A 144179-nucleotide genomic window follows, 5' to 3' on the forward strand; every position below is an offset into this window, starting at 1 on the left:
GCAGCTTGCAACAAAATAAAGCAAGGTCATCAGGAATAGGCGTACTTGTAATTAATAGACGAATACATTACAAAAACAATGACGCAGTTCAGAAACACTCATTAACTAGATAAGGCATTTGGAATGAAAATAGAAATGTTAACGTTAATGTGTTGACAAAGAGAGCCACTACATTCAACCTTGAGATGCTGTTAATGCAGAGTGCATGCACTGATTGGGTGAATCTGCTCGGCCTCTTTTACACCACTGCTATTTGTATCATTCCTCATTATTCTCTGACACACTCGCTCGCTCCTTCTCTATTCTCTCCCTCCCTCCCTCCCTCTTTCTTACCCTTCCTCTCTCTCTCTCTCTTTCCCTCCCTCTCGCTGGCCTTTACCTGCTCACTTGTCTCAGGGGAAATTACCACAGCTCAGAACCGGCGTCCTACTGCACTGCAACGCTCAGCTCAGCTCTGCCTCCCTCCTCCTATACCGCACGCACGTGCACACACACACACACACACACACAGAGGCTGCATAACCCTTACCCCGCCCCAGCTCTGTCCCTTCGCCAGTCCCTCCATAGTATGTTTCTTCTTGCTATTGTGCCCACCCCATAATGCATTGTGTACTATATAGAAGTACAGCAAAATGGAGAATTAGAAACATTTGTTGCGATGGTCTGCACCACAGTATTGTGCAACAAAAGAGTGCATGAATGTGTTTCTGTGTATGTGCTTTCCATTATGTATAAACATGCACAAATACATGAGACTATATTTACATGCAAGTATGTGTGTTCCTTTTACTGTGTGCAGACTGTATGTGTGTATGTGTTTGTACATATATACACACATGTAAATATGTGTGTTTGTGTGTGTGTGTGTGTGTGTGTGTGTGTGTGTGTGTGCGTGTGTTTTAATGTGTATGTGAGTCTGTTTCGCTGTCTCTTGACTTTTATAGGTCCTGCTCTGTTCAGGGTGATTCACTCTTTAATCTTAATGAGAGCTAATGAAAAGGATCCCTCCTCCACATACGGACTACTGTGCAGCCTTCGGCTACTTGCACCCTCTCTCATCTCTCATTTCAATGCTAGAGACCTTGGGATTGAACAACCTGCACAGCACCGTGTCTCACAACTTGGCTGCATTTTACCACACTGTGCTATTATTTAATGGATTGGCTCTTCAGTCACATTGCTAATCATTGTAAGAAAAGCTCACAAAAACTGCCTCAGCTCAAACATTCGTATATAGTAGGCTACTCCCTGTAAAATCTGCCTTGAAGTAGTGTGCTTTGGATTGTCATTGTACACGATTCTTCTTTTATGTTCAGTTAGAATATGGTTTCATTTGGTTCCTTCCTCTGTCAGAATTATCATCACAGCGGTCCTTTTGCATATGTCAAGTCATGCCTTTGGAAATGTCACTTTGAGCGAGGCGGCAGCAGCAGTGACAGTAGCCTGCCGTCTGCATTTTGATTACTCACATGCATAAAGTCCAGACTGTGGAGTAAGATTGTGTATTCAAAATCAATACCAAAATACTGATCCCAACCCCCACCCCCCACCCCCACACACTCATCAGTCATTCTTCATCAAACAGCAAACTATAAATGTCTTCTTCTAGCATGCAACGTCTGGGGAATGCGAATGTAAAACCAAGATCTGCTTTTTGGCTCACTGCTGTCATGAAATGTTTGGCTACCCCTCAAATCATGTTTGTTTGGTTAATTCCACAAGATTAGATGATAAGATGGTGCAGTTGGAGTAGGGCTTTGTATTTGAGAGCAAAGCAAAAAATAGACTGTAGATTGTTACTTTTGAAAATTCATTTGGTGGTCGTTTAAATTTAGCTGGTGTTTAATCATAACTTATGGAATATATTTTGACTTCTGAAGCAAAAATGAAGCCTGTTGGGATTCTTTTTATGTAATTTGTCTGGCAATGTGTCTGCCTGTTATGAATGTGTGTGATTATTAATGTTTCTGGATGGAGATACTTTCTCTCATGGGAGGCATGTTTAAATGATAAAATGTAGCCACAGAACACGAGCATTAAAAATGCATGTGGCCACATAACACTCATGTAAGTGTGTTTGTGTGTGTGTGCACGCGTGCGCATGTGTGTGTGTGTGTGTGTGTGTGTTTGTGAATTGTGTGTGTTTCCAAGTGAGAGTGAGTGTGTGAGTGTGTGTGTGTGTGTGGTATGCATGAGAATATGGGTGATTTGGTGAACACATGCGTTCATGTGTGTGAGCGTGTGTGGGAGTGTCGGCTCATGCATTCGTGTGTGTGAGACTCTGGCGGCAGGCTTGAAATTAAAACCTTATGCGGAACGCGGCTCATGATTGGACTGGAATTAAAACAAAAGGCAGAAGAGTGTACTGAAAGAAAGACCATAAAAGGGAGATGAGGGGGAAAAGAGACGGAACAGGAGAAGCATGAGGAGGAGAAGAGTATTGTCTGAGTGTGGAAGGAGTGAATGATTGCCTTCGCTGCAGTCCTACAGCTTGTGTCTGGGCTGCCTCTTATCAGAATGTCAGGCAGACCTTTCCCATTGGCTCGCTTCTGTCAGCAGTCTGCTTAAATGTGAAAGCAATTAGGGAAATTGGTGAAACATCCCAGAGACACCTAAAAGAATAGCTGTGATGAGTTGGAGAGTGGAAGTGAACAAGGACACACACAAACACACACACACACACACACGTGCACGCATGCAGACATATTCTATCTCTCTTTCTTTCTCTTACACTCATACACACAGAGAAATAGTTGTTCTTCCCTTTATTCCCTATGATCATGTCACATCATTGTCATTATTTCAAATCCCAGTTACCTTTTGTGCTGAAAAGATTTCCATCTCTCTCTTTGATATCTCATCGCAGAGTACGGCAGCTACATATAATTTAAGCACAATTTTGCATTAGCATGTAATTAATGACCAAATCATTGTTGCGTCCAGGTGCATTTGATTTACTTTGATACGAAATGTTGAATATGAACACAAAATATTTGAATGATGTAAACATCAAATTCCTGCATACAGTTTAATAGTCTGTGATCCACATTGAACTACATTATCCCTTCAGGCTTTTCTTAAGGCAGTCCCCTCTGCTCTCACCTCTCTTAACCCTGAGTACGGAACATCTGCTTTCTCCATTCAGTCGGAGCTTGCTGTTTTAATAGCTCTGGGCATCTTGCCTTGAAAAGTGGGGGGAAAAAAAACCTTTTGGCCGGGGCCCCTGGCTTTCTCATTAGCAGTCTCTCTCTGTGATGTATGGGAGCCCAGAGCTCTACTGAAACGCTTCTCACTGGTCAGCCTTCCCCTTTGTAGGCCACAGCCTTGACCTGTTCCCACCACACTGTGCTCGTTTGTGTGTGACTGAGTGTGTGTGTGTGTGTGTGTGTGTGTGTGTGTGCATGTTGTGTGTGTGTGTGTGTCTGTGTATGGGCTGGTCATTTCCATGAGAATGGAGCACAGAGAATGGACAGGGGCTGCATTTTCTTTTACCGAGACGGCTGCAGACGCGGTTCAGGGGGCACTGGGGCAACCTCATCCATCATTTTGTGAATAGCTTGGAATTATTGCCCCGTGTCTCTGGATATCATGTGATTAAAAGATTCTTAACAAAACTCATCTTGGTTAGAAGAACTTGATCTGCCCCCTTAAGGAGTATTGATCCTGGGTTGTGCTTCCCAAATGAAGTTCATGATGCCATTATATTTTCAAAGGCATCCAAAACCCATCCTACTGTTGGCCTACTACTTTTATCAAAGTGTGGACTGCATGGTTTTTGTCATTTAAAGTCGGCATAACATTATATCTTTAATCTATAATAAGTACAATATGCATTACTATAATGTGAAGACAGAAATGGTGTTCCTACATGGACTCTGATTGCATCTTTATTTCTGCATTGAGTTAGTGATTTCATTTTAGAGCATTTCAAAGATATATCATATGGGAGGCTATCACACATATACTATTAGTCTATTACCATTTTCTTACTTGTCATCACATGTAATTTAAAGGGCTTGCTGTGATATTTATACAACAAAATCCATGTGCATCACTACAGCTGCCTCCGTAAGAAGAGCTGCATATAATTGAGTCACTATAGCGCAAAGGCATAGAAACACAGTATGACGAGGAGAGAGGCTCCACACTAACAAATTAGCCATAAAACATCAGAAAGCTGCTCAAATCAGTGAACACCATTAGCTCCATGCCTCAGCAGTCACCTTAGAAATATGATCCGCCTGTCTATCATCTGTGGCAGGCCGGCGAAGGCTGGGAGGACCGGGAGGGGGGCGGGGCGGAGGCGGAGGGGGGCGGAGGCAATCCCTGGTGTTTTGGTTGGTCGGGAGTGACGTAGCTGGAGCCACTTCCTGGTCTGTCTGCTCTCCGGGAGGAGGAGAGAGTAGACTGCAGTGTTGTTAGTTTGAACAAAATGGCTGCGAGACCACTGTCGACGAGAGCTCACTGAACGCCTACCATGACTGTCCGCTCCACCGTCTGGATTCACTCAGAATGTATTTCGCCGGAGTCGTATCTCAACTTGCATTTGCGGTAGCCAGCCCGTCGCTAGCCGCCCAGCTGGCGACCTAAACAAAACAAAACAACAACAACAAAAAAACATTTCTTTTGCACTTTAAAACAAGTTGGCTGGCTGGGTCGTTACGCCGTCGGTTGGTTGGTAAAACGCGAGAAGTCAACGGCGATTTTAACGAAAGCTGCCGGATTTCTTGTGTTTGAAAAAAAAAAAAAAAACCTTGTAACGGTCGACGACTAACGCCACCCAGCTAACGTAATTTTAGCTGCTTTTTAGAGTCAAATTATTTCTGTGCGTTTTTTTTTGTTTTGTTGTTAGTGGTGCTTCGTTTCTCCCTCTCTATTAGGCTATATCGTGACGTTTTAACAAACTGTTTCCAAGCGAGTGTTATTTCTCGGCATTTTTTTTTTTTTTTTTTGCTCTCAACGTAAATTACTTACTGTGTGTATATATCTGGCTAAATAGCCGTTGTTTACCTCGGTATTTTGTCACCAAGCTGGTCCAGCAGCGGTCGGCTAATCTGCCAAGTCTGACTCTTAACTGCGACTGAATTTCTGCTCCATCTCTTTACGGGTAACTTTCTAGAAAAGACATCGGAGAATGCTTTTCTGAATCTTTTTTTTTCTTCTGCCATGCACCAACTCTTCACTGAAAGCTGCCAAAGCTGTGGTTAATGCCGGGTAAGTTTAAATAATATAATATCAACAGCTTTCCGCTAGAAATACGTGGACATGTGTGTCATTGCTGCTGAATGTCAGAAATTTAAGAATGCACCGAGGAGGTGGTGGGTTGTAGAGGTACTTGGGAGCTGTAAACAACTAATTGACGAGTTTATTTAATTCACTGCCTGTGTTGCAAACGCAGTAACATTGTGTTAATTGGCGTTCCTAATAATTAAAACGTCCATTAGAAAAAATAATCACCCCAGCTTATTTTCCTCGCCACAGTTAACCAGGCTCTTCATAATACTCAGGGCCGGCCCTTCCTATGTTGGCGCCCTAGGCGAAATTACTCTCTTGCGCCCCTCCACCGCTAAGATCACTTTTTCATCTAGCGCCATCATCATGTCACATCAGGCTATTTGGGCTCGTTAATGTTGAATTGGATATTTCCATTAATGGTGCAATTGTTAAAATAGTGTTCAATTATGTTTGGACTCCTCTTTGCAGGGACGGTGGCGTGCGTTTCGCAACAGGTGCGTTTTTGCGCAGACGTATGCCTAACGTCGGTAGTAACAACAATAATAATAAAAGTATACTGTTAACTTACCATACATCGGTCATCGGTAGGCTACATCTGTCACACTGTGTCCGCTTTGGGTGGAGATAAAAGGCAGGTGGATAAGGAGGCAGCAGGGAGAGGTAGGCTATTTCTCCAGGGAGGCCACCGGACACAGTGGGTTACCCGGCTGCTCATATATGAATCCCCTCAGGCTTTCTATGTTTTTTTCGGCAGCATCTTTGTGGTTTTTTGTGCATTCAGCGTGACATATTTTGGGCCATTTTCGTCTTGGCGTATGCTGAAAGAGTCGGGCTTTACGGTTGCCCTCGTTCGCCCGGCGTCCCATATGAAGCTGCACATCAAACCAGACTTTACAATCAAGCCCCTAAGCTGTGTCTGAGCTTCGTGCCTGAAAGTGCTTCATCTTCTGGCAGTCTGCCTCGGTTATGGCTTGGTGGTGGGAAGATTTGTCACGTCCTTCTCGGCGGAGTTTCTTTACCACACCGGCGAAAACATTGTTGCTGGTGGTGAATTCAGCGTCTTTTAACAGACACCAAGCAGCTCCTCCAACCACTCATCCAGGCTCAGGCCACCCAGCAAATCAAAATTCACTACAAAGTCTGACAGTTTGTTTACAAAAGTCTTGAAACAAATGTGACCTAATGAGGAAGTGGAGCGCAGAGTAGTTGGTTGCTAGGCAACGCTATGTCCGTTTAGACTGGCGCAGGGATGTTTTGTGCTGCGGTCTGCCAGCGGGTTGCACTCATATGGTTGCACTGATTTTACAACGGCATGGAACGCGGCTCAGCCAATCACATTTAAGGATGGGAAGCACCCGTTTTATAAACAACGGATAAAACGCGCACACAGCATAAAAAGGTCCAAGTTATTTTGGTTACAGAATAATAAATCTATCATAGGCTATTAAGTGCAGCAGAAATGGTCCCAGTTATTTTTGTTACTGTGGCTTGGCTTGCTGACATGACTGAAGGGATGAAGGAGGAGGAGGAGGACTGGCGTTGCTTTGGGAGCGGGGCCGGACGGCTGAGCTCACCGGTAAACTAGCACTCGCACTCGTAACATTTAAATCAAGTGGTGGAATGGCCGCAGGAGTTTCCTCCTGCTCAACACGGTGAGGTTTGGTGAAAAAGCCAAGTAAACTGCTCTGTTTCGCCATAATAAACTCCGTCTCCGTCTCTCTTTTTTCTCTTTACCTGTACATATTACTTTCTTCCTGAGTCGGGGAGGGACCGTTTGCGCGCAAACTAACTCATTCATTTGATTGGGTCACATGCTGATGACGCAGCCTGGGGGCGGGCACTCACGTATGATAGAAAGCTGCTGATTGACTGAGAAGCTAGTTTCACATGAGCTCTGCTAAGGCTGGCATGGCTGGCTGGATGAACATTTTAATCCCGAAAACATATTGTTCTGATTGGGTGGGCCTGGCTCAAAATGGCGCCGCCTATGCGGTAGAACAACCGGTGCCAGCGTCCCTCTGGCCGCTAGCGGCGCCCCTCCAGCAGATGGCGCCCTTAGCATTTGCCTATACTGCCTATGCCACGGGCCGGCCCTGATAATACTCTCGTGTGTCTATTTTTTATAGATATAGACAGGTTAGTCATTATGATTATTTTGCCCCAGGTTACAGTACACGACGGATCAGACAGGCGAGTGGTTGGGATACACCAGGGGTTCCCAAATTGGGGTGCAGGGACCTCCAGTGGTCTTGTAGGGCGTCCCCTGCAAAATGAAGAATAGTTTTACTTTACTATTATTTCGTATGATGTTAATCAGCCACAGCATGTTGTAGGAATGCTGTCTGATCATAGGTTCCCGTCTCTCCCGACCTATGTAGGTGTGCGGATTCTGTACCAAATCATACCCAACAACAGCAGTCTCCTCCGATAAGTCTCCCCAGACAGAATCTTATCAAATGAGTACTCGTGGCTTAATGTGTGTTTATTTTTAGGAGATTGATATGAAAATGCTTGGGAACTCCCATATTATATCATAGATCTTTTATGATTGGCTGTGTGGGATGGGATCAGACCCAGTACCTGCATTTGTGATGTGAGGAGTTTTTGAAATGAGTCAACAGTCTCGGCTTTTAAAATGTTATTGTAAAGTGTTATGTCGTTAAAATAGGCTTGTTTGGAATACCCAGTGTTACCTTTATGGTTTAATCAACATATGCTACATTATGACAGTGGGACTGTCTGGTTTTGCTGAGTGTTTTGTTTCATACCAACACACATTATGTTGTGCTTGCATTGTTTTCTTAAAGTGTCGGAGACGTAATCTCAACTAAACTTTACATCCCCAGTCGTTGGCTTCTCAGTCTTGTGAACCGTTTTGGTCCATTCTTTAGACGTATTAAATCATCCGTCTTCTCACAGACTATAATTTCAGTACAGTACAATCCATTGCATTAATTCCAAGTACATTATTAAACATAGCTGCCCTGTCTCTCTCCCTCCTTTCCTCCACCCCCTTGCTCGGTAAGAAAGCCAGGGATTTGATTGAACTGTCGCCTTCCATTGCATCCCCCCTTCCTGCATCCTGTCCCCAGGCAGTGGAGTATAGCTTTTAATATCTCCTCTGCGTGTCTTAATTGAAGTACATAATTTCCCGTTCAATTTCTAACCCCCTTTTCCTTCCCCTCTCTGACATCTCTGTCACCGCTGTCTTATCTCCATCGTCACACACCAATGGGATGATGAAATGAAAAATACACGGCAGCAGCAGTGGCACACGCGTGCATGTATACACTGGCAGGCGGATAGGGAGCTTTTCTTATGTGCGCATTCATTTGTGTGTCTGTACCCACGTGTATGTTCCAGTGTATGTATGCCTACATGCATGTTTGCGCCTGTGTGTGTATCATTGTTTCTGCATGCATGTGTGTGTACACCGATGGTGTGTATGGCTTTGCTGGCATATACACAGCATGGAATTCTTAACACGCTTACCTTGGGAGTGTGTGACCATTTGTGTCAAGCTCAAGGCCCTGGCAGTTGGTTAATGCACTGCAGTTGTTAATCAGGTCGGGAGGTGCCTCCTGCATGCCTTAGACACCCAGCTGACACACACACCACCCTGTTTTTGCCTGGGGTCACGGGTCCTCTCTTACATACACACGCCTATCTTTCCGAAAGGGGTTCAGAGTAGTGCAGTAAGGAGGGGAGGGTGGCTGTGAAAAGATGTTGCAGGGGCCCTCCGGTGTGTGTGTGTGTGTGTGTGTGTGTGTGTGAGAGAGAGAGAGAAAGTACATGAATAGGGAGAGAAAAAGCACTAAAGCTCGATTAGTGGAAGAGCATACTAGTTCCTTAAGTTCCATACCGTCTGGCTTACTCTTCCCAGACACCGCTGCATTAAGCACCATAGCCACCACCACTGCAGCCACAGCAGGTGGCTATACTGCATGGCACTAGGGTAAATTGGGGTCCGGGGGTGTGTACAGGCATTAGGTCATCAGCTTTGGGGGTGCCCCAACACCGTGGTATGTGTTGCTGCAACGATGATGTCATTATTGCTTCTTCTTTTTGATCCTTCTCAAAAACGTTTGTAGCATAGGGATTAGTACAAAAAGCTACTGTTGTGATTTGGTGTTATTTGCGTAAATTAACCAATGGCAGAACAAGACTAATGTGTCAGTCTGAGGCAACGTTGGCAAATTCAAGCCTACAGAGATTGCAGTTGAAACATATTAGAATTTAAAATTAGCTGGAGGCTAATGTTTCTCATTGCAGAGGGACCGAAAAGAGAAATTCAGTTTCTCATACTGGGACCCACACTCAGTGAATTGTTACTACTTTTGCCATTTTGGCATCCCCTCTAAGTAGGAAACCCGTGACCCATTTTGGCTCTGGATCCAACCAGGCTGTAGGCTGTTGGCATGTTGACATTGTTTTGATTAGAGTATTGTAACAAAGCTGTGAGCGCAAACCCTGGCAGTAACTTTATCTGCAGTCACTTATCAGTAAAGGGGAAGGATCATTTGTTTGAAAGGAAACCCAAGGCTCTCTTCCCCTTGTCTGACCCTGTACAGACAAAACATGAGCAGAGGCCTAGTCCTTAGGTTGCTATCATTAGCCTGGTTTCCACAACAGGTTCAAATATGGCTAGTGATGTTTGTTACAGCCCTCTGCCACTGTTTATTTGATTTTGTATAGAGCATTTTTAATGCTCTATACAATAATTATCCTATTTGCCCTATTTCAAGCAAACAAACAAACAGGTCTTTCAATACCATGTCATTTTGTGATGGCCCTGGGCCTGGTAACTCCCACTTAGCCGTGCTTTTGAAAAGTGGCTTGTGTCATTCTATCCCTTTTCCCAGTCATTGACCTTAGCTCAGGCTTGGCCATGGTAGTTACCGAGCCTGTGATTATGAGGCTTTTAAAACAACTGGCACAGTCCTGATAGATAACACGCTTAACACCGCCGCAGGGTGCTGCTCCAGTAGGGGGGGCGTTGACAGTGAAATCAGCTGGATTCAATGGGCGGCTGTCTGCCAAAAGCCATTACCCTTTTCCTCCTCTGCTGTATGGAGGGTATTTTCAAGTTGGGGGGAGGGTTTGGGTGAGGACGGCGAGCAGGCAGGATAAAGACTTGCCAGGCAGCATTATGTTTGGTGTGGCTTAAGAGCATTGCACTAAATGAAGTGAGGGAAAGACGGGGGATAGAGAGAGAGAGAGACTGAGAGGTATGTAAGTTCACTGTGGTGATGGCAATGAGGACTGTAGACAGCCAGGAAGCTAACATTACTTGCTTTTCCCTCTGTTGGAAAGACATCATCACCCTAAATGCATAAAGAAACAATGCCATTTATGCCTTCAATTCCTCAGTGGGATTTTGAAGTTCGTGTTCTTTGTGTTTCTGTGTTTTTGTTTGTTTGTTTGTTTGTTTGTTTGTTTGTTTTTCCCCTTTTGTGTGTGATGTATGAGGGCCGTCTGATAAGTCTGTTAGGTCCTGCCTGATGTAAGAGAGACATAAAATTGGTTGGGGGGTTGGGTGTCTGTGTAGCTCCCCCCCGTCCAGCCTGTGTGCCAAGAGAGGGGGGTGTGGGCTTAGGGGCCAGGCCTGGATGGGAGCTGGGGGAAGGGGGATGCGAAGCTGGAGCTAGAGCTGGGCAGCTGCCTGTGAGTGTTGGCAGGGGTCCAGGGGAATGTCCAATGTGCTTGGTGGAGGCCTCCTTCCCTCCCTCTGTTCCATGTTGGCTAATTGGAGAGATATGGAGAGGGAGAGAGAGGCATCACATGCAAGCTGACAGAGAGAAGCAGGACTCCCAGCATATGACGTTCCCTTTTCCCAGCTCTAAACCAACAGTAGACAGCCGTACTCATTATGTAACGGGACTTAGGCCCTGCAGCACTTTCCGTGCTCTTGGTTAAGGCTATGCAAATAGCAGTAGCATGCGTTGCATGGCTCTATGCAGAGGCTAAGGCTTAGACTAGTAAGCCCAGGTCTTTTGTTTGTTGTCTGGACTGCTTTATCTCCCTAATATCAACTTGTCTGCAGTCAATGGAGTTCAAGTGTTTAGTTTAACTGTTTGTTTTGATTGTTTTAAAGAGTACTTTGAGTCATTTTGCTGGCACGGATTGGCTGTCATTTTTAACATGCCTTTGATGAAACAGACCTGCTGCCTGTTAACAACAGAACATTGTGGTGCTTTTGAATCTGATTGTTGACTGTGTTACAGAACAGGCTTACTTGTGGTTATATTCAAAGTTTTAACAACATAATTGAAATGATTTGCTATGGTAATAGAAATTCTATGACATTTAAAATTGCAGAGTGGAGTTATTGCAATCAAGGTAATTTAAGTGTGTTGAGGTAATTGAATCAGGAGTTGTCAGCTATAGGACTAAGCCTAACCCTAACACACCATATGGTGGCCTGTTGAGTGATATTATGCTCCCTGAATAATTGTAGCTCAGTATCAGTTATGCACTAGGTCTAAACTCGCTAACAGCCTTTCTTGTAGCTATAGCTGATGTTATGTAGTTTTTTTGAGCGTAGGTCCCATGATTAGAGAGACTGATATGGATCCCAGATTTGAAAAGCTTCACACCCCCTGCTTACAGACTTGTGTCTCTGATATCAAGCAGAGTTTTTAAGATTAGCATACAACTAGATGATTTTTGTTTCATTGGAATTTCCATACGCTCGTGTAAATCCACATGAATGAGAGTTACTTCAATAACCTCAAACAAAATTGGCACTTTTCCTCTGCATCTCAGTCCAAAAATTCCCCCAGTATGTCTTTTTTCTTTTCCTTGAGTCCCAAAGGGGTTGTCTTTATTTTTTTCTAACCCCACCTCCCTACCTACAGCAGCATGGAAGCAGCCAGTTACTGACATTTTCCTCTCTCCGCTTTTTTCTTGACTTTCTTCTTGCTCACTTTGTCTCTCTTACATCAGAGCAGGCTTTGTTCGCACATTTTCTCCCTCTCTTTCACGGTGCGTGTTGTTGCTTATGCTGTTGACAGCCTGCGAATTGTTGACTGACGTGTGTGTGTGTATGTGTGTATTTGTTTGTGTGTGTGTGTGTGTGTGTGTTGGGGAGGGTTTGCTCACTACTGTGGTTGGCAGTGAAAGGCAGTCAATGTCAAAGTAACCTTGGGAGTGTAGCCCAGCCGATTGGTTTATTTTTCCTAGCCTTTGTGTGCATGCATGCATTGTGTGTGTGTGTGTGTGTTTCTAATGTTAGGTTTGTTGAGTTTGGCTTTACAGTTCTTTGACAATTTGATGTTGACATTGAATGTAGTCTGTGCAGCCTTCCTCTTTGTATGTGGACAAGACACTCGCTGTCCTGTGTCTAACTGATATATTAATGTAAGAAAATTCTTTTTGGTCACTTTCGTACTTGCATTCTGCTGTCAGACTTCTTTCAGATTTTCACCACATCACGATAATCAAATCCTGGCTTAGAAACAGTGAGCCAGTTACATTTTCTGAGTAATGACGAGCCTGAGACAAGTCACTGTAAGAATAACAAAACCTAACATCTGCAGTTTGTTGGGTGTGTTTATCCAAAGCTCCTTACACTCCCATGAGGGTGGACATTTTTATCATGGGTGGCCCTAGTGGGAATTAAAGTCCCATAATAACCCTCGCAGTTTTAGTTTGTGCTCTGCCCAGTGGGCTACACAAGACCATCAAAAATATTTTGAAACAGTAAATTGAGATTCTTGATGTGGACACAAAAGGGGATGTTGTATCCCCATGGAGCCTAAATAACAGTATTGTAACTTGATGAATTCTAGTTTGAGTTGAAATGGATTCAGTTAAGGTCCCGGGTGAGAAAGTTTGAAGAGCTCCTGCTGTTGGCTAATTATGAGAGGTCAGCTATTGTGTTAATGGTAGTATCACTTAATAACCATCTGGACCTTTAGACAGGAATTCACCATACTGCCTGTAAGCCACCAGACCGACATGCATAAAAGCAAATGAGCAAAAAAAAGCAGGTATATGCAAAATACATGCACACACTCACATAAGCCCAACTCACATAAACACCCTGTCATAAGCAAAGACACACACACACACACACACACACACATGCACACTGCTCGACAGCATCTTGAATCCAATAAGCTTTCTATTGGCTGGCAGAGAGCAGGTCTGCTTGGTCTTGTGCATTGTGTTGTTTTCCTACTTAATGAGCTGCCAGCGCGTTAAAGTTTCATATCGACTTGGCAGAGGAAGCAGCCAAGACACTGAGAGCTAATTTTCTAGAGGCAAACTTCAAAGCTGTTATTTATAGCCCCCTCTGTCTCTCTCTCTCTCTCCTCTCTCTCTCTGTTTTTCTCTCTCCCTCTCTGTCTGATTCTTTCACTTTCTTGCTCCACCTTGCACTCACTCTGTCACACCACTCCACCCACCAGTTCACACTCAGGTAGTCCCTTCATCTACAAATTCTGGCAGCCAAGAGTCTGCCATTGTTTTACCCACTGAGCATGTCTAGTACCACTTTTATACCAAACATGCAGGTTTAAACCTTTATTTTTAATTATTAATTAATTAATTCAACCTGGGAACACCCGTTTGAGAAAGAATTGGCACCATTTACATTAGCAGAAATCCAAACTGTATATATATTAATATATATTAATTATATATTAACTTCAGTTGTTACTGGTGTCAGAGTTTTCCAACCCGACTGAAACGCAGCATTCTTATTCCAGTTTCTGGCAATCCTAACAATGCCGATTTATTGCTAATTCATCATGTTATATAGGTTAAAGTTAGGATTGCCTAGAGCATATACTTGATCATCGAACTTGCGTGGCTCACAAATTAGCAGATAACCTTCTTATCATGGAAGCCGAAGCCAATGATTATCTGGGATGTTCATAATGCTGGACTTAAGTTTCGGGTTCACCTGTTCACATTGAGCTCAAGTGCTGGCTAGTAGTTGGATTTTAGGTGTAAAAGCACTGTAGGTCACCCAACACAGCCTGGTGTTGCTCTTGCCAGTACCAGCAAAGGGTGTCATTTATTCCTCCACCTGCTTGAGGCAGAGCTGCTCTGCACAGACTGTATCCAAGCAGCTTGTGAGACTGTGTATGTGTGTGTGTGACTGAGAAAGACACACTCACACACATACACGCACACAGCAACATTGTTTTTACTGCTTATCAGCTGTGGAATTTACAGGCTTGTTTTTTCCCAAGCTGTTCAGGTTGAGTAAACACTTATGCATGCACACACGCCCACGCATACTTGTGCATAGTAGTTGGGGTCTGTTGCAGCCGCTATAGGGGATTTACTCCCTAGGTAAGGGCTGTCTGTGATGTTCCATGTAATAATGCCCAGGAGAGCACTGTGGCTTCCCTAATGCCACAGGAATGGGTGGCTGGATGGATGGTTATGATGGAGGAGAGTGGGTTTACCACACTTTGTGGCTACGGCCTGACCATATTGCTTTTCTGCTGAGAGAGGAAAGTCACTCCTCCTCCCCCTTCCTCCTCCCACTGTCTTCTCCTCTGTGATTGGTGTTGTGTCTGTGGTTGGTCTGTGAGCCTCTCAGGACACGTGAAGCTGCGTATTTTCCTGGCAGCTCTTTTCCTTTCAAGTTCTCTGTCTCCTCTAGGTTTTTCTGTCTCTCTTGCTTTGCCGTTACACACCAATCCTGCCCTTTTCACTCCATTTTTTCACTCTCTCTGCTACCTTTGCCTGTTTTCTCTCCTGTCCTCAATACCCATTTTTCCTCTCTTCTTCCTTAGGCACTAGCTATCAAGGTGCACTGATATTTCCATGCCTTTTTTCCCCTGTCTGTCTCCCCATCTCTCCCTGTCTGCCAGCCTCGATGCTTCGTTCTGATAATTTTTTTCAACTCCTCCATTCTGCAGTGAGGATTCTCTCCATCTCTTCCTCGCTTCTTACACAGAGTCTCTCCTCTCTCTCGCTGTGCCCCGTCTGGCTCTCCGGCTGCTGTCGTTCTTAATTGGTGTTGCTCTGCCTCTGCTTTCATCCTCTGCCTGTTTCTTTTCCCTATTCGCTTTCCTCATCTCGCCTCCTCCTCTTCCTCCTCCCTCCCTCTGCTCTTCCCCCTCCTCCGCATCCCTGGCGGAAAACGACAGGCATCAGACAGACTGCCTCCTGCCTGTGCACATCAAACTACCCTGTGTGTGTCTGTAACTATGTCTTTGTGTGTGTGTGTGTGTGTGTGTGTGTGTGTGTCCTTCTTCATTCCTGTACAGTGTGTTCCTGTTACAATACCTCCCTCAGTATAGCTCAGCCACACTCTGGTTATGGAGCTGTTTTATGCAGCTCAGAAAAAAGTGGCATCTTCACTCGCTGTACAATTTATGGACAGTTTCCCAGCGTCTCCAGTTCAATGTGACTTGGGACATTTTCCCATTCATCCGTCTATTCTGAAGCAAAATCACTTAAACTATGTGGGATCACTGGTCAGGGTTTAATGTCTCCATATTGAGTGTTTCCCATACAGTTCTTCTCTAGATGTGGATAAATGGTGATAATTTGAGACACATCAAGCTGCAGTTTTTGACCAACAGTTTGAAACGGAGCTGAAAATGCCCTGAAGTAGGCAAATTTGTACAACATGCCCAGATCCTTCCCAATCATTGATCTGAGCAAACTCTGGCCTAAACTTAACCGATTTTAAAGTGCTGGTCTATAAGTGACGGTCTAAAACCGTGGTTTGTCTGAAAGTATTGCTCTGAAATGGTTGATGTGGTAGTCTTTGTGATTGTAGCTCAATGATATTGGATCATTTTGGCACCAAGGTTTTCCTCTGAGTGTGTCTGAGGATCAGTTCCTTGAAACGTTTCAGCTAAAGAATGGCTCGTATTTTAGAATACACTAGAATAGGATAGATCTTTCTCGTCCACCACAATTTTCTGCTTCACAAACCATTAAGACGCTAAAGTATCTAAAACAGCAAATAAAATAAGACAAAATGCAAGACATGACATTACAGCTCAGAAAAAATAAGAAAACAGCATCTGACTTTTAAGCATGTGAGCAAATCAGAAATTTAATAGGCATATTGCATTTGGGATATTTTGTTGGCTAGCTGGAAGCTAGCACACTTATGGTCTTCCCACTATTTATTTCTTCTCTATATTTCTCCACACATGCACACACTCTTTTCAGTCTATAGACTTTCACAGCAGACATTTTGACAGGAGCAGCGTCACCTTAATTAATGTCATCAGTAACATCTGTGTTTAGCTGCCATTTCATTGCAAAAACAGCTGCTGTGAAAACTGTCTATAAGTCTTACTGTCATTCCCCTCATTTCAGACCTTGTCTGTCTCTCACACGTCTTTATTTCACACACACACACACACACACACACACACACACACACACACACACACACACACACACACACACACACACACAAACAGAAACTTAAAATCAGTGTTCTGTTCATTAATCTATGCAACTTCTTGCCAGCTGGAATTAATTGCAGAGTCTCTTACATTGTACTTCTCAGACTCAATGCTATATATATATATTTTTTTTTTACTTTCTTTTTCTTTCTTTATTCAACTATGTGTTTGTTTTTAACTATAAAAACTGCTTACTATTTGTCTGCTCTTACAATTTGCAAACATTTTTACAATATAATGTCTTCTTACATGGATTCAATTTCACTATTTTCTGTTGTACTCAAAACGTGGTTTGCGCTCTTCCACTCTTCCTTGTGCTCTGTCTGTCATTTCAACCTTGACACATTGAACTGTACTTTAAACCATTACTATATGTAGTACTCCTTCAAGTAGTTCAAACATTTTTTATTACCTTTAGTACTGCTTTAAGTGCTTCAACCCCTTCTGCTTTTCCATTTAGTAGTACTTCAGGTACTCCAACTCCTTCTGCCATTACTGCCCTGTCAACTACCCTGAACACCATGGCACCCAGCAGGTGCTTTTAGCTCTTGTTTTCAGTAGCCTCCAGCTAGCCCATGCAGTTTCCTCGGGAACTGCACTTTTTCTAGTTACATCATGATATAGACAGTCGTGCTGTCATTGGGAGGGAGTGTGGTGAATAGTAAGGCAAGATGGTGAATTTAATTTATTTAGTCTACATTTTTCTAGCTTTTGGGGTGGCTGTAACAGCTAAGTGAATGTAAACAAATTACTTACTGGTTAAGTTACCGGCTGTATTATGCCAGTCAAGTCGATCCATGTCCTCACAATGTAAGTGAAGCCAGAATGACATACTGTGCCCTTGTAGGTCAGTGACCTAAAAGCAGGACATATTTCGCCTAATTGCAGTGTCATGCTGCCAGCCAGGGGAAACCTGATGCTGATAGTCAGAGCAGAGACACCCAAGGGTCACTGTTGAGGAGATGCTGGTGTCAGCAACACAGAGAGAAAGAGGGAGCGACGGAGAAGGAGAGTGAGGTAAAAACATAAGTGGGGCCACTGAGTTCAGAAGGGACGTCAACTTTGGTGTTGATGACATCAGCTGATACACACTCCGATCACTCTCTCCTACTCTTTTTTTCCCTTACCAGTACACCCAATGTTGTGTTGTGTCAACTCAGAGCTTGTTTAAAAATAGCTCAGACTTGTGAAAAAACAAACTAAATGGTCATCCAACTCACAGTTACAAGTTGTAAATTCAGGTATCTGGTTGTCAGGTATCATTTCAGAGTTCTGGTTTCTCTGATTTCACTTTGTGATGTCAGAGCATGCAAAGATAGTGGAAAACAAATGGCCTTTAGTTTATGGTAAGAATTGAGTGTATGTCTTACATGAACAAATGCTGCTGTATACTGTTTTGGTATTCTCCCTAGCGATACATACAGAGTTTCTTCGTCTTGTTGAAATTCATTTTCATGAGCTGACACCATGAATGCAGTGGGGTCGCTGGCTAGAAATTTTGAAAGAAATTTGCATTTTGGGAATGAATTCAGCATAAATTGACATAATAGCATTTCATATGATATAATATACTGCTGTTCTGCCAGGCTGTTGCCAGCCTTTGGTGACCTTTTGGCAACCTTTTAATCTCCACCCATCCCCCGTGCATTGACTCTTAGGAAATTATGTAGATAATAAATCCATATGAGTTCGAGTGGTAGTGTTGTTGTTGTGTTTGTTTTGCTTACAGTCTCACCCGTCCCTCCCCACATGTATCCCTCATTTCCTCTCATCCTCTGTGAACGTCACCAGATGGGTTGGGCCCTCTAGACTAGAGAGACTAGAGTGGAAAAGGATGACGGTGGTCAGCCGTAGCCGAGAGAGAGGCTCTGCACCGAGTAGCTGACGCGGGGCAGGAAATTCCAGCACATGAGGAGTTAATGAGTCTGGCTAATGTTTTCCCCCTTATCCCCTGTCCTTTTCTCTGCTCACATGCTGTCACTGTGTTCCAACCCCAACCCCCTCCATCCATCCCCCAGTTATTCCGTATTTTTGGACGCCGTCCAAGGAATCTGAGAGAGGGAGGTGTTGGATTGGTTCAGGCGGCGGAGGTGGAGACAGTGGGAAGCTGTGCGCCTATAGGCTTGTTATCACCATGCAGGAAGGCTGGGGTGCGCTGAATAGAGTTGAGGCTGTTTAATGGTCTCAATTCTGTCAGAGAAGGACTGAGGCACACACACACACACACACACACACACACAAATGCACACTGTACATATACACATACCGTACATGCTGCTTTCTTCCCGTCTTTTCCCTGTTTGAGACAATTATCTGTACACACACAAACACACACACACACACACACACACACACACACACACACACACAAATTGAGTTCCTATTTATTACCCGAGGGCTGCCTTCCCCTAGCTGCTGAGATAGCACAATGACACACAGACACAAACACACAGAGAGAGAGCCTCGTTGCAAAAAATAGGACTGTGTATGTGTGTGTAAGAGAGGGAGAGAGAAACGAGATGAGATAGAAAGAATGAGGAAGACTGGTTAGAGAAACTACTATAGTGTTATCTTCTGTCTTTCATTATATCCCCGCTGCCATGGCCACTAGTCTGGCAGTCTTCCCCGGGGTTTAGCTCTGAACTGTCTGTTGACAGCATAGTCCAATGTCTCTCTCTCACCCTCTCTCGCTTTCTCTCTGTCCTTATGTCGGTTTGTCCCCTGTGTCGCTCCTTCTCTCTCTCTCTCTCTCTCTGTTTTTTTTCCTCCCGGTGTCTCTCCCTTGCCCCCACTGAGACTTTGCCCCACCATCAGTCTTCAAGGCCTGTCCTGTCTCTGTGATTGACAGCTCCCTCCCCCTACCAGTGGGCACCTCAGCGGGAGGCGGGCCTTTCATTAATCTCCTGTTATGAGTGTTATGATTCATTCATATATTCAGATTAGATTCATGTCTGTGCCCCTGTGGATGCATGCCTAGTTGCCTGTCTGTTTATCCGTTGCTTTTTCTCTACCTGTCTCAAGTGTGTGATTTTTCAGACTGATTTTAAGAAAGCTTCTCATTTTGATAAACAAACTCCTAATGAGCACTCTTGTTTGATGCTTTTGCGCCTGGTTGTTAGTTGATGTCTTGTTGCAGAAGCCCTCTGTCTGTCTTTATCCATTCCTGTGGCTTCTGCTCAAGGTGTTTGAATTGTCAGGTTTTGTTTGTGTGTGTGCCTGCTTGCCGTCCCCATGGCTTACACACTCTTTATCACTCAGCATTCGGTGAGAGAAAGCCATGTCCTTGTAGCTGCCAAGGATGAAGTACAATGGCGTATTGTGCAAGGCAGGCCTCAGTGTGCGTGTGTATTTCTGTGTATGAATATCGTCTGTGTGTGTGCGTGTGTGTACGTGCATGCTTCACAGAAAGGCCGGCCAAGAGGAATAGCCCATTATTTTAGACTGACATGGAGATGATTGACTGATTTTATTGCATGTTTTGGAGAAAGGGTTCGTTGATTTGATATGACATAGCACTGTATTATTGATCAGTATCAGTTGCACTGAGCTAGGACTGCACACGAACGTGCGCACACACACAAACACACACACACACACACACACACACTCACATGTACAGTCTCTCTGGCCCTGCTCATGCCTCTAATAGTTTCCAGGAGCTGTCACTATAGCTGAGCCAAAGGAAATACAGGCTGAAATGAAGCACTTAGTTTCCTTGGCCCTCAGGCTAGCTAGCTAGCTACACTCATGCCCACTGGAAGCAGATCTCGGGAAAAAGGCCTCGTGTCTTATTCTGTCAGTCTGTTGGTCTTTACATTATCTGCCTCTCAGACTTTTTTATGCCCTTTGTTTCTTGTTTCTTGTGCTTAAACCCAGTCTTCTTTCACTGACCTCTTCTCTTTGCTTTCCCTCTCTCTCTTACGCTTCAGCCTCTTCCTTTCCCCTTATTTATTTTAACGCAAGACTCCTCTCTCCAGCCTCTTATTCTTCTGCCTCTTTTACTTTTCTTTAATATTTTCTTTTTTTGTATTTTGTCCTGCTCTTTCCATCTCCTCCTCAATTCTTGAGTGTTCCTCAGAAGCTTTGGCCAAGATTTACATATGAAGTGCCGATTGAGGACGGAAAAGTTTTCCCAAACACTGCACTTTGGCTCTGACTTACACACAGATGAAAAGGCTGGGGTTGAAAGTTTATATGTGCTGTAGTTTGTGTGTACTGGCGCATAAATGGACCCATTTTAGCATTTTTTGTGCAATATGCATATGTTTGTAAATGCAGATGGACGATGTGAATGTGTCATGTATGTAAAGCGAGTGCTGGTTACTTAGTTGTAACCATGAAATAGTGAAAGCGTCTGCCCACTTAATCTGAAACCTGCCCTTCCCCTGGACTTTTTACTCAAATCCCTCTTTCTCTTTCTGGTCTGGCAGCTGAGAGAAGCTAGCGACAGAAGAAAGAGAACCATTTGATGGAAGAAAAGAAAAAGAAAAAACAAGAAGAAAAGACCAAGAAGGACGCCGCTCAGAAAAAGGTGAAAATGAAACAGTCACCGTGTCATATGCAGTGTGTGTGTGTGTGTGTGTGTGTGTGTGTAAAGGGGGGTTACACAGTTAGTGCTTTATTAAGTGCAGTTCTTTACACATTCATAGTTTGAATTGAATTCATCAGCTTTGAATTCGTTGTGTAGATGCGGGTAGGAAACTGCTTGTGTGCAACTGGCTTTTATTATTTCACATGTTTCCATTCAACAGAACAGATGACAGTTAGTTTGAATAGACTGCATCCCTTTGCTTAGTAACGCTAATCCACTTCCTGTTGCATAAACCTCCTGGTTTCAGTTGTTGCAATTTTCATCGCTGTTTAATATTACTCCTGCTGTATTACGTTGCTAAATTCCTCCCTCTCTGTTTCTCTCCCTCAGGCTGCTGATCAGAAAACCAAAGGTGTGTATCACAATGAAGTAAGCTACACCCTCTCACCCACCTCGTATTCTAAAAATACAGGCCAGCCACTCACGTAGGCCTACCGTCAGCTCTGATTAATGCACACTATATGACCCGTAAAGATACACACACACACACACACATACAGACATTATTCACACATTATACACACATAACATTAAGGCTGCTTGCACACAGATGGACGCACACAGATTTTGCACATGCTTGCACAGTTCTCTCTGTTTCTCAAACTCTCTCACTCACACACACACACACACGCACACGCGCGCACACACACACAGAGCAGAGACAATCCAGTGGAGTCTAATGCAGAGTGATGTGGAGTGACGCCCAGAATGCCCGCAGCATCAGGCAGTGAAGCGTGAGGGCACCCAGACAGCTACAGCACTGAACACTGGCATGGGTTGGGGGATGGGGTGAAGGAGCTTGTGGGGGAGGGGGGTGATAAAAGGAGGGCATGGAGTTCAGTTGAAATGCAAAGTGAGTAGGGCTGGAAGGATTTTGTCCTCATATGCCCTTGGACTTCTTTTTAATGTAGATTTTATTTTCTCACTGTAAGGCTGTACAACTAGGCCAAGTCTACATGACAATTTTTTGAAAATGAAACTTTTTCCTGTCTGTTTTGGCCTCCCGACACAAAAATTTGGTTCCTGAAAATACAGCTTTTCGAACACAATCTCCAGAGTGGAGCTTGTCAGAACGCTGTTTTCCTTTTGCCATGATGCATGGGTCAGCTCTAGAGTGACCCAAATTCAGTCACAGCTTTTATTAACCCATCCGCTGTTGACTAGTGCATGGCCAACTACTTCAAACCCACTGTTTTTTAAATAGATTGAAAATGCATTTGTTTTTACTCAGCTTATGATCTTAGCCTGTAGGTTTGGCTTATTAATAGGCTTACAGAAACAGGCGACAGACCAATTGTGTGTTTTACAAAATAACTGGATCAAATGCTCATTTGATAGACCATGGATTAAAGAGACAAACCCAACAGTGAAAATGTGAAAAAAGAATTGTCAAAGCTTGGAGTAATTTGAAATCATAGAAATCATTGCAACTTTTTCACTTTGGTGCTCTTTACTGTGGCTAAAAGCCTGGCCATAATTTGCAGAGCAGAAAATATGTGTTCCTCTCCTCAGTTATCTGCCTGCTACCTACCAGAAGAGCCAGAAAGATTATTTTGTTTTTGAACCAACAACCCCAGGTCCTCTGATTCAAAGGTGCATGTCATCACTACCACATGTGAAAGCTGTACAGTTTGATAATGCTGACATTACCATCGTGAATTTGATCTGATACAGCTGCTATTGACATTCTCCATGTTTTCAACAATATACTGTACACAGAAGCTCTACCTCATCGCCTGTCCTTACAAACAACTTACCTTGTTTTTGTTATCTGAATTTGTTTTCTACGCAGTTTTGGACATTATTAGGTAGGATGTTTTCCACTGTATTTGTATTTGTTACTCAGCAATGTCAACAATCTGCAGTCCTCTGCTTTTTTGAGGACTTGTTCTTTTGTGTACAGAGACATTTTCAGAAATACTTCTGTGTGATGGATTCTGTTTCTAAAAACAGAGAAATAAAGTTCCGTTTTCAAAAATAAATCTATCCATGTAGACGTGGCCTTAGTAGTTTTTTTTTTTTTTTTTTTTTAGCAAAACACCCACAATTGTCTCTCCTGCCAGCGGCAGGCTTAGTGACCTGTTTGTGCTTTAATTTGGTCCATTATGGCAACTGTCAGGCATGAGTCACTGCAAATCTGATGGTAAAAAAAAGTCTGAAATGGATTACATTTTAAGGGATGTGGATTAGCTATTTTTTGTCGGTTGTTGGTTATTTGGTTTGTGTGTGCTTATGTTTTATGATTCGATTTTGAATTATGGTTAGGTTTGGGTTACAAATTTAGTGGTAGAAATGTCTTCACAACTAGTTATACCACTGTGTTTGTTTGTGTGTCATTTGCTCCATTCTGACTGTGTGGGTTTGTGTGTCTGCCTGCCTCCTCCTCCCCCTCACTCGTCCAGTTTGAGCACCAGTCCGGCCATCTGGGTGTGACCGTTAGGCTTAAACAAAGGTCACCACAGCTTGCCTTGAACTTTGACCTGCCAATTTAATTACTCCCCGCCTCTGTCTCACTGCTCTGTCCGTGAGCTTGGCCTATTAGAGAAGTTGTACAAAGCCAGTTGCTTTCAGTTACACTGAGCTTGATTACACATATGAATTTTTGTCACGTTTCTGTGTTTTTTTTAATTGAATTAGTATCTAATGTGTTTTTTTTTCTTCCTTTTTTGGTCTTGAAACAGTCATTTTTATCTCCAGAGAAAATCTGCCAAGCTAGAGTTTTGAAATCAAATTTACTGGGGGTGGACGAAATAATGGAAAACCTACATAAAAAGACTACCTAAATGACTTAGGGTTAGTTTCCGTACCAGAAGGCTAAAATTATTTAATATGGCCAGGAAAACAACCGTGAAAATCATAACCACATAGGCTGAAATTAGACACAATGCCTCAGCAAAATGGGGCTGAAACACCACACAGCTGCACTTTCAAACATTACCAGAGTTCAGCACAGTTTGTGACTTGACGACAGCCTTCCAAGAAGGACTGAAGCTATTCTGAGGCCAAAGGGTGACCTTACTCATTAGATACTGGATACTCTGATGAAATGCTAAAGGTTACTGTTATTTTGCCCATCCCCTGTATATTCAAAATGCCTCTGACGAACATGGCTTGACAAAATGCTTTGCAGAAGAACAAACCACAAACGTCAACACAAGAACCAGTGGGCAAGCAGATGTGATGTGACTGTAGAGTGTTGCTCATATAGAAGCTCAAGAGCTGGCTGGAGTTTTTTTTGTTTTTTTGTTTTTTTTTAAGTTGTGTACAGTATGTTAGCCAAGAGCATGGCTGATGTTAAACGCGACCAGCAGTTAGGCGAGGTGTGCAGCTGTTGACAAATGGTGGAAACACGCCTGGCCCAAAGAAAGTAAATGTCACATCTTCAGTGAGTCAGGGCATCTGCATGCAAGTGTGTGTCGGCGAGCTGTGCCAAGTGTAAGAGGCCGGACGGGCAGTGGAAATACAGCGGGTCAGTGAGGGCGTATTCACTGCCTGGGAGAGAGGCCCGTGGAAGGGGGCGCAGCCAAGAGAGAGAAAGAGGCAGGAGGAAAGGAAGGAAAAAAGAGGAAATGTAGCAGAGTGTTACAGGGCAAGATAAAAGAAAAAAATAAGTAAGGAAAAAGAGGAAAGAAAGTAATGAAGTGGTGAGCACTTGAGATGAGTGGCAGAAATGACTGTTCGGAATCAGTGACGGTGCTATTACAGAGCAGGACTAATGGCATGAATATTATTTTATGATATGTTTAATGAGAGACAGAGAGAGTGAGAAACGAATCCGTGTAGGGGTACTCATGCAGTTAGCGACATAAAGAAAGAGGGGAGGGAAAAAGAAGGCTAGTTTGTAGGCTAATTTTTCATTGAGCCACCAGGACCTCTATGAGGTTGCTTATAACCTCCCATCTGCAATATCTCTCCTAAACGGAAGGCCGGCATCAACTGGAATGAGTTGAGTTTTCATGCGTGACACTAAATAATAGAGGTGGATGTGTATGAGGGAAGAGAGCAAATCAGTATGCAGCTGTGATTTGTGTCTTTCCATCCATATCAGTGAATTCTGCCTTCCTTATACACTCACAGAAACTCATACACACACATCCTCACCATCTCTCTCTGCTTCCCGCTCCCCCAGTGCAGGCTGCTTCGGTCCCAGGCATTTCAATTTGTTTGCGGTAATTGATCTCGGCCCGGCGCGTTCATATGTATGAAAATGAGATAAATCTCCGGCGCTGTGGAATTAACTTCTCTGCCCCCCATTAGGCATAGAGCTTCATAGAAAGCAGGGCTGCAGGAGGCAGCACCCTGCTTGGCCTCCCCCACACACAGGCTGGACCTCCCTCTCACTCCCCCCACCCCCACCCACCCTACCATATTCTCCTCATCCCTGGTCCCCATTACCACAGAGGGCAGAGGGATGCTGATTGTTCACCCCCACATGCACACATGCATACACATACTGCTCCATCTCCAGCTCTGCCACCACTGCAACTGCAATCAGTCAGCTGGACTACCGCATGTACCTACCTAGTATAAATACACAGATGCCATGACACACACACACACACACACACACACACACACACACTCACAAAAAAAAATGAGGAATATACGTATTTGGCAAAAATATGTTCCAAGATGCTCACAGTCATATTTATAGACACACAAACACAGAGTCCTCCACAGGGACTTGGGGCCTCTCAATCTATTCTCAGTGAGTGAAGCAAATGCTTACATCATGGAATTGTAAAACAGCCAAGGCAGTAATGTGCTAGCCATGGTGGCAGTCTCAACACACACACATGCACACACATGCACATTAACACATACACAAACACACACAGAGAGAAAAAAAAGATTCATCATGAAGTTATGAGAAAGCACGGTCCAAGCAGGGAGTGATGCAAATGCAAATCATGAAACAGGTGGCGACAGGCAGGCGCAGAAAGCCCCAGTAATACCATGGTACGCCTGTCGCATTCCTACACCCCGATAATCAGAAAATCAGCAATCTCACTCCATTTCTGCTGCTCACACACTTTTTGCTGCTGAGAGGTTAAAGAACAAATGTAATGCATGTCAATCTCCCGTCCCTTACTTTTCTCCCTAGCCTGCGCTGTTTTCTTCCCACCAATTCATTTTGCCCCAGATATGCTCGGTCTTGACGACCGCATCTGGGGAGAAACATATTTACACGGTGTCATCACGGTGATAACAGCATTATATTTTTCAAAGTGGCGAGAGACGCACATAAACACAAGCACCTCGTATAATTCCGTATTGGATTAATTTGCAATTTCACATGCTATTAATTGCGACACTTTTGAAAGGGAATTTCATGAATCGCAATCTAATTAGAGGCTAATTTACTTTTGGAGCTGGACCGCTTTTCTCTTCTGTTAACCACATTTATAAATACTCAATGAATTAACAGTGAATGGCTTCTGAATTAGGTCCTGTGGATTTATGACTGCCAGGCATAATTGTTTTTCCTCTACCCCCTGTCTACTCACCCTGCATGCATGTCAAGTTGTAGCAAAGAGAGAGGGATTGAGGGGGTGGGGGGCAAGAGGGACGTTCCCAAACTTAAACAATGCTTTCCTGTCTGTGTGCAATCATGTTGTGTGATCACTCACATGCTGCTGACATGCACGCCATTTGAATGCACTGGCCCCACCCTCACCTCCTCCACTAATGCTGAGCTGCCTAATGTTAAATAACAGAAAGATTAACACGCGTATCTCCTCTTTTCTCGACTATCGGCTACCCTATGTGCTAAGCGAAACTTGGGAGAGGCTCAGCAGCCAATTGTATTGTAAAATGCTTTTCAAATTGAATTGAATGATTTAAATAAAATACATTAACCTATAGAAAATACACCATACACCCCCCAAAGCCTCAAGCAAAATTCAAAATAGCCACTGAAGTTCTCCTTCCTGATATATGAAACCGCAATGTCTGTTTTACACATCATTTTTTAACAGTCATGAAGCATCAGGCTATGTGGACCCCCTTGAAAACAAGATGGTTCATCGCAAGGGGCTATCCATTAATAAATTTCAGTAATGTAACCTTTTGTCACACCTACTCCGACACTTTTTACAGTGTTTCTGCTCTGTGTTCTGTTGACCTCCTTGTCCCCCGTGTATAAAGTCGCCCATAAAACGTGACACATGTCCTGGATTTTTTCACCTGAGATTGAAGCGGACATGTCTACAATAGGTTACAAAAAAATGAATAATAGTTCATGAAGTGAAGGAGCAGCCTAGCAACCCAGAAGTGCGCAAACAGACAGAGGGAGAGGAGAAGAGCAGCGGTGGTCGAGAAAGCTAGACGGTGAATGACGTTTGCTCTTTTTGTACAACGTGTTTGCGTACATGCATAAGTGTAATACTCCAATACTGCACAATATGCCTGCATAAGGGGTTCTTCTCGCTCTACCCCCAGGCCATTGTCAAATAGCAGTTATACCCTAGAAGAAAGAAAAAGTATGTCCACCCACCATTATTATTCAGCTGTGAATTGGTTGATGGCAGACTGATTCTGTTAATGACATATAACATTATTATGCTTTGGCGTGGTAATCTTACTGCATTACATCCATGTTTGATACACTTTCATCCTTAACATAGTTTCTTAAATTATGGATTTGGACCCAAAATGGGTTACGGGCCAATTGCTAGTGGGTTCCCACATGCCGGGAGAAGTGATATGCCGTAATGAGCCTGGGGCCCAGGGTGTAGGAGACCACATTTCTCATTTGGATGTCAGGCTTAAAAAGTTTAAGATACCTTGCTCAATGCGATCTGTTTGATCTAAAAGGCATATATCCTCCGGCAGTTGTTGCCCTCAGGCACTGACCTAGGATGGAGGTATAATATGATCCCGTTAAAGCCCTTATACCCAGAGTGTAGGTTAGCAACTATTACATCTAAAAAGCAAAAAAGGGTTTCTCGGGGAAAGCTTGCCATAATCCCAACAGACAAGTGAAACACAGGCGAGATGAAGAAGGAGACTCATTAGTGTGTGCATGCGTGTGTGTGTGTGAGTGAGTGAGTGAGTGTGTGTGTGTGTGTGTGTGTGTGTGTGTAAGGGGCTTGGCACGGGGGAATATGGGGTCACAGGAGGCAAATGGAGGTGCGTCAGTCTCTATAGCAACAGCCTTTTATAGTAAGGGTGAGGGGTGAGAAATGGTGCCTTTGTTTGTGTGTGTGTGTATGTGCGTGTGTGTGTGAGAGAGAGAGAGAGAGAGAGACAGACAGACAGAGAGGGAGAGAGAGAGATCCTGTTTTCCTTGACTACTACTGACAGATGGGACGGTATATAGATGCACCCACTCGACCCTCCCTTGTGTGCTCACATGCACACACTCACGCACTCGCATTCAGTAACTCAAGGGTTTTCTTGGTTATCCTGTCAAAACAACCATGCCTCATTTCTGTGAGCCCTTTTAGTTCCAGCACCAGCCACATATTTACTATATTTCCCTTAAGACCTCACACCCTCTTGTTTCGTCTTCTTGCTTGCTTAACAGTGTCTACTGCCAATATATTTCTCAGAAAAACATTACAGTAATGTTAACGTTTGCCAGTCGTGAATTGACTTACTGTAAGTACAAAATGAAAAAAACATGTTTAATTAGATAACATTAAAAACATGAATTTTCAGCCAAGAAGTCTGATAAAGGCTTTTTTTTAAAGAGTGTGGCACCCATCTGTTTTATAGTAAAAATAATAAGATCACAGATTACAAAAAAGCTGTTACTGTTACCCACATGATATCACACTGAAGTTAAACTATGCAGAAACTGTAGCCCACCCTCATTCTCCCATTTTAATGATTTTTTTTTTTTTTTTATTTCTTTAGTTATTTTTTCAGTTGTTTTTAGGTTGGGTCATTATTACTTGCCATCCCTTGGGTGACATGGAGAGAAACAGAGTAAGTCTTAATGCAGAATGGCAGAAAACCTGACACATTCCCAGTGCTCTGACTTTTAATCAAGAGAAAGGATCAGTATTGTTTTCCTGGATATTGGATGTCAAGACTATTTGGTTACCCTGATTCACACAGGGTTTTACCATTTTTTTTTTTTTTTTTTAAGATAAGTGAGTATGTATTTGCCAGTTTTGGGTGTGTAATGTAAAACTTTTGCACAGTGAATGAAATCACTGCTGCCAGGTTATAGAAAATAAAGTCACATTACTGTTGAAATGAGTATTCAGTACAGTAGCATTACTTAGATTATTTGGTGTTTCTGCTTCATGAAATAGTACACACTGACAAGATTGACAGGACAGATGGGTGAGGGTCATGGAGAGTTTAATATGTAAAAGGTTTTGTACTTAATCCAATGTTTTTTGTGTGTGTGTGTGTGTGTGTGTGTGTTTCAGTAAACTTCCCCTCTTATGTTCTTTGCCTCCATACTGTTCAGATCTTATAGTATCCCAGTGCTCTAATGTAAAAGTGCTATAAGGCATGGCTTTATTTTCGCTTGTCTTTACAGCCTGACCCTTCGAGCACTGTTTACACAAGCTACAAGAAAATACTGATGCTCATATTGTAAGTATACATTAAAAAAATATTGGACACCAATGTAAAACCTCTCGAAAGGCACTATATAAAGTTGTTGCACTCCAATATAAAACCACTTTAACAGCATGGTCCTTACTCTACCTCTGAGCTTTTAGTGGATTAATAAATGGACTCTTGTGCATGGTGTCCATCCCTCCCCCACTATAAACATGGCTGCATATTAAAGTGGCTCCACAGACAATAGGCAGAGGGGATGTGGGAATCTGCACTGCCTGGCACTAGGCAGGAGCAGCCGATCACAATAGTTTCTTAACAAACACCCCCCACTTGTCCATTATGCCTTTCTCAACTCTATCTGTGACTTCACATATTTTCCTCAGCTTCTTCTCCCTGCTTTATGTCTTTGCCCTCCAGCCGCGTTCACTTTTACTCTCGATCTCTTGTGTTCTCTTTCTCTCATTGTGCGTAATTAACCATTGAGCGTTAGGAAGGGCTGTAATTATAAGTGTGGTGGCGGGTTGCAGAGAACACCTCATCTGGAGGGTTTAATGGAATTTACAGTATACTTGTTACAAATGCTTATTTAATTGGCTCTCCCTTTCAGCTTCAATTAGGGATACTGAGGCCACCACAGCATAAGAGTTTGCAGTTAGTTTACAAAGCCAACTCTCACTGCCATAAGTTAAATATATTTTCCTTATTTATACATGTCTATCTATCTACTGATAAAGATGAAAGGTTGGATTTTCACCTCTCTCTGTTTGTCTTTTCATTATCTCAGAAAGTGACAAATAGTTTTGGCTTAAATGTGGTGACAGATAGCTGCTAAACCCAGGGCTCAGTTGATTAGATTTTAGTGATGATCATGAGATGATTTTTGCTTTGTTTCTGTAGTTATCATGCGAAGAAAGCATCCCTGCATCTGGACTTTGTAAGCATCCGGTAACTCAAGTCATCTGCATTGACAGCACTGGATTTATGTGCTGTTTTGTTCAAAAGTCAAAGCTGGAAGATGAATAATAAACAAACTTGAAATGCTATGGAGGCTGCAGGTCTGCAAGTTAAAAACATTGTTTAGGGGTGGTGGAAGTTTGTGATTTACCAATTTCCTTTTTCAGGATATGAATTTCTATATTTTATCTCAATCAGTAACCCTGCATCACTCTCACCTCTTCAGTGGATATCACTCCCCTTTACCAACGCTTAGTTTTCCTCCTCTTATTTGTTTCTTTTCTTTCTTTTTTCATATTTTTGACTTTATTAGACTTTGAAATATTGAGACAGGAAAGATTGGGACTTGGGCTGGATCCAAATGCACAATGTTTTTCTCATCTAGTATGCACCTTAACCTTAACAAGGACTCCTTCTCCTCCGGTTTTCAAACTTTTTCATGTTACTGGCTCCATCTGTCTTTGAATTGCTGGACAGAGTCTCATAGGTCAAGAGAGTTGTCTTCCAGCATCATATGTGCAGGTGAAATTAGTGATCCCACTCTCTTTAACCAACACGTCAAATAGTAAAATGTTGAGGACAACTGGACAAAATAGGAAAAGTAAAAGGTGACATAACTGGTAGAGGAATACCTTATAAGGCCAGTTTTAAATGGTTGGTTTCATGGTTGCCTTTGGCTTTTATTGATCTCTAGGTGATAATAATGTCAACAAACATCAGCAAGGCACAGGCCAGTTAACCCTTGAGAACTACTCAGCAGAAAGGTTTTACATTTCCTCAGAAGCCTCCTAAGAGTTAGTATTTATAGATTATGTTTGATATTTGATGCTGTCATTGAAGTGGGCAAAAAGAAACTATACCTAAAAGTTTAATAGGCAAAGAAAACTATTTTTTCTGCAATGCTGCTCGGCAAGTTTAGAGGCAATAAGCCTTGCACCTCGCTAATTTACTGTGTGGATTTCATTCCCTTTCGGTGGCAGTGAGTGTAACCAGCACACTCTTGACTGACTCATTTCATCTTTTATAGGCACTCTCATCTAAGGGATTTCCCCACTTTTCACACTTTTCTCCCCCTCATTCTCTCTCTCTTTCCCCCACCCCTCACCCTCCTCTACACCCCATCTCCCCCAAGCACTTACGCATCCATTATGGATTAAGAAAAGAGCTCCCCTCTCCAAATGAAAGACATGTCTTACTAAATGTACTGATATTTGTTAAAGGCAAAGAGGAATTTTTTTCTTTATACATACATGGACACTATTTTTCTTACCACTTACACACTGTTTTGTTGTCTTATTTATGCAGACATGCATATATAGCTTCTCCATCTTGAAACGCATTAATTTTCACTGAAATTAAATACAGATTGAACCAAAGATGGTTACACATTACCAGCTGGCTAGCATTATGGCAGCAGGAGACGGAATAGTGTAATTGAACAGCAAATTTTGCCAGGTGTTTGAATTTTAGTTTTAGTCTTAGTCATCTCATGATTTTTTTTCCCTTTGTTTTAGTCAGAATTTAGTCATTTATTTACATTAGTCTTTGTCAAGTTTTAGTCAGAAGCACTTCAAATATTTTCATTTTAGTCAGTTTAGTCAAATGGCAGGATATTATTCTGGAAAATACTGTTGCTTTTATTGTAGCTGCATAGTTTGTAGTGTAGCTCCATGCTGCCTTCACAGGAACAGGACGATAGAGTATGATCTATAAAATCGCACCTGCGTAGTGTTTACTGTGGCAACTCATCTCTTCCTGGATGTTCTCTGTTGAGGAAATTCAGAGTTTTTTTTCCTCTTGAAACCATTAATTTCTCCTGAGGTTACACAGAGAAACCTGTGTTATCGCTGTGGTCAGAAATTTTCAAGAGCAATATTCCACAGTCGGACTTCCCATGAAAGTAGCTTTGCCTGTTAGGTTGCCTGTCTTGGTGAGAGGGCAACAAAATGTTTAAATGCATATGTGTATAAGTCTACGTCTGACATTTTTGCGTAGTTATTTTGGGGGTTAAATAAAAATACTGTATTTAGTTTTTGTTTTCACACACCAACAACAGCTAGTTTTTGACATGTATCTTTAATTTCCGTATAATAAGTAGCGATCATTACTGGTGAAGGAGATGTTATGTTAGCTCAGTTGCAGCTTTAGGGAGTTACAGGCAGGATGCACCCTCTCTACCACAACAACACAAGAGCAGAGGCCGTCTATAACAGGACATATACGACATCTGTCTTTTGGGTTCTCTGCTTCCTGTGACAGGCTGGCAGAGCACCACCCAGTAGGAGGGAAAGCAACGAAAGAGGTGGGGATGATGAGTAGTGAGGAGAAATCTGAGGATGGACTTAGCAGAGAGATGACTAAAGGAGAAAAAGTAGAGGAACGGATGGACGATGGAGGGCGGTGGGTATTGTGGTTGGAAGAATAGAGATCGAGGGAAATGAGATGAGAGTAGAAGAGGGAACCAGCATATAAAGCAGAAATAAAAACACAGAATAATGCCAGACTGAGAGACAGGTAGATGGAGGGAAAGAGGAGAGAGAGAGAGAGAGAGAGCAATGGGGTTAAGGAGGAACCTGGAGATAGAACCAAGAGTGAAGAGGAGTGGAAACACAGAGGGGAGGAGGAGAGGGGGGTAGGGCAGAGTGTATTCAGCGTCCTGCCGTCTGATTGGCCGAGGCAGTGTCAGGCGGGCTGAGCTGAATTTAATCAGAGATGTGCGTCACCAGCTGCTGTTCCAAGCCAGCAGCCAGCCAGATACTGCTGAAGGGGGCCAGGCTCGCTCCGTGTGTGTGTGTGTGTGTTTGACTCAAATCTGTCTGGAAGAAGGGGGGTGCTTGCAACTCCGCAAGTGTGTTCTCTCTGTTGTTTAGGAACATGTAATGGCACGTGTGTGTGCCATTATGGATGAATTTTGCGCGTGGGTTGGTGTGTCTGTGAAGGACACAAAAGGAATAAAAAGTGTCTTTATTTTGAGTTACATCCAGATACTGAACATATTTAGTTATCTTCATGTAGAGATTTTTTGCTATTGTTATTTTGTATTTGTGTGTGTGTGTGTGTGTGTGTGTGTGTGTGTGTGTGTGTGTTTACGTGCATTTCACTGTGTTTTCTGCCTTGTATGTGTGTCAGCAGGTACGTCTGGATTAGTTTTATGTTCACTGAGAGGGTCTCTGTTTTTAGCTTTGCTTTTGGACAGGCTCTTGGCAAGCACAGTGAATACCTTACTGCTCTGAATTTACTTTAAAACCCCAGTGTGGCAGCACAGGAGTGTGTGTGTGTGTGTGTGTGTGTGTGTGTGTGTGTGTGTGTGTGTGTGTGTGTGTGTGTGTGTGTGTGTGTGTGTGTGTGTGTGTGTGTGTGTGTGTGTGTGTGTGTGTGTGTGTGTGTGTGTGTGTGTGTGTGCATGCATGCAGGTTAATCGCCAACACTGCAGTACAGAACTGACATAGAAATAGTTTACACTCTCACACTAGGCAGACTGAAGTTGTAATTAACATTGGCAGAGAAAGAGATGCTGGCGCTGTGTTACTCTCGCCCTATTTCTCACCATTTCTTAGTTTATAAAAACTTACTACCCCCCTTCCCTCTGTCTTTCCCTCGTTCCTCCCTTGAGTGCAGACAGTCTCAGCTGTTGTGTAAAAGTGTCAAGCCTACCTCGGGACCACAGAAAACAACATCATCAACTATTTATGTATTTACCAATGGAGCAAGAAAGTGTAATCCATTGCAACTCTTAGGTCATTAGCTGTCGGCAGTATGGAAGCAGCTATTTCTGTGCTGCAGGGAGCTCTCTCACACAGACATGGAGTAGGTGTACATGAACTAAATAATCAGTCTGTGGGCCTTATTCTAAACAAGAAAATATGCAGATTAAGATGTTTACAGGGGGCTGTTGATGGGATTATTCCATTCATATTCCTGGTAACATGTGACAGAGCACAGCCTGATTTAGCCTCACTCCACCAGGCGCTACATAAGACGCCCCCTCATGATGTCACTAGTCCTACGTCGTACATCCGGTACCCTCCAGTATTCAGTTTTCTTTCTGTTATGTTGCTTCTGTGGTTTTCCTTTGTGGCTGATTTCGCTGTTTTCTTTTTGCAAATCTTGCAAAACTTGGTGCTTCAAGAAATGTTCACCTCAAGTGAGCACAAGAGTGTACATTGTCAAACGGTTGAGTTGTCATATTTATTGCAAACTGCAAAAATTCCACTAGAAAACTATAGTTCCATTAAGGCATAGACATGGCAATAATACTATAATACTATAATAAAACCAGACTAAAATCAGAATACTCCACATCTTAGTTTTGCTTATTCTGACTAAGAATTGACACAGGTTAAGGTAATTAAAAATGCTGTTTATATTGACATTTCTTATTTCAAGGATTGTCTTAATCAGGTTAATATCAGATTATTTCAGTCCATGTAAACATAGTCATGCATTAAACACAAAAATAGAACCTCACAGACACAAAAACAAAGAGCACTTTCCTAGACCTAATGCACAGCTTTCTTTTCCGTATAAGCACACACTTCACTTACAGCTAAACACACACACCAGCAGTGTACCTGTTCACCTCAATAAAAATTATTCATCATATAGGCCAGAGGCACCTTTTTTACTTGTGCTGCTTGAGTCTCCCTGTTTCCCAGAGGGGTGAAGTTAGCCAAGCTAATCAGCTTGGTTGCTAGCTAGCCAGGTCCTACTAATAATAACAGCTTTTGGGCTAACGCTCCATTAGACAGCTGGCCGGTCACTGGAACCACAGGGAAAGGGTCAGGTAGAGGGCAGGCCAACCAAGTGGGGGAAGGTGTGTGTGTCTGTGTGTGTGTGTGTGTGTGTGTGTGTGTGTGTCTGTGTGTGTGTGTGTGTGTGTGTGTGTGTGTGTGTGTGTGTGTGTGTGTGTGTGTGTGTGTGCAGATAAAGGGAAAGTGAGAGAGTAATGAAGAGAAAAGTAGACCGTGTGTTTGTGTGTTTGTGTTTATGTCTGTGTGCCTGTGTTCAGACAGCAGGAAAAAAAATGACCTTTTCACTGAGTGTGTCTGGGCCGGTAGCATATGTTTAACAACAGGCAGGCATGAGACAAGCAGTTAAAGGGAACGTTCACACCAAAACACAGTTCAGAGAAAAATAAAACAGGGAAACAAGACAACCAAATCAACTTCCTGCTGGGTGTTTAATATGATACATGACATTCCCTACACACAAACCATAATATCACTTTTTGTCATCTTTTTATGTGATGACAACTCCAGTGAGCCAACTGCAGCCAAATATTTGTTGAAAATGAAAAATATGGTTGATGTCTGTTCTTGGGATGTGCGGTCATCCCGTGAATGAGATTGTCAGCATGTGAGTTTTCTCGCTTTGGACTTGCTTTGGATTGCATTTTTCTTGGCTGATTCCCATTGCCTGTTTTTCTTTAAGCCTGACCTGCTGATACCAATCCTGGTCGATACTGCGATTCTGATTGTCTTCAGTATCATATAATTCAGTCTGCACAAAAAATGTTTTGAACATTTCTTTAATGAACAACTTAATTGCTTCTATCAAGAAATGGGTGCAGAAATGTCTGGCTAGTTGTAGATTCCTCAGCTTTTCTTGTTTTTTTCCTCCACTTTGCTATTTTCTGTTTGTTGCAGAAAGCAAATGTGCTCACTGAGGTGATGGCTCTGCAAGTGTCATATTAAATTTGCTGGCACAAAGGTTTTTTGAGGTACTTCCTCCGCCTGCATCTTTTTCTATCCATGGTTTACAAACAGCAAACTATGAATCTTTGACACACACATTATAGAAATCTCTCACGGCAGCCAACTTGATGGTTTTCCCCCAGTCCAGCAAGACAGTTGAAAAACTTTCACACTGTTTTCAGTGTTAAACTGTTCGGAGAGATCAAGAAGTGTTTAAATTTTGTTCAAATTCCAGTTGTTTCCAGCTCACAAATTATTCACCTTTGACCCTCAACCATTGTACCTATCTGGCAAAACTGGCGCCTGAGTTTAGCTAATACAGTTGGCTTTACAGTCAGACAGACTGGCTGGTTGTGATCTCGTTGCCGATCAACCGGTGCATCCCTGATTTCCTCTTGTGGCAGGCTGATCTTGACAAATGCTCGGTTTGTTGGGAATTCTGTAGAGATGGTACCTCAGTTTCGAGAAACATTATTTACAGCCTCACAGGAGTTTCACAAGAGAAAAGAAAAATGTAGGCTACCTTGTGTAACCCATTGTCAATTGTCAGCACTACCCAGACAAATAAATGCTCTCTTGTATAAGGGATTAATAGTGAATTAACCCAGACATTAATACCTTGCTTTCTGCGTGTCTCTTTCTGTGTGTGCGCGTGTGTGTCTGCTTGCCTGCCTGTGTGTATTCTGTCCCTGCAGTGCCAGAGCCTGCTACCACTAAGCCCAGTCCCGGCCCACCCCACCACCACCACCTCCACCCCGCCAGCCCCACTCTGCCCCTCTCCTCCTCTTCCTCCTCCTCTTCCGGCAATGGCAAGCGCGCCTCCTCCAGTGGCCAGCTCCCGACTCCAGCTCCCCCTCAGCAGCAGCAGTGCCAGTCGTCCTCTGCCAGTGCTCGCTACCCGCCCAGAGAGGTGCCCCCGCGCTTCCGCCAGCAGGAGCACAAGCAGCTACTGAAGAGAGGCCAGCCGCTTCCCGCAGGAGCCCTCAGCGCTCTCACCCGCTCCTCTTCCTCCTCCTCCTCCTCTTCTTCCTCCTCACCCTCGTCCCTCCACTCTTCTTCGTCTTCTTCGACTACCAGCAGCACTACCCCAAACTCTGCCACATCTACTGCGGGCAAACGCCACTCAGGTTTGTGTCAACATAATGTGACAAACCCTCAAACCTATCCAGTAGAAGTTAGCATTTATTTCATATCAACATTTTGATTCTGGTCACATGTGCAGTCTTCTGATTTTTTTTATCCCCCCCCCAGCTGTTATATCTGTTTGGTTGACTATTGTTTTTTGTCGTTTTATGCAAGTAGGCTACATTTTGGCTGCATTTTTATCGACATTTTTATTTAGGGAGCTCAATAACTTGTCTTTGTTTAAGCAGTAAGTTGTCTTGCTGTAACATTATTTTGAAATTTGTGAAGCAAATATAATCTACAGCTAATTATAAAGGGGTTACCTCCTTAAAAACATCCATCATTAGACTACAGTATAATGATTCTGTGTAGTTTTTGTCAACACTGACACTTTACCGTCTGAAGGGGCACTGGCTGTTTGACCGTTACCGTATGCTGCATGCTAGACACAATAAATTATCGTTATTGTAGTTCACCAAAAGGGCATCGGTGCTTGGCAGTCTCGAGTCTTTGTTTTTATTTGCAGCTATATTTATTATAGCAAGTTTGAATGCTATAATCAAGAAGATACGCAGGATCCGAATTTGTGAGTAGTAAATGCTGCAGAAACATAGATAAGACTCAAGTCCCATATGTGGCCATCAGCCATGTCTCCTGCTCCTGGCTTTCCTTTCGTAAACCTTGTAAATGGACTCCACTAGCTTTATATTCGCCCCCAAAGGCTCCTTTGTGTTCTTCCAGTGTTTATAAGCCCGTATCCTGATACAGAGCTCACCACATCGGCAACATATATGCACCTAAGCCTCTTAACCTCTAGGAAAATTGCATTTAGATGTTTTGGTCGAAGTGAGGAGAATACGACTTAACCGTTTTAGCCTCAAAGTGCTCTTTTCTCTACACATAGGACCACACATACATACACACTCACACTCAGACCTTTACAGCCTGAGGTAGCCTTTTAATGAACTCAACAGTGGCCCCTGACAGCATTTACGCTGAACATGCCTAGAGGCGCTCATTGACCATGTGTGTTTGCCTCTGTATGTTTGTATGCATTTAATGTATGGATAAGCATGTCCTAGAGTTATTATCTCTCATCTCTAAATCTCCCTACCATGGATTGGATTAGTTTGACTGTTATAGCTATCAAACAGTATGTATATATATATTTTTTTTGGTTGAATGGTTTTTTGCTGGGGTTTTTGCAGGAATTATGTGTTTTTGGAACATAACATTTCAGTGTTTACTTACATAAACTCAAGATTTCCTGTCTCATTCCGTCATTATTTTTTTTTAGTTGTGTTATCTTAAACACATCTTTACATTCTTCCAAAAGGAGCTTTTAACATGTTTTTTCTCTGTGAGCAGCCGTCTTTACTGTCTGCTTAATAATGTACACAGACGCAAAGATGACAGCACCTAGCATCCTCTAACACAACAAACAATATAACTTTGAACAAGACATAGATGTGAGGATAATTCCACAGAATACCACAGGATGTTTCATGCTTGGTGCATTGAGGAGGAGGAGCTAACCTGAGCATCTGTTGGAATCTCTCATGTTTCTCTTATCCTTCTCTGTCTTTCTATTCTCTTTTCTTTTCATCCCTCCTCCTCCTCCTCCTCCTCCTCTGCTGCTCTGTGCTGCCTTTCATTACTGACTCACATGTTTGCTTGGAGAGCACCGAGCACTTCGTAAACAAATCTGCAGCAGCTGTGGTGCGAGGTTAACTAGTTAGCTAGCTAAAGCCCTGGCAGCGCTGTGTATCACAGAACCAAATGGTCCTTGTCTTGTGTATACTCTGTGTAGTTGCTGTTGTTCTTGTACTCAGGCCTGTGCCACAAATCACAGTGCGCAACAAAAGCCAAATAGCTTGTCTCTAGAATTTCATTGAAGACTTTGTTTTAGCATATTGTGTCTCTTAGTAATCCGTATACTAACACATTTTTGGGGAGTATTTTTGATATATTCCTGTGCTTTGACAAATGCATCTGCTGCAAAATCAACTGAAATCATTCTCCAGAAACATTTGACTTCCATTAAGAAATGGAATTCACTATTTTAGCTGTAGCTTATAGTGCAGCAACATAGTGAAACTTAGATATTTGAAACAAGTTGTCCTTTTTCCCATGTGGCAATATGTTCAAGAACCCCAAATATTTTTTTAATCCTGAAGTTCAGTGTTTATTTTCTGCTGTGATATTCCCTTTCTGTGTTCAGCAGCCAAGAATTGGGTTTCCTAAACTATGGGTCAGGACCTAAATTTAGCTGCGGGCTCGACACTTGGCAGGAGCTTCACTATGTCTAAGCCCTTAAGAGACTAAATTTAAAATACTATATTTCTCCTTTGGGTATAGTCCTTTTAAGACCCACTGGGCGAGTGTATTAACCTGTAATATCCTTATGAGGATCTTGTTATTGTCCTCCTCCAACAGTAGTTGTCCTGCTTGGCCTTCACCTCACCCTGGTTTTCCCGAGGGCCTCTCAGGACAACACTGCCTGCAGCAGAGTAGCCATTGGCTGTGTTCAGATTCTGTCTCCTCCCCCTTTCTTCCTTGTCTCAAGGGCTTCCCATCCACACCCTGTTCTTTTCTGTCTGCTTAGTTAATAGCTCCAGGCTACTGGCCCTATTGCTGTAATGGTCCTAACATAAATAATTCAAGGGATGGACACTAGTTTGAATCAATGCGTTTCAGTTGAACATATCATACCTCTCTGCTTTATTTATTCTAGAACTTAACTGCTTTAGTAACAAAAGAACTTGAAAAATATCACATTGTAAAACATGGATCACCATAATATAAAACCCCAAAACCAGACTTAATAACGTTTCAGCTATTTTAATTGATTTTAACTTGAGCTATTCTTCTTATTGATGTGCTCTGGTAAGTTTTAGGCTGTGGCAGGGTGAGACCTGTGAGTTAGGGAGGTGCTTTTTGCTACAGTCGAGAATGAACTCTGTTTTGAGGACAAGTTTCTGACCTCTCTGGTAAGGTCACTGGGGCCCTAAGGGCTGTGATGACACAAACTCTTCTGGCTCCTTCACTCAACTACAGACACTTTTGCATGTGTTTGCAGATGTGTGCACACACCCGCAGATACACACACACACACACACACACACACACAAACACACATTGGTTGTGCAGCAGTCAGAACACACTGTCCTGACCTAGTTGTGTCCTCTCAGATCTGTGTCTGCCCTGCAGGCCAGCTGGCTCGGAGTTGAAAGGGGAATGTGTGCACACATAAACAAACACCGGTATGTAAATACATATTAAGCCAGCCCCTATTTATAAACCTTATTGCTGTATTGTTGAAAAAAAAAGTTGGCTGAAGACTTAATTTCCAAGTCCTTTTGGCTTGGAAGAATCATACTGTTGTTATTAGAAGAGACCATTGGAGAATGATGTCAAGTAATGTATAGCATTCCAGCAGGCTACATCGGGGGTGTGCGATATACACATTGACTGCAATAATATCTTAACGATGTGCGAAATTGCAAACTGGAGTATGGCACTCATTTTGCAAAAAACAATCAAAACACACCTACAGAGTTCACACACGTTCACTGCATGTGATCAAGCCTAGTAGAACAGACTACTGCGCTTGCACATTGAGAACACATGCAGTGTCCATGCATCACAACAACCTAAGGTCGCATAGTTGCCTGCATGGCTGAAGTTAAAAAAGAGTGAACAAACAGCAACAGGCAACAAAACACAAACACAGCCTTGGAATCAGCGTTGTTAGATTTCATTGTTAGACATGGATCATCCTTACTCGCATGGAGGTGGTTCGGCTTCAAAAAGACAGATGTTGCTCAAAAGACACCAATATGCAGACTAACTTGTTTCACTGTCTGTGAATTAACCATCAGACAGAATATAAAGAATATGAAAAGCTTCAGGAATCAGTGGTCAACCACGACCCACCAGCTAAGGTACCGGCAAAACAAAAACACATACTGTCACCATTTACATTGCAAAGGATATGGTGCAAATTCAAGCAGCCGAGAGAGATGGTTTCAGACAGCTTGGCTACTTTAGACACCCTACCTAGCCAGAAATGTTTCAGTGATATTAAATTGTATGATTCATGTTGCCAGACTCTTCATATTTTACCGCAACAACGGATTTGATAATATCATTAACAGCATCTAATACACTATTAACAGGAGTGAGTTAGTACAAAACAAGACTTTTACAAACATATTTTTGAGTTGTCTTTTTTTCTGACACTTTTGAAGGATGCAGAATATCGTCAATTATTGTTATTGGCAAAATCCCCAAAAATACAGAGATGCTATTTTTTGTCAATATCACAGACCCCTAGGCTACATACACACATACACACCTCACCAAATACAAAACCCCCAAATCTAAAAGGCATCCCCCTCTTTAGTCAAGTGCATTCACACCAGTCCCACATCACCCCTGCTCTCTCAACCTCATTTAATTGCCCCAAACACCAGACAGACCCCCCCTGTGCCCCTCACCCTCCCTCTGTCCCACCCACCATGCCCTGTCTCCCCAGCTGACTGGGGACCATTCAGTGGCCTGGAGCAGCCAGCCAGCCAGCAGCCGTCCAGGCCGGCTCCCCAGTAGCAGGTGCTGGAGTGGGGGTCTCTGAAGACTGTGGGAACTGCAGTCCAACAGCTGTTTGCTAGTCGCCCAGACAGAGCACATAGCCAGAAGGCATGCTGCTGGGTGCTTTTAACACACTGGGCCCTCTAATTTGTGATTTTTTTTTTTTTTTTAATTCGCAGGTAAAGTGGTGTGAAACATTTCATTTCTGTTTTGGACCATATACTTTTAGATTAAATGCACAATGTCCCAAAAGAACAGTTTTATTCAATAAAAGTTGGTCTATTTAGTGAAGAAGCAACAAGGGTGTTAATGCAGAAAACAAACAGTTGTGATATTTCAGAAATCCATCTACCATCGGTCAATCCATTTTCCATTATTTGCATGATAGTGCATAGTGTAGGATTTTCTGTATAATTCTGTATTGGTGTAAGAGATAAGTGTAGTGTAGCAAGTATTTGAAACATGGGGCTGTCGCCTTAAAAGGTCGAAAAGTATTTTTATTGCTTTAAAACCCCTAGTGTACTTTCAGTATCATCTATTTATAATGTAGGCCCCCTCTTTTAAGCACAGCTTCATTAAGATGTAAACATAACCAAGACTTAGATCATGGTTATTTGTATGTTTTTAAATCATTAGATCATCACAACAGTTGTGGGCCATTATGATGCCAGGGAAGTAAAGGTTGCCGTATGTGTTCAGGGTATCTCACACACACACACACACACACACACACACACACACACACACACACATACACACACATAACACACAAACGTACAAGAAGTGAGAGAACCCCCTAGTGGCTTCATTAGACCAAGCTCTGCCAGGGAAACCAGAGAAGTCACCGTGGTCTCTCTCCTTCTATTCTCTCTCTCTGCTCTCAGCAGAAGTAAACAGACATGAAGGATGAGGTTTAAACCCTCCTGTGACCATTCCCTCATTCTTTCTTTTTCTCTCTGCTTCCGGAAAAACAAGTACATGCCATCTTTGATCCGAGTGGGGTGCACAGCTCCCCTGAAAGAGAGATGGAGAGGGTCTATTTGTGGACAAAAGACTACTAAATGTCCCCCTCCCTGCCCTGATTCTGATGTTTTGTCTGGGTTTGGCCTGAGAAAATGTCTCAGCACTGAATAGGAGAATAACGGCCTCCAGTTTGTAGCCATATAATGTCACCAAGTGTATCCTATTGCTCATGGTCAAAAACAGGGCATCCATTTATTGCCACACCACTATTAGTCTGTTCGTGCATCTCCTTTTCTTTTCCCTTGCCACTACTAATGCCACCCCCTCCCCCCACCCTCCCTTCCCTTCCTCCATCTCTCCCTCTCACCCTCTCTCTCTCTTTTTTCTGTCACCCTGCCTTTCATTTGAAGCGAAGGGGAGGGGGGCATTTAATTCTTGGCTACCTGCCCATCTCTATGATGGCAGCTAGTCTCATTATTGGGAGCTCATCTCTTGCTTATTTCTGCTTCAACTTTAGCAGGCTGGCATCATGCAGCTTCCCCATTGTTGTTTTTGTTTGATGTTGCTTTTTTTAGGACATGCAGTGCTCTTATTCTAGGCATTAGGGGATTTTTGTTGTTATTTAGCTGTAGTCCAGGTAATGCTGGGTTATATTCAGAGAGCATGCCTATACCTGCACACAGAGACACATGCATGCACACAAATGAGGCAGTCTTACTCCCTGTTGTGAGCATGAGGAGCCATAGAGGGCCCTTTTGTTTTTATTTTTGTCCCTATTCATTTGCAAAGCACAATCGGAGACTGCCCTCCTAATTGCAACCAGAATGAAAGCAGCACCGCATTACTGACGCACGAATGCAAACGGAGACTGGAAATAATTGTCCCCTTTTCTTTGCTTTTCATGTTCAGCTTGCTTTAGTCTTCCCCCTACCAAATTGCAAATTCGCATAGAGTCAGTAAGACCTCTCTATTGGAATGTCTGGGGAGGGAATTGAAAGGGAAACAAGGAAGGCAGGTGAAAGAAACATGTTTTGCGGCAGGCCACCCATGCACACACGGATATACATATGTTCAAACACAAGCGTTTATAGACACACATACACACATTCATAGACAGATACACACATTTACTGTTTAGCACTGCAGGCAATTGCAGGTAAACACAAGTAAATGCATGAAGGCCAACATATGCTGACACTCAGATGTAGCAGGTGCTGCCAGTAGCAGCAGTATGTTGGCATTGTCAGTTTTTTGTTGCTGGACTGCATAGCTGCAGCAGGCATTGAAGGAAGGACAGATGTTGCTCTCCATCCTTGCACAGACCTTAGTAACCACTCTCAGGGTGGCACTGGTGCGCCTCTCCTCAGGTATTTTTCCACTCTGTCAGGCTCCCTAGCTGACTCTTTTCTTTTCACAGACACCATCACGTGCTCCTTTCCTGCATGTTGTATGTTTGTTTTTTGTGTGTTTTGTTTCATTCATAGTATCCATGACAACACTGCTTTAAAAAGGAAAAAAGAAAGCTGCTTTCTAGACTATGATTAATTTATCATGGAACCTATTTTTATGTACTTCAAAAAAGAAAATGTGCAAGCAAGACTGTGAGACAAAGAGGGAGGCAGAAGAAGATAAAGTGTGTGAGTGTGTGTGTGTGTGTCGGATGGGGGGGGCTGTCTTCGCTTCTTGGCTATGTTTCAGGTCTGATAAAATGGCGCCCCTCTCTGCTCGGCAGGCTAGCACTGGCGGAGTAGGGAAGAAACAGAAAGCAGGGGAGTGACATCAGTGGCTTTGAAACGCTTTTTCTGTCATGTTTTCCTTGCTGGGTGTAGAAAATACCTGTGAGCCGCAGAGATTTCGGAGTGGTTACTGAAAAGACCAACTGGGTCTGCGTTTGGATTTTGTTTCATTCGCTCGTTCCCTCAAAATTTGACTGGATGGCAAGCAGGCACGCACCAAAACAATGGATTTGAAATTGTGCCAAGCCAGCCCTGGTGAAACCCAAGCTGCTAAGGAGACACTGTTACACACAATCTGTTGGAACAAAAACCTCAAGCAGTGATATTTGATACTTGGAATACATTTTTTTCCCCCCAAATTATCATAACTAGTCATGCATTTGAAATGTTTTGTTTCAAAGCCATATGAACTGTGACAGGACCGTTGACTTTGGAAATGGGCCTAGTCTTGACTTTTTGTATCACCTCTTCTGAAACGACCACAGAAAGTAAAAATGTTTCTCTGGGTAGAAAGAATGTAGCTATTGAGAGAGACAACCCTTGGCACGTTGCAGTCATGCACAGCAAGAAATGAACCAGTGTTTTTAAAGGGCAATAGCACGGAATTTCAGCTTGAAAACAGACTCTGTCCTAGCCGAGTCTGTACTGGTGAGCATTCACTGCTGCGTCTCATAGTTGGTTAACAAAAAAAAAAAAAAAAAAAACAACCCAGTATCCCATGATATGTGATGTTACACAGATGAAAAGTCAGTGAGTTCACTATAGGCACAAATGACCTCTCCATGGTGAGATCTTTATTGTGGGTCTTAACTTTGGCTTGTGGCAAATGTGTATGGATTTTTTTTAGTGGTGGGGAAAACAATCATAGTATTGCATTTTTTTCTTGAGCAATTCTGATGCAGGACTCTCAAATGTTTCTTTTTTTTAAACATTAAAAGTCTTTGTTATAAAACATAACATTTGCTATGTTTGTGCCGAGTGTCCACACTACTCTGGTATATTTCGTCCCTGTCTGCTCTCACAGTTGTGAATCCTGGGTGTCTTTGACATAGTAGACTTCAGTCACGCTGGGTCCTCTGATTTCTAACCAGAGTTGCTCTCTTGTCTTGTTGGCCACTGAGTTCATGTTCCACATCACCACAGAGGGAATAGATGACTTATATCTGCTGCATTTTTCCATTTGCCTAGCCTTTAGTTTAGCACCAGCTCTGCAACCCTGTACCTGATATTACCTGTAAAAGTAAAGTAGAAAAAAAAAAGTACCTGACAATCTGCTTCTTGTTTACACTGGCAAGCATATGCCGAATGTAAATGAATGGTATCAATGTTTTAGTTTTAAAATGCCATTTTAAAACAAAGATGTATCAGTGTGGATATAGTCTAGTCTGTCAGTGAGCATTGGTCGTGCAACTTAACCGTAGAGAAGCCGCTGCTCTTCTGTCCAGCTGTTGTCAGTTTAGAGGAAAAAAGTTATAGAAGGCCAAATTAAGGTTCACGTCTCGCATGTTTGGTAGTTTGATTAACTTCCAACTTTGTTAAACTTGTTGTGCAGGATCACTTTTGCTGTGTTGTCTCAGTAGTTTCTTTCTGTATGGAGCTGATTGTAAACTGTACGGCATATAGTGTTTGAGAGCATGTGTGTGTGCCATCAGTCTGACGACCCTGCGCGATAAGGCCGCCTGGGGAGAGGAGATAAGTGTGTTGTGGGGGAAATTGCATGCAGAGGCACTCTGTGGTGTGCTGCGCAGTATCTTAAAGCCACATATTTGCCAGCGTGTGTGGTTATGTGTGCATGCACCTCAAACAAATGGACTTTTCCCTCATCTAACGGAATTGTTTTGACCACTGGGTCTTTATCTTGTGATGGATAGCTTCTAGCAATTATGTAAATCTGTGCAACGATCTGATGGAAGCTAAGAGCAGCTTAATAGAAGGTAAGGCAGCTTAATTACCAAACAAGGCTAATATTTTACAAACACACAGCCAGGGCCTTGTAATTAAAGGTTAGTGAGCCACACATACCGCAGCTGCTCAGGAGGGTAGCCTGAAATTTCTATTAGGCTTAATGCTCTTTGAAAAGGAAGGTTTGTTTCATATGTAGTGTAGCATTGCTTCATGTTTGATACCCTGTCAGGAAGCCAATGAGCATATATGTTTTCATAGAGGTTCTGATAAGAACATATAGTCCTTGGTATACATTATCATATATCTTTTTCTACTTTTGTTAGAAATAGAAGCAAACTAAGCCCAGATAATATCTACATTTCTATAATATCCACATTTCCTACACAAATAATGGCTTATTAATAACACATGCTTTCGTTTTTTCATCCTCCAAGAGTTACTGGATTTACTTCTTTGATATACTTGGTTAGCCTGTGAGCTGGTTAGAGGCATAGCAGTAGTGCCTATTGGTTTTCTAGTCCAGTACATGAGGCCAGCCTAGTGATTAGGGTGTTTGCATGCTCGATCAATAGTCTCCCAGCTCTCACCCACTAGCATTAATAAGATCATTGATTAGCTGCCTCACACTGATTGATTATAGCATTGAATCAGTCTATTATTAGTTCTCCCACTGATGGGCTGCTTTTGTGCTTAATGAAATTGCTTGTGTGTGATACCATGTTGATTAGGGAATTGTTGAAAAAGCTTGCTTCTTTTATATTTTTCTTAAAAGGTTTTACACTAGAGTATTTTGTTAATTTATGTCGCAGTATTTTAAATAAGTTGCCAAGTACTGACTGCAAGATCCATTTGGAATTAATGTAATTCAACTGATGCTGATCCTAGCAACACTACAAAAAAAAAAAAAAAAAAAATCGGTTGTCAGAGTCAGTTGTGGGTGTCAGTCAGCGTGCTAATACATTTCTGGATCATGCTCGAAGACCAATAAGTAATAAGGCAAGAGTTTTGTGGTGCAGTGTGGTCCCAGGTTACCAGAAATGTCATAATGTTGATGAAAAAGTAGACACACTGAGAAACACACACATATACAGGTACTGAGGAGCCAACACACATGCAAATCTGTGCAGGCAGGGAGGAACTGATTCGTGGTTCCTTAGTGCGGTGCAGTCAGAGGAGGAGTAGACCCAGCGGAGCGTAGGGAGTGATGGATGAGGAGCCGTCCCAGTTTCATTCCAATAAATGAGCAGCGTTCCACTTGGGCTTCCCTTCACAGCCTCAGCCAGCAGAGCCACGATGGAGACGGATGGGCCTCTCACTGCTGGGTGTTACAGGAGAGCACAAGGGAGAGAGGAAGAAATTAAGGGGTGAGGAAAGAGGCAGTGGCAGAAAGAGAGGGGGATAGAAAAGGGGAATGGAGGAAAAGGTAACAGAGGGACAAAGGAAACAGAGAAGGGGAGGGGGGAGAAAAGGGGAGAAGATGCTAGGAAAGTTAAGGGCAGCTAGAGAGAAAGAAGGTAGGAGTTAAGGCAAAAGGAGAGGGAGATCAGAGGGTAGTGTGACGACAGGAAAACGGAGAGAAAAGGGGAATTGGTAAGAGAAAGTGAGTGAAGCCATAAGATCTAGAGAGACAGTTGAGTGAAATGTGGGGGGAAAGGAAGGGAGGAGAGAGGGATGGGTAAAGAAAACGAGGGCTCCATCTCTCTGTTTCCGTTTGGCTGACTGCACCAGCGCAAGGATATATGGATATGCCATAGCTGATATGACATGCAGCACGCTTGGCTGTGCATACTGATTATGTGTTGGATTGAGGAACGTGTAAGAGTGTGGCCATGTCTTCCTGCCAAATCTTGATAGCTAGCAGTAACCAAGCAAGGAGATAGAATTGGTCCTGGGAGCTAAAGGGGGAGTGTATTACAAGGTGCTCCTTAGTCTAACCTAATCTGTTTTTTTTCTCTCCTCCCTCATTCCCTTTCTTTCTCCCTTCCTTCCTTCTTTACTGCTTATTTTCTTTTACCATCTCTCTATGCATTTCTTCACCTTTCCCTAATCCTCTTTTATTGATCATTTCTCTTTTTCACATACCCTTTCCTTCTTCTTCCTCTTTCTCTGTCTTTCCCTCCCTCTCTCTCTTTAGACGTGCCCCTCCAGAGTGGCCCTGTTGCCCAGTATGAGACCCCTCACTGGGGAGCCTCTTTGCCAATTGACAGCCCCTCCAGTGCCAGCAGCTGGGACAAAGTGATCATTGACGGCAGAGACGTTGAAGCTTGGCCCTCCATCAGCCGCAGTAGTGACACCAGCCGCCCTGCAGCAACAGAATGCCCCTTGGGCTCGGCTAACTCCAACCCAGACACCAGCGCTGTCTCTACCACCAGTAGTAGTAGTTTTCTGAGTATGGCCACAGGGGCCGCAGGCCAGCAGGCCCACTACTCCTCTCTCAAAGCTAACGGTAACATGATGACAGGACCTGGGTCAGCCAACACTATCGCTGGTAATAGAGGCTGGGGTTCAGATGGGAAACAGGATGGTATGAATGGCAGCCGCGCAGGAGCGCCCAATAGTTGGGGCTCTCCAAATTTTAACTTGAACCTCAATCCCAATGCCAACCCATCAGCCTGGCCTGTTCTCGGCCACGAGGGTGGTGGGGGTGGTGGTATGGGACCTAACGGGGTGTCCAACTCCTCATCCCTGCCACCAGGTATTAATGGAAATGGAAACATGGGAAACGGGAGCCTGGGAGGAGATAGTGGCAGGGGAGGTTGGGGTGGCATGATGAGTCCCAATGAAAATGATCAGCAGCACCCTTCGTCCAACAGCAACTTGTCTTTCAACATGGAGCCTGCTAATATTAACACTGACGGACCAAACCACACTAAGCAGCAACAACAAGCTCAGGAGCCCATGAGCCCCATCCATGGGTTGCCTGGCTGGGGCGGTCAGTCGCCCACCGAGTCATCCCAGCTTAACGGGGACACAACAGGCAGCTCTGTATGGGGGAGTGGGGAAACCAAGGCAGCTGACTCTCCCAAAGACTCTGGCTGGGACCCAACTCCCTCTGGAGGTCTTTCTGCCTGGGGACGTCAAGGCAGTGGTGGCGGGAGTACTGGAAGTGGTGGCTGGGGTGACTGGGGAAAATCCACTGCAGGTGCAGATGGATCTAAAGGCTGGGACTCAGCTGACGCTGGCAGCTCTGGTTCAGCCCAAGAGCCACAGCTCAGCTCCTGGGGCCAGCAGCCCGGAACAGCCCCAGCCAGTGAGGGCAGTGGGGACAGCAGCGAGGGGCGATCTCACCGCAGAGACAGGTCCTCCAGCATGGATGTTGCCCCACTGCTACCCCGCCAGGACCTGGACCCCAGGGTGCTGAGTAACTCTGGTTGGGGTCAGACCCCCGTTCGACAGCATACTGTCTGGGAGATGGAGGAAGCTAGCTCTGATGGTGGGAAGAGCGAGAGTGGCTCAGACACCTGGGGAGGATCCAGCACTAGTGGTGGAACCTCATCCACCAACGGAGGCACCGTCAATCCCAACATTGGACCGAGCCAGAGGCCTGGGTCTGGAGGGAAGAGTGATGGTGGAGGAGGATCGTCATCCTCCGGCTGGGGAGTCCCTCCACCTCAGCCAATCCAAGCTGGATCTGGATGGGGGGATCCCCCACAGCCACTCAACAAGGCCCCAAATGGCACCACCAGTGGCTGGGGAGAGCCCATATCCACTAATGGTCCCAAAGGTGGAGCCCCGCCATCCTGGGGCTCGGAGGACAAGTCACCTAGCTGGGACGATGGCCTGGCTAAAAGCCAGACTACTAGCTGGGGAGAGGGGCCCAAGAGCTCCCATGGCTGGGGCAACAGCAGCGGGGGCTCCAACGGCTCCAGTGCAGGAGACTGGGGCGAGGCAGAAGTCAAGAAGAACAGCACTGCCAGCAGCATGTGGGAAGGAGAGGGAGGGCATGGAGGAGGAGGTGGTGGATGGAAGGAAAGCCCCAGAGGCGGAAACGGAGGAGGAGGAGGAGGCTGGGGGAAACCTGCCCCTGCTGTGAGTGGTAGCGGTTGGGGAGAGACCCCACGTGCCAATGGCCCAGCGCAGGGAGGCTGGGGCTCCTCCAAGGCCCAGGAAAGCAGCAGCAGCAGCTCTGGTAGTGGAGGAGGTGGCAGTATTGGGTCCTGGGGTGGTCCTGGTTCTGTGAAGCAAAACACCTCTGGTTGGGGCCATGTCAACAAACAGGACCAGGGCATGGAGCCCACAGGCTGGGAGGAGCCCTCCCCTCCCTCAATCCGCAGAAAGATGGAGATTGACGACGGAACGTCCACTTGGGGCGATCCCAGCACCTACAATAAGACTGTCAACATGTGGGACCGCAATAATCCCAACAGTAACCCGAGCAACAGCGGCCCACCACCCAGTAAGAATGGTGGAATGTTGATACCCAACAACAACAACAACAATCACTCTGTGGGCCCCGGCAACAACAATCACCATCATACCCACCACATGCACCACCATCCGCATCACGGCCAGCCCCCAACTCACCCACAACACCATGGCAACAACAATGGGTCACCCAACACTGCTGCTCCACACCAGGGTGGGGGCCCCCAGGGTAGACCTCCCATTGCCAACCCAGGTGAGAGATCTGACACACACAATGAATGATGCACTGAGTAATACAGTATCGCTCTGCTTTGTATAAATCCTCCATATATAAATGAAGTGAATGAAGAATGGGGATATACAAAGCCAAAGTGGAGACTTTGTTTTCATTCAGCAATAGATAAAATCATTAAATTAGTAATAAAGAACTGTCAGCAAGGATAGTTATTCAATACAAGGATTATTCTATAAAAGAATTCTCTCACAATGATTATTAAGCAGATGCCCTCAGAGGTATTGAGGGTCTCTTAATGGTCATGCATACATAATAAAGGCTCTGAATTGCAGGCTTATGCGAGCACTGCATCCAGTTCAGACAAGCCCCCATGAAGACAAAGGCCATACATATAGACATCGCGGAGCTTTAACGCCTAACACTCTCTCCTTTCTCATTATCATTTTATGATTGCAAATGAGACCATTGCCCCCTACTGTTGTCCGTTTGCACTACACCCACCAAGCAGCCTCATGGCCAGCTCCTGACACACACACACACACACACACACACAGACACACACCAGAGCACCTTTGCATCAGCCAAGAAAGAGAGAAATTGGAGATGCAGTGAGAGGTTACAGGGTTCAGTAGAGAGGGTGAAAGAGACAGAAGACCAAAAAGAGATTGATGAGTGAGCAGGAAAGAGAGAGAGAGTGAACAAGAAGGCTGGGTGCAGGCCAGCAGTTTAACTGGCATGCACCGGTTGGCACGAGCTGCTGCTTTCATCCGCCTCCTTCTCCTCCTACTCGTACACACACATACAGAGTGCCTAACAGGCCAGACTGCAGCAATGAAAGGCCTCTATATATAGACAGTATGGCACTGCTTCAGCTGACTAGCTAACTGTTCAGCTGCCTCTCTGATTAACATGTCACTGCAGCTCATCATGTGGGCCTTAGACAACAGTGTGAGAGCTGGGTAAAAATAATTTTCACATCGCAATGGATTCAAGCATTGTCGCAATTTTCAACTGTCTCTGTTCAGATTCAGACAGAAAAGTTTATTCTGTCATGTAGTGACAGAAATGTGCCTTTGGTGAAGGCAGAAAATACATACACAAACACACACACACACATGTAGACTTGTGAAATCACATAAAACGCATCTACTTCCCTACCATCATAAAACTGAAACACTGCAGAATCATAAATGAGGAATAAATAAAGATGGATAGGAACAGAAGTTGTCATCTTATTGTTTAGGGCAAAAGATGTACAGAGTGACTTTCTCCTTCTCTTCTCACTTTTTTGGGTGGAACACTATTGTTTAGTGTTCTACAATGAAGGAAGTGAGGAGTAATATGATATGACTGCGAGATAAAAACATCTTACGAATATTTTACTGTGGTATGCCTCAGTTCTTAAATTTGGATTTTTAGTTCAAGGTTCAAGTTATTCCTAACTTCTTTTTTTTTTTTTACTGTTTCCTTTTCCATATCCTAGGCTGGGGAGAGCTTCCCAGTGTTCAGCCCAAATCGGAGCCTGCCTGGGGAGAGCCAGCAGCTCCATCATCTGCTGTGGACAATGGCACCTCTGCCTGGGGCAAGCCTCCAGGGGGCGTAGGGGGATGGGGAGATGGGGGCCATGAGCCCTCTGGACCCTACGGTAGGGCCAATGGTCCCTCAGGCTCTGCACCTTGCAAGCCAGGTAACACCCTCAGATTAAATATATATGCAGATACAGGGATTAATAATAGGAGCGGAAATCAGCATACCCTGGTTAGGAAATGGTAGCAAGGTTCAGTACAGTAATATGTTCATTACCATCAACCATTGCTTCAACAGCTAGACAGAGCGCATTATACTTTTGGTTGGTTCAGATGTGATATAATTCACTCAATTTAAGGTAATAAATACCATGTGGCATGTCCTGCAGTGTGGCTGTAGTTTTGGCTGTTCAGTACACAGTGTGTGGCATTTGGAAGATTAGTAAAGTGTGATTGCTACCTTAGGCATTTGAAGTTCAGTTTGTCTCAAGTGGTACTCAGCCAAAGCACTGATTTGTAGTAACACCCAGTATGTGCACACACACTCTCAGTTAAGTCAACAAGAACAAGAAGTTTCCTCAGAACTCTTTGCTTTTGTACCAATTCTGACACCTTTTGTTGGTGCTTCTCGAGTGTAGCTGGGATTAAAGCAATTCCATACCTGAGTTGTTCTTGGTTATTTGTGTTGTTTGGTTGATGTGGTGGAAATGGTGGAGGAAGATGTTTAAAAAGAAAAAACAAAAAAAAAAAAAAAAAAGCAGACTAACAAATGGCAACAGTGGCACCAAGTGGCCAGGTTTAAAATTACCTGCAACTCACCATCTGAAATGTTCAGAGGGTAGTGCACTGATACTATGTGTGTTTACCCTCTCTTTTAGGCCCCAAACCTATGCAAGATGGCTGGGGAGGCGGAGGGGAGGACATGGGTATGTCAACCAGCCAATGGGACACTGAGGATGGGGACATGTGGAATAGCCCCACTTCCCAGGAGAGCAGCTCTTCTTGCAACTCCTGGGGCAATGGACCCAAGAAGGGCCCAAACAAGGTCAGAGGATACAGACTTCACTTTCCTTTTGTTATACATGTATATTGCCATATATATTAGTGATGAGAACTTATAGTACTTAATTTTCACAATGCCTTAATTGTGATGTGAGTAATGGAGACCCCAGTGTTTCTGCCAAATGAATAATAAAAGTTTTCTCTTGCGTGTCATCAGGGGAAGATGGGCAACAAGCCAGATGAGGCCTGGATCATGAACCGTCTCATCAAACAGCTCACTGACATGGGCTTCCCGGTAAGAGAGGCAGCACATGTTTTAGGCAGGGGTTACTACACTACAACATGTACCAACTACACACAAATACACAAAATATTATAACATTCACATTTCCATTGACATTTGAAGCTGTGTTTCCATAAACATTCAAATTAACTGCAAGCGAATACTTAAATGCTGTAAGTAAATCAATAATAGAATAATTTATGCTTGAATTTACACCAACTTTTCTTTCAGTTTGGAGGACATTAAAAATACTATAGTTTGTTGACATTATATTAAATAATGTAATATTCTGCCCTGCTGTTGGGCCATCATCAGTAATTAGCAATGTTGTTTTGTCCTGTATCACAGAGAGATCCTGCTGAGGAGGCTTTGAAGAGCAACAACATGAACCTGGACCAGGCCATGAGTAAGTACACCAACAACTTTGTTTGGGCTGTGTGTCTTTGCATGTGTATTGTAAATACTCTTGATATGAGATACTTTTATTCAATATTTCATTCAACTGTTTTGCTTTCCTGCTAGTCACTATTTAGTTTAGTTCAAAAAGGAATACAAGTAGCACACCTGATATTAACCCAACCTTGTGCAGTATATAATCTGATTAATCTGAACTTTTGCTAACATTCCCAAAACATCCCCAAACTCTTTTTTTATCTTGGAAAAAAAGGTCAAATAAAATTCATTACATAATATCTCAAAACATGATAGAAAACTGGATTAGATAACTCCATCTGGAAAAATGTTAGCATTTGGTTTAGTCATATATTTGCCTGCCCAGATTTGGAAGTAACACAAGTGTTCCTCTCTTGTTTCTTGTTTCTCCTTCCCCCCCTAGGCGCCCTGTTGGAGAAGAAGACAGAGCTGGACAAGCGGGGCATGGGCATGTCGGACTACAGCAATGGCATGAACAAACCCCTGGTGTGTCGGCCCTCCACCCTCTCCAAAGACCCCACCGATCGCAACGCATTCCTTGACAAGGTACAAGACTGAACAGCCTGCTGGTCATTAAACACTTGAAATCAAACATCAAGTTTCAGTTTTGCATTTAGATGACCTATGGGCTGCAATCTGTTTTTGTTTTATTTGTTCAACGTCTCCATTTTTCTATTCTCTACCCATTTCTTCCTCTCAGGTCCAGGATGGCGTTCTGTCGGATGATGCCCCCCCATCACCATTTCTGCCTTCCCCCAGCCTGAAGCTCCCCCTGGCCAACAGCAGCCTTCCTGGGCAGGGTCTGGGACAGGGCAACCCGGGGCTGGCCATGCAAAACTTGAACAACAGACAGGTAACAAGCACACACTGCACAAACATTTACACCACAGACTGTCACAAAGTTCATAGTTTTAGACCACCACAGCTTAGAAAAGTGCTCACAACATGCAACACCCTTATTTATAGCACACAGTTGAAGAAAAGCACTTTCAGATTGCCTATTCCAATACTTGAAGCATTGTAAACACCTTGTTGCATGCCAGTATAAAACCAGGAACTGAAATGTATAGGAACCTTGTTTGCAGCACTTAAGTACAGAACCAGAATCACTTTCATTACCAAGTACAGGAAAAATACAGGCTTGTGCACCCATGTTGACAGTAACAATATATACTGATACAGAGTGCAACAAAACTTTTGAACAGTAGACTACATTATTCACTCAACTAATACATATTCATAATTCAGTACTTTATGGCTGTGTGTAGAAATGTGAGTGTTGAATGTATAAACAGTTCAGTGAATGCAGTGAAAGATATACTGAAATAACTTACCTCCCACCATGCACACACTCCTATACCACACACTCAAGGCTGCCTTATGGTTCTGTGTCAGAGCTACTGCATGTTGATTGTCTCAACACTAGATGGCAGAGTCAACTTCCATGCTAACAAAGCATAAAAATAGTTAGTGTAAACTGTTGTACATTTGGTAGTGCCAAAACCAATGTTTTGGGATATTTCTTACTTTGAATTTAATTACATCGTGCAATTTGTCATTTCGGGACCACATATCACACAAATGAACATACTTGTGAATCTCTTCAGCCTGTCTCTTCAACCGGCTTCACACTGTTTTCTCCCACGTGTTTCTGCACATAAACACGTGGGAGAAAACAGTGTGAAGCCAGTTAGGGTTAGGGTTACAAAAAAAGATGTGGCCCAGCAGACCAAATGCAGGCCTTTTTGTGTGCATGACCATGCCGGAAGCGTGCATTGACAACATATAGTTGAGTTCTTTCAAATATCATCTCCTAGTCCTGTCCTGGAAGCCCCAAAGAAAGGCATTGTGAGTAGGCCTGTTGCAAGGAGGATTGAATAGAAGGAGCTGTCCAACAGCACTGAAGGGAGCTACAGTGCAGGATAACACTGCCTTTTACTGGCTAATTGTTTTGAGCTATTGGAGAAGCACAATCACAATTTAATCCAGCAGGTTGCTGCTGTCACTGAGTATTCATTATGTGCTTTGGTCTTTTCTAGCACTCAAGGTTTGGTCTATTAGTTAGAAGACCTTGGGGGTTGAAGGCTTTCAGAAATGGTTTGGAATGGCATTCCTGTGTTGGCTGGGAATAACATCAACCTTAGCTACGATTTTGAGTGCTCCTTCAGTGGCTTTTTTATTTCACCCAGATTAAGTGGAATCATTCATGTGTTGAATGAACCAATCAGTTTCACAATGATTCGACAGTTGGATGCTTAGCTCTTGACCTTATGCCAGGGGCGCTCTCAAACCGTCTGCTTGACTGGTCAAGAATACATACAGTTCCTCCCGATTTAGCTGCTTGGCTGCCACTCTCTCAGACATCGAGCACACATTGCTGCTTACATGAAATGGCTTCTGTAATTTGGGGAAATGTGGATGTTTCTGGAGTTTCATTGTTACTCTGTTTGTTTCTGTGTGTGTCTGTGTGTGTGTGCGTGCATAGATGCCCAGTGGAATGTTTGGCAGTAGCGGAGCAGCACAAACCCGGGCCATGCAGCAGCAGCCTCCTCAGCCACCAGTGCCACCTCTCAGCTCCTCCCAGCCTAGTCTACGTGCTCAAGTGCCTCAGTTTCTGTCCCCTCAGGTAAACAAACATAAATATATGTTATGTTCTTAGATCTGAGTAGATCTTACATCTTAGTATAAAAGTTAATTGGTTTGAACATGGGAGACAAGGCTAGATCTATGACATGCAACTTTATCAATTATAACACCAAGTGACAATCAGGTGGGGCCTTTTAACACATTCTGTTGCTGTTGTGTTTTTTTAACAGGAAAAAATAATTATTTTGTTAGAATGGTTGATTTTTGATTTTTTTTTTTCCTACCAGTGTTTCTTTCTCCCTGCATTCCACACTCTTCTACAAGTGCTCCCTTTCTGCATGTGGCTGTAAATTTATGATTTAATGAAAGCATTCAAACTTCTTCCATCAGATGCTATAATTTAAGTTCTCCATAGACTTTAGTTAAATTTAGAAATTTAAGATTGTTTGGAGGAAAAAAAAAAGTAAAACCTCATCTACAATGTATTCTGCTATTGTGTTTTGGTTATTGCAATATTTTGTCATTGCAGAATGTCATCATAGGTTTCAAATTTTAAAATTTTACCATTACAGTAAAAATGTAAAATGGCAAACAAAGGTACACAAGTCACAGCAAAATGTGCAACTCAGTTTTTTGAATAATGTTAAATAAAGTGCCTCAGCTTCTCACCCCAAACGTTTACCTTACACAGCCTTATCTCATCCCTAAACCTAACTGTTACCTCCTTGTGAAGACTGGCAAAAAATGTCAACACAAGTAATATTCAGGGAACCCCACTGTAAGGCACACACTCCTGAGATAGGCATGTCACCCCTCCGACTGTCTCTTCATCTTTTCTCTTCCTCTCTTCTTTTCTTTCTCTCCATCCCAACATAGTGACTAGTTTCCTTGCCTGGAGCTGTTGTGAAAATGTTGTGATTTGTAGTGACTGACTTGTCATCTCCTCTCTTTTCCTCCCCGTTCTTCCCTTTCCTCCAGGTCCAAGCACAGCTCTTGCAGTTTGCAGCAAAAAACATTGGTCTGAACCCTGCACTTTTAACCTCACCAATAAATCCTCAACAAATGACCCTGTTGTACCAACTTCAGCAACTGCAAATGGTGAGTTAAAGGACCTCTTCTCTTCTGCACAGCTTGTACTCACAGGCCTGGATCAGAGAGGGTGGATTGAGGATTTCTTTTATATATATAAGTATAAGTCTAAGTACACTTTATTAATCCCACAAGGGGAAATTCCAATTTAAGTTACATCCCGTCCAAACAGGATCAGGAGAACTTCGGGTCAGCCACCTTGCGCAGCGCCCCTTACAGGTCCAGACTCTAATCTGGTCTGAAACATCGGTAACCTCACCACCAAATACCAAATGTTTAATTTCTTAATCCCAGAGTTTTAACCCCTTGGGGTCCTTTTCCCACTTAAATTATTATCAATATCTGTATTTTCATATTAGAGGACAATCCCATATGGAAATGTAATATATACACATATATGGATTATACATGGGGGGATGTATATGACAATAATGCATTGCCTTATATGTAACATTTATGGCAAATCACTCTTGATATAATGTCATATATGTACATATATGACATTTCTGTATGATATGTTGCATACATATTCTGTATCTTCTGGTTGTAGTTCTTCATTGAGGCTACATAACACTCATATTGAGTGAAATATTCAAACCCTTGATGCCATTGTTTTATGGCTGCACCATAAAAAATATTAAGATAGAAAATATCTAGATGTCTTAGGCGTAATTTTACGCATATTTCCCTGCAGGAAGTATGTAATGATGAACCTATTGATGGGGCTGGCAGGCTTAAAGAGTTGATTTTTAATTTCTCACCTTGATTGATAAAAACTAACAGAAGAACTGACAAGCATGGGAGTAAGTAGAGCTTCATTTTTAGATACAGTGGGTAAAGAAATTGGGCATACAAAAAGTGATCAGGTGGAAAACTGCTGACCTCTACTCTCCCTAATGTATCTGTTCTATCTCTTTTTCCATTTTCTCTCCCTCCACTCAGGCGTACCAGCGTTTACAAATCCAGCAGCAGATGATGCAGGCGCAGCGCAATGTTTCCGGCCCCATTAGACAACAAGAGCAGCAAGTGAGTCATCAAACACGCATTGACCTGGGTGCATACAGATATACACACACACACACATGTACACACAAAGTTTGAGCATAAAGATGATTCATTTTATGTTGTGTGACGACCCCATGTGAGCACTGATTCAAAACACTGTGACAGCGCTTACGTTTTAGATCTTGAGAAAACAATTTGACTCTCACATGATTCCATAACAACAACAAAGACAAAAGCACACTTTACTGAAACAGAAGTTGCTTAAGTTGTTCTGGTTAGATGATTTCTGCAAGGAAACTGGGTTAGTTGTGGTGGTGTGGGACATGGGCCAATAACCCTTCTTCTCCTTTCTTGAAAATATGACACTTGTGTCTACAGATTCACACGAGTAATAGGCTGTTGAATGTTTTTGAATATGTTCTCTTTGTCTTATTGTCACCATTTCTCTATGAACCTGTACTTTCATTTTTTAAACTCTCCCTCTTCCTCCACTTCTACTTTAATCCTGTCATTCGTTGTCCATTTCTTTTCACCACTTCTTTTTCATGTTTTTCATTGCTGTTTTTTTACTTTTTCTCCTCATTCTTCCTCAGTTATTTGTTGCCCAACAAGTTGTCTTTTCACCTCAAATTTCCCCCTCATTTCATCTCTCTCCACCTGCCATTCTGACTCTCCTTCCCTCTCTCCTTCTCAGTCTCTTCATTCTTTTTTCTTCCTCCATCTTTTTCCACTCAAATTCCTCCCATCGTAATTTCTCTCATTCCTTCCATACATCTTGCTTCCTTCACTCCCCTCTTACAGCAGTATGTCCTCCTATAGTACATGTCTGTGACACCTTTCTTTTCTCTCAGGTTGCACGTACAATCACCAACATGCAGCAGCAGATCCAGCAGCACCAGCGTCAGCTGTACCAGGCGCTGCTGATGAAGCAGCAGCAACCGCCCTCTCACTCCTCCTCCTCCTCGTCTTCTTCCTCCTCCTCCACTGGCCTGCATCCCCCTGGTGGCCCCGCTGGAGGCCCTGGCCCCGGAAAATCAGCCCTGGACCCTTTCACAGGCCCCCACCAGGCCCCGGGCCTTGCTGACACACTGCACACCAAAGAGCCGCCGTCTTCGCCCAACGCCTACAGCACCTACCCTCTCTGTGAGTCTGGGATGGGATAAATAAATAGTGGCAAAAATGAGAAAGCTTTCGTCATGTAAATCTCCTGCTGATGTATTCACTTTTGTTTGTTCAACACTGTTCTTTTGAAAATTGACAGTGATTTTTTTCTTTCTCTTTATACATGTACATGGTGTTTTTTATGTTTTTCTTGCTCTGTTTCTGCACTAGTTGCTACAATAATGCAGCTATACCACCAACAACTTAAATGGTGAAAATATTTTTGTTTTTATATGCAGCTGGACTGAATCCAAACATGAATGTAAACTGCATGGAGGTTGGGGGCCTGTCTCTGAAGGAGCCACCCCAGCCCCAGTCCCGTCTATCCCAGTGGACTCACCCCAACTCCATGGACAACCTCTCTGGCAACTCCACGCACATGGAGAACAACCTCAATAAGCATGGTAAGGGGAAGAAAAACAGGCAGGCAGGCAGGCACACACCCACACATATACATATGCACACATACTGACAAACATTGCCTTAATATGAACATTTCCAATGAACATATGCTGCCAGGCGTTCTTTGTAAATAAGGCTTTGTTTTTAATTCCCTTGCCAGACTAAATGACTGTAACATTTACATTTTGTGCTGTCCCCCAGTACTATTGTTTTGCAAACAACAACGACAAAACAAATTATAAAAGTATATATGCATAATTCAACAGCCCTTTGAATCATGACCAAAATGTCTTGCCATTTAGTAGATGGAATAGTTATTTCTGAATTAGATGGATCAAGTCTGAGGTTTGTGGGAGTTGTGTGAAAATTTGCAGTGAACGTGTGAATATTCATAGTTAAGGTTAACTTTTTCACAAAAATACAGCTTTTAAAGCATAGAGTGGAGATGATTTGTAGTAATGAGTTTTTTTTGTTTTTTTTTTTTTAATTTATAAATGACTTATAAATGAATTTCCTCTTGATGCCCATCGTGCCAGCAAAGCAAAGCCAGCAAAGTGGAAATATCATATCAAATTTGCTAACTCAGTGAAGAAACCTCACATTTCTCAGAAGTTAAAATGGAAATACATACTCATACATATAGCACACACGTGAATTACTGTAACCACACCTATCCGGGCACCTTTGAGCCTCTCTGTATCGTTTTCACAATAATGTAGTCAACTGTCAACAGCTCTTTGACACTTACTTCCTGACGCTGCTTTATTGTAACAATTGAGATCTCACCAGGTGTGATCATGTGTTGATATTTAGCCTCTGTAAAGGTGTCAGAAAAAAACAGATAATGTGATAAAGAAGAAAATAAAGCATGGTTGAGGAGAATATCACTCATAGAGCATCATGCCTATAATCTGCCAACAGAAAAAGGCTTAGTATGTTTCTCTTTTACAGAATGTCTGGTATATTCCCATCACTTCTGTACATGTTTCACGTCTAATTTGGGGAAGGGCCAAAGCTTCACACATGGCTTGACGGGTGTTAGCCACAGATCTCGCACTATGCTGTTTACGCTTCTTGCAGTTCTCAGACCATGTGCATGGAAACTTGTGTGCTTCAGTGACACTATAGGAAATTTCAACTCTTTTCATTCCCTAACAAGAAAAGATAACTTCAAACTAATTGAAACTGTGCTGTAGTTCTTGTTCATCCTTGACTGCACAGGTTATGTCACGTGTGTTTCCGTCTCATCTTTTCCTCTTTGTATATGTCAGGTGCCATATCTGCTGCCTCTACCCTGGGCCCCCCTGGGAAGCCACCCCAGCTGGAGGACTCGTACAGCCCCTACAATCTGATTTCCAGCTCTGAGTCCCCCACCAGCCCCCTGGTGCCCCCGGACAGCTGGGGCCAGGGCAAGAGTCCCAACGAGAAGATCTCCAATGGGACAAACATCAACTGGCCCCCAGGTGAGGACTGGACTGACGCACAAGACGGTTCCCCCCTCATCTTTCTGTTGCATGGCTTGTTTACAGTTTCCTCTATTTTGTCAGTCTAGCATGTTCCCATCGTTGTCCTAGTTTTGGTGCTAGTGAAGGGTACGGTAATAAAGGTGCCATCGTAATGTTTAAAAATTTAGCATTTATTTTTGAGGAAAACCAAGCAAAATGACAATAATTTTCATATTTTCAAATTTTCTGTAACACATCATCATGACTTTTTCAACTTGTTAGCAAATTTTCCATGCCAGACTATTTACCCATTTAAAAACAGATGCCACTTAATTTCCTAAATTTTGATTTTATTGTATTTTCTTATCAAAATCCCATTACTTCTGCATCCTGGAAAACAGGATATCTTTGATGGTAATGTCATGCTAAAACAGTTGGTGTGAGCAAAAGTTTCAGTCAATAACAACATCACATTTTTAGAGTCTTTCTCTCCCTAACCAGTTACCCAGTGGTTTACACATTTGAGATATGCATCTCCATGTTAAGCATCTCACCAACAACCTGTTTCAACAGGAAATACATCAAATTAAGAAAGCAAGACTCTCAAAATGCTGTTTCATTGTGACTTTACTCATTGTCCCCATCGTCCATTTTGATCTGCAGTGCATTACAAATTAGAATTTCAGTCACTGACTCTAAATATGACAGCCTTGATGTTTTATTTCGTTATATTGGTCATTGTAACAACCGCCAGCTCCATATTTTGCTTCTCAGAGTTCTGCCCAGGTGTGCCATGGAAGGGCCTTCAGAACATCGACCCTGAAAACGACCCCAACATGACCCCTGGCAGCGTTCCCAGCGGGCCCACCATCAACACCAACATCCACGACGTCAACCGATACCTGCTGCGGGACCGGAGTGGAGGTAGGGCCAGAGCTAGTGCTGGGATGGAGCCGGAGACAACGAGAGTTGGGCCATCAATTTTAATCTGAAGAAGACATTTTAATCTTAAAGACATCCCCTATACCCAAAATTAATTTGATAATGATTACAATTACAGTTCTCATTTTGCAGACACTTTTATCCAAAGCAACATACTTATGAGATTTTTATACACCACAAGCCGTTAACTCTCTTGTATTTAGTGAAACTGACATTATGTTCTGCAGATTATACAACACAGGCCCCAGCTACTTTTTATTTCCGCCACTTCTGACATGAAGTTGTTTATGTCTCTCTTTGGGTCTTTGGGCACAACAATTCTACCTCTGCCGCCACTATAGCCTCTTCCCCAGCTCCACCACTTCAGAATGGCTCTCTGCCTCCCACCAGCAGTGACTGGCCAGTCAGTGGCTACTCTAGCTCTTTCAGTCTGTCCTCCTCTGACGGAGACAGCTCAGGTATACACCCAGAGTCTCTTCCCTCCATGTGTGGACCTGCCAAACCTTTCCTCCCCTAAATGATACCACACATCCTTAGGTTCCTACACACCCTGAGCTTCCCCCAAACCCTGACCCATTTTAACAACTCCCAACACTTTCCAAGCTTTACCTAAATATGTTCCCTCAACATCTCTAGAAAACACCTTTACATATACTAAGAACGCTTCACCTTCAACCCTGTATGCCTCTTGGATCCAACCATAAAAAAAGCCTCACCTTAGTTGGCCATGACATCAACACCCACATCAGTAACAATGGCAAAGTAAATCCTGTGTATGTTTGTGTGTACATTTTTAGGGCATTTAAAAATCATATTCACAAACAATTTAGTTACATTTGTGATGTGAAATGCAGCATATAGGGAGAAACTTCTTACTGCAGGCTTCTTTTTCAGCATTAAAAAATTAGTTGCAAGCGTAACTACCGTTACTTTTTCCAATGAAGGCCACTCACCTCCAACCATGACTTTCCCTAAAGCCATGTTCTTGTTTTGTTTTTTTTGTTTTTTTGTTTTTTTTTTTAATTTTGTTTTGTTTCAAGCCACATATCAGTGCATGGTGTATTGATGTGTATTTTAAAACATACTTCTCACAATCAACAGTGTAGGTTCCCATGAGATTAGAGGGCCTGATCTCGCTGATATTTTAGCGATCAGTTAAGAATGTGATTGCCTAATTGTCGAGTGTGAGTACGTTTACTGTGTGTTAAGTGTGTTGCCAGCTTTTAAGTAGTTAAGCAGTTAATTAATTGAAGGGACATTTTTTCCCTTAAATACTGAGGATTTGTCTGTTTGGCCAGCTTATCAAGAAGTGAAAACCTCCTGGATCCTTTTTTTAAGTTACAGTACATCTATATATACCTCATAATAGAAAAAATACAGATCCTCTTTAGTCTGCCAACTGATAGCTTCAGTTGTAATCACACATGTCCTACTGTAACACGGTGTGTAATAACTGACATGAACCCTCCATATATTGTTCTCCATCTTTTCTCAAAATAAAGGTAAACTGTCTGACATGAAGTCCACCTGGTCCCCGGGTCCCATCTCCCACAGCCAGGCTTCTCTGTCCCATGAGCTGTGGAAGGTCCCCCAGGGGCCCCGCAGCACCACAGCCCCGTCCCGGCCGCCACCAGGCCTCACTAACACCAAGCCCTCCTCCACCTGGGGAGGTAACTCACTGGGCCTGGCTCAAGGCTGGAGCAGCTCCTACTCCTCAGGTGCGGGCACACTTCCTCTTTTAAAACCACAGTTTGGTCAACGAATAAGACTGAGTTGCATAGTTTCTAGTGTCTGAGAATGGAATTTATGTTACATTAAAATTATTTTATCTCATTCATTATTTTACTCTAATTTAACTGATACTTTTGTTAATAAAGTCTTGAAAACAGTCATGGTTAAGTAAATTCTAATCCTCAGGTTGTTCCACTCTGAATTGTCCACATTTTCCGGGACTAGTTTTCTATAAAATATCTTAACACTATTATAATCTACAGACGTCTGACTCATTTAGGAAATAACATTATTTAACATTCTCCTTTTATTTTTTACTTCCGTTATTATGAGCGTTTTACAGTATTGCAATACAACATGGTACAAGTGTTTGTCTGTTAAGTTAAAATCAAAACTGTTCCATCAAATTAAAATTTGCTCTAAGATTGTGGGTCAGCCACTTGTGGAACTTTATGAGTCAGCCTACCACAATAATATGTTGAGGCTGGCTAACAGCATTGTTTCGAACCCCAACCACGTCCTGACCAGTGAATATAAATTATTACCATCAAACCGAAGATACAGAGTTCCACAGTTTCATAAGATTAGACTGAAGCACTCTTTTGTGCATCAGTCAATCCTAAAACTGAACACAGAGCTTAATCCTCGATCTGAGGCACGGTGAAGGGTTATTGTTCTTCAGTCACTATGTGTTTTTTTTTTTTTTTTTGTATAATGCTGTTTGTAAAATGTCATGTTAAATGTTTGTGTCATGTTAAATGGAGCTACCAAGGTGCAAGACAAATTTCAGACTTGTGTCTGACAATAAAAGTAAAGTAGTAAAGTAGTATTACCAATCATGGCCTTTCTTAAACCAGCTCATAAATTCTGGTTTATGGTTTAGCAGTTTAGTAATGCCATAGCTTGTTTGTGGTGTGCACAACGCTGGAAACATTTTTTATTTTTTCATTGGTCTTTCTGCATGTAGTCCCTCCAAATGCAGCAGTAGATGGCAGTGTCAAGTTTTATTACTTCATTCAAACAAAGTTTTGAGAAGATCGAAGTAATCATGTTTATATTCTCTGAAACAAAGGTGCTCACTGTCAGGCGTTGTCAGTAGTATGCAAATCAATATTTTTGTGAATGAACATATTTGCAAAAGTCCTCAGCCTGTCTCTCTTTGACTGGTTCAATGTTGTTTGTACTATCAGTGCAAATGATCAGAAAACGTGAGGGGAGATCAAAGCAGTCAGGTGGATCGGTCAGAGTTCTTGCATTCTTGCATCATCCTGTGTGCAGTTACAATTTTAGAGCGGTGCATGTGGGTAACGGTAGCAGCCTCTATGGGCTGTGTTGGTGACATTTTGATGTTGAATCATAATTTTGCCTCAACATTACCTTCTGTAATTGAAAACCACTTATATCTTAATCATATTAAGTTGAATAAGTAGATGACAAATTTTTCTATAGGCCCTGAAATTGAAAAGGCTTATCAATAAAATTGAAAGCAACATATATTAATCTTCACCACTGTCAAAACACTTAAGTGACTGAGGATGCATAGGTGTGGTCTAGCTCAGAGCCGCTTTTCTGCACTCACTACGGCACACACCCTGCACAGCTGAAGTTTTGTTGTCAAACTGACATTCTGTGGTTTACCGGCTCTGCTAGAAAATGTCATTTGCATTTAGCGTGTGACCTTGTTTTGACATGACACTAAGGTCACACAGATTTAAGATGGAGCTGAGGACTACATCTGCAGCGCAGCTGAGAGATCTGAGAGATTTGTGACAGACCACAGAAGGTGGAACACAGTAGTAGTGCTTCCCTTTCCTGCTTTGTCCTATTTGTCAAAATAAGTATAAGCAACACTAGATAATTACCAAGAGTACAATTTGACTGTCTCTGCATCTCTCTCACAGAGGGCACCACATGGAGTACAGACAGCTCCAACAGGACCAGCAGCTGGCTGGTGCTGAGGAATCTCACTCCACAAGTACGTACTGTATGCTGGGGTAAGAAACAACACAGTCGCACAGTGGCTGATCTCTTGCTCTACCCTGGACCACTACTATAGGGTTCTCTAAAGCAATTTCTGTTGGATTGGAGCAGCAGTGTATTAGCAGTGCAGTAAGGATGTAAGCGGTAGAAATTGTAAGACGGTTGCATCTGTTTTGAGATCAGTTGCATTCTCATCTTAGATCATGTTTACACCTGGTTTTAACATGTGTTTGAGGTGATTGAATCACAAGTGGACAGCACTAAATACAACTGTAAACGACCGCAAAGATGCATTGTGATCCGATCAGTCAAACTACTCGCTGAGGCGGGACACATTTGATCACATTTCATTTGTAGTGTAAAGGCTAATGTATCCTGATGCATCTCCAAGAAGGATGTAGTGAATGAAAGTATGTAGACAGTAACAAAATCCACACACAAGTGACACTTTCAAGATTATAAAGACAGGTGTGAACAGGGATGTGTCTCAATTATACACTTGTGTTCAGATCACCTGAAACACATGTGAAATCAACTTTAAACATTCCCTTATTTGCAAATCTTGGTTCCACTGAGTTCCACTAGCAAAATTCAGACTAGTGGAATCTGTCCCCCCCACATCACAGGAAGTTGCATTTCATCTGAGATGGTGTATTTCCTCCCGTTTCTCAAACAGCCGACCACGACAACCCAGTAGTCTACAACACAGCCAGGCCAAATCAAAATTGGTTGAATGACAGCCGGCTGATGCATACTGAGCAGTCGTAACAGAGATTGGTTAATGACAGTTAGATGTAATAGGGACAACTCTGTCCTCCAAAAAGATCACATACAGCAGCAAACCAACCTGTAAAACTGCCACAACATATCTATAGAACATAAATAGAAAACTTAAAAAAGGTAAATTATATTTACAAAGGGGAAGAACACCCAGGGTCTTATAAATAAAACATCATACCTCAAAGCAGCCAAAAAAAAAGATGACAAGCAAAGACAAAACAGAATATATAATAGAAACCAAATAACAAAATACACCCAAATGCATTAGGAAAAACACAAAACAAGAAAATAAAGTGAAATATAAAACCTGAAGCTAGATATTTTTTTTGAAAATCAGATCTGATATCAGTATTACTGACACTTATTTGCATTTCAGATTGATGGGTCGACTCTGCGGACCCTGTGCATGCAGCACGGCCCCCTAATCACATTCCACCTCAACCTGACCCAGGGCAATGCTGTGGTGCGCTACAGCTCCAAGGATGAGGCCGCCAAGGCCCAGAAGTCCCTTCACATGTAAGTCAGTTACACTAGTCAGAACTGCTGGCTTAAAAAAATGGTGCGAGTGAGGCAGTTTCACACTATATTCTTTTTTTAAACTTACCCCTTACTGTCAGAGACATTTTGGACAGAAAATGGGCATTAGGAAAATATAATGTACTTGGCTTCTTTATTTGTTGTTCTCTTATTTTGCGAGCAACTCATCACAAGGACGATGACAGTGTTTCATGTAATGGCAGCTGACATTTTATGACAATTGCTATAATGAAATTAGCGGAAGTTGCAGTAGAAAAGTAATTGCAGTGTCAGAAACATAGCCAGTGCTTGGCTGTGGTTCTGTGCCAGAATGTCTTCGTTGTTTGCTAATGGTGGCACCTACTGCAGCAACAAAATGCAAGATGTGTGACCCGCGTTTCATTGTCAGTAAAAAATCTGTTTGTGTGTTAAGTGTGATCAAGTCCTTAGAAAACACTAGCAGTTCCTCAAAACCATACTGTTCTCAGGCCATTCTTTTCTGATGTTTTAATGTCAGAAAAGGGAAGAATACTAAAACTGGTGAAGAAGCTGTACAACCTCTCTAAGATGAGCTAGTTGACTTCAAGGTGTGTGAGAGCTAAACAGTGTCCTTCCTGCTCTGTCCCCTGTAAGGTGTGTGCTTGGGAACACCACCATCCTGGCGGAGTTTGCTGGCGAGGAGGAGGTGAACCGCTTCTTTGCACAAGGCCAGTCACTAGGGGCAACCACCACTAGCTGGCAGGCCAACCCGGGAACCAATCAAAACCGGATGGGCGGGGCAACGCAGTCCCACCCAATTGGCCAGTGGAGCAGCGGTGGCGGAGGAGGATCCAAGGCCAGCGGAGGCGACCTGCTGTGGGGTGGTGTGCCCCAATATTCCAGTCTCTGGGGACCCCCAAGCGGAGAGGATGCCCGTGTGATTGGGAGCCCCACCCCCATTAACACCCTGCTGCCTGGAGATCTGCTGAGTGGGGAGTCCATGTAGGATGATGCCACGACACACTAACCAACCAACCAACCACCACCATGTCTCATGAGCCATTGGGGGTGGCAGGTGATTTAAAAAAAAAAAAAAAAAAAAAAATTCAATATGAACAGGAGCAAAACCCAAGCAAATCATGTGGCGATAATCAGTATCAATTTGAACTGTTTTGAACTGTGAATTGTGAATCAGAGGGCTAGGGTCCCCACCATACAAGACTGTAGACTCCAGTTCTTCTGTTTTACCTTGCTTTTTTTCTGTTGTTGTTTGGTTTACCGTTATTGAAAAAAGAAAAAGATTTTCTTTTGGTATTCTTGAAATGCATCATATAAAAACTAATGAAACTGAAATGAGACACAACACAAAGATACCTTTTTAAGTGTTTTTAGGTTTTCCATAAATATACATGACATTCTGTGTGAAGTGTTTTTAGGAGAAGCAATCAAAGCTGCCATCTGAAACTTTCCTTTTTCCTCAATAAAAGGAAAAAAAAAATCCTCCCAAAATAAGACTTAAAATGACCATTCCCAGCATGTCCATGGCCAATGATGTGGTTCAAAGACCTTTACTAGTTATGTTCACATTTGTTTCTCAGCACTAATATTAGCCTTAAGTGCTTTCTGGCCCAGGTCCTTCCCAAGCCGCCTATTTTTCATTTGTTTTGTAACTGAAAAAATAGCTGAATACTTGCACAGTTCCACCTCTGAGCCAGCAAGTGGTACAGGACACGATTAGTGACCAACCTTGTCACTGGGCAGTAAGAAGGCCTGGCCACGTTGCCTGGCCCTACCAATCATCAGCTTAACTATTTTGAGTTCTCAAAGGGATTGACAGCTATTTTTTTGCATTCGTTTTTGTAAGATTGTAGGTAGATCCAAGCGCATCTTTGATATCTATAGCAACATATGAGCTGAGAGAAGATTATTTGTCGACCTAGCTGAGTGTCTCTATTTGTGTACGTCTGGTGGCACCTAATCATTGACGTCTGCGAGCCCAGATCCTTTTGCTCAGAAGAACGTCTTCAACTTAGAAACCAGTCACCTCCAGGTGCTTTGTTTGTCTGTTGTCCGCTCCGTTATGAAGCCTAACAATTGTGTATGGTCAACCAGTTTCTGAAGACAATAAGAACACAATTTCACCTTGATGTGACAGTTACATTGTGCAATATACACCACAGACTCCGCTTCCGTCCATACTCAAAGTCCACTGGAGCTGGTTTCGTGTTTTGTTGTTGGTTTTTTTTTCCTTTACATTTTTTGAGTTGTTGCTGTCGTTGAATGCAGCAAAGGACTTTGGAACTACAAAAAAACCTTACCCCTTTTCAAAACTTTGATTCCCACCAGGCCCCCAGTCCCCTGAAACTGTTGGGCAAACTCTGCAAAGAGGAAGAAACAGCTGTTGAACTGTGCATTGAAGACTGAAACTACTTGTATACAACTGGGTACACAAAATGCACACTTCCTCTCTGCGTGCCACAGCCACACCCAACAGAGACTGAATGCACAGTGGGATTGGATGGTTCTGGGTATCTGGCACAATACCAAATAAGAGGGGTTTCTCCTAATGCAGTAGATCTACGAGTGTTCCTTGCATTTGGTACTGTACAAACAGAAGAGACTAAGACTTTTATAAATTCAAAGGGTTTTATCATAGCACTTATGAAGAGTAAATCGCTTCAACTGCAATCCAATAAATCAAAAAAGGAGCAACAAAAACAGAACAAAAAAATACAAAAAAAAAAAAAACCTCCTGCTCTTTTATGTACTGTATCTAATCCTTGGAAATGTGTCTGGCGTTGTTCCTCTGGTAGCAGGATGAAGGGAAACAAAACTGAAATGTACTATTGGACTTCGGGGGAAAACTGCAGTCGATGATTTTTTTGTTTTCTTCTTTGAACAATATCAAAGTGAATATCACTGTTACTCCAAATGTTTAGCCTTGTTCTGTTTGGAGGCGCTAGACTTGCAACGTTACCTGTCTCTGACGCCCACCGGCCAGTCGGTCAGTCGGCTGGTGGGTCGGTCAGAGTGGAACGGGGAGGGGGAGGGTCCACTGAGTGCCTCTCTGCTGTGGTCCTCTGGGTGTCGGCCGGTTGGTTCGCTCGGTCAGACGGCGGCCCCGCAACACAGCACTTCCTCCTGGGCTGGCACCAAGCCCCACTGGACCCTCCCTCAGTCTGGCAAGAAGCGGCTCCTCCAAGACTGGCCAATCACGGCACTCAGCCACATATGGGTTTCTCCGACCGAGCCTGCCAGCACTCGACCCTCTTGTCAACTTGCCCTCTCTCCCATCTCTCAGTTCTTTGACACAAAGATCACTTTAGCTGGAAGATGAAACAGTCATATTTCTGGAATATTTGCCAGTGTTCTCTTTATTTTTATTATAATTTTTTTTTTTTTTTTGGAAGTTATCGTTTGAGTTTCTCTTTTACAATGTATTATTTTGTTATTTTTGTGTACATGCAGTGGTCTACAAAAAACTGGCTGCTGAACTAGCCCTTCACTGTTCATATGCAGAAACACTTTGGTCAGAGGTGCCTCTGTATGCTCATCCTGTGTATTGAATGCAAAACGAGGATCAATACTACAGACCGTTGTTGATTGTCTATTCGTTTTTAACTGATTATTGCTTTGTGTTGGACAGTATTCTGTAGTACTTCCAGGTAGTGTCTTGAGACGTGTAAAAATAGGGTGTCTCAGACAGGGGTGTGAGTGTTTGTCGCTCCCAAGCTGCTCCGCCTGGCCGCAGGCTGTCCCCCCTGCCCTCCGCCTAGCTGCTACGCTATAACCTCCCACTCCTCTCCTACACCTCGACTTGACCCAGTAGCCCTCCCCTGACCAGTCACCAACAGGCCCTCGGCTCTGTTTCTATGCAAAAGACTAGAGACTGGGGCCCTTTACAGCACACCAATCCTGACCAGGGAATGAGCACTCCTCCCAGAGATAGACAGACCTCTAAACTCGTCCATGTGCGCTCCTGTCAGCACGAAAAAATGGCCACTGTTTCCACAAAGTCAGGCTAAACCACCACAACACTGTCACATATTCCAAGCACTCCATTGGAGGTAGGCCTTTCTCTCTGCGCTGAAGACACTTTTGTCCAGCTTGATCTCAGGGTAGGGGAGTTGATGATACAAAATCCTAGATGCAGCTCTCCATTTCTGTCCTTTCTACTGTGAGAGCGAAGTCTTAAATTTAAAGGCCATCTGTGCAACAATGTGTGCAGACTTCATGCCTCGAAATGTAATCCTAATTAGCAGGGAAAGGGTTGGTAATGATTCCCTTTCTCCAAAGGTGGCCTCCTTGTAAAGTTACTGTTAAGGGCCCATTTTCACATGTAAAAGATGCCAACTTAATGTGCCAATATAAATTTGCTGTATCATAATATATCTTTACAGAGAGCACTTCTTTTCCTGGTGTGGAGGATCTTTGATAACTTTTGCAGAGGATGCAGCGGGGAACAGGAGGGATCAAACAATTGGGCGGCAGCACCACACCCTAAATGACTGAGATTCTTTTTTTTTTCTTTTTTTTTTTCCTTTTTTTTTTTTTTTTGGATTTTGTGGGGAATACCCCATGTTAAGGAGAAACTCTTTACTCAGTTGGGGGTTCCAGAATGCTACGGTGCACAGTTGATGGGTAATCCCGGGTACATATTTTTTTAAAACCAAAAATGAAATCGCATTTTAACATCATTTTTATGAAGTTTGACATAAAAATCTTAAAAATGATAAAAAACCTAAATGGAAAAAAAAAGATCTATAATATGTTAAAGCTCTGCACTTCTAGCTGAAACGTCTCTGGTCATCAGCCTCTACTTCCACCATCTGAGGGAGTAGACTGGTGGCCGGGGTGCCTTTTTGTGGATGCTGTATTTATCTTTTTTTATGTTTGTGTCCTGCTCAAAGCGGGCCCACTGAACTGTACATTTCCACAGACCCAGATGGCTTGGGCCCACTGTATCAAACCCCGCTCTTGTCAAACTGCAGCAGCAGGACCAAGGGGAGGGTACATTTCAAAAAGGTACAAAGTCTTAAGAAAAAAAAAAAAAAAAAAAAAAAATTAAATTAAAAAAAAAAAATCAAGAAAACGGGAAAAGGCTACCTTTCAGGACTTGCAGTCCTGCAGCACACAAGCAAAAATCACTATTGCCTGTTTCTGTAACTGCCTTGATCCAAGCTCAGACAGACCCAATAGCCGAGGACCTCCCAGCGTCCTGTACTAACTGGAGAACCCTGACAGTGAAGGGGGTTTCCCATGCTGCACCAGCATCGAGAGGCTCTCCTCTCTATAGCTCTGTTCTAGACAACAGTATATATGTATACACTAAATATGCGTGTGTGTGCGCGCGTGCACGTGTGTGTATGTGTATGTATGTATATATATACATACACACACATGCACGCACACATACACACATATACTGTCAGTATGGTGTGTGGTAGCACATCTTCAGACTTCTTGGATCTTAACCTCTGAAATTTTTCATTTTCCTTTAAAAGGTCTTGGTTTCATACAACTGAAAATGAGCAATATGTATTTCCCCCGCAAATAAGTGATAACGAAGGAAAGAATTCGGGTAGGGTTTAAACTGATACTTGATTGACTGAAAGCTAAGTCTTTCTTACATGGAGTTGGATATGCACGTTATGGTTTTGATGACATAGTACAGTACCTTGAAGTGTTTGTACTGTATGTGTATTTGTTAATTCGCTTGTCTAAAAGCCCAACCTGAAATCACCTGGTTTAATGCATACTTTACCCAGTTGAGAAAAATCACAAACATATCAAAACAAAACAAAATATTGAATAGAATACTTGAATCAAGGAGCGCCAATAACGTAATGTGAAGTCTTTAGTAATTTTTTTTTTTTTCCTCCATCTGACAAGTACACTTCTGGGCTTTTAGAGAACATGAGTTCAAAATATATTGCATTAAGTAACGAATACAAAATATTCCAAAAAAAGAAAAAAAAAATGCAAAAGTCATCTTAGTTGTGTGCTTGAAAGTCAGATGTATGTATGAATGTGTGCGCAAGCAACTGTGTGTGTACAGGGCACATGGCCTGCTGTTATGTTCCACTCAGTATGTTGTACTTTTTTTCTCTCTGTTATTTTCTTGTCAAAACTATATTCTGATAGACATTATCTTCTAACGTTGCACTGAGTGTCTTCTACCCCTCACTCAGCTAATCGTAGATAAACGAAACTAAGTACTGAGGGGAGATGGTGACAATTCATGTGTAAATGTTTACTCAAGGACTTAATGGATTTGTTTTTTTTTTTTGTTTTGTTTTGTTTTTTTCCCATTTTATCTGTAAAAAGTTTATCTACCTTATAGTGGCTTTTATTGTGGAATAATCCAATACAAGGATTATCATTGAGTATTGCACCATTTTGTTCCAATTATACAAAAAGGAAAAAAAAAATTTAAAAAGAAAAATGTACAAAAAAAAAAAAAAAAAAACTGTGGCCATAGATAGCTGTAGAAGGACTAGTAATCCCTATGTTAACTTCATGGAGAAATGGAAAGGGATAGAGTGGGGAGGTGAGTTTGTTACAAGACTCATTTCAGAGGTGCCTATCTTTTCTCTTCTTATTTTGCAAAAGCCACCTGTCGTTTACAAGCATTTCATTTGTCTGAAGTTCAAGGAAATAGGAAAAAAGGACAAATTCCATCTTGCATCAAATGAATATGGACATGAAAATCTTGCAAAATGAAGATTTATGCTACTTTCAGAACTCTGGGATTGATCAGTGTTGTGTCGTATTTCAATTTTAATTTCTCTGTTAATGTTGACAGTCTATCTGTATTGATTTGTGACTTTTTTTTTTTTTTTCCTTTAAACGACGCAATTTGCTCACTATCTTGCACACTCATAAAAGACATGGATCTTGTCTCAGGAAGGCCAGGGTTCCAGAATACCAACTCTGTCATTTCTAAGTTTAATGTTTGTGTGAAAAAAAAAAAAAAAAAAAAAAAAAACAAGCAACAGAGAAAATAAGAATCCAAGCTGAAGGTTATAAATTTAACAAAAAAAAAAATATAAAGTACCATTGTTTCTTTAAAACAATTTTAAAAAGTTCGTAGCAAGTTACATATTTACCAAATAAAGAACTGAGAATCAACTTTAAAAAAAAAAAAGTGGAGTGCTTTACATGTGAAATCTAAGTAGAAATTGCTTTACATTTAAACGAAATGATCAATGGTTTGATTGTCAAAAAGGCAGTAACAAGACATGCATTTGAATTGTACGTTTTGACTTTTACTCATTCTTTCAGTTTCCATTCAGTAGCTTAAGGAGCATTGTGCATTACTTGTGTGTTTTTTTTTTTTAAATCATCTCTCCTGTCTTGTTAACGTGTCTGTTCCTCGGACAGGTATTCAGTGGATAGAGAGATTTCTTATGTAACAGAAGGTTTTCAGAGACAGGTTGATGTGGAGGAATAAAGCTGGTTTTTAAAGGATCATGATCTATGCACAAGTGGGAGGGAGCGAGTCCCGAGCCCCGCCCTTGTACTGCGGGCGCTTGTCGACTCCGACTCTAGGGTTCAGGGTTTGATGTAGGGTTTTTTTTTTTTTTAATTTCTTGCTTAAATTTCCTATACTCTTTTTTTCCCCCTCACCCTCCTCATTATCATCATCATCATCATCATCATCATCATCTAATGTTATGGCAAACTTTACATTGCGTCGCCATGCTGTGTAATCCTTAACCAATGAGCGCTTATCCTTCTGCTAAAGCACTGTGGGTTGTACTGAAAAAAAAAAGCCCATGACTTTTAAGGCTATCTGTTTTTTAAGGGGAGGAGGGTGGGTGCGGCAAATGGGGTACTTTGCCTTTGCCTTTCTCTTTACTTTGGAAAAAAAAATGTTTAGGAAAAATGTCTGTAACTGAGATACAAAGTTGTGGCTTTTAATGTTGTTCTTTTTTTCCTCCTCATAGAATGTGATTGTTAAGGACATGCACCGGAAAAAAAAAAATTGTTTCCATGGTTTATGGAGCTTCTTTCGGACTATATTAATAAAATTACAATTTTTCTTGGCTGTTACCGAGTACCTCGTCTGTTTTTGTTTTTTTGTTTTCGCTCCACCTTTGATCCGGATTGATTTTTGCAGCAGTTCATTCGACTGAATGTTGAATACAAGTGCGGCAGAAGAGCAAAGCTGAATATTTTTAACATAACATGAGCAGCCAAATGCGCTTAAACTCATAAAAATGCAGCTCAAAAAAATACAAACCACCAATACAAAGTAATTACAGCACTGTGGCCATGTGGAAAAATCATTCAGAGTTGATCCAAAGGTGGTGTGAATTCACTTTGTACATTTTGTTTCACCAGGAGATGCTGGTCTCTCTCCCATTTGTGGTAAACAAGTTTAACAGGATACCGACCGTCGTCCACTGAGTTTGAGGCACTTGGCGGAGTTTGTGACCCAGCTGGGATGCAAGTTTGACATTTGGGTTGAAAGTCTCAAGTCTTTCTTATTTGGGGTCCTCTTCCTCTGCGTGGTAGCCCCCGTTGGAGCTCTCATAGTGATTCTCTGGACGGGATTTCACGAGGCAGTTGCTGTACGCAGACACGTCCATTTCCTCCAGATGACAGGGGGCCTTTTTTGGACTGAGAGGCTTTACCCCGACCATCTCTTCATAGATAGGAGCCTGGGCCTGTGGTTTCACACTGTGGCGTGCTTTACCCTGACAGTGAGACAGACAGCGAGTAAACATTGAGGGCCGAAACATGTCAAACAGTGAACAGACAAACTCTCGATTTCCTGTGTAAAACTTTTTTCTCTCTCTCTCTCTCTCTCTCTCTCTCTCTCTCTCTCTCTCTCTCTCTCTCTCTCTCTCTCTCTCTCTCTCTCTCTCTCTCTCTCTCTCTCTCTCTCTCTCTCTCTCTCTCTCTCTCTCTCTCTCTCTCTCTCTCTCTCTCTCTCTCTCTCCCTCTCTCTCCCTCTCCCTCTCCCTCCTTCCTTCTAGATGGCCTTATGAGGTCCTAAGTGAATGTCATCCTCACAAACTTCACTTCCTCTTTCAAATTTGTTTTGTAATTGCTGCTTGTAAACCTTTAGAGTAGTGGTAGTAGCTTGAACTAAATGACCATAAATGGCACTGGTGCAGTGTAGAGTAGCCATAACTAGTTTACCACACATAAGACAGGTATGTGATAATCTAGAACCCAAACATGAGCAGATATTAAAATAAAACATTCCCTGTCACCCACTCAAAAGCAATCAGCATACACCCCTTCTGACCTCGCTTCTGGGGGGGGGGGGGGGGGGGGGGGGGGGGGCATTATCCTTTATTTCATATTATTTACATATTTTGTATTGTACTTTTAAGTTCAGCAAAGATTGGCTAATGATGGTTATGTTGATTCTTGATTTATGATTCTCGGTTATTTATGGAAATGTGTGTTGCTATGTGAGTGGGTGGGCTGGGGACGAGGTACTGTCAGTGTACCCTTTATTTCAGACATCACTTCACTGATCGACATAACATCTTCACTGCCTTATTAAGTGAATTCAGAGAAGACAAAAGGAAAAAAATAGGCACATGTTGACAACTAGCACTAACAAATTATGAAACCAGTGTGGTTTTGTGGTCAATTGCAGCACAAGTGAGAAGAGATGTTCAGGCACGAACGCAGAGAAAAAAAAGGATGTATTGTTCATGACAGCTGGTTAGGCCACAGATAAAATAGTTTTCCTGTTCGTGTTCATCTAGGTATGGCCCAGCTATTTTCTAAGGAGTGTTGAACCAGATTATGCATAATGAATCGCTCCACTCACTCGATAAATCACCACAAATCCAATGAGGAGCAGGAAGAGTACCGCCACGGCTGAGGAGAGGGCGTACAGCAGAGTCGTGTAGCTCGAGCAGCCGCACTGACCACCTGTGGAGAAGCGAGAGGGGAAAATGGAAAGATCAGTGAGCTGACTACACCGCTGCTGCAGGACACAAACACATAAAGCCACAAAACTGATATTCAGATTCAGACGACTTTATTTGTCCTAAAAAAAAGGCAATTCAGTTTCTCCAGTCTGCCGGGGCACAAACACAACCACCAACTTACAACAGCAGCAAACAACAGTGTGTCAGAGATGATCAGCCAGCATATGGGCAAGAGGTGCACACAAGGGCAAAGTGCAATTCAAGTTCAGTACAGGTTTATAAATTAGTACCATGCATGAAACAAATTAAACAATAATAAAAGAGTCAGACAGCAGCTCTCACAGAAGCTTTGTCACAAGAAAAAGACACCTGAACAAGTCAAGTTATCATAAACCACACACACACATATTCATTTAAAGCAAACTTCTGTCCGCATTCAGCAGCCTGATAGCAGAAGGAATGAAGGACTTTGATACCATCCAGCATCCCCAGTTTGCTGGATCCCCATCTTTGAAATTGTTCTTTTCAACTATATTTGACCTACAAATAAGGAATAATTCATGTGAAACAGCTCATATTCCATGATAAAACACAAAGGTTACTGGCACACTTGAAGGTGTGACAACATCAACTGGAAGTTGCACAAACCACTGAGCCCGACTTCCTTCCTAGATCTGGTCATGGGTACATTTTTTTTTTTTTTTTTTTTTTTTTTGAAAACAGGATCAACATATAGCGAACATATAGGGACTATATAGAGTGTTTCACTGGAAGATATTCACCTCAGTGGTCGATAGGTGTACATTTAATTTTTTTTTCTTTAATGTTTTTCGAAATGCATCATTTCATTTCTTGGCGTGGCTTAAATTGCTAAAAGTGTATTATGTTTAATCATAACTTAAATGTCTATTATTCCCACCTAGGCCTGTGTTTTGGGGCAAAATTAGGCTAAAAGTTTTTTTTTCATTTTTTTTTTTTGACTCTTTAAGCAGTGGAGTCAGTTAACTGGCTGATGATGTCCCCTATTTTTTTTTCCTTCACAGGTATAAAAGGCTGTTAGATTGACCTGGCATTGACCGGGACACACCAATAACTTATGACATTGACTTTAGTGACAGTGACAGGTCAGTGTGTTGTAACTGATGGAACAGGGCTGGGACAAGGAGGCAACAGAAAAGCAGGAAACAGTGGTGCAACAGCTGAAGAAAAACAGCTGGATGGGAAAGAAAGGGTGGCTCTCCAAAAACCCTGCTTGTCCAAAATCCCCCAAACTGCTGAAATCCTGAAAAAAACAGAAAGGAAATTAGCTCTTTCACATTAACCTGGTGATTAAGCCAGGAGTCCCACGGAGGCACGACCCACCTTGCACTGACACAAAGAACACTCGTCTCCCTAGACCGGTGCTGCTGTCGGGCCGGGAGGGCAGGAGCAGCTGGCAGCTGTAAAAGGCGCTGTCCTCCGGCTGCAGCTGCAGCAGGGTCATGTTGTAGGTCATGCCGCTGCGGCTGGGCATCGTAGACAAGTGGAGCCTCTCGGGGGGGAATGTGGAGGCACTATCGTGCTGCTTTGAGTTGTACAACACTTCCACAGGCGCTCGGCCCTTCTGCCGCTTCAGACTCACCCCCTCCACGGCCGAGCCCTCCCCATGTGGGTCCAGGCAGGGGAGCACGGCTGAGCCCCCAGCACACGTCTCTACCTGCACTACTTCAGCTGACCCAGGAGAATCTCCAGACAGGGAAGGGGGGCAAAAAAAAGAAAACGAATACTTACAACATGGCCGACTTACAGGACCTGTTGAAACTGCTGTAAGGAAGCAGGAGCACTGAGAGGAATATTAGCAAACTGTGGCAGGATGCGTGTTTGGAGGAGGAAATGTGGTCGGGCTAAATTTAATATCTTGCATAAGAAGATGTAAACGGCGAAGCAGCTGTTCAAAAACAGTCGTGACAAAAGGAAAACCAATGTGTATCAAGTGAGAGTGGAAGTTTGAGCTTGCTCAGCATTTTACAGAGCTGTGTCTCTAAGGAGGTGTTAAAGACTTGGTGAAAGCACTTTGTGTATTTCAAATATTCAAGATTTTCTCTTGTCATTTCAGCATGCATTTGCACACATGTAAAGAGCAAAATACTGTTTCTCAATCAGTGTCGGCAGTGAATAATATTTAAATCCCTTCTGAAGGATGCTGTTTGTAAGTTAGCAGATGTAGGCCATTAGTGCCGAGGAGACCAAAGCACCAAACACAGGCTTCAAACCACCTCTAGATGAAAGACAGCGCACAGGAAGTGGTGGGGACCAGTGTCTCCCCCAGACTCACCAGTAGTAACGTAGAGGAAGAATTCAGTCTTGCCACGTACTTCTCTGTCAACAGGAAACTTTTCCACAAGAAACTCGCAGTAGTAGCGGTCTGTGTCAGAGGGCCTGAGCTCAGACATGGTCACGTTCAGCCAGGAGCTGCTGGGGTCTCCGCTCACACTGAGGCGCTTGTCATCATCAGTGTTGTGCGGAGAAAAGTTTTCGTTGCTGAGCTTGAACAGCACATTTCCAGGATTGAGCCAACTGCGTTTCAGGGAAACAGCGAAGGGCAAGTCCTCGGTCTCCTCAAACACACAGGGAAAGACCACAGATTCTCCCACATAGCGCTCCAGGAACTGAATCTCACCACACACTAGACAGAAGAAAAGAAATGCATCACACAGGCAGGTCTGGGGAATAACACAGTATGTGGAATGGTAATACCGATTTGACATCAAAAAAAAAAAAAAAAAAAAGAGTAATAATCCATTCATATCTGGGGAAAAATACAGTAATTACATTTTTAAAAAATGCCTTTGAAAAAATAAGAAGTCTTTAAAAACAGTACCGCCCTTTCTGCAGTTGGTTTAGATTCAAGTGAAACCATTTAAATTACAATTTGTAAATGATATACACCATTTCACTTGCAATTCTTACACACGTTGGGGGCAAAACAATCCAAGAGTCGTCAAATTACTGAGTTGTAGTCGACCTGGTGGATCAACATTAGACTTGTCATAAGTTCAGTAAGCAGGCCACATCTGCAATGCAAAGGCTCATTCTAAAGAAAAAGCTGAAACAGCGATCCCAATCCAAGAGGAAAAAATACACACTTAATGATGCAATATAGTCCAAAACGATATAGTGACAAACAGAAAGCCTGTGGCCATGTTAAAAGTGGGATTTTTTTTTTTTTTTTTTTTTTGTGGATATTATCTCATTTAGTCAGGCATACCGATTTCTAACAAAAACAACTATATAACATTTATTTGTGATTTTATACAATTTAAAACACAGCAGTCTTTTATATTAGTAAGCTAGTGTGAGACTGAAGGTTACAGTGAAGCGAAACTGTGCTGTGTATTGAGGCCATGGTGTATTGTTGAGACCCTAAAGCTTTTTCTTAGAACTGTCACCCCAATTCTGAAAACAGGCGTGTGGTTGTAATGAGACGTCACGTCCAAGTTTCTATCATAAAACGAGATTTCATGAGAGATTTGACTAAATGAAAGGTGCATCTGTTGAAACCACAGGTTGCACTATGGTCTAATAGCCTTCTGTGTTACGTGCCATATTTCTGGCTGCGACCTCAACACTGCGAGGGCCCGAACTGTGAGCAGACTTCCCCTTTAAACTCAGAGGTGCGCTCATCTGCGTCGTGCGCCAACACCTCAGTGCGCTCATCTGGGGACCAAACTGTGTGAAATGATATTATCTGGCTGCTCTCAGATTTGCACTGTCTGACCCAAGAGGGAAACTGCTAATTACCATGTGATATTGTTACTGATGTCATAAGGACATCATGCTTTTTGTATTGCGATTTTTCTCCCCAAATAAAATCACATGCATACAGGTCTGTGATTAGTGACATTGATTTACAGAAGGGCGAGCAGAATTCACACATTAATAATCGACCGAAACAACAGCTTCATCCATGAATCTATAAGGGCAGCGCTAAAGCCATCACCCACCTGTCGTCCGTTAGTAAATAAATAAATTAAAATAAAATAAAATAAATACATAAAAAGGTATGTAGGCTATCGGGGTAAAACGTCGTTCTAACTGCAATAATGCGGTCAAAACCTAAAACAGCACGATTATGGTAAAGTTTCTGTAGTCGATTTAAAAAATGTAATATGTATTTGAGAGTCGAGACAATATCAGTTCGTGCGGATCACAATTTTTGCAGCGATTTTTCAGTCTCGATTCAACTATCCTTTTTTTTTTTATTTATAATTTAAACAAGGCTGAGTAATATTAAATAAGCCTGAAAAATTAAACAAAAAAAAGTCCAGTGAACATCATTCATCGGGTTTATAATTTAATTTTAAGTTGTCCAGCAGGGTTTACACTAATTTGGCGCAGGTGTAGCTAGCAAATGCTGGCTCTGAACATCGGATGGGATCGTACAGGTGTGAAGAAACGGCCGGTAAAATAACTTTGTAACCAACTTCGTCACAGAGTGACTTTTCCTTTAATTTGCGGAATTTATGTAGTACAGCGCATAAAAAAATGTTAAAATGTTAACTCTCTCTTAAATGATTAAAAATGTTAGAGAGATTACAGTTAAAATAGCTGGTGGCATATATGCACTTCACTTTTTTGCCAGCACAAAGGTAGCAATATGAACAATGACTGCGAAATAGAGCACAAATAAGACCGAGACCCCCATCTGCAAAAAAAAAAAAAAAAAAAAAAAAAAGACTTACCGAGTGTGTTCTGCGTAATGAAGAGTGCACACACACAAGCCAGATACTGCATCCCCATCATTTTCAGGTTGTCCGGAGAAACTAGATTTGAGTCTGAGGGGATTCAGTGATGCAAACCATGACAGTACACACTCTCACAGCCAGTCACAAGTGTGTGATCATGTGAAGGAAACTGATAGAACAGAGGAGGACTAAGAGGAACTCCATGTGGCTCCACCCTAAAATTTCAGGGCCCAAGAGGAAGCATTATGCCCAAGACATGTGGATGGCTCACACACCACTCTTCACAAATTAAATGTTTTGCCATTCAAATGGTTCTGAATCCTTTGGAAAAAGCAGACAAAAGTGGTGTTTGCTACTGATTAATGTACTACAAATCTCGGGACTACAGTAGATTGAGGAAAATTCATGTTATCTAGGTCATCTGCACTACAGTTCTGCTTTGTAATTTAGACAACACTTCAGCAGAACAATGAGCCATGTAATAACCCACTCATGGGCAGCCGGGTGAGAGGGGTAACTTCCATCTCACCCAGCCACTCCTGTAACAGGGGCTGTCAAATTTCCTATGTTCTGAATCCCAAAGTTCACCTCCACTGGTCCATTTTCAAGTTTTTTTTCCCCCTAGGGACCCTTATGATAGATTAAAATGGTAAGACTGATATGTTGAACAAATTTGTCAGTATTCCTGGTGAGTTAATTTCATGAGCGTTAACTACACACTGAGCTCCTGGCTAAGTCTCCAGACCCCACTTTGAAAACCACTGGCCCACACCAGAACCGGACAGTCATGTGTCACTGTGGTCCCTGCAGGTCCTTGGTTGGTTACACTGGAGCCAAATGTGCCATTTATAGTCAGCTCTCTCTTTATAAAGGTAATACAATCCATTTCCACTAGGTGGCCTACAGGCCTACTAGTGAGTGCTTATTGTATGATGCCATCTTGTGGTATTACTGTGTTATTACTGTGGTATCTTGTGGTTTTATTAGGACTTCAAATTCGATTTCCACCCGAATTGGCATGCATTGGTTTATTAAAAAGGAATAAGTAAATAACACTTAAAAATACACAGGTAGCAATATATGCACTGTTTTATTCATATACATCAAAGATAAACCAGACATTGTAATATATGGCATTTTCACTGCATTAGATATTAACAGCAGCTAACCTTTTGAGCAAGACTGATAGACAACTGTTTTTCAAAAGGACCACGGATACACTGATTCAAAAATGAAATTAGGCTAAAATGACTCGTTTGAAGAAAAACTGTCATTTAGCAGGTCAAGATTTGTGCTGGAAGGGTAATATTTTGTTTTTACAGATTCAATTTAATCAGTATCTCATTTATTTGAAATGCACTCCTGGATGCAGACTTTTTAAACATATTTAGTATAGATGAAGGTAAATTTTCCCTCAGGCATTATTTCAGTTTGGGGAGAAACATTTGACCGTTATATTTTTTCCAAAGTAAGTTACGGCAGCAAGAATGTGTCAAAATGCTCCAACAATGTCATTTGTTGAGATAAAAATATTTTTCAACTTATCTGGAGCCATACAGAAATGGAGAACCGGGAAACTGAAAACGCTTTACTTTCCAGACATGGTGGTGAAGTTAAAGAGAATATGTAAAGCTAATGTTTGGCATGTCACTAAAATTAGTCATTTAATTTCTCCTCAGTTGGTCAAATGCTCCTTATCAAACTTGGCTACTGACAGATCTAATTTTATCTTTAGAAAAGAACCCATTTAATAAATTCAGATTACAGTAATATCAAATTGATGTAACATGCTGACAAACACTGTTATGAAGACTGCAACATTTTAAATAACCAATGGAAACTGTCAGCAAAACTATAAGAAGCCTTTATGATTGACTACTTACCCTGTGTAAAATGCCAGATGCCTCTCCACACTTTTGTCCCATTTAACACTTCAACACCGGACAGGACAAGAGGTGACCATACCACACCACAAAACAATAACTATAATATTGTCAAAATTTAACATTTAAATTTTGATACATCCAGGCCTTCTGAAAACCTTTGGACAACTGAAAAGGAAAAAAAAAAAACTATCCCTGAAAGCATCTCTGTGGTAAGATAATATTTTGAAACAAATGATAATCTTTCAAGACATGAAACCCATGCAACAATCCTCAGTTATCTCATCAATTTTAAGAACACTCAAACATAATACATATCATGTAATACTCTGCCTAACATCCACTGTACAGGGTACACCCACACTAGAGTAGACATCAGGTACTTACTGGGTTTAACTGACCTGTCATGCCAGCTGAGTGGGTTTTAAGGCTGAAAAGCTGATATGGATGGGCTATAGATGACAAAAAATACACAAGTATTAAGTGATGTGGGCAGAGGGGGGAAAAGTGCCACATTGAATACCAGAGGTATTTGGTGCAGAGCAGTTAACTCCTATTTTCCCTCAATCAAACCTGAATGACACACTCATGTCCTCAGTGCACCTCTTGTCCAAATCTGGAGGAAGGAACCTTTTTATCAAGGTCTATAGACAATTAATTTTATAGCAGTTATCCATGATCTTGGCCTAAAATATCCAGATTTAACTGCTAAAACGTTTATTTAATTGAGTGCCTGTTGAGCTTGGAGAAATATTATATAGTATTTGGTTTATGTGCCAACTTGCAGCCTATATAACAAACTTCACAATCAGCCCTTTGCAGATGATTTCACACCCTGCGTCTATGTAAAGAGTGATGAATAAGGATGCATACTTGGTGGCGCATAATGAGGACATGACTGACAAAGACAATTAAGAGCACTAAACATTATAGTGCTCCAGAGTTATGTCAGTATAGTATGATGTAACATGCAACATCTGAAACCAAAATTAGGCCAACATCTCAGAAATGGGCTGGTAGACCCTACAAGATTTTGATCAAACAAAATCACAATTACATGGCATCAAATTCATAGAACAGAGGTGACAATTCTGTCAAAGTTCGGACATTTGCTTTGAATACTGAAAATTATGATATTCTGTCTTTCTGAGATGCTCTCAATGCATGCTGACTCCAAGAATTGTAGCATAGCAAACTTTGCTTGAATTTCTAATTAAATCTTGTAGTTTAACCCAGCCCTACTACAACATCTAGAAATACAACACTAGTACAAACCTTTATGACGACTCACCTCCACCTTACGTCAGGACAAACCAGCATTGGATTTCAAGAGGATTTTATTACAACACAGATTCTTAAAACATTACAAAGGATGCATACAATTACCCTTTTGACCATGAAATATTAAAAATAAATCTGAAATAAGAATAAAGCCACAGACTGATGAGTCATTGGTCTTTAACACTACTTAGTTGAACTCATCTTCATCACTGAGACCCTCACCAACTATAGTTGGGGACGCAAGTCCAACAGCACCTAAGTGTGCTGTGAGGGCCTCAATCATTCTACCAAAAGAAAGAAAAAACCAAATGTTTACAGGAGAAACTTGCCTTTGTCGGAACGTTCATGTAACTCCAGCAGCTTCAAAAGCAATATGAATAGTATTTAAACACACTTAACTTCTATAAACCTGAGTGAAACCTATGGAAAAAAAAACATATCCTCACGTCATCAAATAATGACAAAATATGTCATCGACTTGAGTGGTGTTTGGCTGTTTTCCGGTAAAGATGTTACGTTAAATGTCCATGTGTTATAATAGATATTTTGTCTTCACCACCACTGGTCTTACTGCTCATTGCTTGTGGCTAGGTGTAAAGCACAAGGATGAGAGAAAGGTGTTAACCTCCAAACCTAGTTCGGTGGCTGTGTTGCTGCTTCAGTACCGCCCAGCTGGAGACATGACGGGAGGCCGCATGCCCATCGGAGGGCCTCCCTGGTAGGGGGGCACCATTGGAGGACCCTGCCCATATGGAGGCATCCCTCCAGGCATGTAGCTCGGCATGCCCTGGGGAGGAGCACCATACTGACCTAAAGAGAAATCACAGGATGGCTTAATGCTGTTAGTTGTGCTAATCCAGTAATAGTTCAACATTATCTTAACTCAAATTACATTATCATTTCCACATATTTGATCTTGTATTGAAAGGCAAATAAACAAAATCTCAAAACAATGTTCAGGTTCTGGTTTATTTAGAGCCCTTAATCGGAGTTATAGTCTCAAAGAGCTTTACAAAGCCCAGAGTTTACAGAAAACAAAACTACACCCCCTGACCCAAATTATAAGAGATTTTGTTAGCTCTTAAACTTAGAAACAATGGTAACTTTAAAGAAGCGCCAAGCCTGAGCCCCTGATCATTTGGCTGAAATGAAGGTTTTGAAGGCATGGAGATTAATTTCCTTACACAGCATTGTCTGTGCAACTCTGACATGTCTTACCATGCATGGGATGCCTCATGCCAGGCTGCTGTGGTGGCATTCCTTGCTGTGGGGGCATCATACCACCCACAGCTGCCACCGGGGGAGCAGCCGGATGGGCCTGGCCCGCCCTGGGAATAAGACGCTGGTAACGGGGCAACTGGGCTTTCCTCTCTTCCTGTTGGCAGGGCAACATACACAGCAAACACTCAGACTTAAGAAACATAGTTGCGCCCCTCACTGTGAAAGCATTTTACACTCCACTGAAGAATGATACCAATTTTTGCATGACTATTGTTACACTGATTCCAGACTGATGATGATACTGGTCTACTGATAATGGTCTAAATCAGCCCACCAGGTAATCTGAATTGAACCATCCTATCCCATCACCAACAAGAAAATACTGTTCAACATAAAGTATGAGATCATTTGTAGTGCAAGGATATACACTCTAAATCCTCTATTTGTAATTTGACATAAATGTTGCCATGAATATCTATTTCATGATGATCTTGATATTCAGAGTGCCAGAAGAGCTAAACTTGAAACCCTCTGATGATTCCACCATATAAAATGTTCTATTACTTGTATCTGTCATTACTTACTGTGAAAGGGCAAAACGCAAAGCTCAAGCAACTTACCAGTGAGATATCCTCATCAGGGTGGATCAACTTACTGGTTGCACTCGAAGTTGTGAGGGTGGCAGGCTTACTGGTCACTGTGGCTGGGGGCTTGGCCACAGTGCTGCTGGAGGGGTTAGAGGAGGAAGAGGAGGAGGAGGAAGAAGAAGAGGCAGAGGGCTGGGTGTAGGCAGGGAATGTTGCTTTGGGAGGATCGGTGGAGGCGGCTGTGCTGTGAGAGCTTGAAGCTGCAGTTCCTGAAGCACTCTGCTGGGCCTGTACAAAGAGCCACAAAAGGCATTGGACTGGTCAAAATAAATAGAAATTAGTGCTTTCCAACATTTCCCAAGATGGCCAAAATATTTTTTGTGTCCTTTGAGAAAGAAAAAAATTTTCTGCTCAAGGGATGCAAAGAAGTCAATATCTGGCAAAGTGTTAGGCCTCTATGGTACAGGCTTAATTCTCTATACTAGTAATGACAAAATACTAAAACGTAATAGAAGAGCAACTTTAGTTTGAGAATATTTCCTTTTTAAACCGTGTCCAGTGTCACTAATCAGACACAACAGAAAAAAAACAAAAAAAAACAACAACATTGGCAGTTCTTCAATGCAGGTCAAGTAATAATTAATATTAGTCTTTAGTTTTTAATACAGACACAGCAGCGCAATTAGACTCATTACTCTTATCACAATTACCTACATACTGTGATTGCAATTATTAGCCACAAGTACAAGACTTGATGATTTGAGTAACAAACTACTAATGACGCTTTACATCATGATTACTTTAAATACATAGTTACTTTAAAACAGTCTAAGTCCAGTATCTGTTAAATTAAGTATCACAGAACTCTATCTCTATCATTTTTATCAGCTGAAAAGAATGGGACAATATACAGTAATCCATTAACTGAGCAACCTTACACTGCATCCACACAGGACATGATGTGAGCAAGTGCAATCTTGTGATGTGTACGATGTGACATCGCCTTGTATCACTTATATCGCTGTATGTGTGGATGAGGTGTCAGAACTCCAGAAATGCAAGCCACTGCATATTTTTGTTAGTGGGAAAAACTGACGACATAGATAACATACTGTTGGAACATGAAGTCATTTCAAATATGAGGGGTAGCTACTGAAGAATTCATGCTGCAGAAGTCAGAAAGGGTAGGTGATTCAAGTCATGCATGAGAAAAACAAAATTCCATGAAAATACCTGGCTAGTCCTCATATTGTGAAAAAGCACATTTGCCAAGGTTAAGCTCCAAGTTTAAAAAAAAAAAAAAAAGCAGGGTGGCTCTTCCTAAAGGTAATCATCCACTGACACTGACAATGTAACAATCATTAATTCACAAGTGGCCTTTTAAAACAAGCACTGTTAGTAATAAGCCTGATTACAATTACAAGAGGATATACAGCCATTGAGCGTCAAGAAATAACCAGCATGCTGATGCCATAGCTCAAGTAGAAGTCCTGTCAGTAAGCGTACTTGTGGTGTGTTAAAGTAGGGAGGCTGGGAGGAAGCAGACTGAGGGTCTGCAGGTGGAGAGGAAACGGCTGCTGAGCTGCTGGGAGTATCAGAGCCCATCTGCAGCACAGAGGAGAGGAGAGCAGAGCATTTAACAAGTCTAGATAATCTTGATTCGACAGTGAGGACATAGCTTACTATCAAAACAGAGTGATAATGAACTAAAAACAGAAAATGGAAAGCAAGGGAGGAAGAGGAATATGCAATAGAAAAGAGGAAATGGGTTGTGGTGGGGGTCAAGATTGAGAAAATAAAAACTCCAACAAAATAAATATTTTGCATCCATGAATGATATGTGCAAAAGAGGAAAACTATCTTTGTCTGAAAAGGGGGGACAGGATTAACCAAACCTCTATCAAGTAAAGGTCTTAGTTTCCATCTTTGCAATTGGCCCTGCCAGTTTAATTCTAACAGTGCTTTGTCCATTAATACAGCTTATTTAAAGTTTTTTTTCTGGCCAACTATGCCTACCCTCAACTGTTACCTCTACACCTCTATGGATGTGTGGGGAGAAAATAAATATATATGTTAGGTCACTATACTGCCCACCTGTGCTGCGCTGGGGAACAGAGGTTTGGTGACAGCAGGTTGGGCTGCTGGTGCTGCTGGCCGGCTGGGCATCGCTCCTGCTGCAGGGGGCTGGGCCATTGGAGGCATGCCAGGCCTGGGAGCCATGTGAGGTGGCATTCCTAAAGAAACACACAAGCTTAATTAGTGTTTTCTCCTTGCAAACATTTGAAAACATAAGGTGTTTGATATGATCATATTTCTTCATTTCTTCTAAAGCATGTACAATAAAAGCAAGACCTTCAGACCATTCAGTAGACAGACTACATTTCTGAAACAAAATTTCAACAAACACAGCTTTCACACAGAATTTTGTTGAAAATAAAAATGTCTATCAAGTCATACACATGATAACTCAGACAAATCTAATGCATGACAGTTTAGATTTCTCAACCAGTGCTTACCTGGGGGCATGCCGGGCATTCCTGGCATCATAGGGGGCATCATCCCTCCCATTGGCATCATGCTGCAAAACACATTACAAACCAACGTTTCTTGAAAACTGAACATCAGTGATGTCAACAATTAGGTGTGTCTGCAGCTACAATAAAATGACAAGTCAAATAGAACCCAAGTCCCAAAAGCTTATACATACACACATGGTTAATGAAGACTTCATAATATGATAAACTGGAAGTACTAAACAGAACGACTTACCCTGGTGGCATTCCAGGCATAGCAGGGGGCATCCCGTGCATCATGGGAGGAACACCAGGCATCATGGGAGGCATCCCTATGACAATGGCAGAAGATGGTGCCAGCTTACTGACAATGAAACACTGCATCAAACTATGCAGGTTAGGGTTGGGCCGATGGACAGTGTCATCATCCATTGCCAATGGCTGACAGTCACTGATCACTGAGCCCTCTACCATCATAACAATGTGATTTAAAAGCCCCCCACTCCAGACAAGAAAACTTGATATAATTACAGTGTCTCTGCGATGCCATACAAAAATGTATTTGTTACTTATTTGCAACAAAGTAGAAGTTCAGAATACTTTATTTTATCCAAGGGAAGCATGACATTCAGAGCTGGTGACTAAGGGCTTCCCGCCAAAAACGGGAATCAGGGGATTTTATCATCGTCGTTATTATTTGTCTATCACTTAGAAAATGACAAATTGAATGGACTGTGCAACTATGGCAGCTAATACCAGTGTTTTCCACTGCAGGGGCTGACTATATCTGAGCATCTCTTCTATTGCCATTACTGTTGGTAATCACTGGCTGCCCCCTTAGTGGACTGAGGCGTGACCATGCAAAAAATATAATGACTCAAATGTGGCAATCATTGCCCTGGTCAGGCCAGCAATAATAATTGTTATTTGAAGAAAGTAACAGAGATAATGTCACAGATGACACACAAACCAGACACCAACACAACAGAACTGAATCTAATCCGAGTAAGCCAATAAGTCAGGACAGAGGAGGGACTGCGGATCAATTATCAGCTCTGAGTTCGAACAGAGACCTGGATTTATTAAGTCTTGATTTTATCAACACTGAAAGCATTAAGACTCCTTGTTACTATTAGGATGTTTTGGCTTACATTATAGTACATTCAAGCTCCAGTGAGTACAAGTGAGTATTGGACAAAGGTAAAATTACATTATCATGCTGCGTTCAAATGTAATTTATACTGTAGTTTAGGTTTTGGTGAGAAACTTAAATAAATACAGCTGTTGGAAGGAGAAATTTCAAATCAAATCTTCAAAGATAGATAAATGGATATTAGAGAGGGAATTTATGACCTGTTTAATTTCCTAATGCTAATTCTAAGCAGCTTATGATATGTAATTAAAACTACAAATGTTAATTTTTTTCTCCCCAAACTGGAATAAATATCCAAATAAAAATACATTTTCCAGTTTTCTAATCATTCTAATAATAATTTCTAATCATCTGAATGCATGAGCAAATGCATTAATTTTCAAGGACATCATGAGGGTAAAACAAAGTGGGGGATAATAAGCAGGGATAAAGAGTCTTCTTTAGATACTAATATGAATTAGAGCATGTAAAAAAAAAAAAAGAAAAAGAAAAGAAAAGAAAAAGAAACAACAAAAACGTTAACACTGATGAATCAATTAGCACAGCTAATTACTGAGGTCTTGCCTTGGTATCCTCCAGGGGGCATTCCTGGAGCTCCAGCCACAGGAGGCATCCCAGGCTGGCCCATAGGAGCAGTGTAGGCTGCCTGAGGCTGTGCAGCAGCAGGATGCTGGAATGATGGTCCTGCCTCATCATCATCATCTTCCTCATCAGAGTCCTCCTGATTGTTCTGCTTCTTCTTTTGACTCTCTGGAAGGAAACATCAAGGAGTGATGCTTAAGCAGACAACAAACAAACATTCATGGTCTTGATTGTTTGTTGTTGTTTGTTTTTTTTTAAACAGATGAGACAAAGTTCACTACTTCAGGTGTATAAAAATGCCCAATTACCTTGTGATTTCTGTTCTAATGTTCGTCTTCTCTCTTGCATGTCCTTTTCTGGAATCCCTTCCATGCCATAGATCTCCAACTCGATGTCAACCCTTCCAGGAATGGCATTTGGTACACCATCAATGGTCTCTTTATGAACCTGAAACGTACAATATCAATCACCACATCTTTACGCCATCATAACCCTAACACAGGGTCGTGATAATCACCAACACATGAATTCACTGTTCATGGTATGAGGACAACTCAATAACAGGGTCGATGAAGACACGCACCTGCATGCAATGAATGGCCAAGCCCGGGCCTGTGTACAACTTCTTGTGACATATGTGGCACTTGAAATGTTTGGCCTTTTGGTGCTGGATCAGGATCTTTTCATCGTCAAAATCTCGGTTACAATACCTTGAGGACATAAGTTAAGGACTGTATTTTAACCATCATGCTTCGGACAGCCTTACTTAAAAGAGGTTGCCATGGTAGGCTAGCAACCGGTTAACGTTAGCTTGACTGGATGGCACCTTCCCCGCTAGCATTTACATCAACTCACCGCAGTCAAACCAATGGAAATGTACTCGGTCCGAAATATTTTGAGGAATAAACTACTAAATTGTTTTCTAAAGGTATTTGCTGGCCGTGAACGACCACCAAACTAAGACAACAACATTTTGCAAGTAGTTAGCTACCGTAAGGCCTTCCTTATAATAAGCTAACGTGCACCGGGGGCTCACGGTCTCTTTTCTGTGTTTATCGGCATTTTGCCCCTCACACCAAAGGATACCAACACCATGGCTTCATCTGCTTCTTTTTCTTCCGTCCCATTTTTCAAACAGTATTGACAAAGTCACCGAACAACACTTGACACTCTTATTATCTGTATGATAGTAGCATGCTGCTCATCCCGTGACTACGACAAAAAATGGCGCTTTAGAGGAGGAAGCACACGGCTTACCCAGGATGCCATGCGTAAACACGCGGGAGCACGCACGAGCGCGCGCATCTCAAACTTTGTTTTTATGGTCTGTGATTTCAAAATATGTTTTTAATCATAAAAACAAAATTATTTTTACACGTACAATTACAAGAAACATTGATTTCTGTACTCAAAATTAATTAACTTGAATATTTTTTTTTCATCTAAGTGTATGAGGTTAGCCCACTAATTACATTGAATTAATTGGATAATTCCAAATTTTGACAGGTGAGTGTGCCAATCATGTTAGACATAGCTATGTGGGTTCATTTAGTCGCGTCACATGTATGGATAGCTGCTTACAACTTGTTATTTGGTCAGTGTCCACTTGGTGGAGACATATACTGGTTTAAAATAAGAGTAAACGCTCTAGTGGGAAATGAAGGGCCAAGGGGTTCCCAGTTTTTGTCAGGCCAAGGATCCACAGCAAGACTAGAAATAGACCACTGGCCCCAATTTAATTGTTCTGATGGTGCAGAATTACACAACTGTCTATACTGGATGTGGCCAGTCAGCATGTCACAGTCAGTGTTGTGAAAGTTTTGATCAGCTCTGCTATCTTTACATATTGACTTTCTAGGGGTGGGCATAAAAGTGAATTACACTATTCCTCATTTTACTGGGGACCGATGAATTAGTCAAGGCATGGTATGATTTATACACAATCAACGTCCTCTGGATGTCAGTGAAGACAATAAATGGCAATAGCACGAAGCAAACTTCTTATTGAATACCTTCAGCATGAACACCCACACATACAGCGTGTAGCACTGCAGCTTAAGATGACACAGTGGACAAATAACACAAGCACTATTATGATTATCATCATCATCATCATCATCATCATCATCATCATCACAGGTGAAAAAAAGCAATAAGCATGTTGCAAATAGAAGCATCTGTATCAGGTTGGCATTTCTTGATATTTTTTCCTGATCTGTTCTCATGGAATAAAACAGGCCAAAATTAATCCCATTCCTTGCACGTGCCCAAAATGGTGTGATTGGAATAAGAAGCCAAGGCCAAATTGTTACAAGTGCTGCTCTCAGCCGTCAGCACAGCAGGAAACTACAAATCTACTGAAGTCAGATTTTTCATCCCTGCAGCCTCGCCGTCTTCTCTTTCTCTCCGAAGTGAATGATTACGCCTGAAATGGGAGATTTATGAAGGGGAAATACAACTGAGGCGACTTTCCTCGACCACCTAATGAATTTTTCATTGTATGCATTCAAAACCGCTACTCTCCATATGGTGATTGTGGCTAGACTTGAGAAGACGTTCGGTGACAGGGAAGGCTCCCTTCTCTGAATGAATTACGGCCGGTTCTAGTGTGCTCACGCACGTCATTGCTCACTTTGACATCTGCTTTTTTTCCCTTCAAAGGATCTTCCTCCATTTCTCTCTGAATACACTGAAGTTTGAAGTTAATCTGGTCTCAGCACTGCAGAACTTGCTTGGTCTGAGCACTTCTCTTTGCACAACAGTTCATTCCTGTCCATGGCCATTCAATACAAGACTAACACTCATGTATGGCTAGATGGTAACTGCATTTAGAAAGCAGCTGTTTTGACCTCAGTTGTGTGAACAGCGGCTGTACTGGACAGCAGATTTCAAACCCTGATTATTTACACACTTAAACAGTGCTGATGTTTTCTTACCAGCAGAATCCAACATTGTTTTGGTGATAGAGTTATGCTGCTATGATGTTTTGCCCACTTCCCCGTTTTAATGTTTACTTTTTTGGCTGAGACCTTCATCGACTCTTGCCCCCTTCGCAAGTACTTCCTGAATGTGTGCAATTATTAACTCCCATGTAGCTCTGGTATGTTATTATTGATTCATAGGGAACTTAAATTTTAGCTGTTTTTGCTGTTTTCTTCAAATTTCCTTAGGGGATCATTCTGGCCTCAGTGAATGGTAAACCTGCTTTCCAGCATGCCCTCTCTCCCTTGTCAAAAATTGCTGTGGATTTTATTTATGCTATGCTGTTATCAGAGAACAGTTATCATGGCTACTTCTTCATTTCACACCAAATAAAATGATAACCAAATTTTTGAGATGTAAACAAAGTAGTTTTAATTAATTGTAATAACCTTCATCGGTGGAACCAGATGTTCTGCAAAATCTCTGGGTTGACATTCAGACTGCACGCTCGTCAGTGCACACAAATGCACACACACTCACACACACACACACACAAACACACCCACACCCACACACAATGTCAGTCAATGTCAATGTCAGTGACTAGGAGGAACAATTTTCATTCTGTCCAGGAAATGGCAAAGCGAGACTTGTGAAACTTATGTTGTAGTTAATAATCTACTCATGTATGTTTTTCCAGCAAATCTCTTTCAGCAAATCTGTTAACCTTGTTGGGAATGTGCCACAAAGTTTAAATTCACACTCGTGCAGGAGCTTGGCTGCTCACATCAGAAGCGTAGTATTTCTCAACACAGGGTACGCACTCTTTCTCACTCTCTCTCTCTGTCTGTGTGTGTGTGTTCAATAAATTTGGAATGAGCTGCAGCCTGCAGTGCACCGATTCATTTTGGCTGACCAATCATGTAACCACCGTGCGGGCTAGCCTAAAGCTGGAGTGTATGTGTTTGTTCATTTGTGTGTGTGTGTGTGTGTGTGTGCGTGTGTGTACTCAAACCCACAGAACTGGAACGGGAAGGTCACAATGAGGTTCTTGAGAATGCAGGACAATTACGTTTGACTGACCATCCTTACACAAATACACAAACACACACACACACACATGCATAAGCACTGACAAAGACCCCTCTCTATTGGTCTGTTGTCCCCAGTTTGTGCAGTTTGTGTTGGTGAGAAGTGGGAGACTTTGCACACAAATAGTCTCTATTGCAGAGTTTGCTGAACAGCTAGATCAGCTGAAAAATGGAGGTAAAAAATGCCTTGGTTGGTGTTATTATGAAATAATGGTATGCCTATTGTCTGAGAGGCTGTAGGGCACTGTGCTATGGAAAGAAGAATTTCAGTAAGGCACTGTTATCAGTTCGGTACATAAACCCAAAGCAATCACTTTTTGTTTCCATATAAAACAGTTTAATGTACTCCAGTATGTACATATCAAATCTACAAAATATGCACAATGTTAAAATATTATCAGTGACTTACTCTTCACTCAGTTTGTGTCATAGCCCTTATTATATACAATCCCAGAACGTCCTCACCCATTGTTTTTTTTTTTTTAAATAGGATACACACAAGATATAGCTAACAGATCACAATGCAGACTGACTGAACACTTTACAGAACATACCAGTATCACATAAAAACAAAAACAAATCAATAGCAACTGTTAAAATATCAAGAGCAACTGTATGTTAAAATATTCATCTGTAGTTCATTACATTATCATAATGTTTGTGCGAAGCAGTTACCAGTGTAACATGAGGTTAAAGTACAGTACAGTTTGGACTAACAGTGTAGGGTTGGGATTAGTTCTATCAATTCAGTCAATTGACAATGTAAATTGGGACTGGAAATAATGAGATAGCATTGATTCACCCCATTTTCATCCTGATTAAAGATTAAAGATTTCTGGGGGTTTCCAATTGTTTGATTTCTTTTTTTTTTTTTTTTTTTTAAGAAAATCAATTTTCCTCAGTGAATTGAATGTGAACTGACCCCAGCCCTAATGTAGCCGAGGTCTGGCATGTGTGCTCTTCTATGTCTGGTAATGACCAAAAGACTACATTTGTTATTCAGAATGGCCCAGCTGCCCCCCCTTGGTGAAAGTTCAATCAATCTAAACACCCCTTTTCTCAATTTTCCACCTTGTTTGCAATTTTCAGCCACTCAAAAAATCTGTGCAAGTGCAAGAAATGGCCAACAACATGACAAAATCTGACTGCACATTTAGGTTGTCACTGTGAGATTCTCAATTTGTAATTCCTCTCTGACAATCCTGGTTTTAATTTCAACCACAGACAAATACAGTAACTGTCTGTCTCACTTCAGCAATACTTACAGTCAAGGTGTTTGCTCTTCTCCAGTGCTGATGCTTATTGCAACTTCTTGGCAACGTTTCTGTAAGTTGAAAGACTAGATGGCACTTTTTATTCTCTTTGATCTGTCCACACAACGGTGTGTTGCACCTCTCAAGTCAAGCACACGCAAACTTGAGTTTCAAGCGGTGCTGAGCACAGTTTAATCTTTCACTGAGGAAGCGCCACATGCCGTAAGCAACAGTGAACAGTAACCCACATCTCCCTTCCAAAACCACTGCATAACTGCGTAAACTGGTGCATGATGACATTTGAATTTTTCTCCATTTTGCGAGACCTGCAGTTGGAGCATCACAAGGTTAGCATTCTTACTGTATGTCTGCTTATTCTGAATCCTGTCGTGAGGTGCTTGCAGTGAAGACAAAACATAAAGTGACCCTGAATCCTCATATGACTTTATCCTTGATTTGCTAAAGATAAAGCCACAAACTGTGTATATCACAGGACTTTCAATAACCTTCTGCCTGAACACTGCTCACAATACAGGGGTTTTACTGCTGCAACCCTACAGGAGAGCCAGTTGTGCAGACACACTCTCATGAGGCTGACTTCTCCATAAGTAGGCACTGTTGGGTTGGGGAGGAGGAGGCAGAGCGGGCTCAGCCGTGTGCACAGGACCGTTCCCGCTTGCTCCTGCTCCTGTTCTGTTAGATCCGAGGCTTCTCATTTGTCGACACCGCCGTCAACAAAAATTCCACTGGCTGACACACTGCAGACAAACACCAGGCAGAGATGAAGACACAGAGCAGGTGGGGTAAGTTCATGTAGTATGGGAGGGGGGAATGATGGTAAGGCTTATGGTTAACCAAAACAGAAGCTCAGGAGGCAAATGGGAGCGGATATCCAGAGGTGGACAGAGAAGGCTACTGCATGTCAGGCACCCCTGCCTCAGAGCTCTGGGCGTACTTGTCAGATGATTCTCATGATGCCTTGATGTGGCTCAGACAATCAGGGGTGAGGTGACTCATCTAGCCAGGTGGTCAGACATTTATGGATGGAGAAAAAAAGGGGAATACAGAGTTTCATCTGTGTCCAGTGAGGAGGTCATGGTGGCGGGGGCAGTCGTACGTCAAGCAGGCTGTAGGCAAATATGTTCCAGAAGACGGCACAGAGCACAAACAGGGTGTAGACACAGAAGAAGATCCAAAAGAGGGACTGCTCCTGGAGCCGCTGCTCATAGTTCTGCAGGACTACCACACCCAGAGTCAGCCCCACCGCCACCCCACCCAGGTGGGCTACAAAGCTGGGGTTGGGGCATGGCGGGAAGGCTGGAGGGTAGAAACGCAGCCACACTGCCCGGCCAAACTCTACACTCACTGTAAGCAGGAAAAGGGAGAGAAAGACAGAAAAGTCAGCATATGGGCACTGCTGTCCACTGTAACTCTCAAAATGAGGGATGTGGATCTTTGGCTTAACAGGGATTCAGTTCAGTTAATAATTCACGAATTGAATTATTTAGTTTGAAATGATTCAATCTGATTCAAGTTCATAAATCACTTAAATCCCAATTCAAATCAACAATTCAATTCAGTTCAATTTTATATTCATTAATAAACATGTGCAATAAGTTAAGACTATCCTTTTGTACATAAGTGTGAAAAAAATCCAACAACAAAATTAGTTAAACATTTTTTCCCTGAAAAAACAGCATTATTATCAAAAATGTTGCAATTCATAGTATTCTGTTAGATCACCACAATGTAAAGACTTTTTTATACATAGTGAATGATATGATTCAAAGAATTAAATTCAAATTCAGTCTCAAGTCAGAGAAATGTATTCTATTCATTTGTTTTAGCAGATAAATGCAGCTGAATCTGCAAAATGTATAATTCATGGGAGTAATGACTCGTACATCACTGCAAAGAAAGAATCATTACACCTCTGCTCAAAATATAACAAGAAAAGTCTAGTCCCATCTAGATACTAGGAATTAAAGGTGGTAACTTTTAGTTTTCAAAAACTGTATTGGGCCTTTTAGCCGATGACAGAACTGAGATGTATTTAATTCAACTGTCACAAAAGCCAGCTGTTCAGGACGGCCCCAGCCATCTCCTGACCTGAATTAACTTACCAGAAACTCCATCAATAATGTCTCCAATCAAGGACAAGGACAAGGAGAGCAAGGTTTACTATAATTACTGCTGCAGACAGTTGTGCGTGGAAGGCCCTGCTTTTCTCTTCCTTAACCCCTATTTATACTGAGCTCCCAAATCTCTGGCTTGGAGCCACAGCTTCACCTTACAATATAGGTCAAGAGCAAACACATCTTCATTTGTGAGGTACACAAGACTGAGCTGGTGACCCACTGGCCACTTTTTTCTTTAATGATCTAAATAAACTGAAAAGTAGGGAGGTTCCCACCAGACATTATGGCCCTGTTTTCACTGCCCCATTGAAAATGTTGTGAATTACAAATCTCTCTCCATATGTTCAAGTCATGTTTCTCCAAAAAAAAGGAACTCTTCAAATGAAATAACAACTCATTTTCAGTGTGAAAACAGGTTAAGAATATAAAATGTTGTGGTCCAAAATAATTTTGAAGATGAAGATGAAAATAAGTACAGTGGGACCTCAGATATACAGTATACTCCTTATTCAGACTTACTGCAAACAAGAGCCATGGCCATCCGGAATAACTTAAACTGACACTTCATTCCCGACCAATTCTAATGTAAGAGAGAAAGAGATACGGAGAGAGAGAGAGGGAGAAAGAGGGAAGGAGAAAGAGAATAACATGGGGAGGTCATGAAAACAAGGTCAAATTTTGAAGGCAAGGAAAGACAGCAAATTGACAGAGAAAAGAGTGCAAGACGGTCACACAGCCACACACAAAAACACTTGATGTTGCCAATTCTATCGCTCTCCCTCAAGTCATGTCACCTCTGAAAGCCCCAGAGACACTGACCCCTGTTCTGTTCTAGCAGAGCCACATAATCTGATTTCAGCTGGGAGCAGGAAGAGAAACGCCCACATCTTGACCCCAAGAATGTTGTGGAGGATCCGGCAGACTACATATTTAATGAGCGAGGCACCCCCATTACATAGAACAGAGGTCTGCCTTGCATGCCTAGTGTCCATGTGTGTGTGTGTGTGTGTGTGTGTGTGTGTGTGTGTGTGTGTGTGTGTTAACTGAAGGAGGGCTTGTGGCTTACACCAATCAGAGCAGGGGTGGGTATCAAAGGGCAGAAGGAAAAAAGAGAGGAACGGGACAAGATACAATTTCTTCATGTGCAGTCAGACATGCACACACATGCACATGCAGGCACGCACATGCACATGCACATACACATACACACACATGCGCCACATGTTTTTGATCTTTGGGAAATGGAAAACTGATGGTGTGGAATGTATGGCATCTGTAGATAGAGCAGCATCTGCTGGGACGCATAACAGGCTGCTTTCATGATGTGGCCATGCTCTTTCCTGACAGGACAACTGAGTGATGTGATAAGCATCTACACACACGCGCACACACACACACACACACACACACACACTTACCATTACAACATTAGCCAGGTGTGCTGAGACCAGGGCATACACCCCTCCAGACGACCCCACCACTGGAGCCGTCATGTCAGTGACGGACACGGCCAGAGACCCTGGAGTTACGACAAGTCAAAGGTCAGATGTCAGTAACCGCTTTCATGTTGCCTTGGTCAATAAATCAATGCATTAGACCACACTTGCATTATCCCCACCTCAAAAAGCATGCTAGTGCACTTTGCCCCTGTAGAAATTGATAGTGAACCCCTTAAGGAAAAATTAACACTAGTCAACCTTTATTTTGACAAACGAGCTGTTTTGTCTTTTGTGATCCAGATTTTGTAAGGCTTTCTTGATGCCATACAAAATAGATTGTTGTCACTGCACAAATGGTCACAGATAACACAAACACAGCATTGATTAGTTGGTCGCATTGATCACTAGTATGACCTTATGAGGGAAAAATTTAAGTTTGGTCTTGAGATAAGATAAGATAAGATAAGATAAGATAAGATAAGATATTCCTTTATTAGTCCCACAGTGGGGAAATTTCCAGCATTACAGTAGCAAAGTGGATAGCAAAATATGAAGCAAATTTACATTATAAACAGATAATAAATAGCAGCAAGCAATATAAACACTATAAACAAGGAATATAGAAAAATAGAAATATGAACACTTTAAGCAGCAGAAAATAAGACGAGGTTTAAAATTAGTTAACTACACAGGAATCATTAGAGAGGTATTAGAGAGGTATTTAGTTTCCATGTTGAGCAAAATGTCTTCATTCAGAAATTTCTGACTGTCAGGCTGATCCAAACCATTTATTGTAGCGATGCTGAAGCATTTGTACGCCAGCGGTTTGCCCCTGTTAACCACCTTTTGTTGGCTATGATTACTGTTTCTGCCTAAAAAAGCAACACAAAAACTGGATCACAAAGACAAGATAGCTCTTGTTTGTCAAAATAAAGGTTGACAGAAAAAGCAAATTACATTATCATTGCTAACAAAAGGTGGTTGTCGGGGGCAACAGCTGATGTATCAGTACTTCCATGTTGCAACTATAAATGGTCTGGCAGACAGAAATTTCTGAATGAAGACATTTTGTTCAACATGGAAACTCTAATACTCTGTAATGATTTTTTTCTTGTATAGTAAACTAATTTTAAACCTTTTCTTTTTAAGAAAAAGCTTAAATTTTTCCTTCAGAAGGTCATACTGGCAATCAATGCAACTAACGATAATGATAATGTTGTGTTTGTGCTATCTGTGGCCATTTGTGCAATGAAAACATCTATTTTGTATGTCATTAAGATGTGTGTGCAACTAGCTATTTAATGTGTATTATAAATAGGGAGGGCTTTACAAATAGAGGCGTCATGTAAAACAAACACAGTCATGGAAATTACTTAGCGGCAAATGGGGAATTACTCTTTTCAGCACCTTGGTACCAATTCAACGTATGTACAAAAGATCCAATCAAGCATTGAAAAGAATGAATATGAGGACATTCACAGACCGAAAGTGTACAGTGAAAATTGGTTTGCACAGCGGCCTAGATAGAGGAACGGGAAAAAAAAAGAGATAGAGAATTGCTTGTTAGACTGTTGAATTAGCCAAACAGAAGCTCACCAGTGCTCTCTCTCTCTCTCTCTCTCTCTCTCTCTTTCTGCACTGAAGACACACTCCATCCACTTTCCAAATCTCAGAGTATCCTCCCCTTCCCTTGACTCTGTGGCACTGACCTGTGTAAATTATTGATGCTAAGTATATAAGACAGAGCTGTCTACACTTCATATGGGAAGACGTGGGGCTGTTGATGAATGGTCTTTTACTCTCCCAATTCACTCCCACTCCATCTCTCTCTCTCTTTCTCTCTCTCTCTCTCTCCCTCTCTCTCACACACACTCTCTCTCTCTCTCACTCTCTCTCACACACACACACACATATACACAGCACAGACCATTAAACTATACAGATACTGTATAATTACAGCAGACAGGGATGGGATGACAGGGTAAGCCCTGGCATCTCAATCATGTTGCCATTTATGGACCGGGCCCAGTATGAGGTGAAAGCAATCACAGATACATCCATATATGTGCAAGCATGAGAAAAAAAAACATGCATGCACTCACACATGTAGATATACACCAAAAAGACAAGCAAGCCAAACAAGAATGAAAACACACAAATCCCAGACACCGTGCAAAAAAAACAAAAAAACAGCTTAAAATCCATTCCCTGGATGCCCTCATCTTTACAGTGGCCTCATTCTGTCAGCAAGTTTAAGTTTTTTTTTTTCCTACTGTGACATTACTTCACAGCAAGGGAAGGAGGGGAAGTGCGGAAATACAAAAGAAGAATAGGAGGTGAGGTGAAATGAAGGTGACAAAAGAGGGATTACATTCGTATTTCTAAAATAAAACAAAGCATGCTAAATGATACAGCCTAACTCACAGAACGACAAACAAACAAAAACACACAGTGGAATGAAAGAAACAAATGAATGATCCATATAAATCAGAGGAGGATATTGAACACATACATTTTACCCAATAACCAAATAAACAGAGTAAATGAAGAGAGAATTAAATATATTTGTCAGAGGACCGTATTGACAATGCAACAGTTATTGAACTGTCTGTAACACAAGAACTATTGTGCACTCAACTGCCGAGCAATCATCAAACCGCGAGCAATCAAATCAGAACAACTCCCGGTGGAGTGACGCTGTAAATTTTGGAGCGAAAGCAGAATAAAATATTTCTGCCGCAGGTTACAGCCAGTGAAAATGGCACCAAAATGAACTGAATTTTACATGAAGACTTGATTATTGGCGATTTGTCTGTGTCATTCGATGGAAGAGGTACACACACACACACACACACACACACACACACACAGATTTCAGCACAAATCTTGATGCTCCACAGAAAGGACAAAATTGACTCACATTTGCATATTTCATTACACATTTGCAAATTTGAATACAAATTTGAGCACACACTTGCAAATACGAGCACACATATGCAGCACTACAGTCTTGATTTAATTTCCATAGTATTTCAAGCCAAAAGCCACAACTAGCCCTGAATTCTTTGTTGATCTGTGAGTCCTAAGTACAGTAGCCTATATTATAGTTTTTTTCTGACTGTTAAGACAAAAACTCTGCACAATAACCACAAAACCTTGCACCAAACCAGCAAAACATTATCCATCTCTAGCAAAAGCAAGTAGCCTAATTCTTGGAAAACTCTTCAAACTCTTTTAAAAATGGTGTTTTTGCATCAACACAGTACACACAAACTATTTGAATAAGAAAAACAAAGCTTCATCTGTGCACTGATAGTAGACTTTTTCACCATCTCGTCCTCTTCCTCCTCCTTGTTCTCACCCCTCTTGCTCTCTGTCCGGTATTAAGCCAATCAAGCTCTGATTTGTAAGTGAACTCATTACCTAAAAGCGTTTTCACATGTGTCTATTTTGCTACAAGTGTGTTATGAAATTACAAACTGAGTGTAAAGCAGAGAACGTGCATTCAGTTTGGCACACTTGCATCGGCTATGTGGTGGAAATTCTTTGATTAAGGAGAGAACAGTCAAAGCAGTCTTTTTTTTTTAGGCTTTAATAATATTGCAACATGGAAAGAGTATTACCTCAACAATGCAAAGTTGCTTGGTGCAGGCTGACTAAACGAGACAAAGGAAATCTTCATTACTTTTACCCTCTGAAAGGCTGAAGATGAGCAGAAAACAAAATCCATATCAGGTCATAAGAGAAAAGGTGACAAATATAATTGGTTGAGAAGCTTTCAACAATATCTCTCACGCACAAATTTTAAAAGACCTGAACCTGAGACTCTAGATCATGTTTCAGAAGCATGACTCAGCGGTTTCCCCATAGCTCATGATCGAACAAAATATAACAAGGACAGTGTGATGGTTTTTTTGGCTTTTTCGTCTAAAAGCTCTTGGAGAACATTTGACTATAGAATAAGCGCCAGATGGAATATGCATGAATATGGAATAAAAGAGGTTAAACGATTTTAATGATCAAGTGTTAATGTTTTCAGAGACAGTACTTCAAGAATCACTGTGAAAAACTGTGACATGCTCTGAAATACGTGTAGGACCTTGTGATCGACACTGTGTAAAAACATGCAAATACAAGGAACATCATTTGGCAAAAGAGCCGCTTCCACACACATTTTCATTCAGCCATTTATTACCTCCACCTATTACCAAGATGGCTTTTAGTCCATCTGCCTTCCACAGTGTGCAGACCGACAACAGAGAGTCAGACAGACAGTTCTGATAATGACACAGTCTGTATCTATCCCTGTCTTCATCTCTCTCTCTCACACACACATATGCACACACACACACACACACACACACACACACAACTACACAGGCACATGAGTAAGTGGGTCACACACAAAGGACGCTCATTTTATATCAAAACGCTACTTTGATGACTTTGTAGATTCAGTCAGCCCAACTTTGAGACAAAAAGTTGATTTTTTCCCCCACCATGTGATGAGCACTGATGTGCATTAGCATTCCCCCCGGTGTCCCTGGGTCTTTCTCTCCAGCTTAGAAGAACGACCAAGATAAATGAGATGCCACTTCCCAACCTAAAAAAACAACTGACCTCCTGGGGCCGGACTGAGGGAGACTACACAAGGATGGAAGTCCTTCACAATGTGTTGTGAAGTGTGTGTATGCATGTGTGTGTGTGTGTGTGTGTGTGTGTGTGTGCGCACGTGCGTGTGTGTCTGGATGAAAGATCATGTCCTTGGCTGTGTGTGTATGTTTGTGTTTGAGCAAGCGCTAAACCACAGTGCTAAAATAATATTATTAAACCATGTTAATTACAGGCAAAGAGGTCACACTCCCCAAACACAGGAACTACTGAGGTGGAGGTGTCCTGAACCAGGTGTTTGAGTGTGTGTGTGTGTGTGTGTGTGTGTGTGTGTATGTGTGTGCACATGTCTGTGTATTTAAACAGGAAGGAAGTCCTTCACAGTGCTGTATAGAAAAGTGTGATCTATGTGCCTGTGTGTGAGAGGCAGAGACAAAAAGTAAGCTCTCTCAGACCTCTCACAGTGTGTGTGTGTGTGTGTATGTGTGTGTGTGTGTGTGTGTACGCGCGCCTGTCTGAAGTAAGGTAATCACCTGCTTAGATTGCTATACAGTCGGTGATTAGTGACTCTGTGAGTTAGACACTGTTATTACACCAACTCACTCTGCTTTTATCCAGTTACAGCTCAGACACCTGAGAAGGCCACACATTAGCAAGAGAAAAACCTCTATTTGGAGCTAAATGTCAGCTCTAGCTAAAGAAAACTTCTTTGCATTTCACTTCCAATCAGATCTTCTTTTGAATGTGTATGGCAAAAAGTATGTGCACTGATGAGAAACACCTTCATGATTATGCAATAACCTCCAATTGTTTAACCCAAGGGCCCAGGGGCAGGCTTTTATTTTGCCAGGTTTTATTCAAGCCTCTGAACAAAATTGGGTTAATTTCATTTAAAAAATATTTTTAAAAATCACTACTATCGCCTATGAACATGACATTTTCATTATGGCTAAGTGTAGAGTCTTGTCTAAAAAAAAAAAAAAAAACATAAAAAAACATAAAAAATAACCCTGACCTGAAACTGAAAAGTTTTAGAAAAGAATCTGCTTTCCAACATCAATTAAAAAAAAAAAAAAAAAAAAAAAGCATCTCCATAGACTAAACCAGAAATTAAAAAAAATCAATTTTTGAAAGAAATGAAGGGAATTTGTTCAGAGGGTTAAACAAAACATGTCAGAAAAAAAGGCTTTTGTGGATTCATGGGTTTCAGAAGGTTAACATTTTATATCACAATAATGAGCAAGTAATGTTGGTACTTACATAGTATGTAATTAATGCTACGTAAACAAAATGTGAATATAAGGAATATCATTGGTTGAAGTGTTGCAATTACATTGGCACTTCATCACGTATCTTTAAGCCTCTTAAGATGTAATAAACGGCTGTGTTAACAAGTGTTTTACAAGACTGCTTTTTCCCCATTGGTCATCCAATGCTCCTGCATGCGGCTGTACTTGTGTGGAGGTGTACTCATTTGTTTTTGTACTTGGCTTCAATCCGTGAATGAATACCATATATGCGTTCACATGGAAGTCAATTCTGTCCATTTTAGCGTGAGTGTGAGTGCTCATTTGCTTTTAGTGTCACCAGCGTCTCTCTGAGTCAGCTGGGTCCTCACTTAACCTTTGACCTCCGCCCCGACCCCCGTATGTGCCAGCTGAGCCCCTCTCTGTTTACTATTGTTTGTTTTCCGTGGTCGTTGTTTTTCTCATTTTGCACAAAGAGCCCTGAGTTTTCTTTTTGTTTTGTTTCATGGCTAACAGTTTATATTGTCCTCTCCTTGCAAAAAAAAAAAAAAAAATGTTGTGAAACTGAAAGATTAAGGAAAACTGTTGAAAAGGCATCAAATCAAAATGGAAATGCAAAAAAAAAAAACAACAAAAAAAGAACACATGGTTCTCAACGGGTGTATCAACTAGTTCCTGAAAAGATGACTTTTTGGAGGTTGTAGGATCACCCATAAATCCCATGTCCCACAAAAATGAAGTTTAGAATTGATTCCATTGCAGGCGATAGCGAAATCTTAAAAATAAATTAGGGAAAACCTTTAACACTCCCTTCTTCCTCCACTTTTTGCTCCATGATGAATATTCTAAGATTTTTGACTATGAGGCTTCGTCCCTCTGCTGCCACCATAAAAAAAGCCCAGTCAGACAAAACAAACCCAAACATCACAGCCAACACTACTAACACCTCCTCCCTTCAGCTGTGGGTCGATATCTAATTAAAACAGCAGACTGGTGTGCGTGTGTGTGTGTGTGTGTGTGTGTGTGTGTGATTTATGGCATGTTTCCCCTTCATTACACCGTGTGGGTTAAAGCTACAGGCCACCACAGCTGGCATCCCAAGCATGTTTGTCACTGACCCCTATACGCGCACACACACACACACACACACACACACACACGCTCAGAAAGACAGAGAGAGAGAGAGAGCGAGAGGAGGAGAAATCATTTTACATAAGCACATTAAAACACGTGCATAATCAAAATCACAGTGGTTACTCTTCAAATCCCACCATTCCCTCTGTGCTTTCCCTCTATCAGTGACATACACACACACACACACACTGCAAACATGTACACACACACACAATCTTATTGCCATGAGGCATCATGTTCCCAACCTGAAATAATCTCCAACTCTCATCTCAAAAAGTAGCCCGATAATTCCACTCCAGTTAGCTCTTCGCCGGCAGTGTCACCCATGGGCACCATAAAATAACATAAAGAAATCCTTAAATGTTTGTTTGGCTCAGGGAAGGAGGCCAGGATTAGGCCCGGATGGCAGTGAGTGTGTACTGATAGAGTAAAGCAAAGTGCAGCAGACACGAATGCACATGTGCACATACACACCACAACCATATTCATCATACGAGCCGAGCTGTGCCGAATGCCGAAATGGCATCGGTGGCTAATGTTGATAGGGAAGTTGGAAGGGAGTGGTGACATTTAGTTCAAAGCTCCCTCTGTCTTTCTCTGCTTTCTCTCCAGGCAGAGTCATTACATTTCCAGTTGCTCAGTCTCACTCTGATCTCACCCGACTGCCTCTCCTCTTCCGTCTCCGCATTCATCATATCACGGTTACCTTCTCCAAACTGACTTGCACTGTCTTTCCGGTGCCTTTCTTTAGGATGTAATTACATTGTTTCTTTGCTAAACTTGACAAACGCAATGCAGATACAGAGCAGCTGCAGATACAGTTGAACACCAATGGGAGGAATACGTGAATTTTCCCTCTGCTATGCTATGTTTGTTAACTTGCTGCAAATTGAGTCTATGTACACTGCAAAAAGTCAAAATCTTACCAAGATTATTTCTTATTTCAAGTAAAAATGTCTTATTTCTAGTCAAAATATCTCATTACACTTAAAATAAGACATGATCAGCTCAGAAATTACTTGTCTTTAGACAATTTTCACTTGTTTCAAGTGAAAATCTACTTGAAACAAGTGAAAATTAGCTTGAAACAAGAATCAAATTTTGCCAATGGAAGAAGCAAATTTTTACTTGTGACACAAGTGAACAAGTAAAAATTTGCTTGTTCCATTGGCAAAATTTGTTTCTTGTTACAAGCTAATTTTCACTTGTTTCAAGTAAATTTTCACTTGAAACAAGTTGAAACAAGTGAAAACTGTCTAAAGACAAGTAATTTCTGAGCTGATCATGTCTTATTTTAAGTGTAATGAGATATTTTGACTAGAAATAAGACATTTTTACTTGAAATAAGACAAATAATCTTGGTAAGATTGTGACTTTTTGCAGTGTACAAGTGCGCCTGACAGTAAAACCTGATCATTAATATTTCAGACTCTTGATTTTTAAACACCATTGTAGTTGTGATGAGAACATCTCTCCATGACATCACTTTTAGCATGAAATAGCAAAAATACAACAGCAAACAACAACAAAACAGCACCAGAAACAACATGTAAATTGTCAATCCTTGTTTTAAACAGAGTTAATTTGTCTGAAGGCTGGATTTTTCCTTTAACCAGCACTTTTTGGGAATTCCTGCACCCTACTTACTCTACTTACTCCCTAACTCTCTTTCCCCCCTCATTTTCATAGCTATTATTATTGTGTCTGTGTGTTTGATTGAGCTCTGTTTTCGATTACTCTCTTTGCTCTGCCCTATTGTACATGACCGTTGGGGGTGGGGGGAGTTTCACAATATCAGAATAGAGCAAAGTCTTTGATGGGGCACCAACAACCCCTCTAAACCCCACCACCCCTGGTATGAACACAGAAACACAGGACCATCTGTCCCAAACACAACACACACTCGGTTTTCCCATTGACCGCTATCCGCCGACACACTGGCAGGAACCCGATAGGGCGCTGAAAGCACAAAAATACACAACACGCAGATGGAACGTCGGTGGACTTGAAATCCTGTCCTGCAGAGTGCATGTGCATGTGTGTGTGTGTGTGTGTTCCTGTCTGGGAGGGAATGTGTGGGTGAGGGTGTTGATAAGCAGGAGGAAAATGTATGCAGGGAGTGGAGAATCACTCACTGCGAATATTTCTGTTTGTGTAAATGCATGAGTGCGCTTGCAAATGTGTATCCATGCCTGCTAATGGGTCAGTGAATGTGTGTGTCTGTGCGTGCACGTGTGTGTGTGTGTGTGTGTGTGTGTGTGTGTGTGTGTGTGTGTGTGAGGTGGAGGGTCTGTGGGGCGGTGCTCATAGACACCCACCTGCCAATACACCACACACGTAGACCAGTCCGATCCTCAGGGCTCCGTGGACCATTTCTAGAGGAACTCCCACCAGCAGCTGCATGGCCATGTTCAGACTCAGGTGTTCAATCCTGTAACACACACACACACACACACACACACACACACACACACACACACACACACACACACACACACACACACAATTGCCATATTATATATTTAAGATACATATTTAATCACTGGATTTGATCACTTGTGTCAAGATGATGAAACAGACTAATAAAAGACAATGCAATAGATAGATAGATAGATAGATAGATACATACATACATACATACATACATACATACATATATACATACATAGATAGATAGATACATAGATACATAGATAGATAGATAGACAGACACACACACACACAATTGCACACACAACAGACTAATAAAAGACAACGCAATAGATAGATAGATAAATAGATACATACATACATACATACATACATACATACATACATACATCATACATACATACATACATAGATACATAGATAGATAGATAGATAGATAGATAGATAGATAGATAGATAGATAGACGAGGCCAATCGGTGCCACTGTAGACAAAAAGGCATTACAAAACGCAATGTTGGTCACCAATCCTTGTTTTTAAAAGGTGTTAAAGTGTTGCAGGCTTGATTTTTTCATTTAATGGCAAACATTTCACACCTCAAATGTTATGATGCTTCACGGGCCCGTACAGCACACAAGACTCAGATCTGCCTTCGAGTGTAAGAGTCACACCACAGATCCTTTCAGACAGATATAACGGTGTGTTTAGCGTTATCACACATTATCACCTGTCTATTCCTGCCAAGTCTATATCATTATGCTTGCTCACACACACACACACACATACACACATGCTCCATCGCCAGATCACACAGTCGTGGCCATGAATAGATTAACACAGACACACAAATGCGGTCACACATCATACATGAACACAGACACAGGCACATATAGTATACACACACAAAAACAGGGTGGTGACTGTAAGCAAGCGATAGGTCACTCAGCGTGGTGAATGCACACAAAAGCACATACACACACACACACACACACCCTGTGCCCTTCATGACTAGAAAGTCCTTCCAGCCAACACTCAGTCAGCAGCACTGACACATTTGGGTGCCACAGCAGAATCCAAAAGGACAGCAGTTAGCATAATCCTCTGCCTTGTCTGGCCTTTCAGCGTCTCCCTCACTCCCTCGCTTTCTCCCGCTCGCTCTCACTCTTGATCTGATTGTCTTTCACTCTCTTCAATCGCTCTCTCTGTTCAGCTCTCTGTTTTCTGTCTCTCTGTTTACACTGTCATCTCTCTTTCATATTCGCTGCACCAAACTATCTCTCTCTCTCTCTTTCTCTCGCTCTCTCTCTCTCTCTCTCTTCTCCTCTGGCCTTTTTCAGCAAATCTCCTTTTCCCCCATTCTGACAGTTTGACAGATTCAACCTGTAACTACAGTGTATCCCGATTCGAACAAAACAGCGTAGAACAAACGGCTTCAGCAATCCTCACTGACATGAAAGCAAGCACACACACACACACCCCCTCTCCAAAACGAGCACACACAGACTTACACAGACACACACACACAATTCTCTTCATAAAAAAACAGGGGGGGGGGAGACACAAGGCCAGTATTTCTTTCAGCTGAGACAAACCAGCGGTGCCAGCTACAATGAAGATAGGAAATCCTTCATGTGATCAAACAGACAATGGGTGATATTGATTAGATGGTACAAGCCTCTCCAAACACACAAGGACATGTCCACTCTAGAAAACAGCAGCTTCCTATCTCTGTACTGCTAACAAGGCTGTGAGGGATGGCAAGTACTGTAAGGAAGATCACAGTATTCCCTTGAGAGAGCCTATTGTGCCCAGAAGACTGCAGTCTTTAGGGATGTACAACAAAAACACTGTTTAATTTTGCTTCCTTTTTTTTTTTTTTTTTTTACCAAACTATCATTAATTTTGACCATATGCTCAGTTAACTACACAATTCAAGCACCACAGCAGAAAGTAGGGATGTCATATTGTCTTTTTCTGTCTAGACTCGTGACGCAGAGAGCATAATGAGGTTTTGACAAGAAATAGGATGACACATGAATAAATTGGAGGATTTTGCTCACAAAACCCATTATTGCAGCCCACTGTAAATTACAATGGGAGCTCCATGTGTCAACACTAGTGCAGATTGTATTGGCACATTGTGATGTATAATTGAGTCAAACCTGCTTTTATGACGATGGGAAGTGGACTAAAAGCAGCCCAGACGCCGTTCAAAAGACATGTTTTCCTGCAAAATGTTTAGAGTCAGGATTTAATCTTGCAGCGAGTTAATCTTCCTTAGGTGTCATAGCTGTCACAGACAGATATTTGTGTGTGTGTGTCTGTGTGTGTGTGTGCAAGGCAGAGACAGAGACAGAGACAGAGAAAGAGGGAGCATTAGAGTGGGCGAATGTGCACAGTGCATAGTGAGGTTTGTTTTCTGGGCCGATATTTACACTCTGTTTTTGTGTTGAGGATTGGGAAGGATCAGTGGTGCTGAGCTGTTGACGGGATTACATGGCGTGTGTGTACGTCTGTGTGTGTATGCGTGTGTGTGTGTGTAGGCAAGTGTCTAATGTGAGACAAACAAATCAGTCACGAAAGCTTTTAAAAAAACAGTGTCAATGTAAATGATGCAGCACTGTGACTAGTGGATATTGAGGAGAATATGATTGGGAAGGTAATGTTTAAAACCTGGGTACATGTCCTTGAGCTCTGTTAAAGGTCATCTGCTGTTTCTCACCACGGTTTCTATCACTCTTTAGTGAATACTAACTCACACAGAAACAACATGAAAACCAAATCTTAAAAAAAAATTCAATCTGTCACAGACTACTGATAATCTATTGTGATCAGTAATATTGTAAACACACTTTGTTTTGTCTTTGTTTTTACATTCAAAATTTCCCACTGAATCAAACTTCATGTGTCCTCGAGGCCTACTAAGCATGCTGAATGCACTTCCAAGCTCAAAAGACATTTGCAAAGACTCATATTTGAATATTCTGAAAGTTGTACTGTTTACATTGGCATTCTTGTGAGTTATTTTTGGGTCACTTTGCCCCTGAAATCCATAGAGTGTCAAGTTTATTGGACAGTTTATCCAACTGATGATGTACTGATGATGTACTGATGATGTACAGTGAGCCAGTCTTTGTTGCCAAATAGCTACTTACCAAAGATATTAATCATTTGACATGAAATACTGATGCAATGATTTTATTACACACTTGAGTAATTTATATGCTTCCCAAAATATGCTTCGGAGTCTGTCACTACAGCATCCAAGGATTACACTGCAGCAGAGCTGTAATTATAGAAATAATGCCGGAGTGACTAATGTGAGGAATCAGAAAGATTCCCAGTGGGCTGCCAAGTGTTTGGGTCAGTAGCAGGTTGGGATTACGTCTTGAAAAAAATTGATAAATTAATCATTAAGTGGATTTGTTGCATGAGGCAAGTGATGAGTTCTTACCCAGCCAACCTGCTGTCATTTGTCTCTGTATCAAACAGACTCACACACACACTACACACACTTCTAATTGCCACCACTGTAAACGAAAGTAGACTGGGTAAGTGGAGCCAGCACTTAAAAACAGGCTAGGCCACATCGTGCACCAGATGACCTGCTGTGAAAAAAACAAAAAAACAAAAAAACAAAAAAAAAAACAAAACAGACAAACCACAAGCTGAGTTGAACAGTGGGAGGTGAAGGTTTGCAAAACGTGAATCTATAATTTAGATTTCAATGCTTTTCTGTGCTTTTGCAACATGTTTTTAGACGACACCACACACAGCTACTGAAATCTGAATTTTCATTATAAAATCTGCAAGCACTATTGAGCAAACTTGAGCATTATTGACGCTCACTGTATAAAATGTATATTGTTATCATCTATGCTGTTAATAAATATATAGAGAACCATACTTCCAACACTGAAGCTAATCTACACTGATGACAGGCGGCTGCAAGAAGTATTGAACCCTCCGGCAATAACAAGGCTGCAGGAAAAAGATATAATGCTGCATATTCTCTGTCTCCCTGAGCTATGTCATTCTTCAATAGATAGATAGATGGATGGATAGACAGACAGATACTGCAGAGTACTTTGTTGATCAGTCCAGGGCAAAGTTGTACAGTCTGATGGTGGTGCGGCTCCGCTCAGGGGTACACTGTGTCATTCGGAGTCTGAACATGCTCCTGTGCCTCTCCATGGTGTCGTACAGTGGACGAGAGGGACTGTCAGAGATGGCCAGAAGCCCAGATGGTGTCCTCCATCACAGGCTGACCGCTCTCCCGATGGTCTCTGTCTGCCCACACACTCAGAAAGCCGCCAACGGTCACGCTTCAGTTTGGGATGTGGTTGTGCAGCCGTGTCTCGGTGAAGAGCATTATCAGTATTGCTAGCTCACCCATCTTGTTGGCCAGCGCTCTCACATTTTCCACGAGGATAGAAGGGACGGCAGGTGTATACTTCCTCTTCCTTTCAAGCTGTTTTCACGCCTTCTCTGAACCCCGTCTCCGCCTCCGAAGCTCTTTCGGTACTTCCAGCCTCTACCCTCCGAACATGGCCAACTCTCGTAGTGCTGTCAGCTGGTCCCGTGGTGTATAGATTCTTTTATATAAGAAAAATAACACTGTCTACTGATACAATAAATGTCACCAAATCCATTCTATTGTTTCCTTTACCAATCCAAACTCATGAGCTGTATTTCTACATTGTACAGATAAATTTAACTCATAAAGTTTTACTATTTCATAGAATTTATAACATTAAATGACATACGTTGGCATATACCCTTGACATTGAATGTGTGCCACCAAATACAGAAAAAACACTGCAGTGATCAAGAGATGGCTCGTAGTCTTGTATCATGTCTAAATCAGCAAACGTGTGTTCCGGTGGTTTCTGTGATCTCTTAATATATTAGATGCTGTCAAACGCTTCTGATTTGGGAAAAGTACGTGTTTATTAATATGTTTTGAGTTTCAGCAAAGCTTGCAGCTGGCAGCACAAGACCCAGAGGATGATGTTGATGATGACAGCTACAATGTTGATAATGGGGCAAAACAGTCCTGTAAAGCTCATTATTGCATACAAAGCGCAGTATAGTAATGATGTTTAGGATGTGTTAAAGTGTTGATTGGCACTGACTTATTTATAAATCACCTAACTGCTTTTTAAAATACAAATAACCATCTTTAAAATGGCTCTGGGCCCTCCAATGTGTGTAGGATATGCTCTTTTCCTTTATAGTCACAGCTCAGAGTTTGCCAGAAGGCCAATTACTGATGATGACAAAGCAGCGCCAGGAGCCAGCCTGAGCCCAGTATTCCTGACTCCTGAGAGGATGGGTAGAGATGTGCCCGGAGTTAAAGTTTAATGCAGCGTGACACTTGTAAAAAAAGTTCTGTTTAGACAAAAATCATTTGTTGTTTTCCTCAAGTCATTGAGCAGAGAATTCCAGTTGGCCAGTTTATTGATGAGGCCGTGCCAGGACCCGGCCATGTGGTCAGGACGATCCCTGAGGACAGAACAGGCAGAGCTGTGCCCAAAAAAGTACTACAAGCACCACACAGCCTGCAAACCACACAACGGCCCGACATTTTAATTAGACTGCTACCACTATCAGTCCCAGCATTACCACTGCCAGTGGCGCACTATGATTTGTATCACAGTAAATAAACAATAAAAAAACAACCAAAAACACTAGAGCAGCCTGTGTTTGTCATTATCCCCTATAACAAGCAGTGCAACACAACAAGAAACTACTGACCCTCCACACCTCCACCCAGATGTAGGCTGTCGAATCAGCTGGTCTGCCTCATGAAACTCCCAGACTGAAAACGATGCCCATTCCAGCCCTGCATAGCAACACCAGTAGCTAGCATCCATGGACTATGTTTATCAACTTATTGACTTAAAACCACAATTGCACAGTTTTACAATTTTACAATCCACATTGGGCAGACGCTTTTATCCAAATCGATGTACATTTTTATACACCACAAGAAAAGATTTATTCAGGAGAGAACGACAAGAGCCACAAAGCTCCGGTTCTGGTCCAAAGGACAGAGGTGCTACAAGGCAGTGCACGGAGGGAATGTATGGAGAGCATAAAGTGCACAGAGAAAGGAAGAAAGCATTGAACTTCTTTTTCTTTTTTATACAAATATATATTGGGGATTACACGGACCATTAGATGAGCAGATGTTCCCTAAAGAGCTGGGTTTTCAGCCTCCTCTTAAAGATTGAGAGGGACTCTGTGGATCGAATGGAGTTCGGCTTGTTCCACCACCGAGGAACCACAGAAGAGAAGAGTCTAGCTGGTGATTTAGGGCCTTGTTGTACTGGCAGCACCATGCGCCGCTTCATGGCAAGGCGAAGTGGGCAGGAGGGAGCATAAACCTGAAAGAGGGAGTCCAGGTAGGTAGGAGCAGCTATGGTTGCTGCTTTGTGGGCAAAGCGACTCCATTAGGATTTCCACAATTTATTTGTAATTTACTTCACAAAACTGATACTATCTGAGTGAGATGAGATGCTAGGCACCACTGTGTGCATCAAGATCCGGCATGTTTAATGGAATCAATGATTTTTCATGTCGTTTCTGAAACTTTGGTCGGGCGTTGCCCATATAGTTCATGGGACAAACACTGAGTGAACTATTTCGGATACAGTCAGTGTCAAACAACTGTAACCATAAAAATGACTAGCTAGCATCCATGGATTATATTGTATTGGAACTGTAACCACAGTAATGTATGCAGCAAGGATCCATAAACTACACTGCAGGAGAACTGCACCCAAAAGTTTTGTGCGTATTGGCAAAATCGCCAGTGTTTCCGAGCAGGATAAGCATTTTGTTTGCAGTAATGCAAGAAGTTAACACAATTTCAGTACAGGGTGTCACAAGTCAAGTTGACTGGAAATCAACACAATCCACTGAACGTCTTGACTGTGCAGTGATATGATTGGATTTGAAACGGTGGTCTACCACAGAATGCCAACAGTGAGTATTCAGCAAAGCCATGCAATAATCCAGTTTAGAGACTGTGTTCTCAATAGTGATGTTTAAAAGGATGTTCAGAGAAAAAAACACCCCCCTCTCTACGATGCATGATTTTCCATAAAATATGATTCTGTTTGTTCAAAAAGCTATTTCCCCCCCATAAAAATCTATCATATAATGTGACAGCTGTCTCCATCACCTTGACTGGACGGATACCAAACACTGGTACAGCGGCAGGCAGCCCATACAGCAGGAGCAGCGGCGATGACAGCCAAACCACACTGAATCGGCATTGAGATTTCATATTAGAGAGCGTGACTGAGCCTATTCTGTCTCGACAGGAGCCAGCCGTCAGAATCAGAGTTGATGAGGCGTAATAAAACAGACTGTAGCAGCATTAGCGAGACCAACAACGCATAGAGAGGCATGATAAAATAACCAGCGACGGTAATATTTTTAGGACGATGTTTTTGTAGGTTTCCATGACATTACATTAAAACGTGCTATGTATAACGTTTTAACATCAGTAAATAATCACCACCGCAACTGTGAAACATTAGTGTAATTACCGCACACAAAGGACCAGCACCAAGAAGACTGGCAGCCTCTACTAGCCTCTTCACACCATTTTACACCGTGTGCAGCTGGGTTGGATTTGGTGGGAAATCTGTTGTATTGCTTTACGTCACAAAGGGATATTGGTCTATGGCACAATGCAGGAACAAGGATACTCAGCTTAGCTTTTTTAATAGCAATATCTTGGTTGTAACAGACAGGTAGCAAAGGTTTATTCGGTTTATGTGGTTTTAATTTTGAGGAACGCTGTCATTAATACTAATATGTAGATATAGATATAGATATGGATATAGTGCATATGTATAATGTGTGTGTGTGTGTGTAGCACCTAGGTGATCTCTTTCTTTTCATTTGGATGCATTCCTGCAGTCCTTTCATGATATTAAAATCATTCCCCATGAGGACCATTTTAGTATGTGCCAAATTAATCAATGCATGTTAAACATTTCACCTTTCTCTCCATCCCTGCCAATTTACCTTTTCACCACACTCTGTCATCCTTGCCACCATCTCTCCCCAGCACCTTCTCGTTCTAATTAAATTAGCATTTTATTACTGCTCACTCCTGCCTGGGACTATATTTACCCAGTAGGGTAATTAAACCTGAATAACCTGGTCTGGCCAGATAGTAAAATAGCGTGTGGCTCTTGTGGAGGCACGAGAGGAGAGGAGAGAAGAGGAGAAGAGAAGAGAGGAGAGGAGAGGACAAGAGAGGACAGGAGAGGGAGGGAGGGATAGGAAAAAGAAGAGGGGAGGGTACATTAATGAGGTGACTGATGAGGCAAACACAGCAATGGAGAGATAGGGAGAAAAGGAAGGAAAAGAGGGTGGGAGAGGGAGAAAAAGATCAAAAGAAGAGGAAGGGAGGAGGAGGTGAAGGGTGAGGTAGTATAATGGAGGGTTTAATTCAATTACCTGTCTTGTTGATATCAAGCGGGGAGAGCAGGGGGATAGGGTGAGAAGAGAAATGAAGAGAAATGCTCTCCATGCTCAGATATGACAGCAGGAGTGCGGTATAAACACATTACACCAATAATCCAATAATGATCATTTGTATGATGATACATGATCCTCTCAGTATCTCAGGACATAGTTTATCAGCTTATTTATTTCCTGTTTAGACAGCCGCAGAGATTATTGAATATTAGGACTCACACGCTAGGGATAACTTACACCCCTTGTGCACATTGCATGTTGTTAAATTTAATAATTTTCCATACCCATTTCCTCTCCTTTATCTACATCTCTTACTCATGATTGGAGAGGATTTAATATATCAGAAAACCATCCATGCAGCGGGGTTTATTTACTCAGTCTATCTATGAAAAGATAGTGTATACTGTATACAGTGTGTTTGTGTGAATGAAAGCAAACTCCAACTGTAACAAACAAAGACCCACAATTTCAGTGTTTCAAATGCCATAACCCATCATAGATATACTTTTCAAGTTGTTGTTATCAGTATTTTACTTCTACCCCAAAGGTGTGCATGTGTGTGACACCCTCAAAAAACACATGAACTTAGCCGCATGAATAAATGTGTTGCTGAGGATGCTGACAGGGCCGTACAAACACCCAGCTGAGCCACAGAAATGCCTCCTGTCTTTGTGCTCATTGCGATAACTTTGAACTCACCCGGCGTGCATGAAAACGTAGCTGAGGTATCTCCAGGCCTGCGCCCGCAGCTGAGGGTGGTAAGGCAGGGGGCCCTTTAGGAAGGCCGGACTGGACACCTGGAGCACCCAGCGGTCCAGCTGGAACCCATAGTACATGAACACCGCTACCTAGGAGAGGACAGAGGCATTAATACATGGTGAGTGATATGAGGAAGAGCAAAGTTATTAAAGGGCCATACCGGTGATTTTGCATGTGTAGCCTAACATCTACAAAATGTATGTTTCACATTTCTGTTCATCTCTTCCTGAAACAAGCAGTCATATTTTAGAACTCCGCGATCACTTTTCCTACCTTTTATCCAGCCACTGGTTTGCATTAATTCCACTGAGATATGGAAATTAACTTCAACTTCAAACTTCAACATTAGTTTTCCTAAAAGCAGTGTGTTGTGTTGTTGTGTTTTGATGGCTTGAAATTATGCCAAGGGAAATTGTCTCTCCACTGGAGACAGTCCTCGGAGAAACGTTCATTTTACACAGCCAATTATCAGTTTTCTGGTTTATGAATCGCGATGAACGGCAGAGGCAGAACATTTTAAGGTGGGTGTTTCAATCAAAATTCAAATTTGAAAATTGTGGGATTTGATTATATTTTTCAAACTCTTACCCTGCATGATTTGCAGAATGGTTCGTTGCAACGTAAAACGTGGATAACTTGTAGAAAATGGTCCAAACATTCAAAATCACTGGTATGGTCCTTGAACGGCACTTCTTTTTGCAGAAGTGCCGATAAAAATATATTGTCACTGCGACTGGATGCACATTAAATGTTGTTTATAGTGTTTAGTTTTTTGGCTTGTCTTAGAGAATTATAGATCACATTACCTTGGCTGGAGGAAAGAGGGGAGCTGAAGTAAAATCAATAGGATCAACAAGCTTTCATGAAGAATTTTGAATTTAGTGATACTGTCTTGATTCTCTGAGTTGTCTAATTTCAAGGTGAAATTGGAGCGTAGCCAAATGAAAATATCTCACTCCACTGACGGATTATTCCATCTGTTTCAAGGAAAACAAATTCGAAGACGCAATATGACTTGATAAGATGGATCCTATTTATTTACTAATGTAACTAACTAATTCACTAATAGCTATTTCACCTCAGCAATAGTGATCGCCAGTATGAGCCAGGGCGGGGGGCAGTAGGTGTAGCTGTCAAAGTACCACTTGCGGTCGACCTCACGGGGCAGCGTCTCGTAGGCGACGTGGCGGACGAGCCTTTGAGACAGCCCCAAGCCCACCTCCTCCCTCAGGGCACAGCCTTTCAGCTGTCTGCCCCCCTGGAGAATGGCCCTCCGGAAACTGTTGGAGCGCTTGTTACTCATCTGGGAAGAAGGGGGAGAGGGGTAGAAAGGAAAGGTTCGGGAAAGGGGAAGAGGAAAGGGAGGGAGAGAGGTGAGGCGGGAGTGCGGGACGTACAACTTGATTAACGGCACATCAGTAGCGATGTTATTGTGAAGTAAGACTTTAAGACACTTTTCTGCAATTTCAACAAATGCTCAGTGTGTTACTACTGGAGTCTTAACATAGAAACACCCTGGATCCAGGCGCCACACACACACACACACACACAGAAACATACAATCCTCCTAATTCAAACAGTGACACGACCACACTGCCAGACCCCTCCCAACTCGCTGTGGCAACAGAATGCTTCCAACATCACCTAGCAACCACCGAGCCCTTTTTTCGTCGTGCAAAACACCAGCAGCTCACACTGTCCTTCTGTCTAAGCCTATACATAAGGATTTCATTTCTACAGCACTCATCGGTATCAGCTTAAAAAGATAAAAACTCACCTTTAGCCCGTCATTCACCGTCTTCCATGACTGAGGATCCGGTCTGTCAGAGTGTTATCATTTATTCAACCGAGGAGTCAAGTGACCTGCTATCTTTTCCAAAGCGCTGTAATTTGATTTGACTTGTGCTATCAATCATTTCTGCAAATGGATGTGTCACATTTTTTTAAATGGTGGGACACAAATTTTGAAACGCTCACACCCACATGCAGTGCGGAAACACACACACATTCGAAACCACACGTAGCGTGTGTGTCCACGAGAGGATTTGAGGAATGACTGTCCCTTGCTGAGCCTCATAGTTTTCAGGCCATTTTTCATTGGCTTCAATCAAAACACATATGTATACACACACAAACACACACCCACACACACACAGACATAGATAGATAGATAGATAGATAGATAGATAGATCAGTTTGTAAACAGTATTTTAGGAAAGTTCATTGGAATGTCCTTTGAAAATTTGAGGTTTTTCAAAATTTGCAGCCCACATTTGAAAATTTTGAGACCCACACTAGCAAAAATGATTTAAAGTCTTTTGAAAAGAGAGCAGATCATTTGACTCCTCAGCTGAAAAAAAAAAAAAAAAGTAACACTTTGACAGACTGGATCCTCAGTCATGGAAAGACAGCGAACACTACAAACACTTCAGAGCAACTTGCAATCTTGGTGACTAATGTTGATTATGTTTCACATTGTGGTTTAGTGCCAATAATCTATCTAGTCAAAACTAAACAAAATATTACTTCAGGTTGAAGGAAAGGATTTGACATCCAGTCCTAGCATCCTGTTATGCTGCACAGGATTCTCTATGATGATGCAACGATCCCTGTCCCAGTTCTCCCACACTCTCTCTTTCTTCCCGTCTCTCTCACCCTCATGCTCGCTACCATTCATGTCACACTCCATAACTCAACTCTGCTTTTGTGTTTTTGGCCTTGGCATTGTGGGAAACCAAAATGTGACTGTGAAGTGGGTTATACTTTGAGTCAATTTATGAGTAATTTTGTTTTCAGCAAAATAGACAAATCCAATATGGCATGGTGGCTATTAGCTATAAAAGTATAATGACTAAATGGTTGGATATAATTATGGGCAGAATTGCTGTTTGACACTGCCTTAAAATGCTGCCTGCATACTGTGACTGTAATGGATGTTGGTTCAAGCACAATCAACAGACTTATCAGAGCACACTCTCCAGTTTTCACTTTCCAAGTCTTATCTGCGAACAACTTCACTTGCAAACAGAAGTGCATATCTCCCACTTTTAATTGGTTTGGATTTGACTGAGCTGGAAAGATATGCGCAACAAAACAACACTAAAGAGGAGATAATGATAAGATGTAAAATCAAAATATCAATAAAAAGGCACCATAGGAACAGTTGGATGATGGTCCTTCTGGTGCTGTTTAATAAGACTCTCAGTGTCTCAGCAGGGATCGCTGTTTGGAGATAAACTTCAGAAAAAGGCAATTATTTCAGCCTTGATGTCAGACACAGAGAACTGTGGGAAAATGATTACGAGTTACCATGGCCACTTCCAGACCGCACACCAGAGAGAGTGGAAACCACACACACACACACACACGCACACACACACATAAACGTTCCTCTCCAGACCTCCCTGAGGCAGCTATGCTCCATAAAAACAGTTGACTCCTCACACGAAGTACGAGGAGTCAACTGACAATCGCTCTCCTCTCTTTTTTTTTTTTTTTTGGGAAAGACATAAAAGAAAGAGTGACGTATCTATTCACCCGCTGGCAACTGGGGAAGGGAGAGGAGAAGAGGAGAGGAGGTGAAGGGAACAGACTGGTGTGCGGCCAACAAGAGACAAAGAGACAATTTAAGTGTTTGATCCCTGAAAACACTTTCAGAGAGGGGCAAGTCGGGAGGGAGACAGACACACAGAGAGAGAGAGAGAGAGAGAGAGAGAGAGGGGGACAGATGGAAGAGAAGAAGAGGAAGGTGAAGAAGACTGTAAGCCTACACTATATTGCCAAAAGTATTCGCTCGGCTGCTTTCACACACATATGAACATGAGTGACATCCCATTCTTAAACCATAGGATTTAATATGATGTGGGCCCATCCTTTGCAGCTATAACAGCTTCAACTCTTCTAGGAAGGCTTTCCACAAGGTTTAGGAGTGTGTGCATGGGAATTTTTGACCATTCTTCCAGAAGTGCATTTGTGAGGTCAGACACTGATGTTGGACGAGAAGGCCTGGCTCTCAGTCTCCGCTCTAATTCATCCCAAAGGTGTTCTATCGGGTTGAGGTCAGGACTCTGTGCAGGCCAGTCAAGTTCTTCCACACCAAACTCGCTTATCCATGTCTTTATGGACCTTGCTTTGTGCACTGGTGCGCAGTCGTGTTGGAAGAGGAAGGGCCATCTCCAAACTGTTCCCACAAAGTTGGGAGCATGAAATTGTCCAAAATGTCTTTGTATGCTGAAGCATTAAGAGTTCCTTTCACTGGAACTAAGGGGCTGAGCCCAACGTCCGAAAAACAACCCCACACCATAATCCCCCCTCCACCAAACTTTACACTTGGCACAATGCAGTCAGACAAGTACCGTTCTCTTGGCAACCACCAAACCCAGACTCGTCCATCAGATTGCCAGACAGAGAAGCGTGACTCGTCACTGCAGAGAACGCGTCTCCACTGCTCTAGAGTCCAGTGGCGGTATGCTTTACACCACTGCATCCGATGCTTTGCATTGTGCTTGGTGATGTAAGGCTTGGATGCAGCTGCTCGGCCATGGAAACCCATTCCATGAAGCTCTCTACGCACTGCTCTTGAGCTAATCTGAAGATCACATGAAGTTTAAAGGTCTCAAGCTATTGACTCTGCAGAAAGTTGGCGTCCTCTGCGCACTATGCGTCTCAGCATCCGCTGACCCCGCTCTGTGATTTTATGTGGCCTACCACTCCGTGGCTGAGTTGCTGTCGTTCCCAATCGCTTCTACTTTGTTATAGTACCACTAACAGTTGATTGTGGAATATTTAGTAGCGAGGAAGTTTCACAACTGGACTTACTGCACAGGTGGCATCCTATTACATTACTATTACAGCACCATGCTGGAATTCACTGCGCTCCTGAGAGCGACCCATTCTTTCACAAATGTTTGTAGAAGTAGTCTGCATGCCTAGGTGCTTGATTTTATACACCTGTGGAAATGGAAGTGATTGGAACACCTGAATTCAATGATTTGGATAGATGAGCGAATACTTTTGGCAATATAGTGTATTTGACAGAGGCTGGAAAAAAAAGGCATGAGCAGAACCAAAACGCACAACATAAACCAAAGCATGACATACACATGCACAACCACCTATATTTATATTAAGTTGATCAGCCAGACACACTGGGGACTGCACCGGGGACAAACGACCAGTTGAACCCGTCTGTGGACATTTTGGGAGGACATAAACCTATTACCGAAATAGCCTCTTTGCTGAATCCGTGGCAGAGTCTCGGTGTGAGGAACAGAAGAGCAGGGGGAAAAAAAACACACGAGAGAAGGGCAGAAGGAGTGGTGGGAAAAGACTGTAAGTTTATGCAAAGACTGAAAGCTAAAGAGCGAGAGAGGAAACAGGGAGGAAGGGGTAAAGAGAGGGAGGGCGCGTGAGCCGCGACTTGAGCGCTGACTGTGAAGGAGCAGTGAGCAGGCAATTACTGACAATCACACTGACAGGCAGAGTTATGGAAGGGCTGTGGTGCGAGAGAAGCATGGTGTTGCAAATAAACCCCTCGCAGTCTGTCTCTGTCTGTCCTGGCCTCCTCCTCTCCCTCTTATCTCTTTCCCTCCCTCGTTCCTTCCATCCCTCCCTCCCTCTCTTTATTGCTCTCTGTGTTTAGCCTCTGTTGTTCCTGCCTCATTGAATGCATGAGCTATGAGGGGGGGGCAGCAGGACAATAGCAGCTAAGAAAATGTGCATTTAGACACACACACACACATGCACACATGCATATTCCCCATTCCTCACTGTCCCACTTCCATTACCACACCCTGACCCACACCCTGTCACATGATACAGATAGACAGATAGGAAACCAATAGCAACAAGCCCTTTGACATTTTTCCAAGCATCCCACAGGCCCATTCCTAGCCCACTGTATTAGACAATAGACTAGAGAGGGATGGACACTCTCTTTCTCTGTAACACACACACACACTCGCACACACAGACACAGACACATTCACAGACAACAATGAATTTCTTCAGATGCATGTCCACCATCACCCCCCCACCCCCCACCCCCTCCAGTTATTGTTTACCACACAATTGATCCCACTCCACGATGCCTCTTCACTGTCCCGGTTCAGGAGTTCAAGCTCCCATGAGGCCCAGTGAAACGGTGAAAAAAAAGGGAAAATCGGGAAAGATATGAGGCAGCGAGTACAACTGGAGATGCTTGAGTGAAACGTCGGACGTTCAGCGGCACGCAGCAGTTTGAAGGTGAAACTGAAAGTGGGGCAAGGTGAGCGCTAAGGGGGGAATTTATCACTAGACCATGAGCCGCTCGCTATTAAGAAGACTCTCCGTTTTGCAGGAGAGGTGCTCTTGGAATATGGCTTTTGGGACCGGATGTAAAAATGTTAAAAGTTTGATTCATAGGACAAAAGGCTTGGCGTAGATACTAGCAAGAGATTTTTCAGTGGAACAGCAAAAAAAAGTACAAAAGGACAAACGATCTGAATATAAAAATAAAAGCAGCCATGAACAGCTCCAGCCCGAGTATCTACTTCTGAATCAGAGCAGAATGACTGCAGGTAAGCAAAGTGAGTCAGGTTCATAGTTAGAAAAGTATGTAAGTCAAGTAAGCAGCCTAAGTAAAAGTGAGTAAGTAAGTAGCCTAAGTTAATAAAGCAAGTAAGTAACTTAAGTAAATAAAGTGAGCAAGTGAAGTAAGTCAAGTAAACTACAGACAGCAAGCACATAACACAATTAACAGGAGAAGGTTTCATGCTTAATTATGAAAAGAAGTACTGTCAGTAGCTCACCTAAAAAAAAATAAATAAATAAATAACAAAAACATTTTTTTAGAACACACACACACAGACACATACAAATTACCCAAAAAGCAGACTAAATTAACTTCAAACTAAGTGTCAGCGTTTGAAGTTAATTAAATTTGTAAATTGGTGGGTCTGTATTTAAGGTCTGTGTGTGTTTGACTTGCTACATTTTTAGTTTGAGTTTGTGGGATTACCACGATACAGTGTTGACTGTAAGGCAGAGCTGCCTTACAGGCTGTGAGAACAGGACGAGGGTTAGGAGGTGCTGCCTTCCAGACAAGGTTCGGGGTGAAAAAGTAAGATTTTATTACTAAACCAGAATTAACCAACTAGACTTCAGGATCATACCAAACCTAATCCTGCATTCCAGCCAGGTTTTTAGAAAAAATAACTTGACTGTGCAGTGATTGCAACTGAATTGTCCAATACGATGTTCTTTATGTGCAAAAAAAAGCAGAGTTCAAGAATTGAGTTGGCACATGCCCCCTTAGTTTGAATGGGCATGAGACCACTGTTAAAATGAAATGTAAAATTATTACACACAGCCTAATTTTTAATAAATGTTGTCTACTGCTCAACCAGTGACATTTCCAGGAATATGTCAGTCCACTCAAGAAGATTAAAACACTGCTGCTATGAATATAAGTTGGTGGAAATTTGAAGCACAAGCACAGCCATTATCATTCAGCTACCTGACTGCCTCTGCCTTAAGAAGAAAAAATAAAGGCGGCTTCACATTATGACAAAGGCCAGGGTGTATGATAACTACCGTCCATCCATATTAAGGCAAATTTCAAACTAGTGCAAAAAGATAAAAGACAAAATTCTGAGATTTTGCATATGTCACCAAGACAACATAGTTTTTACACAGAGTGGTCAGAAATGTGGTTAAAATGTGCTCTTTTTCCATTCAATGCTTTCCATTAGGGCAAAATTCAAATACTTCTGAAAAATTCAGCATTTTAGGTAGAATTCTTAAATTTGGCCTTATCTCTTTGGAGACAGCAGTTTGTATTTATTTATTTGTTTCACAGGAAGATTGGACAGCAAAGCTGGTCGGATCTGGCACAGTTATCAGATTTAAGCGTCTCACCAGATTGACAAAGTCCTGGTAGCAGATCTTTCCATCTGCGTTGCCGTCGGCGAGGGCCAGCAGGACCTCGAGCTTGTGTGGGTCGAGCTCGGAGCCGTGAGTCGCCAGCAAGTCCCTGAACCGCTCCGTACTGATGAAGCCCGAACTCTCTGGGTCATACTGCAGATGAACACACACACACACACACACAGACCAAAATGATCAGGACTGAATCAAATCAGTTCCACAGGAAGAATGTAGTAGTAGTAACTGGAATGATACATCAGAACTGAATACAGTGGACACAAAAACATCCCTACTTGAGGACAACTGAACATGACCCATGGTAGTTTACAGGCACAACACGCATGCAGCACATTGGCATAAGCACCAGTTACAAATAAAAAAAAAAATATTTATGAGGTCAGTGTCTCACAGTGCATAATTTTCTCTGCAGCTAAACATCAAAAGCCAAAGAAACCATCAGCAGCATTTTAGTCATAGTTTGAGCTACTTCTGAACAAATCATAATTGCTCCAAAGAGGAGCCCAACTGTTGAGGCGAGGCAGTAACTTTTAACAGCTTTGAATTGCACTTTGAAATGACAGCATTGGCCACAGGCAACCACAGGCTATTTTTTTGTTATTCATAACATAACTGAGGAAGAGAAAAGGCTTTCAAATGTATTTGGAAAAAAAAAAAACAGAGTTATTCAAATAGTTGAGATATTCAAAAAGCAGATTTCAAAAGACCTTCAGAGCAAAACCAACATATTTAGTGATTACTTGACACTTGTGAGTGTTTTTTTCTCTTACTATACCACCTCTGACATCTTCACGTTTCAAGTTTCAAGTCTCAGTCCCACGCACTCTTTTCTTTCTTTTACACTCAACAGCTCAAGATCAAAACAAAAGTGGCAATTTAGACAGACTGACAGTGTGCAAGTTATCACTTCAGAGAACAAATGGCCTCAGTGGATGACAGCTCAGAGGAAGCTATATATATATATATACAGTACAATATATAGACATTTTTTTGTATTTAGTGCCTGACAACTCAATCAAAGAGAGCACCACAAGACACTTGAAAAGGGATACACTGTATAAATGGGTATACAGTTATTATAGCCATATCCTTAATTCTAATAGGACTACCAGTAATTCCACCTTGAATACTATGAGCTGAGTCTCTCTGATGTCTAAAATAGACAGAACAGAGACGGCTGCATCTGTGTTTGACTAGTTATCTGTTCAACTGAGGATGAACTGGCCTGGAATGCGGCATTCCGGGACTTGGATTGGATGTTTGATTTGAATGTCAGGTTGTTTATGAATACAGTCAGAGGACAGCTGCTGCCTCTCTGTCTCCCGGTGCCTGTGCGTGTGTACATGATGTGTGTGTGTGTGTGTGTGTGTGTATAATATATATATATATATATATATATATAGTGTGTGTGTGTGTGTGTGTGTGTGTGTGTGTGTGTGTGTGTGTGTCAGGGCATGTGCATGAGTGTGTCCACACTTGTGTGTATTTGGGCAAGCACACACATTTCTGTAAATATGATGCATTCATGCATAAAGATGTGACATTCAAACAAAATGAGCAGAGCACCCAATTCCAACACCCCTGAACTGGAAATAGTGCGCATGTACACAAATACTGTGAGAGTATGTGTGTGTGTGTGTGTGTGTGTGTGTGTGTGTGTGTGTGTGTGTGTGTGTGTGTGTGCGTGTGTGTGTGAGTGTGCATGTGTGTTTGCCATATGCCAGTGTTGGCAGACGCTGAGTAAAGCCAGGCTGGCAGCAGGTGCACTGTGCTCTACCAAATGACAACAGGGAGAAGAGGTTGTGGCTCTCATGCCACCATCATGTTGTTTTTCCCAGAGTTACTTAACAGTGATGATGCAGTTTTTCCCCTCTAGCTCCAGTTGTCGGTGCCAGTGTGATCACTGAGATCCGATCTTTTAAGGATCAGTTTTCAAGGGGTCACATCACTGTATGTGTGCTGTTGGCCTGAAAATGGCATTTATGCACCTCTTGTGTCTGCATTCACTGAAAAGAAAAAGGGAAGAGGTATTCAATGCTGTCTTGCTTCCATAATTCAACATATTTCCAGAACAAAAGAAGAGGTGGGATGTAGCATAAAGATGAACTTGTCGGCAGGTCGGACATAAGAAAGCGACTTAGAAAAACTGGATGCTAATCTTTATTCTGTTGTCGAATACAATAGAGTACAACACACTACAACCCTCTGTGTTCACTGTTAGAGCAGGAAGCAGCAGAGGACGGAGGAATATTCTTCCTTGGCATGAGTCCAGAGGTCAAAAAATGCATGAGTGCACCCTGTGCTTTTGTGTAACTTTCAAAGTTGTGAAGTGGTCATTTATACGAAGGGAGACGCAGAGTGTGGGATGCTTCATGAATCTGTGATGGTGTTGTTGGTTGGAATTTTTGATGTAGTAAACACTAAAAATAAGCCATTTTGCAAGCAGTAAATGTAAAGAGATTAATTTATTGTTTGATGGGAATGTGCTATGTCGTGGGGAAATATCATCAGTTTGACTTTAAATCTGTCTCCATTACATTTCCTGCTTTATATTGACTTTCATGGGTACTTTGGTTGCATTGTGTCTAGACTATGCAGAATTCCTGTCACAATGAGAATCTGAGCACTCATAGTGGTTGGAAGATCAATTTGCAGTGTGAGTAAAAATCCTACATTTGTGCATGACCAATTACTTAGCCTCTTGCACTTTTTCTCCCATTTTGTGCATCAGTGTCACATACATATTGCATATCTACTGGTTGCAACTACTGAAGCAACATTATGCATATATTGAGTGATGCCATTATTTTATGTCTGCAGCATGACATCAAATAGAAAATACCTAGACGTCTTGTGCATAATTTTATACACATTTTCAAAGGTTATATTTTGTGTCTTTGGAAACATTTGAATCTCCACTAGAATTTAAACTAAATTTCTGTGGGTTTGAACAAAGCTTGTCTGTGCAACAATGACAAGTCTACCCATGGCACTGCAGAGTTGCAGCGGTTAATGCATCCCTGTGTTTGTACATCAAAAGTTGCATTGTGATCACAAACCATAGCCAAAGTATACAAAGCATACAAATACAATAATGAAAATAGGCCTGACAGTATACCATCTATCACAATGGCATCCAACAGAAGAGGAGGAAGAAGAGGATGCCGCAGAAAAAAATAATAATATCGCCATTGAATTTCTACGGGAAAATATTGTAATAAATACTGGAAAATGGTAATGGCTTTAGATTTGTCCAGCTATGACGGCGTCAACTAAATCTTACTGAACTAAACTTCACATGGATAGAATTTAAACATCTACACTATGCAGCAAAGAGAGTCCAACATGCACACAACATGTAGTGCTGTCCTCTTTAAGTGCACGCACAAAACGCTTTACACACAAACAAACACACACTCTTGCAAACACATGCCTTGACACGTAAAAGTCCAAAAATGTCCTACTGTAAACAGCGAACCAACCTTCTCTTGCAGTAAATGAGCCAGTTTCTGTCGAGGACATTTTGTCATGATGAAATAACGCCAGCCAAATCTAGTTCCACTGCTCAGAGTGTGTATGTGTGTGTGAGAGAGACAATGCGTGCGAGCATGTGTGTTTATCCTGCCCGGTCACATTGTCTGTCCCAGACTTGTGCAGGGTTATTTCCAACCAGGACGAAAGGATTACAGTCCAATCCAAGACCCCTGCTACCCCCCTCCAGCTCATACACACACACACAAACACCCCTAAACCCCCAGTCAGCCCTCTCTCACACTCACCCCACATGCCCCACCCCACCCAAACCCCCATCCACCCTACATTCAGCCCCCTTTCCTTGACTCTCTCACTTTCTCCCTTTCTTCCAGTCTTACATTCTCACTCTCTCAGGCAAGCACTCCAGCTCCCTTGGGAAAACAAACACAAACCTGCGTGAATGAATTTCCCCCGCTGTCTATTTCGCTGTCACTGTCGAACACAAGTTGTCATAGATTTACTCTCTCTGCCAACATGCTATGCGGCACGTAAGACTCACACCACACACATGCAAACATCCCCCTGCTGCAGTTTGCAACACCAGGCTTCATAGTTGAGTGAGCACTCTCTGCAGTCAACAGGCTAGCTGGCAGGGTTGACTGCGGAGGAACCCACACTCAACAATGGGCCCCTAACGGCAATTTCATGCAAGGTTTACCCAATCCCTTTACTCCAATTAGAGACCATTTCCTCCAAACTCGCAGAGAGGCTCATGCAGGGAAGGACACGATATGATACGGGAACCTCTACCCCCTCCTCACAAGATCCATCTGAGACTCCTCCAGTGTTCTGCAGGAACTACAGATTTCTAATAAATCATATTTCCAGGAATTGAGAAAAAACTTGATGACTTGTATCAACTTCCTCAGTCTGCCTTGATATGTTGTCTACAGTTTCCAATTCACTGTAAAAGGCTTCACTTGGTCACACCACTATGAAACATTTCCTACATGTGGGAGACAATGTGAGCCACAAGTTAGATACAGGGGGGAAAAAAAAGCCAAGATTGAAAATACTAGATTCTTGCAGTGAAATACAGTTTGCATTAGTCACACTGACTGCATGCAGTATACATGGATCAGGTGAAAATTTGGCTTAATTCAGACCTTGCACAGTGGTAATTATTTAACTTTGGCGCGTGTGAGCATTCACCAGACTGTGAATTTGATTCAGCTGTTATGCCAGGATGTTTTCATTTCATGTTCTCGTCAACAGTTTTGGCCATAAGGCTTGTTTTAGGAACAACAAAAGCAGTGTGATACAAATCCCTCAGATTAAAATATGCATATCTACCACACTCCTTCATTTGACCATTAAGAGTATTAGCAGCCCAGCTAAAACAAGGGCGTGTAATATTTATGCATGCACGCATGCACGCACGCATGCATGCACGCACGCACCCACACACACATAAACACACACACACACACACACACACACACACACACACACACACACAGACTAATCCAGCTGCAGACATAATACCACATAACAAAGGCAACGTAAAAGCTTTCGTTTCGTGGGCTTCTCCAGAGCCTGATGTCAGTGCTGAGGAGAAAAACAGCAAGAGGGAGGGAGGGCAAAAGAAAGAGAGAGTCTGTAACTGAGGGTGGGTGGATGGCGGTGGGGGTGGTGGGGGGGTGAAGCAGATTGGGCACAATGCAAGGCTCTGCGTCTTTAGCCTCATTTTCATAAAGCTGCATATTAAGAAGCTGGAGTTCAGCAAGTAGTCAAGCCAACAACACACACACAGTGCGCCTGGAGAAATGAAATAACCCCGGCAACCATAAAATATATAAAAGGCCACAGTGAAAAATACTCTCTCTCAAAGCAAAGTAAAATATGATCAGACTTTATGGAGCCTTTTAAAAAGGTAAGAGAGCAGGATAAACTATTCTGACCATTTAAACTATTTCATCCAAAATATAGTTTTTGTGATGCTGGCAGAATTCTCCGAGCTTTTATTTATTTTGTGCTGAACCTTTCAAACTGGCTTCTTTTTCTTGCTCCTCTCCCTCTCGATTGAGAGCAGTGGTCAAGAGAAAGTTATAAGTCTAGGTTTGCCACTGACATCCTCCATTTATCTTACCCATTGTGTCCTATCAAATAGTTCAACTAAAGCGGAAAAGGGGCATCTGAGGGTCATCCGGGAGTTCATTTAAGGCTATAACAAGCCAATGAGATGTTTTCCTAGGTCACTCCCACCCATCAAATCATTTAGAATTAAGACAAAAAGAAGGCTGGGCAGGAGGTCATGCAAGACTGTTTGATCAACACAACTACTTAGTCTCAGCCTTAGTTCACCTCTGGGAAAGTCACTGACCTTTGACATTGGACCCAGACAAGCACAGGTCACTAACTGTCCAGGGGCTCTGAGCTGACGATGAGCATTTCTCTGGAACAGTAACCACGGGCTTAGGGGAAGAAGGCAGCGTGAATGGAGAGAAACCCGAGATAATTGGGAGAAGACAGCTCACAACTCTATCCTATCTTGAGCTCCTCACATTAAACTGGTGGCAAATCTCAAATCCTCTTACCTCTACCTACATAACGCACGCAGAATAACCTGTCATGTAATGACTAAAGAGAGCGTGTAGTGCATGCTGAAAGAGATAAAAAACAAAGAGTGCAGCATAATAACCCGATATTTGTGTGCAGGTGCAATGTGTACAGCCAAAAAGAGTCATACAGAGGCCTTGTGCTTGAGGGCAGGCAGTTTTCAGGAATTCCACTGTTACTGTGATTTTGATCCCGATCGGATTTGGAAGAAACAAGAATGAAAAAGTGTACTTACATTCCACAATTTCCAGCACCAAAAAAAAAAAACAAAAAAAAAACACTCTAATCTATCCAATGTGTTATTCATGATGTAAATATCAGCTATCAAATAAATCATTTGACATGGTGTTCTGGTGGCTTGCTCAGCTAAAGGCTGGGTCACCCTACATGATTTTAAAGATTATTTTAAAACCAACTGAGTAATCCTGACTATTGGATCTGTGACACAAAGGCCTTTCCAACATCTCAAGAGTTGTTGGAGTTGAACAGCAATAGCCAACAATAGCTAATGGGAGATTAGCTCAGGGCAGAAGAAAAAGAGAACGAGCCAGTAGAAAATTTGCTTTGAACATTAACTTCTACCCCCTTGATCAATCCAAATGAACATACAATTGCAAATTAAAGATGCAATGCAAAACTGTAGGCTGATTGAGGTGAGGACAAATTACAATAAACTGAAAAAAAATCTTGAAAAAAGGACATAATTTATCAGCAATGAGAACCACGTTAACTCAACCATCACATTTCACGCTTATTCATTGTTTTTTGACAGTGGCATCTCAATGGTCTCGGCAATTTTGCATAGTGCACCTTTAAGTGAAAGAAGTCTCATAGGAAATTCTTCATCAATATGAACGTTGTAATTAATTAATAATCTCCCACTTGCTATTGTTGATTATTGCTGCTCAGTTCCAGCATCTTTTGAGACGTGGGGAAGGCCCTCGATCCACGGGTCCAAAAGTCAGGACTATACAGTCGGGCTTAACCTCTTCACTGTTGGTCTCATTGGTGGTTTTGTCACGGCTCCATGGCTGAGCTTTGTACAGACCCAAAGAAATTTATTTTAAATTCTAGTGGAAATCCCAAGGTTTCCAAAGACACTAAATATGTGCCGCTAAATTACATGAAAATGCACAAGACATCTTGATATTTTCTATTTGATGTAATGATGCGGCCATAAAACAGTGGGATCTTGAGGTTTGAATAAGCGCGCATATAAGCGGGATGTATCTTGATTGAAGTGTAGCCAGTAGATGCAATATATATGTGACATTGTTGTAAAGTATGGAAAACATTAAGTTGTTCCAGGTGAAATTTAAGGGGAAATCAGAGTTGAAGCAGGTAAAATCATCTTAAAATCATCCAGTGTGACTTTAGCCTTTGTATGCTGACAGGTCATTATGCCAAATTATATATTATATGTTTTTGAAAGACAAAAATGAGTTGTTTTCATGTATATGCAGAGCTGTGTGTTAAAAAGTGTTTAGTCTCAGCTGCCTTCTGTGGGCAAAATTTGGACAGTCCTATAATCTGACCAACCTAGGTCAGACCATAAGGTGGTACCTCAATCCAGCGTTTCATCTGAAAAGTCGAGTGTGCACCGCAGTTGTGCACCTCAGAGAACAGAAAACAGATCAGTAGCTGTATCGCTGACGGTAAAGCTGTGTCTAAAACACGTTGTATCAGCAGAAAGTGGAACCGAAAACCTCTGGCGCTTCGAACGCAGTGCTCGCCGGCAAAGCAGGATAACAACATCATCAAGGTTTTCAGACAGGGTGAGCACCCTCGCAGCTCCGTGACATAAAGCACATACCATGTAATTACAAAATCATAGCTCTGAAGGGAGATGATGGCCTTTGTATCTTGCAATCGCCCCTTTCACTCTCCAGTCACTCCAATCACTCTCCACTGTCTTCACGGTAATAAAGCAGAAATGCCATGAAACAGACTGACAGGAGAGGAAATTGGAGTGGTAGTCCACATGAAGTCATCTTATTTCACACTGGCAAATAATACTATCATCCAGGTTCATGCAGTAACAGCCATGAAGCAGTCATTCAGCACTGTAACATGCGTGACCTGTGTGATGGGGGTGCAGTAAAGTGCAGGATAGCGGCAGGTGGGGCTTTCTCCCGATTTTTATTGTCACTCTCCACTATCTGTTACTTATTTGACAAAAAATGTTGTGAAAAGAATCTTCAAAAACCTTTCAGAAGTTGCAGAAAAAGACCTAAAATCCTTTACTTAGGTAGCAGTATTGTGATGGAAAAATACTCCAAAAAAAGTCCTACATTCAAGAAGCGTAAAACTATTTATACATTATTAGTAGAGGTATTTGAGTACTCATTCTTTATGTGGTAAACTATTGATGCATTAACATATAAAAAGTCTTTTAATGTAGTTTTAACTGCTCCATATACAGTTGGCTAGTTTTAACAAACTTATTTTATGTTTTGCAGGTGAAACCTTATCCTTCAAAGTGACAAGGAGCTATGACCGTCAGACAAATGTAGTGCAGTAAAAGCATGAAGTCTCATAAATGGAAATGCAATGCGTCAAAAATGTATAAATTCTCCACCTCTGCTTTTCAGAAAGGTGACCATTTTCATTTTAGCTGTGGAGGAGTGCAGCTCCCAACGAGCACACCAGCGTCTAGACCCATCTAGGTCATGGATTCCTTTTTGTCCCACAACACCACTTTTTTTTTTTTTTTTTTTTTACATCGTTCTGCCTTGAACACAAGCAAAAATATGTTGCTGTCGTTCAAGGCAGAGCACATGAAGCGAAAAAAGGGGGACTCAATGAACAGAATGTATCTCTGCTCCCTGGTGTTGCAGTAACGCTTCCAAATGTCACATTGGTTAATGCCAATATCATACAGGCTAATGCAGGGATAGGCATGACACGATTGGTCAACACGCATGACGGAACTGACTATGGATGCAATAACATGCGTGACCTAAACAGCAGGACCTCTAGTAGCCCTGAAGTTATGGCTCTGATGATAGTGGAGAGGACAAAGGACCGCAATAAAGCCGCTTTTCCACCACATGGTAAGGCTCAACTCGACTCGACTCGACTCAGTTTTAGGACTGGGTACTTTTCTGGCTTTCATTTTCCACTGCAGATAGTACCCTCTCAGTGCAGCTTGTAGTCATAGCAACACTTCGTGAAACTGCTGTGACGCCATCTTCAACGTAACACACTCAGAAACAACAGAGTATATCGAAGAAAAAGTGTTCTTGATTCTTGGTGTGTGGCGGTTTGTCACAGCAAGGAGACACATTTTGTTTCCCAAGAGGCTGAAAGCAGCAAGACAAAAGACAGCTGAAAAAAAAAAAAAAAAACATGAGAAAATCCTACATTAGAGATCAGACGCGCAATTATGATGCAGCGATGCAAGGACAAAATGACACAGGAATGAGTCTAGTGACGATTCTCTCTGACCAATCAGTGGTCTGTAGTGTTTTCACGACACCTTTTCGTACTGACTCAGCTCGCTTGGACCCTTGGTGGAAGTGATAAAGTACCAGGTACTATCCTAACCGTACTAACTTCTGCCTAATGGAAACAGAGTTGAGCAATACCATACACTGAAAAAGTAGCTTATGAGCCCCACTATGTAGTACTTTTGGTGTGTGTGTGTGTGTGTGCGCGCATGCATGCATATATATAGATGGCTGTGAGGAGAGACTGACATACAAATAACTGCATAATCCAAGATAAATGAAGCTTTTGGCAACATTGTTTAATATCAACAAGCATCAGGGAAGAGCACAGGCAGCTATAGTGAAGGATTTGTCTCTGTCTCTATGCAAATAAATACATTTGCTGTATTATTTAGTAGTTTATCACTATATACAGAGTACATTTGTTTGCTATTAGTGTTGCTCAAAGCTAAATTGTTGTCTGGAAAAGGAACAGCCCACAGAGACTCAGCATGCAGTAGGAAAATAACAGGGCTCTGCTCTTCTCAAATGTATACTGTGTGCTGTGTCACGTTTTTGCATACTGCCACATTGCTTTAGGTATTGCACATGATAATATGTTGTTCGACTACTATATATTTGCCCTATTATTATTATTTCTATATTTTAACTTAATTACTGGCGTGGCAAAAGCCAGTCAGCACACACTCTGTCCAGCTGTGTAATTTCATACAACCCCCCCACCTGGACCCAGTCAGACAGTCTGCACTAGCAAGTTGTTGCTATTGTAAGGGCTATGCGGTAAAAACAGCCTCTACCTGCTCTGTCTGCTGACTCAGAGACAAAAGAACCTGCCTATTAGGACATCCAGTGTATGATTTATATTCTACAACACATCAAACCTTTTTTATTACATCTCCCTGTTATTACACAATACTGTGCTGCACATATTGTCAGTGTCCTACAAAAGCCTTGCATCTCCGAATGTCACCGTTTGAAGAGCAGAGAAGAACTGGTGTTTTCAAGCAGTTGGTCCTCGGGTTATGAAACAACTTGCAGTGAAAATAAAAAAAAAAGACTTTAAAATATCAAGGCTTTGCAGAGACACTGTCTACATCCTGGTTTGGACTGTTGAACAATCCAAACAGCTGTACCGTCTCCCTGATGAGCAACAATAACGTTTTTAATATAGAATACTACTCTATTATACGTACCATTAGTAGCAATATATGCTGACATTGAGGAGAAATGGTATAACGTATGAATGTGAATGTAAGTGCAATGACCGCACCAGTATATTTTCTCATGGGTCTTGTTGCTCAGAGGATGACACAGAAAAAGTGATCACAGTTAGTAAATATCCCCCGCTCACTTCGGATTTCCACTCTGCTTCATTAGCTGCATCTTTCAAGACAGAAGCTAATTACCAGACTGCTGTGCTGCAGCATTTACAGAGTGTAATACCACGATACAGCGACACAACCACACATCCATCACAGTGTTTACATATGGCCTGATTCCTAAAACTACATAGCCAGACTCAAAATTAATTAACAAACCTGTTGAGATAAAAAAAAAAAGAGGTATGAATGAGTTAACAGATCTTCACATGGCAAAAGCATAAGAGCACGGCTCTAGTAGCCTTGACAACAGATGTTTTTTTTTTTCATTCGTTTCTTAAGTTAAGCTTATTCAGTGATTCAATTAAATTCATATACTTTTTTAAATTACAGGACTAAATCATCAGGAATAGCAGCACTATGTTCAGGACGTTTTTCCCATCGCAGTCTATGTTGTTCCTAGTTATTTCTTAGTTGAAATGTGCTGCTGTGGTCCAACCTAGACCAGCATGACACAGACATGGAAGCTGCCCTGCAAAGTAAAAGTGTATCTCACACACACAGAGGATATGTGTATGAGCACTAGCAGGCAATTAAGGGCGAGCTCATTAGGTAACAAATCAACACTGATTCATGAAGAGCCATGACGCCTACGTAGTTTAACATGCTGCTGAGTCAGAAGAGTCAGCTCTCTTTCACTTGCGCACACACACACACACACACACACACACACACACACACACACACACACACGCACATGTGTTCATATCCTGGCTATAATCTTGACTGAAGTTAATTAGACTTCTGTAATACAGCGGTTGACCTATGGAGAGCCAGGCCACAACGCATTACAAACAAGAGCCAACAGGCAGCTTCAGCAGGAGCATCTGCAAGACCATGCTCATTAGTCCCTTGATCAATGAGGCCTAATCTTCATTTATCGATCAGAAGGGCCTAATCTTAATCTTCATTATCAATAAAGACCAATGTGGGGCTAGTTGAGAATCGCTTGTTCTCATTTTCTCTCATACAAACACGCACATGCACACACGCACAGACACAGATACACAGAATTACACTTGTAGATGGTTGTCTAAATATAGTCTCGGAAAGTGATCACTGGCTATTTTTCCAATTATTGAGGATATGTGGATGTCACGATCAAGCAGCAAAACAGACTGCATACATATGCAGACACATACACGAGTTAAGTCAGACACACACACACACACACACACACACACATTTTCTTAGCTTCCTGCTGGTTCTTGAACACAAAGCCCGAGTGTTCCCTTGACATGGACCAATTAGCAGCTCTAATAAAAAGCCAGCCTCGTTAGAGAGGGAGAAGCTCGTTAGTCTCTCTGCTAATTACCCTGGAGCAGTGGGGAGGACAGGACAGACCAAGGCACCTTATTCAGTGGCCGTCACACACACACACAAACACACACGCACACACACACATGTTCAGGTTTTTCAGGCAGTGCCCTTGACGCCAGGGGTCTTCCCTACTTGATGTCTTTCCTTTCTTTGTTTCTCTCTCTCTCTCTCTCTCGTCACATTATCTGACACAGCTGAAATAGCACATTATCTTCCCTTGTCAGTGACATTGACCACTGATAGTCAGGAGATGCTTTGCGGTCTCCGAGCTTATCAACTGCCTCGCTGACGGGGCCCGGGCTCGGTCTCGTCTTGGGAGACTAGTTCAGCTTGAGTGGAGTCAGCAGCTTGTCAGCGGGCAGCAGCTCTGAAAGGGAGGGCAGGTTAGGGGATGGGGAGGTGAAAGGTCAAACCTCTTGAATGACAGCTGACATCTCCCAAAAGCCCGCAGACAAGACCGAGAGAGAGGGATTTAAAATGTTTGAGCCCGGAACCTCCGAGGATCTCTTTTAACAGAAATACAACTAAACTTTTGCTCATGCATCAGCCTGTGGGAGAGTTGTAAAGGCTCACACAGACACACACAGACACACAGCATTCAGTACACTTTGTAAGAATAAGGCTCCATGTTCACTGAGGTAGATCTGACATGAACAGGTCTAATTTAGAGAATATATCTCCGCTCTCTGCTGTTCTCTCTCTCTCTCTCTCTCTCTCTCTTCGCCTCGGTCTTTGGTCTGACAGCTCCCGGCTCAGTCAGACACTGATGGGCTACAAGTCCAGGATGTGGGCATCGGGTTGTTCATTGTTCTCTGACAGAGGGAGAATTCAGAGTTACCCAGACAAAAGTAATACTGTTCACAGCACAAAGGAGAAGAGCTAGAACTGTCACAACATAGCCCGATACAAATTAATGAGAGGAATTGTTATTCTGAATTTACTGTGTGTGTGTGTGTGTGTGTTCAAGTTCAAGTTAAACTTTATCATCCCAAAACAGGAATTTCATCATGTGGTCATGATGCCTGGACAAAGAGACACAAAAAAATAAAACACAGAAAACATTAAAAAATAAAATTTGTTACATAAAGGGTTCAGAGAAAACATAAAATAGAAAACCTGATACAAGAAATGAAGTAGAGCTGTCCCTCGCTATAACACGGCTCACCTTTCGCGGCCTCGCAGTTTCGCAGATTTTTTTAGTGCAATTTTGTATGTTTTTTTTTGTTTTTTTTTTTACTGGACTTATTTTTCTACGAAGGTTTGAACTTTGAGAGTGTTTAAACAAGAGAGAAAAGTGAGAAAATGTTAATGCCTGTCTGAGAAAAGTGTATAAAGTGTGTAGTGAGGGCTTTTACAGCCTTAAAACATCTATAATAATTGTAAAAAAAAAATAAAGCTGACTACTTCGCGGATTTCGCCGATTGCGGGTTATTTTTAGAACGTAACTCCTGCAATTAACGAGGGACCACTGTATGTGAAATAGTATTCAGCATCCCCCACTAAATGCAAGTAAAAGATTATATATATAATAGATATAGATACACATTACATACATACAATGTACATGATATTGTCTGTATTGTTTCAGTTTCAGACGATACCCATTTTGTGTGATGACAACAACTCCCAGCTAATAAGATGCATTCAGCAGTGCATCCACTTCACTTTGCTCATTCATATTCTCATTCCCTACATTTCTCATTCTCATTACCATGAAGACGTTCAAACTGAACTTTGCCTCCTTTTCAGCTGGGCACAAATTTTCAACCTGGGACAAACACAGATGGGCAGATTGAGCACATCCCTGTTAATCCCAATCAGACGCCCCACCGGAGCTGGCTCATGGCTGAGTGACAAGACAACGCCGGAGCAAGGAGGGATGCATAAACAAAGGATCTGACGTGCTGCCAGGGTTTCACACCATTAATTACCAAGACATCACCTCTCCCGTCGAGGAGCACTCTGGAGGAAAAGGTCAGCCGTCTGGCTCCCATAAAGACCAGCTCGTCATGCATGTCACGGCCCCCGCTGGCCCGACCAGCGCTCAGGCCACGTCACACTTTGGAGACATGACTAATGCCTCGGCAAGACTTCTAATAGCCCCCAAAATGCCACAGCAGTGTCTGTTAATGTAGCCATAAACAACATGCAGACTCACAGGCTAAGGCCAAGGCTATAGAGGAGTCAGATAAATAAGGGAAGAGGGAGGAGAGCGGATGTAGGATACAAATAAGAGAGAGAGGAGGAAGGCGTAACTTAGACCCTGTTCACATTAGTTTTAACATCCGTCTCAGGTGATCCAGCCATATGTGGACAGCACTACGTACAGGCGTAAACAGGGTTCAACGTGTTGAGAGACACTGGATCTGATTACTAAAACCACCTTCAGAGGTTGTCAGGGAGGTTTTACGCCAAATGGCATTTTAAATTTTAAACGCTAATGCTTCCCGATGCGTCCTTGACAGCACTGGAGGACCGCCTAGTCACTTTGTGGCAGGAAGGCGCGTTTAAAAGAGCATGTAATCCTAAAAGTGGAGTGGTTGGGCACAACTGCTTCGTGAATGGGGCAGAGATAAGATGCACGGGAAGTGTTAACATAGTGGAATAATGAAATATAGAAGTGAGGAGGAAGATGTGGTGGGACTGGCTTGACAAGAGTTTTTGGGGAGTTTTTTCTTGCCCATTATAAGGATAAAAGCAAGGGGTGTTGTCAAGTTTTCAACTTGTGGGCAGGTAAAGCCCTTTGAGACTTTAAGCAGTGATACTGGGCTTTAAATAAACTTGAACTTGAACTTGAACTTGGACTTGTGTAAGGTAAAGAAGAACCAAAGTAAGAAAGGCAAGTAGCACTTCTTTGCCCGTGACTTGACTGTTAGAAGGCGTACTATGCATAATGGCTGGGCCAGGTCCTTTGCTGCATGTAATCCCCTATCTCTCAGCCCTGTATTCCCTACACCACTAAAGGTGTAGGGAAGGAGAGAGGAATATGCCTATGCAATGAAGCAGAAATGCCCCTAAAATAATCTTTTTATTTTTACTACCATTAGTGGCTGACATTATTGCATTCATAAAATGAAAGTTTGGCCTGACTGTGGCACTAAAGGAGCGGTCATGGAGTCACCATAATCAATAGCATTCTTCTGCATGGGATCATAAATGTACACATACAGTAAATTCAAATAAAAGGTATTCAAGTTGTTACAGCCAGCAGCAGCAGGTGTGGTGGTGGGTAAGGACGAATCCATAATATCCTAAAGCTGCTGTTTTGGGGCTATAATAAAAGAGGTAGTATAAATAGATGAGCTGAGAAATAGCTGGACCTCAGTGTGATGCAAAATGTGCAACGCCTGTCTGAAACCACCTGGGAGCCCCGGCACAGCCAAGCTCAGACGAATAAGGACAAGACAGGGGATCTGGAGAGCAATGACAGAAAATCCCACCAGCCACCTTTTGAGATTTTGTAGCTGGAACCATCGTACTGCACAACAGCTACTGTGCTGATTTGCGATCTTCCTCCAGTAATGCCGCAGCTCGCATTTAATGTAATAATTCTTAGCTCTATCTCATATGGAGCAGTGTTTACCAGTGCTCACATTGTCTTGGTTGTTGTTGGAATGCTGGACAGAAATAAACCACTGTTGCTGGCAGCATCATGACACAGGTGGTGTGTAGGATTCTGATCTTGGATAGCTGAACCCTCAACTGAGCACATACCAACTCAATTAAAACAACAGTCTGACTTGGCACATATCAGCGAGCTCAACGAGCCGAGAGAGGACCTGGCTTGTCCCAGGGCAGCACTCTATCAGCCCATGTTCATTAAACAGCAGGTCCTTCGCCATTCTCTCAATCAGGCCCTTTCTTTCCCTTGTTCTCTTGAATATGAGCAGTGTTTCCCCCATGAGCACCAGTGAAAGACTGAGGGGGCGAGCGTTGCACAGACTGCACACTTGAACTTGTTATTTCCTTAGCTTATTGTGTGAGCAGATGATTATCGCAGGACGGAGAGCGGACCAAATCCACTCGGCTTTGAAGTGTAAGACACATAGGAACAGGAAGAGAGGTGAAAGATGAGGAGCAATCACACACTGGAAAACAGCCCCGAGAAGTTCTTGATTTAGCGTTGAGTTCGTCTTTAAAGGCAGACTATGACTGTGAAATGGGAGGGCACGCCACTTTGTTTACTAATGTTAAGGATAAGGCTGAGGAAGGATAAAACCCCTCATTGCTAATTTCCCTTCCCACCTACACTGTGGCCAATCTGTCTTGCTAACCCAGCTGGGCAGTGCATCTCTTGCTCTGTCTGTGTCTGGCTTGCTTGCCAGCCACTTCCACGGCTGTTCTCTCTGACTTTGTGCCTAGTAAAAAAGTGAGAGTGAAACACAATTATTTATTATGTTTGATAAATGCCAGCGGGCAGCAGTGTTTATAAACTGCAGCTTGGAAAAAGATAGTGGTGTTGCGCGTGATCATCCAGGTCCTTGTT

The 144179-nt window shown here is 42.2% G+C and overlaps 4 protein-coding genes across 10 annotated transcripts in view; 1 reads left to right on the forward strand and 3 right to left on the reverse strand.

The window, feature by feature from the left end:
* The first annotated feature begins 4387 nt into the window (after positions 1–4387).
* tnrc6c2 (trinucleotide repeat containing adaptor 6C2) lies at positions 4388–75152 on the forward strand. Of its 4 annotated transcripts, none has more exons than XM_030052018.1 (23): positions 4388–5214; positions 21056–21156; positions 21547–21568; positions 37082–37513; positions 48840–51323; positions 52789–52992; positions 53710–53876; positions 54051–54128; positions 54465–54522; positions 54952–55094; positions 55255–55401; positions 57034–57174; positions 58113–58232; positions 59166–59249; positions 60080–60371; positions 60629–60793; positions 62063–62254; positions 63011–63160; positions 63520–63636; positions 64681–64896; positions 66811–66884; positions 68046–68185; positions 68819–69170. In XM_030052018.1, the coding sequence occupies exons 2-23, from the start codon at positions 21094–21096 to the stop codon at positions 69168–69170; spliced, it is 5841 nt and encodes a 1946-aa protein (XP_029907878.1). In that variant the 5' UTR covers positions 4388–5214; positions 21056–21093. The 4 variants fall into 4 exon arrangements, with proteins under 4 accessions (XP_029907878.1, XP_029907870.1, XP_029907888.1 ...); XM_030052010.1 differs by having other exon boundaries at positions 4389–5214; positions 55249–55401; positions 68819–75152; XM_030052028.1 differs by lacking the exon at positions 63520–63636 and having other exon boundaries at positions 4389–5214; positions 55249–55401.
* Positions 75153–75491: 339 nt separating this feature from the next.
* On the reverse strand, positions 75492–83785 carry cd7al (cd7 antigen-like). Of its 2 annotated transcripts, XM_030052077.1 has the most exons (5): positions 82785–83785; positions 80378–80728; positions 79426–79788; positions 77961–78064; positions 75492–76866 (listed from the first exon to the last, which is right to left on the reverse strand). In XM_030052077.1, the coding sequence occupies exons 1-5, from the start codon at positions 82843–82845 to the stop codon at positions 76654–76656; spliced, it is 1092 nt and encodes a 363-aa protein (XP_029907937.1). In that variant the 5' UTR covers positions 82846–83785; the 3' UTR covers positions 75492–76653. The 2 variants fall into 2 exon arrangements, with proteins under 2 accessions (XP_029907937.1, XP_029907929.1); XM_030052069.1 differs by lacking the exon at positions 82785–83785 and having other exon boundaries at positions 80378–81274.
* A 1522-nt stretch (positions 83786–85307) lies between these two features.
* znf207b (zinc finger protein 207, b) lies at positions 85308–93278 on the reverse strand. Of its 2 annotated transcripts, XM_030052057.1 has the most exons (11): positions 93094–93278; positions 92591–92717; positions 92316–92454; positions 91990–92175; positions 90529–90604; positions 90276–90337; positions 89854–89993; positions 89266–89364; positions 87793–88047; positions 87170–87326; positions 85308–86761 (listed from the first exon to the last, which is right to left on the reverse strand). In XM_030052057.1, the coding sequence occupies exons 1-11, from the start codon at positions 93132–93134 to the stop codon at positions 86610–86612; spliced, it is 1434 nt and encodes a 477-aa protein (XP_029907917.1). In that variant the 5' UTR covers positions 93135–93278; the 3' UTR covers positions 85308–86609. The 2 variants fall into 2 exon arrangements, with proteins under 2 accessions (XP_029907917.1, XP_029907909.1); XM_030052049.1 differs by lacking the exon at positions 89266–89364 and having other exon boundaries at positions 93094–93134.
* Positions 93279–96354: 3076 nt separating this feature from the next.
* rhbdl3 (rhomboid, veinlet-like 3 (Drosophila)) overlaps positions 96355–144179 on the reverse strand; it is a 69835-nt gene continuing 22010 nt past the window's right edge. For both annotated transcript variants that reach the window (XM_030057864.1, XM_030057819.1), the window contains 7 exons: positions 127429–127587; positions 120611–120835; positions 119473–119621; positions 110161–110273; positions 100830–100930; positions 99931–99991; positions 96355–98638 (listed from right to left, as the gene is read on the reverse strand). In XM_030057864.1, coding sequence (XP_029913724.1) covers positions 98367–98638; positions 99931–99991; positions 100830–100930; positions 110161–110273; positions 119473–119621; positions 120611–120835; positions 127429–127587 — 1080 coding nt within the window. In that variant the 3' untranslated portion in view covers positions 96355–98366. The remainder of the gene's footprint in view (positions 98639–99930; positions 99992–100829; positions 100931–110160; positions 110274–119472; positions 119622–120610; positions 120836–127428; positions 127588–144179) is intronic.

This window comes from Myripristis murdjan, chromosome 1 (genome assembly GCF_902150065.1).
Source record: "Myripristis murdjan chromosome 1, fMyrMur1.1, whole genome shotgun sequence".
NCBI classification, from domain to species: Eukaryota; Metazoa; Chordata; class Actinopteri; order Holocentriformes; family Holocentridae; genus Myripristis; species Myripristis murdjan.

Bases quoted from the DNA above. Each gene is read 5' to 3' on its own strand.
- znf207b (XM_030052057.1), bottom strand. From the start codon at position 93,134: ATGGGACGGAAGAAAAAGAAGCAGATGAAGCCATGGTGTTG. The intron at 90,605-91,989 runs GCAAGACCTCAG...CCATTGTCATAG, and splicing joins GCCCCCTGGAGGATACCAAG to GGATGCCTCCCATGATGCCT. The intron at 90,338-90,528 runs GTAAGTCGTTCT...TGTGTTTTGCAG, and splicing joins ATGCCTGGAATGCCACCAGG to CATGATGCCAATGGGAGGGA.
- tnrc6c2 (XM_030052010.1), top strand. From the start codon at position 21,094: ATGGAAGAAAAGAAAAAGAAAAAACAAGAAGAAAAGACCAAGAAGGAC. The intron at 54,129-54,464 runs GTAAGAGAGGCA...CCTGTATCACAG, and splicing joins TCACTGACATGGGCTTCCCG to AGAGATCCTGCTGAGGAGGC. The intron at 63,637-64,680 runs GTATACACCCAG...CTCAAAATAAAG, and splicing joins CTCTGACGGAGACAGCTCAG to GTAAACTGTCTGACATGAAG.
- cd7al (XM_030052069.1), bottom strand. From the start codon at position 80,849: ATGAATGGATTATTACTCTTTTTTTTTTTTTTTTTTTTGATGTCAAAT. The intron at 79,789-80,377 runs GTGAGTCTGGGG...CCCTGTCTGGAG, and splicing joins CTTCCTCTACGTTACTACTG to ATTCTCCTGGGTCAGCTGAA. The intron at 78,065-79,425 runs GTGGGTCGTGCC...GCTTCTCCACAG, and splicing joins GTTCTTTGTGTCAGTGCAAG to GTGGTCAGTGCGGCTGCTCG.